The sequence below is a fragment of the Malaya genurostris genome, chromosome 2 (assembly GCF_030247185.1).
Source record: "Malaya genurostris strain Urasoe2022 chromosome 2, Malgen_1.1, whole genome shotgun sequence".
NCBI classification, from domain to species: Eukaryota; Metazoa; Arthropoda; class Insecta; order Diptera; family Culicidae; genus Malaya; species Malaya genurostris.
The window spans coordinates 225,471,955-225,577,598 of NC_080571.1; the positions used below are offsets into that span (position 1 = coordinate 225,471,955).

The following is a 105,644-nucleotide window of genomic DNA, read 5'->3' on the forward strand; positions in this document are numbered from 1 at the left end:
CCTGTGAACTATCGATCTGCATTTTGAGCATTTAGGGGATTTAGTTACCAGCGTAGCTGGATGTGTAAAATTCTAATAATTTAATTCATTTCTATTTGCGTTTCATCTTCAACTCATCAATGCATTAACAGTTCAAATTGAACAGTTATTGCCACCTAGTAGTTAAAACTATATCGCTAGGCAGACACAAAGCTTACTCTACTCGATTAACCACTTTCTAGATTATTCCCGATAACAGAAACGTAACTCTTTTTGATACTGCTTGGAAAATTTTGTTAGTTCAACTACTAACGAGACCAGATTTAATTTGTTATTGCTAGCTGATCGGGTTGCGTTTGTTGATTCAACTATTCTAGACTAAACTATTCATTTGATGATTATTGATATACGAATATAACAGCTGTTTTCAGCTGTAACATATACACAATTATTCAATAATGGAAAATCGTGACAAATGCTCTGCACAACACCTAGTAGACTTTTCTGGTTTTCTTCGTACTACGTTGTATTCCAAAAATGGGAAGCTGCTGTCGGAAGAGAAACCGCACTGTTGGTGTTGGAAACGAGGGACACCGAAAAGGATTAATCAGACACACAAGCTCATTAGACGACGCCGAAGCAGCAATTTTGCAATCTTTCCACTTCCTGCTCATTTCTCGATCTCGAGGCGTGAGGTTCAAATGCAAAACAAGTTTCTGATTCGCCAAGCGCAGTTGCAATCACAAACTCTCCCTCTCACATAATCGATTCAAACGAACCAAACATGCCGGTTTTGTGGTGTGACTTTAAGCAGGATTGGTCGATGCGCAAAAAACTACATGTTCGCATCTTGTTTTTAAGGAAACTTACCATCTTTCGATTACGGTGGACACTTGCCTGACGTAAAACTGCAAGTGAATCTGGACAAATAACATCGGACCATCATCCAGAGATGGCAAGAAATGTGCTCGTGACACGTGAATAGCTTATATAAAATGTAATGTATCTTGAAGTGCATCGTTTTGTAGTCGTTGTTTCAAAACTGGACGGGGTGTTTAGATAGTGATCATATGTTTGCCATGGTTATCGGTGGCTTGTGTGTCATCAGCAATAATTTATGGAATTGCTGTCTGTCTAGGAAATAGCCAGTTTTCTACCAAAGAAAGTAGTACTATAACATTTCTTCTATTGCGAGTGGTATCCTTTCCTGGTTTTAATATTAAAAGCGAAAATGTGTCTTTTGCATGTTTCATTGTGATATTTTATTCGATGACAGTATTTACGATGCGATGTTTATAATGCGTAGTAAAATTGTTTTTTCTCGAAGGCTACGAAATGAAGATTAACTGGTTCAATGTACAGGTTGTTCACTTTTCACAATAGTCATAAAACGCAAATACAAGAGCAGACTAGGGTTAAGCAGCATAGAAAAAAAAATGTATCAAGGAAACATATCCGTGCTGTCTAGCCATTGATCGGGATTTCATTCCAACTTATTTTTAATCCTGTCGTCGTTAACGAGATGTGCGTAGACAAAGTTGTGTAATAATTTGCGTATATCTTTCTTTCGCCACTAGCTGGTTGGTTGACAGAACACTCTCCACCCTTGAATATTGTGATACTGTGATTGCTTGGTCACACTCCTAATTTCATCCATAGTCTCGTGATCTTTACTATCAAACATTGCAGACACTTTTTGAGACGAGAAAATGTAAATCAATTGTTGAGGTTGATTCAAGTTGTGAGAGGAAATTGTGATCTTTGTAATTTGTTTTGATTTGTATTATTCATAAATAACGTCATATGTTAAGTAATGAATTTACAATTAATAATTTATTTATGTTTTATTTATTATGCTGCATTTTTACCTTTTCAAAGCACTATATGATTTTGGAAACCTGTTCTGGCTTATATAGGAATTTGAATATTCAATCATATATCCATGAGAACGAAAAATAATCTTTTTTTTTCGAATGTAGATTTAAAATGTTTCATCTTAAAAGCGAGTGTCACAAGTCCAAATTTACATAAATTTATGTCCCACGCAAATCTCGTAGAAGTTGTAGTTGTAGTAGCGCATGCGTGAATTTTAATGAGTTCAGAGCGTTACGTCTGTTGCACGGGGAATTTATTCGAACATTTAATGCTGCCCATTCATTCCCACAATAATAGCGGGTGCATCCATCTGCTTAACTACAACGGCTAGGCGAAAATAAATCGGAGGTTGGTAAAATTCAACAAATAAATAAATTGAACCAATGAAAACAGGAACGAATGTTTCGTATCCCGTGCATTGCAAATGCTGCATATCGAGCGAATCGGCAAAAAGGAACAAGTTTCATTTGGGGTATATTTTTAAAACGGCGCGTCTGAAAATGCTGTGTGTGTGAATTTTTAAGCCGGTCTATGAGCCGCGTGTCGGAAGAAATAATGATCCAATCGGACGATGCATATCATTTTCATAGTATAATTATATAATTTCAAAATCGTTTTGAGTCTCCTCGTGTAAGTAAGATCGCCCACTGTCTCGAATTTAATAACTTTTTACGTTTTATTCATCCGATCTTGCAACCTTTTTAAATCTTTCAGCACTCTGTATTCTGATTTCTAATGACTGGTTTTGTTTTGTGATGTATTGATGTCTTTCTCATTGTTGTTCATAGAAAAAAGGAAGCAAAATTTGAGAGGTTTTTGAAATTTATTTCCGTGATTTCCGTAACTGAAGCCCAGAACGGAAATAATTATCTATGGCCAGCAACAAGGCCTATGTATGTGAATAAGTTTAAAGGCTTTAACGTTTTTGCATTCTCATTTTGAATGAGGGATTGAAATCCTTCAAGCTTATCATCCTATAGTTCTGGAACCGAACGTCGTATTTGGATATTATTCAACAGCCACTTATGGGACTTACATTGAGAAAATTAGCTCCGTCATCTTTGAGCAATCGAAGTGAGTTCTTTTTAACAGTTTCTGACCACACTCTCTAATTCTTCCGGAATCGGAAACTGGGTACTTGTATTGCCAAAGTCGCTCTATTGGACCATCAACTAACAAAATCCTTAAATTTGAATAAGTTTAGTAGAGTTTTTACGTTCCTTGCAGCGTCACTTTGAATGACGGTGTGAAAATTGGAACACTCATCCTATAATACCGGAACCGGAAGTCAGAACTGAATAAAATCTAGCTATGTCTAAAGTCTATGCTACTGTGAGACTCTTTATAAAAATCTAAGTTTATGAAGGTCGGTTCAACCAAGTTGGAAAACCGAAGCGGGTATCGAATCCGTATATATGACCACAATTTTTCGGTACTTTCGGAACCGGTAACTTTGGGCAGGCATTGCCAAGGTCAGTTCATTGGGCCATCAACTAACAAGACCTGCAGAATGGTACAGTTTTAAACACAGCTTCAAACATTTTTTTAAAGCTCTTTTGTGTTGTCATTTTGAACGACGGTTTGAAATTTTTATCACTCATACCCTTATAATACTGGATCGCGGTGTCGTATCCGGATAAAATTTCACATTCACCTGTAAGACCATTCATTTGAATCTAAGTTTGAGAAAATCAGTGTAGCTAGCTCAGTAAACACGGAGGAATATTTTATCACTATTTCTGGTACTGCTCCGGAAACTGTGGTGGCTCCACCTTCACCTCGAATTGATTACTATTCATACTCATGCGGAATAGACATACGCCGACAGGAGCGTATGTCGACAGAAACTATCTGAATATAGTTTTGTAAATGAGCACTGTCAAATGATGGAAAAAATTCCAAAAAACTTTCGCAAGTAGACGAAAAAGTTTTCTGATTTATGTCATATGACATTTTAATAAGAAACTTTCTTTTGGTATGAACTAACATAACCTTTTCAATTTGTAAACAGTTATGTCAAGTTAATAAGACTATGAGACTATAGGAATTTTTATTTGAGCCTGTTTGTGGAAATTGATCAAACCATCTCTGAGAAAATTGAGTGAGTCTCATTTTAGACTTGGAACCAGTAGTCGGTTCGTTTAGTAAGTAATATAGTCTACAAATTGAATCAGTTTTAAGCCAAATCTAGAAGAATTTTTGCATCGTCGCTCTAAATAACGGTGTGCAATTTTCAACAACCTTTACCCTATGAAAGCATGATGAAATTCAATAGCAAACTATGGGGCTATGAGATTTTGTATTTTATGAGTGACATTATTCGACACATTCTCACACACTCACCCACACAGACACATACATTGCTCAGCTCGATGAACTATGTCGAATAATATAGAACACTTAGTCCTCAGGGAAAATTTTCACTAGTTAATTTTTCAAGTGTTTGCATAAACTTTCTATATGAGAAAGGCAATAGAAAAGCTTTGTTATCATGATTTTGTAATAACACTAGCAAGTAGGTACAAATTGAATAAAAGATTTACAAATTTACATTTTTTTCGCCTGAAAAATATAGATTTAAATGTGGCAACCCAGCACACTATACAAAATTGACCAAAGCAAGCTGACAAAGGAGCAAAGCCGCACGTATCGACGCGTACCAATTTTGCATCGTCATTTTGAATGACGATTTAAATGTTTTGACACTCATCGCCCTATAATTGCGGAACCGGAAGTCGGATCTGGATGGAATTGCACTATATATTTGAAGACAATGAGAGATTTAATTTAAATATTGATTCGGTTTAACCGTTGCTGAGAAACCGAAGTTAGTTACTTTTTTGGAGCTTTATTTCCACTATTATCGGTGCTTTCGGATGCGGTAATCGGGGACTAGTAGTCTCAAAGTAGTTATATATATTCACTAACTAATCAGATCTGCTAATAAGATGAATCTAGTAGTTATTTTTATAAACATGTGCACCTCGTTTCGCCATCGCTTGTGAAAATGTACTCATTAAATTGAAAATTGTCAATAATCGCTTTGTAGTACCGGAACTGGAAGTCGGATCTGGATCATCTTTTCGGTGACTTTAAAAAAAAATTAAGACCTTTTATTTGCTTCTTAGTTTGTGAAAATCGTTTATGAAATTTCAGAGAAAATTGAGTGAATTTTTTTTTAAAAATTTGCACATAATTCCTTGTAATCCCGGAACCGGAAGTCGGATACAAATGAAATTCATGAAAATTGTATGAGGTCATAATATCTTCCATTTGAATCTAAGTTTGTGAATATCAGTTTAGCCATCTCTGAGAAACGCGTGTGACTACTTTTCTTCCTATTGTTGGTGCATATCACCCTATAACTCCGGAACCGAAAGTCGGACCGAGGTAAAATTCAATAGCAGTATACGGAACTATATGACCTTTCATTTGAATATAAGTTTGTGAAAATCGGTTCAGTAATCTCGGAGAAAATTGAGTGGCATTATTTGTCACATACACACGTACATGCACACACAGACATTTTGTGATCTAGACGAACTGAGTCGAATGGTATATGCAACTTGGCTCTCCGAGCCTTGGTTGTAAAGTCGGTTTCCACAGCGTTTGCATAGACTTTCTATATCAGAAAGGCAAAAATAGTTTTACCAAATTAATCGGAACTATATTTTTACACCACACAAACTGCATTTATACCTTTTATAACTAGGTTCAGTATAGTTATAAAAATGTTAGACTTTAAACTTTTTTGGAAATATCTGAACAAGCAAAGCAAAGCCTTGGTAGTACATTTCTGTTGTAGAATTTGACCTTCTGTTCCAACAGACTTCGCAGTCGATCCATAGTGTACAGATGCCTGACCTGATACTAAGAGTCCTTCCAGGTCGAGGTTGTAAGACCAACTCATATTTAAACAAAGTGCTGATTTTATTGCTCATAAACCTGATATTTATTAGAACCTAAAACGATATACTTTCACGATCAATCCATTCGAGAGCTATACAATGTTACATCATTGTGAACTGTGTACTTTTGCTGCACGCTAGGATCAATTATGTGAAATTCAGTTATATAGCTTAATGAAATTAAACCATCAGTAAAATTTACTATTACATAGCTTGCTGGTTGGAGTTACAAACAAAAACTCTAGTTTTTGTTTGTAACTCCAATGGTGAAAGTGCCACTAAAAAGTGACAAAACTACACTTTCTTGGTCATTAGTTCATCGATCACTAAGTTGCACCACGTTCATTACCTATCAATGGCGTAAGGAAACGTTGGCAGCAATCGATGGTAGCGAAAGTAAAGGTACAATCAACCTTGGCATTATGTGATACTATTTTAAGCTCTCATGACTAGTTGCTCAAATACTTGCGATGTGCGTCTGTGTTTTTTTTTCCTGTTCGTTCATTGAGATGTGACATTAAACCCATTTTCCGATTGACGACCAATAAGAAAGGTTGCACTTGCTGTTGTTGTGAAATGAGAACGTATTTCCGAGTTGAGACGGTTAAATAGTTGGATGTCTATTCAAGAGACAGCATTCTAGAATGTATTCGGACGGGTCTTCGAGGAGTAAAATTAGGGTAAAATTATTAATCTGATTACGAAATGGTTGAAAGATAACATTTTATAGTGGTAGTTTGTAACTTTGCATACTGTCCGGGATAGTATTATGTTTATTTTCAATCAATTTTTTTGGCAGGACTACACACTTAGAAAAAATTATATCTTAATAGATATACATAAAAGTAGCGTCGAGATTTACTTACATTCACAGTTCAAAGCATGTAAAGATAAGTCTTATCATTAACTTCACAGTTAATTTGGCTGAAGCTTACATCGATAGACGAAAAATTTATTTTTACATATTAGTAGATGTAATATTGTACCATCGTCGAAGAAATCACGGCATGCTTAAATTTATGTCAAGCGAAAATTTTTATTTTTTCTAAGAGTGTACTATAAAAAACGCTGTTGTTTACATACCAACTGTATGTTACGCCATGACTGATTGAAATCTGGATATTTCTCAAACAGTTGTCGTATGTTCGAGCCCCGACCTGGAAGGATTCTTAGTGTCAGTAGGATCCATAGTACTAGCCATGCAATGATTCTGTACACTAAGAATCGGCTGCGAAGTCTGTTGAAACAGAAAGGCCAAATTCTACTAAAAGAATGTAATGCCAAGACTTTGCTTCTCAAACAATTTTCACTTGCCTAGCATTCGCCTACATACCTACTTAGGAAAAATAGCGTAAATTTACGTTTTCTAGGACTGACATTTTCGAGTGTCAAAAAATGCGTAATAAAAATTTCATTTGATCGAATTACGTTCTTATAAATTGTGTCATAAGAAGATTTGAGTCACCTGTAAATTGCATATTTTTTGTGGTGTAGCTAGTGCAACTGTTTTGATCATTTATATACCATTTACCAGTCGAGCAAATTGTGATCTGATGATTCTCGCTTGAATTCCCGAATTCGACATCACCGTTTTATTGTACACATAAAAAATATGAAATTGACAGGTGACACAAATCCACATATGACACAATTCATAAAAACCTAATCCGTGGAACGACTGAATTTTACAAGAATTATATAAATATGCGTCAAACATACCCCGCCTTTAAAGCAAACATGTGAATTTACATGGTTTAGCACCTAAAAATATGTCAAAATGCTTTAAATATAAGTTACATTTATTGTAATATTGAATCATTTTTGACGCTCATATATGTCGGTCTCAGAATTGACACGATTTTCTAAAAGTGCTCTGGTATACAATTTCAAGTTATGAAATTCCCAAATCGCGCATAATACTCTGTTATTTATGACGGATGCATTTTGTTGAAACTGATTTAATGAAATTATGTTATTTGTTAAGGATAGTTACAGCTGATTCAATGGAATATTAATTGTTTCTTTCGAACCAGGCATTCAACCTTCAACCTCAACTTTACCTTTCGAGATTCAATATGATTAGCGAATATGTATTTTTGTACAAAAACAATTAAACATGCTATACTACACTTGTATATGTTTCAGATGGAGTTGAATTTGAGTAATAAGCTGAATAAAGTGCCAGTGGCTCTTCAAATTAAGGGTACCGTCGCACAACGAGACTCATATCAAAGCCGACACCATCCGGATGAAAGGATAGGCATTTCGAGCCGTTGAATTTAGGTTAACTGTATCAGAGATCACCGGAAGCGTAGAAACTGTTCATATTCAGAAAAAAACATTGTTTGGTAGGCGATCAATGGACGTGGCAAAACGTATCAGATTTTCTTAACATCTGGTACCCTTCAATGGAAAAATTTATAAGGAGGTCAGCGAATATACAAAATGAATTTTCGAAATTCGTCTACTACTAGCCGAATTCTTCAAATGCATGTCTGTGCAGATTACGAGATATAGTTGATAGAATAAAAAAGAAAGATTTTCAGATGTTTGCTTACTACAGCATTATACTAAGATGCTCAACGAATGGAACCATTCTAAACATTTATGCCTTTGGAAGCATTTTCTGCTCTTTTTGTAGCCCCACGGAACTAAGACGTTGTTTTAGTCAGATCCTGTCATTCTGTGCCACTAGTCTAAGTAGGGATGTCGTAATATCGATCCATTAATCGAGTAGTCAGGAATATTTGTTGTCTTGGTCGTGATTCAATAACGAACTTGGATTGTTTTTATATATTTCTAAACTTTCCGTAACGTCTAATTTGCATGGGTTGGAGATTTGTCTTAAAATTTTTATGTCATTTGTAGAAATTTCAGGATCATCGATAAATACATGTTCTGCTACCTTCGATTTGAAACATGAGAACACGAGTTTTGATATATTCCGAATTTCTGTATGATCTTTTGTTGATCCTAATACAGATTTCGATTAATAGTTCTTACTACTGAAAACCAAATCCAAACCAAACTTTTTCAGTTTGGATTTGAGCGGGGACATGACATGACAAAACGTACCGTGAGCCCCATGGTCGGAATATACCGGAGGACCACGCATATTGGGACGACACGTTTGCCATAAATATTGCTGAGTGGCCATCATTGACAAGCTGCGTGAGCTGTTCTTGCATAAATTATTAAAATAGTCTCTCCAATCGAAAAAAAACAGATTACTAAGAAACGGTAAATAATAAAAAAATGTCTAAGGATGTTAAATGTTTAGTTTTTGTCTTATAAGGTGAAACTCTTCGTTTGGTAACTGTGCAATAGACTCATCTTAATTTTTATAAATTTTACTGGCGCCACAAAAATTAACAAACACCTGAAGAAAATAAAGAAAATACTTCTCCGTCGATTTTCTTCATTTTATTTGTCATTTCTAAAAATAACTCGAACGTGCAATGTCATCGTGAATGTTAGAACAAATGGACCGTTTTTACGGTAACAGTATTTTTTACCTTGTAGATTTATCCATTTCTGACGGCTTTCGATCTTCTTTTCTTTCCTTCCAATGAGAGCTTACAGTATAAGTGATCCTTGTAAACTGTGTTTAACGATAAACTCTAGTTATTACACGCACAGGACAATATTAGTCCCGGTCATCTAAGCACCATCCAATTCAACTAAATTACGTGATGTTCTGAAACTAAGCTTCACTTCGAAAACATTGATAACTTTTGTAAATCAGTCCTTGGGTGAAGTAAAAATATCACTTTTCGTTTTATTCACACCTTATATTCTATTTCTTCTAAGGCGTAGTTATCATTTTTATCGAAGAAGGTGTTCCCTCGTTGGCTCGAAATCGGTGTTTTACGCTTGGTCACTATAAATTTCTGTTTTCTCTATGTTTCCTTGCTATAAGTACTTCCAAAAAAGGATACTATTTCAACTAGAAAAAAAAATCCGACAGCACTGTTCTATAGTCACAGTCTCAACGTTACGCGTTCCATCGTCCAACTCACACTGAGTCGAGGGATGAAAAATTTTCACGAGAAAATTCGTTCCGACGAAGATCTTCGGCTACAGGGCCGCGCTTTCGGCAACGTCCACCCTACCGGCCGTTGTCACACTCAACCCGCCGACAGTTGTCCGTCTACACGTTGACGATCGCCGGTATATACACCGTGACGTCCCGCGGGCCGAAGAACCGTGGACGTCGCCCACTGACCTGTGTGGTCGTAGCTCGTGTATGCGCGTTTCAGAGCGTCTAGCTGAGCACGGACAATACAATGACGAGACTCGTGCTCACCATCACAGCACCGTGAGGGTTTTCTCGAGTCGAATGTTCGGAACAGTTGGCATTGATCCTATTTTAGAATTTAAACACAGCGAAACCGCGATCGCCCAAGCAATTATTTTTGGGAAAACTCAAATTTTCCGACTGCCCACGGGCGTGTGGAGAAGAGCACAGCAGTTAAAACGAAAGCGAAAACACTACGAAAGATGTGGTGTACGAGTCCGTTTAGACAGCTTGCGGCCGAACGGGAGCGAGGTCATGCGCAGAGGTGTCATCCGACGCACAGTAGCTTTTCTCTTCCTGTTTGACGACCCAAAGTAGATGATCTTCGTCGGTTAGCAGCATCAGGGACATGACATGACAAAACGTACCGTGAGCCCCATGGTCGGGATATACCGGGACACCACGCATGTTGGGACGATACGCAAATGATCGCATTGCACCGTTCCGATAGATTTTTCTTCCACCAACCTGACTGACCACGGGCAGATGCACGGTGTGAGTGCGAATATTATTCCTTGCATTATTTGTTTATGGCTAATATGCTTTCGATAACAGCTTTCTATGAGATTTTTTTTACATTCAATAGTTCGTTAGATCATGTATGTAGTATAGGTTTCCGATGATTTCCAATTAAGAAGCTTAGGACGAATCTAACAAATTAGTCATAATTATTGTTTTACTCTTCTATTTTTAGAGAGTTTATTTATATAGAAACTTATGTCAGGAAATTTATTTATAATTCAGTCGCTTGCCATTTTGAACGGGGATGCTTCCGATTACGAGTGGAAAGGTATTTTCGTTTCGGATATACAATTTCGAAGTCTGAATCTTTTGACTAGGAATGTCTCTATTAAACTTTATAGTACTAAAATAATTAAAAATAATCCTAATAAATTATCAACAGTCTTAGCACAGTATACGAAAAAATAAAATGTATTCAAACATGTTTTGCTATGGAAACGGAGAACTAACTTGTTATTATCATATTGTAACATTTTAAAGCATAATTTCTTCGTAGAAAGCCCACTGTGTTCTACATGTTTTTAAATCGTAACTCGGCTGCACTCAAAGCATTGTTTATTTACCTACATGATCTGCTCTCTACAGAGAAAGTGATTCTATTCTGAATAATAGTTCGATATTTTCGAAACCGTACTCCCGAGTTCGACTGTAATGGCATATATTCCAATGTGGGTCATCTGTCCGTGTAAAAGGTTGCGGCCCGGTCTGTTTAGAATTGACCTTCAATGCTCGAAGACTTCGACTGGGTGGAAAACAAGAAAATTTATGCCTCATTTTTCTTCCGAGAAGTCAGTTATCTTCGAGTGTGGGTGTATTACCACCGGATAGGAATTATTTGTTTTTTTATTGGTCTGCTTCCTCGATTTTATTGTTTCTGTTCCTCATATTTTCTGCTAATTCGCAAATCAGTGGGTGGATCCCGCGTCTGTAGGATGGGATTTCGTGCAATTGGTGTTTTCTAGAGTTTACCTTCCGCTCACTACCGGTGTCCTCGGACATAAGCGATAGGTCAATGTACTATTTATGCATAACAACTGTTTCAGTATACATATTGCACAATTCAATGGCAATAGAGATATACAGAATACGAGTAATACATTTTTTTGACACTCGATGATTTCGTTCGGTATTGTAAATCGTGTTTTTCAATTTCGTTATGGAATAAAACTTTTTGAATATATACAGGGTCCGGCACTCGAAGTGTAACCAATTAAAAAGGCCATAAATTCAGTTTGGAAAATTACTTTTACTTAATTCAAAGTACAAAATGTGTAAAAATAATACAAAATTCAGAATCAATTCACTTTTGCTCGATATGACCACCTTTTGCCTTGACTTGATGACTTGAGAGAGCGAAGGAGTTGCTTCGTTTGGCCGAAAGCGGTCAATTTCCGAACATTGTATTTTCTGACGAGAAAATTTTTCCAATTGAGCAATTCGTAAACTCTCAAAACGATAGGGTTTACTTGACCGAGCGTTCATACGAGAATTTGAGTCATCGATTGGCCACCAGGAGGCAGCACCCGCAACAGATAATGGTTTGGGCCGCTGTAACCGCAGATGGGCGCTCTCTAATCGTTTTCATCGAGCCTGGTGTCAAGGTAAATGCGACATATTATCGGGAAAGTATTCTGGAGGTTGCTTCGAAGCCGTGGGCAGACAAACATCTCGGTGGCAGACCATGGACGTTTCAGCAGGACTCGGCACCGTCTCACAAAGCTCGAGTGAACCAAGAATGGCTGAAAAACAACGTTCCGAACTTCATCACGTCCACGCAATGGCTCTCGAATTCACCAGATGCGAATCCAATGGATTATTCTCTTTGGGCCATTTTGGAGAGCAAAGTCCGAACTATAAGATACACCAGTCTCGAGGCGCTGAAAAAAGTCATTGTCCGCGAGTGGGCCAAAATACCTGCAAGTCACATTCGGCCAAACGAAGCAACTCCTTCGCTCTCTCAAGTCATCAAGTCAAGGCAAAAGGTGGTCATATCGAGCAAAAGTGAATTGATTCTGAATTTTGTATTATTTTTACACATTTTGTACTTTGAATTAAGTAAAAGTAATTTTCCAAACTGAATTTATGGCCTTTTTAATTGGTTACACTTCGAGTGCCGGACCCTGTAATTTATTTATAATGTTCGGGAACAAATCCGAATATTGTTTCATAGATTTATAACAGTTATTAAAACAAAATGTAGCATTGGGAGGATCGAAAATGTTGCTTCCCGATTGCCATTTCGCAAAGAATTTCTGATGCAAATGATCATTTTTCTGCCTTTCTCTTAAATCCTTTTTTTTGCTTTTCTTCTATATCGACATTTCAAGGATATTGAAATATTGCATCCAGTGCGGTAAAATTTCACTTTCAGTCGAATGATATCAGATAAACATGAAATTTATGGCCACTGACCGTCAGCATATCGATACAAATTCATATGACTTTTGCTACCATTTTCAAGCTCCCAGAATTAATCGTCAGTTGAATAATCGTACCAAGTCATTTGAAGTTATATTGTTCAGTTTCAAATGCCAAGTAGTATAGCTGCTTCATTGTCTTCGCTCTTGGTAGTGAGCAAGTTCGAATGAATAGAATTATAAATTGAGTAAAGTATTAAAAATGAAAACTGAAGGAAGAAACTATTAATTCATGTGTGTTATGTAATTGATATTTCTGCTACCTGTTCTATCTTTCATCTATTATCTTGAACAAATAGGAATGTTTACATAAACCTCATTTGAAGGCCGCTCTCATACTATTGAAAGAGAAACAATAGCTTTGATTATAAGAGAATCGATTGAAGAACTGAATGCTGCTGGTTCGGTACGTCAGCGAACGTTGTGTGTGTGAGAGTATGAAGTTTACTGCAGTAGAGAGATCGTCAGTGTGTTTCACATTCGGTTTCAATTGAATTGAATAAAATTTTACTGCACTGATTGCATCATTGTTGTGGGACATAATGTCTCTTGTTGTGGGGCATACCCCTGATTTGTTGTGAGGTATATTATACGGCTGCTATGTGGTTATTTTGGAAAATGTGTTTGTATCAATCAATACTCATCACTTGTACCGGAATCATTGAAAATTATCGCCCCGGGCGCAACGTTTCTAGTGGGACGACATATCCCAAGTAGCACGTTAAGTTGCTGTCCTGTATTTTTCTACTGATTGTGCAATTTATCAATTTAGTTTATATTACTATTTTGGTGACTGTTGTGTTATGGAAAAAGCGCAATTTTTCTTTGTTGTGCAACATATCTTCAAGTTCTTCCGTTGTTACGAACATTTATTCACAATTATTGTGCAACTAACACAAAAACTCATGCATCGATCCCATTACAAATGCAGCAATTAAATCAGCGAAAAAACAATTCTGAAACTCATGGAAACTACAACGTAATGTAAACAAGAATTGAATTGATGTTTACGAAAACATAGCAAACATAATTTCTAATGAATAAGTTTCACATTTGATTTTCAATACAACTGCTCGTAACACGAACATGGAACTTTAAAAATATTCTACACATGAATAAATGGTAATTTATTTTTCTGTAGAATTGATCTTTTATGTTTTAGTGAATAGAAAATCGATAACGAACTACCTTTTTATGGTGAAACATGTCTTCGTACGCCTGAAATTTTCAAGCGCCTTTGAATGTACGTGTTTTGATGATTGCAAATCAATTTCTATGAAAATAACAATCTGTTTAAAAGAAAATGGTTCACCTAACGTAATGATTTATTTTACTAAAATAAAAAGCAAAAATAAACATGTAAATATTGAAACGAGAAATGTTTGTTTTTTTTTATCAAAATAATTGTTTTTATTTTTATCAAACTAGTTGACTTAAACAGCAATACAGTTTAGTAATTCATTTTAGTGAACCCGACATTTGTGATACGCACTGTAGGTATTATTTTGGCGAGCCCATGTGCTGTAGTTGCAAATACAAGTTGCTCAAGCGGTACTATATAACTATGAGAGTAACTATGATGAACTCAACTTTTCGTTCAATATATTTTAAAAGTGATGTAAGGTCTGTTAATTTTTTTCGCGAGATGAAAACCTAATATAAATTTTCTGACTGATTTTCGTTTTCATTGCGTATGTAATGCTGTATTTCTGAAAAATTTATAATAATCTTCTCATTTCGACAAGTTTCGCGTTCATTTCAAGCAGATAAATCTAGTACACCGTATTTGCAAATTTCAAATTGTTTTTTTTTTCTAAAAATGAAGAAAACTGCACACACTGACCTAAAATTTTATCAGGTAGCCAAGACTATGCGGACTCGGCGGCAAAATAGTTTTTACTGCGAGGTTTTCAATTCGGCTTATCATTTTTTGCCTTGCGGAGAGCATAATTTCACTATTTTTTTCTTCACAAGAGATATACAGCCATTTCGTACTTAAAATTGTTCTATAGTGATTTTTTCGGTAGTATTGTAAAACCTTACAGTGATAAGTTGCACAACCGATTTTAATATATTTAAAAGACTTTCTGAACATATCTAACATAAAAATCAATTCTAAAACAATTGTAGAACCTCTTGAAATTTCAACAAGTTATATTTACTACTTGGTATCATACCTTGATATCTTTTATTTTGCTCATCCAAGAGATCTCTCCGCCTTTTTTTACTTGCTTTTGTTCATCCTATTTTTTTTTTGCTCACTTTACCAACGATGGGGGCGGCAAATCTTATTTTGCTCCAAATTTACTCAGTACGCAAGGTCAATTCTTCCGTCTGGTAAGTCCTGAAGACAATGAAGCAGGCCGGCCTTCATGTCTTCCGAGCCTATAAACGGAATGCGGTGGCCACACCCCGCGTTAGGAAGCTCCACCGTGAGTAGTTTGTGTACTCTGAATGCATCGTAATGCATGATGAGAAGTACATTAAAGTGGACACCTAGCAGATCTACAACTCCGAAGTTTTCCTTCAGTTACCCGGATTTTCTGTAGAAGTTTCGAAAGAAAAAGGCCAACAAATTTGCCAAGAATTACCTGTTGTGGCAAGCGATCTTTAAGTGCGGCCCAATTCAGTAATCCGTGCATAACGATCTGTGCCATCAACACCCAAGTATAAAAAGAAGAATGCCTCCAAAAGTGCGTGCTACCTTTCTTTCGGTCCCACAAAAGCGATACACTGTTCTGGGTGAGTCTGATGTCGGCCATTACAGGAAACCAGGTGATGGAGTGATACGAAATCAACGATGATGTTTTCGTGCATAATAGATATTCTGAACGATTATAAAGAGCAAGCTCCGGAAAACAGGAAAGATCTTCGAAAGACGACAAGAATTTGAAGAAAGAGTGAATAAAACTGTGTAAGAAAGATGATTCAAGTGTAGCACAGAATTTGATTGGTAGCGCTGAATCCATGGTTCGAGCATTGAGCCTAGAAGAGAAAGTCGAATAAAGCAATTCTGCAAAAACATAGCTACACGGAGAACCCGCAGATAACAAAATTACAATTACAATTACTAAAATGTTGTTGATTTTACTAACATATCTGTTGATTTTGTCATAACCATTCAATTAAACGAAATTGCTGTATTCAAATGCTGTCACTTAGCGGAGAACGAAGACAGCAAAACGCAGAACAAAAATCCTCTTCATTATATAAAATTTCAATGGCAAATGAACGTCATTTGTGTCAGTTACGTAAGGAGTGTATCGAAAATAAGCTATCCACAAATTATTCTTTCAAATTATGATAAAAAACGATATTTTATTCAAACTAAAAATTGATCCTTTGTTGTACGAGGTTAAACTTGAGCATAATGAAAACCGGATGAAATTTAAGTTATTCCTTCACGAATTTTCGAACTTTTGATCGAACGCTCTTCATCAAGTCCCGGACAAGCATTGCATTGCATTTTTTGGACGCTTGAGCCCTAATGCCAGTCTTCTTTAGGACCCTTTTCACGCTGCCTTACCAGTCTTCTTTAGGACCCTCTTCACGATTGCCAAGTGACGCTCGATGGGTCGAAGCTGAGGGCAATTTGGTGGATTGATATTTTTCTGAACGAAATTTATACCCTATTCTGCAAGTTAATTGAGAGTGGTATTGGCACAGTGAGCCGAAGTTAAATCCGGCCAAAACAGTGGAGGTGTACTATGCTTCTTATATAAAGGCAGAAATCTCTTCTGGAGTCACTCAGATTGATAGATTTATGCATTTATAGTTCCGGTAGTGTAAAAAATGGTTGACTTCAAACCATAGGAACATCTTGCTTGCATACCAGCCATACCTTTCGACCGAATTTCTCCACTTGAATCTACCTGTCGGCATCGCTCACATCCTCCCCAACGACAACAGTAAAGTATTGTGGACCTGGAAGGGTTTTTGAGCCCTCCTTTACATAAGTCTCATCGTCCATCAAAACGCATGCATCCGGATACTGCAAAAGACGCCAATACAATTTCCGGGCCCTTGTTGCAGCTCGCTTATTCTGTTCTACACTTTGTTTCGAGATTTTCAGCTTCTTGTAGGTCTTCAGATGATTTTGCCTCTTGATATGCTGGATCATTCCGACACTCGTTCCTGATTTTTTGGCCAAATCACGTATTGGCATTGATTTGTTCTTTATGATTAGGGAGACCACTTTCTGGTTCAGTATCGGGTTCGAAGAACCGGGTTTTCTGCCTCTTTCTGGTAGCTCATCCAAAGAATAGTGTTCCCCAAACTTAATAATGATGCTTTTAACATTGGCATGATGAATTCCAAACCACTTCGCCAATTTTCGCATAGTAATACCTTTATCACTTAGCCATGTGTCCAGAACCTTAATTTTTACTTCCTTGTCAATGCGCGACATTTTGAAAACGCAGAATTTCAACCGTACGAAGAAGTAACCAAACGAAAGGTGACAGTCAAACGCACAGCACGCTGTGATCTGAGCATAAAAAACCATCACAAATACATGCGTACAACACAAATGTATGTGGATAGCTTATTTTCGAAACACTCCTTAGTGGTCGTTTCATGTAAGTGAAAGTATGCAGAAGAATTTTAAAACAAGTTTTCCAGTAGATATTCCTACAGTATAAATGTTTTAATTTCATTTGCGAGTAATGTATTTTTGAACAGTTCATGTAAATGTATTTAAAAACGCCTAACGCCTAAAAATTTACTACTAAAGTGAAGTGAAAGTGTATCTGTAGCATTAGGCTTATCAGCAATATTCTCGAAAACGGAATTAAAAAAGCTCATCGAGCGAGCCATTCTGCAAGTGGAGGAAAATTTTTTGAATTCCCTCTTGAGAATTATAATCATCTGTGAGTTTAGTGATAAAGTTATAAGCAGCTACTTAGGCAAAATTGCGTTGTTCAAGCGGTGAACGATTAGCTGTCTCCGGATGAGACTAGCAGTAAAAAATGTTTATTGAAATAGGCATCTTAAGTTCAAATAACTGAATGATTGGTTGAAACAACTGAGACATTTTTGCTTTCATGCATACATGTAACTTTACTGGGATTGTGTCATTGCTCAGTTGCACAACTCATTGAAACGTTTCATTTTTCGTCTAGAGTGTATGTCATTGCTCAGCTGTAACGTTTCATTACTCGTCTGTGGTGCGTGACTTTGCTGGGTGTCATTGCTAAACTGCGAGTACGACAAATAGAAAATGACAGTTTAGTTAAATCAACAATCGATTAGTTGTACCAAATCTCAACCAATCAAATTCAGAAAAACATCTAATATTTTAGTTGTTTTGCGATCGCTTGTTTTTCCGTTTTATTTGCTAATCTGAATTGCTGACGGATTTTTCGGATCACGTGGAATTAGTTGCGAAAACTAATAGGTTTTATGAACTGTTAGCTTTTTTTTGTCTCTGTCTTATATCAAATGTGTACACGGATACAAATCAACTGCCGGTACTATGATTAGGAAATTATGAAAATCATGAAACATGTCTTCTCATGGGATCATGCCTTTTATTGACGATTTTATGAGCAAAATCATTCATATTATGAGCTATTGCTCATCTCCCATAAAATTGTTAATTATTTAAATCACTTTGCTCATAATATTATTTATAATAGGTCATTCGATGCGGAAAAATCGTTCTACTAACTGAACTACTCTGGAAGTGAGGAAACACAACTCAGAAGACTTCCCAGTAGAAAAGAAACTAGTGTATGAACGGACTATTCACGGCAGGTGAGGTTCAAATATTAGCCTCAAGCCGGTGATCTTATACGTACGCCAGCATTTATTAAGCCCATTTCTATACCAATCGAATTTCTCGTTGATTCTCAGACTGAGAATCAATATGTTTGATTTTGTTGTGTTTCTGTTGTCGTTTATTTTTCTTCCAACATTTCATTTTAACGTTATAGGAATGTGAGATACAGTTTTTACCATGTCTTTCCATTTTATATCTCAAGTTAACTGCGTAAAAGCTTAATGTCGCTCCATCAACTCAAAACTTCATATTTTTCAGCTTTGTGGATAGTAGAAAAAATAATATATCCAAAATGGGCATTCGATCAAAAACGTTTGGGAATTACTGATGTAGAGGAGCGCGAGTTTACCGTAATGGTAACACGCCGGTCAATAAGTCCCCTGTCTGACGGACAGATGGTGTCACTAATCCCTTTAGTGGTCAATAGAGACATCTTTCCTGTCAAAATTTCATGACATTCGGTCCATTAGTGTGATAGTTATTATTGTGCTTATTGTGTTCGTGTCAACCATTATTATTGGGTATCGAGTTCTCTACGGAGAAAACTGAGCTGGTTGTATTTTCAAGGAAGCGAGAACCAGCACAATTGCAGCTTCCACTAAGGGGTGAATCCATAGCTCAGGTCTTTACATTTAAATATCTCGGGATCTTGTACGACTCCAAAGGCACCTGGGAATGTCACATTAGGTATCTGAAACAAAAATGCCAACAGAGAATCAGCTTTCTTCGTACAATAACCGGATCGTGGTGGGGTGCCCACCCAGGAGACCTGATCAGGTTGTACCAAACAACGAAACCTTGCCCAAAGACCATTGCTTCATTGTCTGACAGTCTAAGCTCAATGGAAGCTCTCCGGCCGATGAAGCAAGGAAAGTACTCCCCATATTTCCTGGGGAAAATACGGGAACACTTGAGAGCTTTATCTGGTCAATCTTATTCAATATCGTTAGTCTGGGTCCCTTCGCGTTGTTACATTCCGGGCAAATGAAAAGGCAGACTCATTGGCTAAGGTGGGCGCATTAGAAGGTGATATTTATGAAAGACCAATATGCTTACATGAATTTTTCAACATATCCAGTCAGAAAACTCTCGAAAGTTGGCAAACCTCTTGGAAAAATGACGAACTGGGATGATGGCTACACTCCATTATCCTTAGAGTATCGACGAAACCATGGTTCAGGGGGATGAACGTTAGTCGCGATTTCATTCGTGTTATGTCGCGGCTCATGTCAAATCACTATACTTTCAACGCATATCTCCGGCGTATTGGGCTCGCGGAGAGTGCGTAGAGTATCGCGACGTCAATTTAGAGCTACTGAAATCCCTTAGGGTCCGAGGTAGACCGCCCAAGTTTCCGGTTCGGGATGTGTTGGCGAGTCGGAATAGTTTATATATGCTTCTCATATACCAGTACCTTAAACACATTAATATATAAGTGTAGTCCGTAGTATCCTCTCTCTTGTCGAGGCTAAGAATAATCTTCACCTACAGGTTCGACGCTAACATTCGCCCGATTCTCCTAATCCCTCGTCTGTCTACCATCTCTGTCGAAAATAACAAGATCTTTTTGCTGTCACTAACTTTTTCGTTTCTCCTTCCTCCGTCTCTCTACCATCTCTATGTCAACTAATTAGATCTATGTTGTTTTTAGTCATTCGTTACCATATCCCCTTTTTTCACTCCGTTTTCCACGAAATTACTTCTCTATGTTTCTTTCATTCTCTTAGGCAACTTCACCATCATCGCCCACGGAAAGCTGCTCCAGTCGATGACCAACATGCGGGCCACCCGCCGGGTCTCCGTGACCTGGGAGTGTTTCTCGCGGACCCATTGATACGTATAATCATCATCTGGAAGACACTCGTGTTATATTCAATCCACCTATCATTTCCGATCGCCAGCTGCAGGTTGAATCTACCAGAATTGAACATTGCGACTTTAATGCGACACTCCCCCTAATGATAATATCCTAGGTTTAAGTTAGTAGTTAATTAAAATTAGAAATAGCCCTTGGCATCTTAGAGCTTGAGCAGTGTGCCTTTAAATATGATATTATTGATTAAAAAAATTATTATTATTGACTGATATGCTGAATGTAATTGTGGTCGTGTAAAAATCGATGATGAACTACGCATTGGTCATCCAAATGAGACAGTTGTTCCGGAAAGCATCTCAAAAGTTCATTTCATTGTAATGGAAAATCGTAAGGATTTCAAAAGAAAGTGTATTCACATTTTTGCATGAGCACTTGAATATTCTCACAACTTATATTTACGATGGCCGAAATTTATGAATTGCACCGCATCCACCATATTTGCAGATTTAAGCCCCAACGACTGTTTTCTGTTCTCATAGATCGTGGCATAAAAGTGGTGTAGATATGTTGGAAAGTCATTGGAACAATTTTATCACTCTTCAAGAAGTACAGGGTGATTTTTTAAGAGCTTGAGAACTTTTTTAAACAATAAAACGCATAAAATTTGCAAAATCTCATCGGTTCTTTATTTTAAACGTTAGATTGGTACATGACATTTACTTTTTGAAGATAATTTCATTTAAATGTTGACCGCGGCTGCGTCTTAGGTGGTCCATTCGGAAAGTCCAATTTTGGGCAACTTTTTCGAGCATTTCGGCCGGAATAGCCCGAATTTCTTCGGAAATGTTGTCTTCCAAAGCTGGAATAGTTACTGGCTTATTTCTGTAGACTTTAGACTTGACGTAGCCCCACAAAAAATAGTCTAAAGGCGTCAAATCGCATGATCTTGGTGGCCAACTTACCGGTCCATTTCTTGAGATGAATTGTTCTCCGAAGTTTTCCCTCAAAATGGCCATAGAATCGCGAGCTGTGTGGCATGTAGCGCCATCTTGTTGAAACCACATGTCAACCAAGTTCAGTTCTTCCATTTTTGGCAACAAAAAGTTTGTTAGCATCGAACGATAGCGATCGCCATTCACTGTAACGTTGCGTCCAACAGCATCTTTGAAAAAATACGGTCCAATGATTCCACCAGCGTACAAACCACACCAAACAGTGCATTTTTCGGGATGCATGGGCAGTTCTTGAACGGCTTCTGGTTGCTCTTCACTCCAAATGCGGCAATTTTGCTTATTTACGTAGCCATTCAACCAGAAATGAGCTTCATCGCTGAACAAAATTTGTCGATAAAAAAGCGGATTTTCCGAATGGACCACCTAAGACGCAGCCGCGGTCAACATTTAAATGAAATTATCTTCAAAAAGTAAATGTCATGTACCAATCTAACGTTTAAAATAAAGAACCGATGAGATTTTGCAAATTTTATGCGTTTTATTGTTTAAAAAAGTTCTCAAGCTCTTAAAAAATCACCCTGTATATGTTGATGAATTAAAGTCTAATAAAAAAAAAGTTTTTCTAATTATCTCCAAAACCGGGTACTTTTTGACAACCGTGTTATTGACGCTTTGTTTAGTGTTTATATGACCAACTGTAGATAAGTTCAGCAGAGGAAATATGCATCAATAAGTCCGAGTGGATCAGAACTGGATACATTGAGATGAATTCACTTCGGTCAGATGAGGTGACAAGCATAGCATGTTATTTATCTGTATCGTTTATACTGATATTATAAATCATTTGGTAATTAAAAATAACAATTTAAAAGAGGTTTCAATATAGTGTTATCTCGGTCTATTGATGGTCAACCGATCGTTATCGAACATGCTTACTCTTTGAGAAGACAAAAAGAGAAAAATTATAAATTAATTATGTGGGAAGTTCCCTGCTAGCCGGCTGTCTGTAGTTTTACGAATTTAAAAAAATCGGTTCATGCATCTTATTTTCTTTTGATTTGATGGAAGTTTTGAATGAGCGGTTATGCACAATGTCAATTGTGTGTTTCTTCCCAGCGTCCGAAAATCCTTTTCATTTCACCAGATATGGTTCATGTTGCTCATTAGAATGGCAATTTAACATCATTTATGTTTCTTTTGTGAGTGAAAGCATATAAAACAACATAAGAAATAATAGTAAAAAAATTCAATTTCATCTTCGTGTAGTGTATTTACGGACAGTTCTAGTCAATTTAATTAAAAATGCTCAACGCTTAATAGTTAATGCTGAACGGAATTAGAAATGCTTCGTTCGGTTTTTTTTTCGAAATTTGTAACTCTATTGAAAAAAAGTTACAAATTCAATATTCAAAATATTGCTCATCGCTAGTTACTACTTTTTCCCATCTTTTGACATCATCATAAATGGAGAAGTGCTGGTCAGCCAGGCCAATGCCTGAGCTATACTGAGGTTCCATTATACAGAGCATAACCTTCAGACCATGAATATTCTGAACGGCTGTCGATGATGATGCCTGACCGGGGTATCCATACGTTACCCGACGTTTTGAACTATCGTCCACTTTTCATCACCAGTAACAATTATATGGAAATATCTTTTATTTTGTACCGTTGAAGCAGTTGAATGCACGTGAATAAACGGAGTTCCACTTCCCTTGGATTCAATTCATACGGCACCAGATTGTACCTTTCGGATCATTCATTTGTAACGAGTCTTGATCGAGTAATTCCTCTCATTCTCCATTTTCAAGCCTTGGTGGTGCACCGGCTCGTTCTTTTCCAAATCCAACATGTGAAATAACTCCCCGCAAAAACATTTCATTCACCACAAAACACGAAATTTTCATAGTGAAAAGAGTACCTTATGATCAAAATAGAACCGGAATTTTCATTTTAAAATTCCCGCGCTTGTCCAATCGGTAAACTTTTATTCTTTCAACGTTGGCAACACTTTTATACACATTCTGTCAAATTTTGACGCATATTGCACGATTAGTTTTTGTTTGGCGTCTATACAAAGAAGTTGAAAAATTTTCGTGTTGCGATTTTTATAATGGATGAAAATTTAGAACAACGTGCGTGCATCAAATTTTGTGTTGCAAATGGATTTAAGTGTTCCGAAATGTTGAAAATGTTAGAAAAGGCCTTTGGTGAATCGTGTCTAGGAAAAACACAGGCATACGAGTGGTATAAACGCTTCAAAGGTGGTCGTACAAGCTTGGATCATGATGAGATCCCTGGCCGCCCAACAACATCTGTTACTGAAGCAAACATTGAATCGGCGAAGCAAATCGTGTTGCAAAATCGTTCTGTACCGATTAGAGAGATTGCTGTGTTGTTGGGCATCTCTTATGGATCAGCGGAACACATTTTAATTGATGTTTTGGGTTTGAAACGCGTCGCATCTCGGCTGGTGCCAAAAGAGCTGAATTTCATTCAATAACAGCGTCGTGTTGATGTGGTCAAAGAGATGATTTCCAACGCAGATAGTGACCCCACATTCATCGAATGCATCATAACTGGTGATGAGGTGTGGATCTATGAATATGACGTCGAAACCGCACAACAATCGACCGAATGGCGCTTCGAAGGCGAGCCGTTGTTCTAAATTTTCATCCATTATAAAAATCGCCACCCGAAAATTTTTCAACTTCTTTGTATAGACGCCAAACAAAAACTAATCGTACGATATGCGTCAAAATTTGACAGAATGTGTATAAAAGTGTTGCCAACGTTGAGAGAATAAAAGTTTACCGATTGGACAAGCGCGGGAATTTTAAAATGAAAATTCCGGTTCTTTTTTGATCATAAGGTATTGCTGTTTACGCATCAGCTAAATCACACATACTGATTCTGAAATTTCTATACTGTAGCTTTCCAATGCATATTAGGAAATGTAAATCGCAGGAATTTAATTCAAGTTATAGGGGAAGGTGTTAAGTTGCCGGCACCCCACCGTAACTTTTGACAGAAAGCAGATAGCGTCATTCCGCCAAATGCCATGTGTGTGTAATAGCAGCACGTTCTTTTTGTGCCGAAGCAAACAAACGTTTGTACTTTTTGCTGCGTTCACAACAAATTATAATTGCGTGAAAATCAACATTAAAGTTTTTTCTGACTTTTTTTTATAGTATCATAAATTGAAGAGCATCAACCGGAAAGGTAAGTGGATTGAATATTTATGAGGTTAAATCGATCTATTTCGTGATTTAATACCGGATGCTATCAACATTTTCGCAACCAAAGATTTCTTTTATCTTTTTCAAAATGTCTACCGATTTCGGTTACCGGCACTCCAAGGTGTTCGGTTACCGGCACCCCATTTTTTTCGACAAATCGTGAAAAAATGTCAGTGATATGCAGGGTGCTATCGAGACAAAGCAAGGCAAAGTTTTGGCCGAACATCTAGCTGCTCATACAGCAGATGCTTCGGCTAAGAAAAAATCAACACCAAAGGCGCCACTATCCAAATCATGGGCCAAGAGAACCAAGGCGAAGTCACCATCAGACAATGAAGATTTTTGTCCAAAACGACTCCGAAATGAATAAATTCCGGTTTTCCTTTGCAAAATTGCATTCTTGACTTTCCGAAATTTCTTGGGGTGCCGGTAACCGAACACCTTTTTTGAATCTAACAACTGCTAGGGAATTTAGCTTTCCATTGATGAATAGATGTCCTCATAATGTGCACTAACTCAGAAATTATGAGCTTAAAATAAAAGGGTAACCGAACACTCTCCCTTACCATTTTTTAGAAAACTGCACGAACTTATTAGCTAAATTTTTTTGTTAAGCAAAGCCTTGGTATTACATTCCTGTAGTGGAATTTGACCTCCTGTTTCAACAGACTTTGCTGCCGATTCATAGTGTACAAAACCATTGCATGTCGGTGCTACGATTCTACTGACACTACGAATCCTTCCAGGTCGAGGCTCGAACATACGACTACTAGTTTGTAAGACCAATGCCCTATGCATTGAACCGCCAACCCGGGAAAATTTTTCATTGCACTAGGTATTTTAGTTCAAATAACTGAATAATTGGGCATTAGCATTAGCATTAGAGACCGCCCGTGTGTTGCTACTCCGTTATTGATCTGGACCAATTGAGATTGCAAAATGATTTTTTGAAGTAACATGTTTGGGAATAACACATTGTTTCACACTGTGCAAACTGTATTGAACCATGCATGCTGATCAATACCGACGCCGGCCACGTCCGAATGCAGATCTACTTGGGAGGGAAAGGATTGTTAGTTCGATGCATGTTGCTACTAAGAACCGAGGAATCCTCTGCATTCCCACATGCATCACAGGAGAGGATACTTTGTTAGTAAATGTTTTAATAATGTTATCATGTGTTTATTGCTCTGGGTAGCCGACTACCAAGAATGTTTTTAAGTATTATCGTTTTATGTGTTACTTTGTGCTGGCAATATAATACACGAAACAGTCAATCTCCGAAATTGACAAAACTCCGGACAGCCGGCTGTCGAGTATGCAGTCACTCGTTTATGCATCTACCTTTCGCGTTTTTTTTAGTCATGCAAAAAAACACATTCGGATTGATAAAAAAAGGTATCATCTCACTGCTAGGTGGATTAAGCACGTTTTTATAAAAGAAACTACGTGATACAAAATAAACGAGCGAATAGGATTTAGACAAAAAAGTTGATCCATTGCATTGAAATATTCTAAACAGTTATTATAAAATCATTTTAAATCACCAAACAAAGGTCAACAAATTTCACACGCGTCTTGATTCTTTATTATTTCCGCTTTATTATTTTATTTATTTATTAAAATTATTAATTGGTTATATTAGTTGATCTGGGCAGCCGGCTACCGAGAAAAATATTAATTTACTGTTTGAAATATTAATATCAAGTGTTTTTGCCTTTCTCATATAGAAAGGCTATGCAATCACTGTGAAAATCGATTTTTTAACCGAGGCCCGGAGGGCCGAATGTCATATACCATTCGACTCAGCTCGACGAACTGAGCAAATGTCTGTGTGTGTGTCCGTCCGTCCGTCCGTGTGTGTGTGTGTGTGTGTGTGTGTGTGTGTGTGTGTGTGTGTGTGTGTGTGTGTGTGTGTGTGTGTGTGTGTGTATGTGTGTGTATGTAACAAAAATATGCACTCACTTTTCTCAGAGATGGCCAAACCGATTTTCACAAACAAAGATTCAAATGAAAGGTCTCATAGTCCCATAGCCTGCTATTGAATTTCATTCCGATCCGACTTCCGGTTCCGGAGATATAGGATGATATGTACCAAAAAAGTGAAAAAAATATGCACTCACTTTTTTCAGAGATGGCTGAACCGATTTTCAAAAACTAAGATTCAAATAAAAGGTATTATGGTCCCATAGCTTGCTATTGAATTTCGTTTGAATGTAACTTCCGGTTCCGGAGTTATATGGTAATATGCGAAAATTTGAGAAAAAGTTTACACTCAATTATCTCTGGAACAACTCAACCGATTTTCGCAAACTTAGATTCAAATGAAAGGTCTTATAATATCCTAAAAATTTGTGGAACATTTTATCTGGATCTGACTTCCGGTTCCGGAACTAAAGCGTGATAAGTGGAAAATTACCAATTTTATTAGTATTTTTCCACGAACGATGGTTAAAAACAGGTACAAATCCCATAAAACTATCTGATAAATTCTTCTAGTTTGCAGAGCTTGTTAGTTTGTGGGCATAAAAACTTAATTCGGCACTACTGGTCCCCTCTTTTCCTGTTCCGAGAGCACCGAAAGTGGAGAAGAAAAACTCCTAAAACTAAATTCACCTCGATTTCTCTGCGATGCTTGAACCGATTTTCACAAATCTTGATTTGAATTGAAGTTCATACTGTCTTTAAACCTACTGTGAAATTTCATCCGGATCCGACTACCGGTTCCGCAGTCACAGGGCGATGAGTGTCAAAGTTTTCAAATCGCCATATAGAGTGACAATATGTACAACACCGAAAGAAGAAGAAAACACAAAACGAACAAGGCGTGCTTACGTACACGTTGTATAGTGATGTCAATAATAATAATAACAATCCTACTACATGTTTCATGCTGCTGATTCTTGCTGTTTAGCAAGCAGTAGTAACAGAAACGCAGGTTCGTTTCGTTAAATTTAATTTAATTGGTTTAAACGAAATAGAGCATGAGACAGTAAGTAGAAGTTTAACTACGTTAAAAACTGTTCCAATTTGTAGGTCATATTTGTTGGTAGCAAACGAACCAATTTCGGCTATTCCGTTCATCTGAATCCGGTTTCGGGAGAATTGGAAATTGTGATTAGAAACTGCAAAAAGGATCTCACTTTTCTTGGAGATGGCCGAATAGATTTTCACAAACTTATAGGTTCAAAAGAAAAGTCTTACAGTTTCATACTTAATTTGTTGTGGATACTACTTTCGGTTCCGGAACTACAGGTTAAGCAGGATTTATAGAGTTTGTGAGATTAGATCCGAACAAATAATCCTATTCCTATTCAATAAACAGTTGTTTTTGCGAATTTCACGGTTATATTCATGATGTAATGAGTAATATGAGAAAGGCATCATTACACCACTAGGTGGATTAAAACAGGTTTTTACTATGTATTCAATATACCGATACATGTTATCTCTGTTATTAACTTTGTAATATAAACGGATTTGCGCAATGGTTGATTTTTATCATTCATTTTATAATCCTGAAAGACAATCAATAACATGGAAGAAGAAATCATTCCTAATAAAATTTTTCTACGAAGCTAGACGGAAATTTATAGGTTGCATAACGAGATGATTTAGTAAAATAGAGTAATCAGAAGTAAAACATTGAAAATATCTGATAACTGAAAGGAAAAAGAAACTCCTGCAATGGTCGCCTTTTACGACATGGAAGCAGGAACCCAGTGGATCTATTCTTGGTTCATTTTTTTCCGCCGGATTCCACACGGCATCTAGGCTGGTACAGTCCGGAGAGAGCTAATAGGTACTATCAATCTCCTAGTGGACCTCAGCCCCTATTTTAGTTCAAATAACTGAATAATTGGTTAGAAAAACTGAAAAAGTTGTACAACATTTAAACCAGTTAAATTCTGAAAACCAATTGGTTGTTTAGTTGTTTTGTGATCGTTGGCTGTTCCGTGTATCTCATTAACGAAGAATAAATCAAAACAATTTATTTTTCGTGTAACTGACAATGCTTTTTTTCGGGAAAAATAAAATTTTAACATAGATTTTTTCGAAAAGACGTCTCTCTAACGCAGAGATTTTGAAACGCTCTCATATCGAAATCCTGTAGAAAATTTAGAAACAAATGTTTCATTCGTCATTCAGTAAATGAGTAGGGCTACTGTACCAATAGCCATCTCATTAATAGAGTTGCCATGTTATTATGTTATTTCGCTTACTCCACTTTCAATCAACGAATTGTGAAAAACTCGGATACAATATCTTTGATTCGGCTTTCCTAAGCATTATCGCAGAAAAGCAGTGCAAATTATAGCGACGCGAAAGCTCGAAGCGAATGCACCTATTTTCATCTTACTTTTAAAGTCGATGGATCGAACAGAGACAGCAAATCTCGCTCTAACTATTAGAATTTGTATATGAGATGACTAATGGAGCTAAGATGAGCGAGGGTACCGTTGCCCCATTCTTTAAAGAACAGCAATCTGTCTTTCAAGTATGCTAACGTTCGACTTCTACATTGAATGAACTAGGTTGAATTCATTGTTCCAACAACGGGAAACCTTCGGTATTAAACAATTGCAATAAACAACGAAACAGAGAAATCGCCCCCTGTATTGTTCGAAAAAAGGACTTTATGGTACGCTAACTGCTCAGGCGTGCTATAAATTCGTCCTGTCAGAATCCTGTTGCACGCAGACACCGAAGGACCGCTGTTTGAGCCAGCAGGGGGAGTTTGAGAAGCATCAGGACGACAGAAAATGTCAGTGTAGTATAAAAAAAATTGTGCGAGGAATGTGAAAATTTTTGGTGCACTCTGGATAGTTTTTTGTGCATTAGTTACCCAATCCTGCTCTCAACAAGTGCGTCGGATCGATGAAACTAATAAATCGTCACTGGAACCATTGATTAGGCCATTCAGAGCGCTTCCCATTCAGTAGCAATTTGGTGCTAGCAGTTCTCTGCAGGAAGTCATTATAGGTGCAATAAAAGTTATCTCCCGCAAACTATGTTCAAAAGTCGTAGCGAAGGAAATGTTGTTTATAAGTGCACGGTTCGATTGCTGGAAGATCTAGATGTGCTGGAGTGTGAATTTCAGGTAACTTAGCACCTACGATTCTTCAATTTTGAAGCGATGAGAGCAAATATCGAACTTTTTCTTGGAGACGTCTTGTTTGAGTTCGGGTCTGCTATCTGTCAAGTGCTAGAGTACTTGAGTGAAGGCAATCTTCACAAGAAATATCACTTCTGCTCAAGGGCCATTGATTTCTGATTTATCAATCTTATAAATCATTCCTTTATAATTTGGCATGATTACATGCATGAGCTCATCCAGCTTTCGTCCTTTTCTGCTCATCGTGGACTATGGTGTACTCACTGAGGTCTATCTGTGCATTTGTGTAGTTATGCTAGCACAGCACATGGGAGATAGTTTATATGTGTCTACTACCAGACGGTACCTGGCGATTTACGTAAGACGTTTAAAAGTTGGACGCGTGTTGCACACATTTTCCCCTGCGTACGTAATGCTGGATCAATGATGATTTTATTTCTATTATATTTGGAACCCATCTGTAGTTGATAATCATAAATTTTGATTCCTGCGTCATGTAGCTCGAACAAGACAAGATTAGACTTTCAGAAAGCGTTGACACTTCAATTATATATGCGATACTCTGTGATGCTGATTGTAGCCCTCAATGCAATCATCTGTGGTATATTTATATTTCTAATTTTAGCCACACCACAAGGGCAACTTTCTGCTGGACTATGTATGCGAACAATTGGAAATCACCGAGAAAGACTATTTTGGGCTCCGTTTTGTGGACTCCAGCAAGCAGAGGGTAAGTGGTCCGCAACATGTTGTCATCATTCTGAGGTTGGAATATATTTGTATATGCTAGTTAGGTCGGCAAATGCACAACCAAGTCTAATGTGTGTATTATTTTTTTCCTCTCTATTCGCGTGATGCCTTTCTCTTTGGCGCGTTCCCACTTTGCGTGGAAATGTAGCACTGGCTGGATCTTGCAAAAACGATTATCAAGCAAGTAAAAGGTATAAATTTGAGCTGTTTAAAATTAGATTTGTAGTAACGTGTTTGTTGATTTACAACATGTTTGTGTAGTACAAAAACTATGTTTATGACCATCTCTAGTTCAGGTGTTTGTACACGCTAAATGCCATCCTTATTTGAAAGTTAATTATATATTACCATTTTATGACGTGAACATAACTTTCAACGGGGTTTATAACAGTAGTTCATTGAATACGCAGCTTCCTGTTTATTTCTGTGTCATGAATTAATAGAAGTTGTTAGTCACTACATACGTTCAATATGAATTAAATGAATTAAAAAAAAATAGAAGTTATGTGTTTTAGTTTCGTAATTGAATTAAATGAATAAGATGTTGATAGCATTACGCTCCAACATCCGGGGTTGGAGAGGCCGGTAGGGCTTAACTGAGCTCTTTTTTATGTTTTATTTTCATACTACCGGTCCTTATTACCAGTGTGAAGTGGAAATTAAGTGGAGTGAACGCATCCCAATCGAGTCCATATTTGACGTTTATTGGTGGTTTGTGTATAACGGATTACTGTGGAATGAGATAGAATATTGTAGGATATAACGAAATAATGATGACTTAAACAATAGGCAAACCACTGATAGCTGTCAAACGATGTTCATCCAGTTTGTATTGTGAGGATGTATCGTTTGGGACCTGATGGGTGAGATGATGTGTGAGTGAAATGTAAGAGTAAGTGCATGCAAGAATGGTAATAAAGGCCACCGTTTCAGCTTAGGACAATCGATCGACCATTAGAAGAGATAGAAATTGGGTAACGGTACCCCCATTCATCTCAAATCCATTAGTCATTTCATATACGAGAATCATTAGTTATAGTGAGATCTGTTATCTCTGTTTGATAGATTAATTTCAGAAGTAACATGAAATTTGGAACATTTTGCTTCGCTAAAACAGCAGTATTGAACCACTTCCAAACTACTGCTATGCGTTATTGCTTCTTAGAGAAGAGGTAAAGACTTTGTATTCGATTTTATCACAATTCATTTATTGAAAGTCGAGTGATCGCTAAAATAACATGGTGACTCTACTAAAATAACATAGTAACTCAATGTTGTAATACTTTACTTGCGTGTGGAATACATGTAGGTATGTATGCATGTGTGTATGTATGTGTGCCTGTGTGTATGTACAATATACATTTTACCGTGCCTTTGGGTGCGTTGTATCAAATTGGTAGTGATGCATTTGGTTTGTGAGTCAGTGTACACCAGATGCCCAAAAGTTCCTGAGCGGATGGTAACACTGTCAAGGATCAACCGAAGATAACAAAATGTGAACATGCTGTACAATATACATACTTATGGGACCCAAGTGTCAATATAATTTAAATAAAAACGCATGTCCTCAGTTCTTTTCCGTCAAACTCTCATGACCGGCCTTACAAAGGTGTTATTAAAAAACACTAATCCTTTTTTTCGGAAATGGATGACTGAGAATGAATAAGAAAGCTGAAAATTGGAAAATAATTCAATTAACACTCTTAGGAAATCTTAGATATAAAATCGAACATGGGTAAGAATGATAACACATACAACTAACTTTTACATTTAAGGAAATAAAATAACAGATCAGCAAAAGTACGGAATGGAAATTAAATAGAATGACAACAAAAGACACTTACGAAACATTATTGAATACAACCACTGGAATTAAGGTAAAACAGAATATAAACTATGACCAAAGGTAAGAAAACCAACATAAATAAATAATAAAAACTGTTGGGTAATAATATAATTTCCTCATATTGAAAGAGGCGTTTATAAGGCGCGCATGCGTTAATTCGGCCTGATACAAACTAACGGGGAGGGAAACACATTTTGGACAGGGCTGTAAAGCTGATTGGAACCCTTTCCCCACCAAAATGCGATACAAGGAAACTATAAGGAAATTTATCATGATTTATAAAAATAAATCTTAAAATAGAGTTAATTTTAATAGTCCCTTATAACACATAGTCCCTTTTATCCAGGGAAAAAGATTTGACTCAAATGAGGTCATCGCTGAAACTGAAGCTTATTTTGAAGCGAAAGATAATTTTTTTTATAAACATGGTATTGAAAAATTGGAAAAACGTTGGAACCATTGTATCACCCTAAAAGGTGATTATGTTGATGAATAAAAAAAACTTTGCAAAAAAAATGTTGTTTCCATTGTTAGTCTCGGGACTTATTGATCCATGTGTTACTGTACATTGAAAAACCCGGCTGCTCGGCCATCCATGGAAGTTGACCATCAATGTTAACTTCCCTCTCTGAGCAGCCTAGATAGCCGTGTAGTGTCGGTAGCGGTTTCCCAACTGGCTAAGAATAACGCTACGGTCCACCTGTACCGGTGGTATAAGTCCACCAAACAGGTAAGCCGTGTGGCATCCGGCGGAATTATTTTTTACCAAGAATTGATCCACTGGTTTCCTGTTCCATGTCGTAAAAGGCCACAAAAATAGGAACTCCTAAGTCAAGGTGTATTTCCGTGTCGATGGCTGAATGGCTGCAGGAGGTTAAACATTGCAGTCGTGAACGGAATATCTTGGGTTTTTCCTCAAGGTGGTGTACTATCCCCACTTCTATGGAACCTAGTCACTGATGGTTTGTTAAGGAAACTTAATAACCTCGGATTTCCGACTTATGGTTTTGCCGACGATTATCATATATTGATGACCGGTATAAGCATTAACACTCTCTTTGATTTAATGCAACAAGCCCTGCGATCTGTTGAACAATGGTGTTGTCAGGTTGGATTATCTGTAAATCCGGGCAAAACATCAATGGTGCTTTTCACTCATCGTAGGATAATTACAGGAGCTCGTCCGTTGCAGTTCTTTGGTTCAGAGGTCACTGTGGTCGATAAAGTTAAATACGTCGGGGTTATTCTTGACTCAAAACTGAATTGGTCTGCTCACATTGACTTCAGGATTGAAAGAGCTTGCATGGCTTTCGGCCAATGCAGACGAGCTTTTGTAAAATCGTGGGGACTCAAACCCAGATATATTCATTGGATCAACACAACTATTGTTAGACCAATTTTAGCATATGGATGTCTTGTATGGTGGCAGAAAGGAGAAGTCGCGACAGTTCAGTCAAAGCTAAATCATCTCCAAAGGATGGTCCAAATGGCGATGACAGGAGCATTCACGACAACTCCTACTGCTGCTCTAGAGGCGCTACTGTGCATTAAACCACTACATGTGTTCCTAAAACAAGAAGCATTATCTTGTGCATACCGTCTTAGGGTTACAGGGCTTTGGAACAGTAACCCCTTAGATTATGCTACCAGCCACACTCGCTTGTGGTCTCAAATGGTTACGTGGGATGAGTATTTACTCGCTCCTAGTGACCTAACTCTCACATGCAGTTTTCCTTTTAAAACATTCAATGTGAGCTATCCTCTTCGTTAGGAATGGTTGTCTGGTTGTCTGGAACGACAACTTGATGAACACATAGTTTGTTTTACGGACGGTTCTCTGTTGAATGGTCGTGCTGGTGCTGGTGTCTGCTGTCGTGAAATGAGGCTGGAGCAGTCTCATTTACTTGGTAGATACTGTACTGTGTTCCAAGCAGAAATCTACGCAATTCTGTGTGGAGTACAATCGGCACTTCAGCAGAGGATCTGTGGTAAACGTATTTATGTTTGTTCCGACAGTCAGGCAGCCTCAAAAGCACTCAGTTCGAATGACTCACGGTCGAATCTAGTGATCGCATGTCGAACTCAAATTGAAGACCTCAGCATTTCAAATGCTGTTTACTTCTTATGGGTACCCGGCCATTCTGGTATTACTGGAAATGAATGGGCTGATGAGTTGGCTAGAGCTGGTGCAACGAATGATTTCGTTGGTCCTGAACCAGCTTTACCACTTTCAACTAGTTGGATAAAGGACAAGATACGTTCTTGGGCTGCATCCAAACATGCCAGCTACTGGCGCAGCGTGCAAACTTGCGCTCAGACAAAAGCATTTCTACCAGATTTAAATCTGAAAATGTCAAAGTGTCTACTGCATTTCTCCAAGTATCATTGAAGTATTCTGGTCAGAGCTCTGACTGGACATTGCAAACTCAATTATCACATGGCTACTATTCAACGTGCTGAGTATTATTCGTGTGATTTGTGTAAATGCGATTATGGTACTTCATATCATCTGATATGTAACTGTCCCGCATTGACGCAGCTACGTATCCGGGTTTTTGGTTCTCCGTACATGGGTCTGTGTATGCGGAGCTAAAATTGAAGGATATTCTCTCGTTTCTCACCCAATGTGGTAAGGAGCTATAGTCAGAAGGGTTCATCGTTCTTCCTGGAGTGAATGAATCCCTTCTGTATTCACCTTAAATAGGGTTTAGCAGATTGTTTGGCATCCTTTGGGGGGTACCGAATTTACTTCTGCTCTTACATACTGCGAGTCGTTCTGCATTCTTCCGGGAGTGCAGAATGGTGTCGCTTTTGTAAGATCTCTAAATCCTCTCGGGGGTTGGAGGTTTTATTAACAGCAGACTGTTATGGACCTCGTAGAGGCTCAGAATTTCCTTCTGCTTCCACTAAATGTGATCCTCAGCAGATTGTTCAGCATCCCTTAGGGGTGCAGAATTTACTTCTGCTTTTATGTGTTTTTGTGTCGTCAATTTTTCCCATCCTCCTAGTCCAACCCTTACCATTTCCTTTCAATCCTTCCCTCTTATATATCGGGAAAATGATGCTAAAAACAAATTGATGGCAAGGCACAAATTTCCAAATATCAAGGGGAACGTGCCATTTGAGCCAATTTGTTCTGATTCCTGATTCCTGATAGTCTCGGGACTTATTGATCCATGTGTTACTGTACATTAGGGTTGGAAAAAATATTCATTTCAGCTTCATAAAACTTATCGTGTTTTCTTTTTGGGTCCCATAAGCACCATGCATTAGTTTAGCTTGTTCGGATAAACTATATTTTAAGGTTTAAATTTTGTACGGGATTTAATATGGAGAAATTTACTTTTTACAAAAAGATCGGCTGGAGGTTAACCTATGAACTTCAAACATCAGTACATGTGTTATTTTCGTAGGAAATTTACCTTCGAAGACCGCAAAAAGGAAAATCGTCACGGACCACTCATTCCTTAATATATCTGGCACCACTGCTGTTAATGGTGGTAATATGATTTTACTTTCTTTTATTATGCTATAACGGCTGATCTGAATTGTTTGATGTCTTCACAAAAGTAACTCAGCTTAGTATGAATATTTTTTTAAGTGACAAGCCATGTTCCAAAACTCACTGTAAAGACACAAAAAAGTCTAACATTTTGTTTTGAAGAAATAGAATGTTTAAATACAATACTAAGCTGAGTAACTTTTGTGAAGACATCCAACAACTCAGATCAACCGTTAGAGCATAATAAAAGAGTGACTTTTTCTACAAATGTTGGATTGTTGTGCGGTCTTCGAAGGTTTTCCTCCTCGATAAATTTTCTGCAAAAACAACACATGCACTGATTTTTGGAGTTCATAGGTTGAACTCTAGTCATTTTTTTAAAAGTTAATTTATCCATACTAAATTCCAAACAAACTTTAAACCTCAGGGGTGAAAACATAGTTTTCCGATCGAGCTAAACTTCTGCATGGTGCTTATAGGCAGAGATGTCTATCTCCTCTGTGTGACGAAGAGCAAGCAAAATTTCTCCCCTCGCACTGACAACTTCAACGAGAGCTCTTCTCTTTCACATTTATACACCACTGTTGTGCAAAGTGTGCACGCATCATGAGTGCGTTTGTTTATTTCCTTTTACCTCTTCCACTGAATCGCACCAAAGTGCTAAAGCATTAGCTAATAAATTCTCTGAGGTGGATGCAGATACTTTCACAGAGGTGTACACGCCGGTGAGCACTCTGCTGTATGGTTTTCGTAGATGAAGCGTGGACACGCAAAATCAGCAAAATAAAACAATTTATCGTAAAATTTTCAGTTTTCCTTGCAAATTTTTCATAGCAAGGCCAGATCTACTCTCTATTAATTGAAGTTCACAGAAGTGTTCGCTCACCATCACGCGCCAGTGGTCACTTGGGTGTATTTAGACGAGAGCGCGTGTGAGCGATTCATGCGAAGAGAATGTGTTTCACTCGCGCCAGTTGCTTTAACCACAAGCACACACTCAAATGCTGTCTATTCGACACTGAGAAGAAGTGCGCCTTCCTCTTTGTGCGGTGCTTCGTTTTTTGCATCCTCGGTGTGGCAAAAATCTGACTCTAGCGTGTATCACTCTGGTGAAATGCCATCTCTGCTTATAGGACCCAGAAGAAACACGAAAAGTTTGGTGGAGCTGAAATCAATTTTTTGTCCCACCTTGCTGTACATGTTTTTCTATAGTCTCACGATGCCAAGCCAAGATTTATCTCCTTTACAATATAGCACAAATAAGAGATAAACAGGCTCGAAGAAAATTAGGCAAAATCCTGTGTAAATTTCAAATTTGCTATACGTTAGAAACACTACTACACGATCTTTCAAAATGTTCCACTACGTTCAGGAACGATAACAAAATCCTCCTGTATGTAAGGGAAATATTCCAACTACAACAATTTTAACACTTTTCACACGTTTTCCCTAACTGTTAAAGACAACTTATTTTACATGTCGCATAAATCACACGAGAATTCGATCGGAATAAAACAAAAACAAATTTATCATTTTAACCAACAGCAAAACAAAAATCTAGCACTAGCGGCACCCAAATCGTGGTGGCTGTCGATCGTGGTGACATCAGCAAGTGTTCGTCACGCTGAATGAGCAAATTTTACACACAGTTCATATGTAAGCCTGTATATCAGAACGAAAAGGATTATTCAGCGAATTCCAAAATTCAACACTAATGTACTCTAGGGTAACAGAGGTATTTTGGTCCACTTTAGGATTGATTTTATTTTTGCCCAGTCTGTAAAAATATCCACCAAATGTTGTAATATCTTTGAGAAACCCTTCCGCAATAGGTAATTTAATGTGATCAGCTTCAAATTAATGCAAAACTATTTACTTAACATCGATTAAATCTCTAAAGTCTGTTAGGTGGGCCAAAATATATGAAGTGACCAAAATACTGTGAATACAGAAATTTCTGCTTCAAATTTAAGGTTCGTATTCTAAACTTACGTCTTCCAGTCAATGGAACTTCTAATCGATACCCAATCTGAGGAGAATGCTGTAATTTTTTGAATGAGAGAAACTATAAATTTCTTTTGTTTTGAGTTTTAGTTAATATTTTGAAAAAGCACACGAAATATTATTTTTCCGGTAATAGATGTTGTAACCTTGTCATTCGTGCGGGTACTAACTACCAGCATGCACGCTAATTTTGCTGCAATATTACTTGAGCCGATGACATCGCAACTCTTCGTTTATGTATCGAAAAATCTTCAAAAATAGGGTTATTGCTCGACGAATTTTCATTTTCATAACAGAATTGCAGATCCCTAAAAATATCGAATACAAATGTCCGAATGATATTAACCAAGTCATGTAGAATATATATGATTTGATAATTGCTATTCGGACATCATTTGTGACCACTGAACATCCAACTTGAATCTTAACAATTGAAATTTAACTCATATTATAATAAAAAATAATACATGTATAAAAAAACTGGTTTGTTTAAAATTTTTTTAATACCAAAACGAGTTTAAAAATTTAAAGTATGTTTTGTTTGATTAAATAGGACAAGAATAATTTAACGGTAGTTATGTTGGGTCAATTGTACACAATTGTAATTACAATATTTTCATTCGATTTTTATGTTATTTGTCTTCTAATTTTGCTAATTTTATATCCATTTTTTGAGGGAACATCAATTACACATAACTATAGATTATATAAAAATATACTCAATAAGTCGTTTCTGCTCAAAATTTTTATTGGTGCTAAATAATGGATACATTTGCAGATGTGGAACCCCTCATACTATCGTTCCGAGTCAAATTTTATCCTGCCGATCCCTGTCGACTGACGGGTAATGGCAAAGTGATGCTATTTCAGCAATTGAAACGGGATCTACGACACGGACGGTTGTACTGTTCGATTGGAGAAGCCGCGGCACTTGGGGCTCTCATTGTGCAGGGTAAGTACTAACTATGAAGACGGTTCCTAGCGTTACCGTTCACATTTCTTTTTTCATTTATCGTAACCTCTGACCAAATGCAAAGCACAGTTTCGTTCGTTCCATCAGTCAGTTTCAGTTCCGTTTGCCAATGTGCATTACCGATTGAGAATCCATCAAACACACGCATGTCAAGCAGTCCTTCGGTAGTTGTGTATTTCCCCTAATTATGAAAAGAAAATTGTATATTTTTTCAATGAAAATATTTTTCCAACGTACAATTTGTAATGGACATGTTAGCGGTGGAGAGAAAAATCCTATATGCGCTTTGACGAGTTGATTTTCATTATACATTGGACAGATATCTTCGAAAGAAATGGTGTCAAAGTGTTTGCAATTGGTTTGATCAATATCACAACGATTTATTGATAAAGTAAACTGAAAGTATTTCAAATGAAATTAATTTATGATATTTTTAGCTATTTACATTTTTATTATAGTTCAAATTACCGCAATCGGTGGTTTCACATTCCTCAACACATCCATCGTAACTGAGATTACAATCGCTTGTTTTTTGCCAACTAAACGAGAGTTGCTGAATTTGACTGCACCGTTTGTGAAACCATCACATGTCTTATGTGTGTCCACTTGATAAAACTTCACTGCCTTGGGAAAAGAAAAGAAATTTGATAGTAACAAATTTCGCACATGGTAGTTTCAAGCTACTCAATTCGTGAACTGTAATACCTTAACATTACAGAAAGCACAAATGATCGCAACTAGTGCAAATGATAAGTAAAGCTTTGGCATTATCATTTCAAAACTGAACTCCAAGCACCAAGTCTGATCATTTTATAGTGATTTGATTTAGAAATGTCCAATTTGTCGCCCCAGTGCATACCATTAGTATCATCCAGTATTTCATTAATTCTGGGTTTGGCTAATGGAAAGATGTTATCAGTAAGGTTATTAATATTTTGTTGGAGCGATACATTACGTAAAATGGTCTTGATAAAACTTTGTATTCATTTAATTCATGTTTTTCATTTTCCGAAAAGACTTTAGCAATGAATATAACCATTTTACCCACTACTTCTTCACAAAAATATATGATCCGGTCGTTTATGCTCGCATTCCGCAAACGAGAATTTTTACATAACCTCTCCAGCACACAAATCAAAATAATTGATTCATCAGAAACGCATATAATTACACATTTTCCCGATTGGGTTCGATTCCCTACCCCGAACATAGGGTCAGAAAGTTTTTCTGGTTAAAACCTCTATAATTGAAACAAAAAAAAATACTCATTTTGTCTGCATGCTGTACGAATAGTTATCATAATAATGGTAACACACTTTTTTCCATAATCTTGGTAAAATCTTGTCGGGGTTTGAACATTCAAGTGCTCGGTAATTATCTCGAGAAATTGTCAAACAATCGATAATGTCGGAATTGTTTCATGCGCATGGAACATTTTCGAGTCGTTTTTGGTAGGAAAAATTATCGAAATTATTGGTGTTCATGCATACAAGTTGTTGCCGAGATGCTCAGGTGTTTATTGAAATGATATTTAAAACATAAAATAAATATTCGAGTTTTCAAATTTCGCAATTAAGGAGTGTATCGAAAATAAGCTATCCACATACATTTGTGTTGTACGCATGGATTTGTGATGGTTTTTTATGCTTAAATCACAGCATGCTGCGCGTTTGGCTGTCAGCTTTCGTTTGTTTACTTGTTTATGCGGTTGAAATTCTGCGTTTAGAAAATGTCGCGTATTGAAAAAGGAAGTGAAAATTAAGGTTCTGGACACATGGCTTAGTGAGAAGGCTATGCGAAGATAGTGAAGCGGTTTGGAATTCATCATGCCAGTGTTAAAATCATCATTAATAAATTTGGGGAACACTATTCTTTGGATGAGCTACCAGGAAGAGACAGAAAACCCGGTTCTTCCAACCCGAAACTGGACCTGAAAATGGTATCTCTAATCATGAAGAACAAATAAATGTCAATATGTGATTTGGCTAAAAAAGCAGGAACGAGTGTCGGAATGATCCAGCGTATCAAGAGGCGAAATCACCTGAAGACCTACAAGAAGCAGAAAAGCTCGAAACAAAGTGTAGAACAGAAGAAGCGATCAGTAACAAGAGCCCGGAAATTGTATTCGCGTCTTTTGCAGTGTCCGGATGCATGCGTTTTGATGGACGATGAGACTTATGTAAAGGAGGACTCAAAATCCCTTCCAGGTCCACAACACTTTACTGTTGTCGATGGGGAGGATGTGAGCGATGCGGACAGGTCGATTCAAGTGGAGAAATTTGGTCGAAAGGTACTGGTTTGGCAAGCAATATGTTCCTGTGGACAACCATTTTTTACACTTCCGGAACTATAAATACAGAAATCTATCGATCTAAGTGTCTCCAGAAGAGAATGCTGCCTTTATATAAGAAGCATAGTACACCTCCACTGTTTTGGCCGGATTTAACGTCGGTTAACTATGCCAAAACTACTCTCAATTGGCTTGCAGGAAAGGGTATACATTTCGTTGAGAAAAATATTAATCCACCAAAATGCCCTCAGCTTCAACCCATCGAACGTTACTTGGCAATCGTGAAGAGGGTCTGATAAGAGATAAGAGACTGGTAAGGCAGCTGGGAACATGCAGGAGTTAAAAAAAATTTGGCTCAAGCGTCCAAAAAATGCAATGCAACACTTGTCCGGAACTTAATGAAGAGCGTTCGATCAAAAGTCCGAAAATTCGTGAAGGAATAACTGCAATGCTGCAATAAAAATTTGCGCGAATTTCCATGGTGGAAAATCGTAGTTCAGCTAAAAATAAGTAAAGTTTCAATGAAACATTCAAAATTTTAGGAAATATACCGGAATCTCCATTAGAGATGGGCAATTCGCTCCTGAGCTGTTCCAGTGAATCGAATCTTTGAAGTGAGCTGACAGCTCACAGCTCTTTTTAAAAGAACCGCAGCTCACCAGTTCACCGCACTGGTAAGGTGGAAACAAGTTATACGAGCTGAACGGATCTTCGGCTCTTGAAGAGCGAGTTCTAAATGAGAAGAAATGTGTGCTTTCATTCGTTCTACCAAATGTGCATCTATCCTCCTTTAACAGATTGAATGAGCCATTGTCAATAAGAAATCTTACCTCTCACTCAGTAGGCTAAGGTACATTCAGGGATGCCAACAAATGTGACATAATAATGATTCGGACACAAATTAGTTCGCATAGCATTGTTCTTTAAGCATTAATGATTTTGATCATGCATATGTAAGAAAAACGGAGTAAGAAAAACGACGCAAGAAATACGGTGCAAGAAAAACGGCGCTCAAAACTAACCTTCAGTTCATTCTAAATGAGCTGATGAGCTGATGCATTGAATCGATTCTCTTCAGTGAGCTGATCAGTTCGGAGCTGCTCACCAGTATGAGCTGTTTCGCACATCTCTAATCTCCATGCCTCGAATTAACCTTACGGAGATATTTGTCCCGTGCGCGTATAAATCGTTTTGTGAAATTCTTATCGCGAATTATCGCCAGATCTAGTTTTTAATATTATGATACGGAATAAACGAATCCAAATATACATTCTGTTACATAAGAGCGTGGACACGATTACTTGCGATCGGTAAAGTGGAATGGTGTGATTTTTTTAACACAGAGGGCAGTAGTGCTCTACATGCAATGCGAGAATAAATCAGCGGAGTATTGTTTACAATTAGATCTAAGCATTTTTTCAAAATGAATACCGCGTACGCTTCGAAGTAGTTTTTTTGTGCTCGCACCCAAAAGGTCATAAAAAGGACCCAAGCTGCCGTCATCGACATTTTTCACCTCTTTAAAACGATACATCCACTTACTCACAAACTCATTCGACTTTAGCATGTATTTCGCCGCGGCAGTTTGGGTTATTTTGGGACAAATTTGTTATGACCATCTAGGCTTTCTGAATTCAAGATGGGAATTAATATTATATCAAATTACTTGTCAATTTCAATAAATTATTTCAAAACTACTAAATTCATAAGAAATGGTAAAATATTATTCACCAATTACCAAATGTTTTACACGTAAATAAAACGGAAAGATATAAATTAATAAAATATTTCACCAAAACTTTACTCAACCTAATTTACTCCAAATACTTCTTTTTGGTAACATTCGAAGACCAGATGAAACTAAGTAGTACACCCACAAAAAAAATATCGTGAAAGTTAATAAATTCGGGGCAATTATAAGGATTATTTTGGTTGGTGTAGTGACAACAACAAATTTGTTTTGATTTGAAACAAGCAATATTTGCTTGAAACAATCAAGCTCTAGTATAGAGTTAGCAGATCCATTTCTCGGTTAAAATATTCATTCGAAATCAGTTCACGGACCTACACATCGCAGAATAAGTTCCGCTGTTCCGCTTCATACTGTCATAGTACTTCTAAATTGTTTAAAAAGCCATAAATAGGGATGTCGTCATATCGATCCATCAATCGAGTAATCACTCAGATAATCGTGTAATTTTTAATCGATTAATCTGAAACTAATATTCGATTATTAAACTAATCCAATAGTTTGTAAAATTCAATAACAACAATCGAATGTTTTATCGAGTAAACGATTAATAACCCACATAATCGAATAAAATTTAATCCATTAGTTTGGAAATTATACTCGATTATTGAATAATCGTGTAATTCAAAATATCCGACATCCCTAGTCATAAATATGATTTGATATGCACATCACTGTTTTACTAGCGAACAGAACGTGTCGTAAGTCCACTGCGATCAATCACTAAAAATATTTTGTATTTGAACGACACGCTTTGTGCGATGATTCGTTCAATTAATGCGATTGAAATTTTGCTCGCATAGTTTTGGCACTGAATTTCACCATTATGCTAGCTCATACCAGACATTTTAGAAAACTGATTTATTTAGGGGTTTTGGCACCGCATGGGCAGGTGTTTTCTGCTAAGTGAACTTTATTTTTATGTTTCGCTTTCGGCTTATCCGTGCGTAGCAATTCATGGTGATCTGTTAACGCCATTTTTAAGATATTTGTGGTGATCTCATACTACTTTATCCTGAATTTCTAAACATATTTCCGATGGTATGTGGAAAGAATTATGTTGCTACGTTAAATACAACAAGCGATATTCACGATTAAGTTCTGTTCATTCTTATATAGAGTGAATATGGAAAAGGTGCTCGATAGTAAACTAAGAGGTATTCAGAAGTAGAGTGGGTACCCAAGTAACCCATGTAACTTGTTCATAAAAAATAAAAACAAAACAGATGCTGCATAATGGTCGCATGACAAACACGACGAAACAAGTCGTATTATGATGGTGACAATGGGGTCAAAATAATGTCACGAATTGACATCTCATCATACTAAGTTACAATAAGTTCCTAAGTAACTTTTCGGTAATCTAACTCTTACGACATGCTCGCATTGACTGTTTTTAGTCTCCAATTGGTCACCGTAACAAAATACGACAATGACAAAGTGACACACTATAAGACAAAGTTAAGTATTGATTTCATATCGGTTACCGTATTCGTTGTGATGCAACAAAGAAATACATATACAGTGTCGGTTGAAAGCTTCCGTACATTGTCCCGGACAATAATATTAAATCAATAAGAAGAAAATTCTTTCAATTTTAAAAAAATTGGCTAAAATTAAATCTGCGCTTATTCTTAATTTTTTTTGTTGGTACATATGCGAAGGAAACTTGTTTCGTTCTGGGAAGTACATTCGCTTAACAGATAGAATATTTCTACACATTGTCACGGCAGTGTATGCATAGAAAAACATTATGAACGGGGAATGAAATATTCATTAAATTTGAAAAAAGTGCAATTTTTAATTATTGCGATTGGTCAACTGTCTTAACTTTGGTATATGAAAAACTAATATTAATCATAAAACACTCTAATATCTGAACGCATTTCGACTTCTTAGCAGTAAATTTCATATGACGGGAATAAAAATATGAATATTATTTTGTATGCGATGTTCTGAAACCCAAAATATCGAAAGCGCGCACGTTTTCAATAAGTACAATGATCAACTTCACCATAAATATCGAATAGCACTTAAATTTTGAGTAGATATAGTGAGTTTAAAAAATATTGAATTCTATATATCACGTCTCATTATCGGATGCCAATTTTTGGCCGTAAATGTTGAATGGGAAAAACATCAACAAATTGTAATTTGGCACAAACTTATATTTTCTGTTTCATTGTGACTGATGTGCGCGCTGAATCAAATCAAATATTCTTTATTGAGAAGTTGTTTGGCAACCCTTTGTAAGTCGCACAAGCTCCGCCTCTTACGCTTTTCAGGTTACATAGCAGTTATAATGCACGTTGCAAAGTCTTCAACTTGTTCCATGAATTTGTGTCATATAAGTTACTGTCATTGAAGTGTAATAACGTGTGCTACTTGGGTAATGTAATAGACATAACTGGGTGACATGAATTCGAATAAATCTGACACGCTTCAGAATATCGAAAATCGTTGTTATTAATTGATTGTTGTGGGAATTGTGTAAGCTTTCACTCGTATCCAGAGCTGAGACTGTACAGCAATCCTGAAGTACGCCTCTTAGAAAACCAACATATTAGTATATTCTGTTGAATAATGTTGTAAATAATTGCCACTTTTTATGCGGCGCACACAGCAAATCTTTCAACTGTTTTTTTTGCTGGTATCTGACGAACGCAAGCCTGGTTTAAAAAAAATAACGCTGTAATTTACTGGGTCTAAAAATAACCGATTTATTAAATTAATTTGATGTTTCACAACGTTGATGCAACTTTTCTTGAATGCGCATTTCCTAAATTCAGGACCTGAAGCTTAAACCTGAGCTCTGGGTTTGGATTCTGATTCTGGATGCGGAACCTAAATTCTGGATCAGTAACTGGATTTTTGGTCAAGAATATAAATTCTGATTCTGGATGGAATTAATAAAACTGTATAATTTTGCATCCAGACCGACTAAAATTCTGTGATTATGCTACACCCAATAGTAAAGTAAGACATATTTATGTCAGAATTAACAAATGGAAACTCGAAAAATTCTCAAATAAAAAAACATTTTGATGAGTTTGGTTACCAGCTTGGGATTGCTCATCAGTGGAATAATTTATTTTGCTAGTCATACTTATAGAATCTTGTTGATTTAAATTTTTTAAAACAATACTTACAGTCGAACGAGGGATTTCGACTTTCTTTCGACTCCATTTTCAGAACAATGCTTTTGTGTCAGCAAACCGTAAATGTTGACAAATAAAAAAAAAACATGTGTGTAATAAACTATGGCTAGATTTTGCAGTGTGCAAATCTTAGCAATTTAATCTATTAATCATATATAACATTAAAATAAATCGAACAGATTACTTTTTAATATATATTATATGGATGTTTGTGCATCTAAATAATAACTTCAGGACGACACAGTTTGTTTACCTCGAGATCGCTTTACTCGAGAATTTCCTACAATGCAGTAAACAATGCGTTTACTTTCGATTTGCTCAATTGTGGTTCTTGTACTCCATCGAAAATTTTCAACTGGAATTGAAAGTAGTTTGCTGATATTTAATTTTACGTTGGTAAAATAATAGGTTCCCTGAAATGTATAAACTTATAGTAAACAATAAATATTTTAAAGAACAAGATTCACTTTCTTGACAGGACAACTGAGTTTCTTGTTACTCGAACCGAACAACGCATCGATATAGGATGGTTCGCCAAACGATGGGCAGAGATCGTCTTGTATTGTCTCACCAAAATATTCACATAATAAAAAATCCATTGAACAACGACGAATTGTAACGGTATGCTGAAAGTGTAAACCTTTTCTATCATACGCACACATTTCTACAGCAAATAAGTTTATTACTTTCAGTGGTCCTGGGATGTCCTCGGTCACCTCGAGAGTACTGTTCATCAGAACTAAACTTCTTATGCTACGAAAGGAGTAATTGAATGAGTTGATTGGGTAAATAACACCCTCGCGACATGTCCTCATCAGATCCACGTGATAATATTTGTGTATCTGGTAAAGAAATCATATTTTAACATGTCAAAAACGCTCGATTTGTAGTGTTACCTTCGTAGAGAAACAACAAATTAAACAGAGAAAATGTACCATTTTAAACCAGTACGTTTTAACGCGGAGCAACATTGTTCAACTAAGAGTTTATTTCGTTATAGATATCTGTTCTGTGCCCTCTATTGTTCGGTGAATTATTAGACTTCATTATCGTCATGGCCAATTTTGTTATGATCGCTTATCAGATAAATTTTATAAATTGCTGGATTTAATCATCTATTTCCAGATGAGCTGGGTGATTTCGATGCCGAAGCACATACCGGTGAGTACGTGTCTTCTATGAAAATTGCACTGCGGCAATCGGAACAGTTAGAAAAGAAAGTGATGGAGTTGCATAGGAAGCGTGAACCGGGTCAGGAAGCGGTCGCTGTTCTCGATGAATTCGTCGGGATAGCAAGAAGCTTGGAAACTTATGGCATCGATCCACATCCGGTGAAGGACCATCGAGGTACGCAGCTGTATCTGGGGATCAACTTTTCTGGTATCAGTACCTTTGCCGCAGGACGGCGAGCCCAGCATTTCCGATGGCCTGAGGTGCACAAAATTAATTTTGAGGGCAAAATGTTCATCGTTCATCTTGCGTATACGGACGATCGTCGTGAAGTGGTAGATGCTACCTTTGTTTATCTAAAAGGATTAGAATTGAAATGTTCCTTTTTATCCCGCAGAAGAAACACACAGTAGGTTTTAAATGTCCTTCGGGATCCGCTTGTCGATACGTCTGGCGATGTGCCATAGAACAAATGTTATTCTTCACGTAAGTGATTGATAAAATACTCGGAAAAAAACATATAAGCCTTATACAACATTTCTACTTAGCCTTCCAACAAGCCAGCATGCGGCTGTAATGTCCGGTGGCGGGTTTTTCTCCTGGGGAACCAAGTTCAAGTACTCTGGACGAACTGAAAGAGAAATTCTTTCGGAGTCATTGAATGCCCTACGTCAACAAAAAATGAACAACACCAGCCCTAGTAAAAGGAAAGCACAAAGTGTTCCGGCAACACCTTCAAGCCCTCAAGGTGATTTGGCCGAAATCCGTAAGTTACGTAAGTAGTATCTGATTAGACCAAACGAGCTCTAATGCCGGCATTAATTTTTTAGGGTACAGCAGCCTTCCGCGATCTACAATGTCAGAACCGTTGGGTGGTTGCAACGATCACATGGCTTCGTCCGTTTACTGTCCCGACAACCCACTGCCAACGTTGGAAACGGTTTCGGAGGAAGCACGCAAAACCAATGGCGAAAGTAATGACCACCTGTCGGACTACTATTTTCGTGACTCGTTTGACCATTCGTCGTCCGAGTCTGGCTTTGTCACTAACACGATAGAAAACAGACTCGGATCCCATCTGCACCACCGCCAAACCTACACTTCCGATCATATTTCATCGCTGGCGATGCACAGTATGGCAAACAATTCCGCCATTATTCAGCAGCAGAATGCGAGCAACAACGCAAAAAACGTGAAAAAGTTCTCCCTTATCCAAGCATTTGTGCCATCGTTCATATTTGTCGTTGTAATGTTGGCCGTATCGGCCGTATACATACTTGAATCTGATTCCGAAATGTTTAGTTCGATGAAGAACTGGCCAGAGATGATATGTCTGCGTTACCAGTACTATCAGCCACTGAAAGAATTTCTAGCGAAAAAATTCGGTGCTATATTTTGATTCGCTTTGGTACGACCTGACAGTGACAGAGGTGAGGAAGGGTACGAAAAAGGTTCCAATGATCGTCATTACAGAGATGCGGGCAGTGACACGGTAGTAAATGATAGTTACATGACAATTACACTCACGTTACCTGTAACGAGGCAAATTTAGTCTTTGATCGTTGTGAACGATTACTAGAATGGACAAGTCGGATGCGATGATCAGATCGGAGTAGAATATTACAATAATTCACATGATTGCACAAATAGCAGTATGACCAGTACATGCGTTCCTGGTTCGCCATATTTTCACACAGCTGGATTTCGTTCAGGAAGCCAATAGGCATTCCGTTACACATTAGATTTTCGTCTTTGGATTCTATGTTTTTCAATTCATACGAGAGTACATAGTCTTGCTTCACTTTTACGTTAGAAATATATTGGATCTTGAAGTATTTTTGACGTTCGACCCGCGCACATAGTGACAGAAAGTTACCCGAACCATGGGTGAAATCTCTTTCAGGATAACGAAAATTAAATCAAAATGTGGTTTGCGTTATTTTGAATTTCTCTATAGAAAGGCAATAAAAATGGCTGAAAAATGACATTTGGTCGTAGCTCCGGTGATCCTTAGTTTACCATTCGAATCAGCTCGACGAGATAGGAAAATGTCTGTTTTTCTCTTCGCACAATTTTATCGAAAATTGCTGAACCGATTTTACCTGTTCTCATTTGAAAGCTACTCTTGGGATGTTAATCAAAAGTTCAAATCAATTGGTTATCACTTTCGGTTCCGGAGATGATGGTATAAGTATTTTTTCGGAGACAAAGCCTTGATATTACATTCCTGTAGCGGAATTTGACCTTCTGTTTCAACAGACTTCGCAGCCGATTCAGAGTGTACAGAACCATTGCATGGCTGGTGCTACGATTCTACTGACACTACGAATCCTTCCAGGTCGGGACTCGAACATACGACAACTGGGTTGTAAAGACCAGCGCCCTATGCATTGAACCGCCAACCCGGAGACAGCTGAACCTGTTTCCACTTAGGTTCATTTAAAAGCTACTTTTGTACTGCGAATTAAGTTCGCAGATCAATTGACCGTCACTTCCGGAGATGTAATGGTATAAGTGACACAACCGATAAAACGCATTTTTTCTCCAAAGCTAAATTTTCTCACAGATGGCTGATCCGATTTCAACAATCCTTGGCTCATTTGAAAAGTACTATTGGATCGTTGAACAACTTCGATTGTCAAAGTGCAGATACTTCCATAACCGGAGATATAATCGTTAAAGGAACGTACCGACAAATCGCGGTTTTTTCATCCGCACATTTTTCAGCACGTGAACAAGCTCAAACTGATACTTCGATAGTCCCACGACAAAAGGGCCTAACTGCAAATGAGAGCCTCTCTTTGTTTACTTTCTCTTTTGATTATTACGGAGCCATTATTGCAAATTCTCTAAAGTTTTCAATATGAATCGAAAGCTTGTAGTTTTACCTTGAAAGTTTTGCGAAGAGTAAATCGTCAAATATAAAATCAGTTCGGTAAATCATGGAAGAGAAAATAAACAAAGAGAAACTATCATTTGCAGTTAGGCCCTTTTGTCGTGGGACGGTCGACTTGTCGTCTCGAGAATGTTGTCGGATATGCAATGTAAGCGATCTTTTGAACAACGCGAATTAACCTATAAGAATTTGTGCCAAAAATCAACCCGAATTCATGTAAGAATTTATCCTAGTTAAAAAATATTTTTTAATGATACTGTTTGAGGAGAAAGGCATTATCACATCACTAGGGGGATTAAGAAGAGGTTTTTGGGATCGATTGGTCACTCCGTATAATTGAATTTCGTCGTGTACGCAAGTAAAGTTGTATTACACATTCACACCCAATAAGGCGGAGTTAATGAGAGCAAAAATATAAAAAAAATCTCCATTGATGTTTCCAGTAGAAGAAACGCTTATTTCGACAGAAAAAGTAAAAATAGTTTATTGTATTCGATTTGTAGGTCTTTGTAAGTACAGAATCGTTGATCTTCTTCGTTATTAAAGAAGGCTCAGCGCTTTTTCCTGTCTGGAAAAAAATTTACTACTCTTTTTTTAAATATGGAAAGAAGGGGTAATAGATCTTTTAGCCTTTCTTATATAGAAATATTATGCAATCACTTTTATAATCAACTTTTGAAACTCGGTCATATACCATTCAAATCAGTTCGTCGAGTGCGCAAAATATCTGTATGTGTGTGAGTATGTAACATTTTTGTTCACTCAATTTTTACAGAGACGGCTTGACCGATTATAACAAACCGAAATTAAATTCAAGTGAAAGGTCTTGTAGTCCATAAAAAATTCCTGGATTTAATTCGAATCTGACTTCCGGTTCCGGAATTACGAGGTGATATGCGCACAAAATTGAAAATATGTGCTTTTACTTTTCTCAGAGATGGTTGAACCGATTTTAGCAAACTTATACTGTTTTCGTTTATTGTTCAGAGCAGCCTGAGAGGTGACCCAGAGTCGCCCAAACAACTTTTGAGATGTTTGTTTTAGCAACCTGGGGTGGCTCTAGATCGGACTCCAATCGCGTAGTTTCGCTCTGAAAATTTTCTCGAGTCGCACCACAACATCCATGCGAGTTTATTTATTTTTTCTTTTTTTCATGAGTTGTTCAGGGCGCGTACTACGTGTTCGTTTTACTCGGAGTCAGAGTCGCCCGCGTGTAGGTTCTAAAACGAAAACGGTTCTAGATTCAAATGGATGGTCTTGTAGTCCCATGCAAAGTTTATGAGTTTTATTCAAATTCGACTTCCGGTTCTAGAATTAGAGGGTAACTATTTCAAACTTCTGAGTCACTTTCTTCAGAGATGGTGTGACTAATTTTCACAAACTTAAGTTCTACGGTCTCTTACAAAACTCCTGAATTTTATTCGGATCCGGTTCCGGAATTACAGGGTGAAGAGTAATAAAAATTGTATACCGCCGCTCAAAACTACAAGTCTCAAAATTATTCCTATCAATAGTCAATTTCAGTAGAAGACCTAACAAAGCTAGTCCGACTAAGCTGATTCCAGAAGTATCGGAAATAGTGGAACTGTTTCACTTAATAGGTTGCACTAGTTGATGCAGAAACAAACTTCTTTGTTTTCATCTAAAAAGCAAAGAAAATTGTTTCGAAGAAACAATGATGATAATATGAATAATATGAGTGATATGAGAAAGGCATCATCACACCAGTAGGGGGAATTAAGACAGGTTTTTATGAACTAATTTCATATATTATTTACATAATGATAAACGAAAGAAACACAGGTGAAAATCAGTCGACGTGTCAATCAACGGTTTTGCCTTTCTCATATAGAAAGGTTATGCAATCACTTGAAAAACCGACCAGTGAAAATTGGCCCGGAGGGCCAAGTGTCATATACCATTCGACTCAGTTCATCGAGCTGAGCAATGTCTGCGTGTGTGTGTGTGTGTGTGTGTGTGTGTGTGTGTGTGTGTGTGTGTGTGTGTGTGTGTGTGTGTGTGTGTGTGTGTGTGTGTGTGTGTGTGTGTGTGTGTGTGTGTGTGTGTGTGTGTGTGTGTGTGTGTGTGTGTGTGTGTGTGTGTGTGTGTGTGTGTGTGTGTATGTGTCAAATAATCTCACTAGGTTTTCTCGGAGATGGCTGAACCGATTTTGACAAACTAGGATTCAAATGAAAGGTCTCGTGGTCCCATACGGAATTTCTGAATTTCATCCGGATCCGACTTCCGGTTCCGGAATTATAGGGTAAAGTGTGTTCAATATTGTACACCGTTACTTAAACCGGCGAAACAAAAAACGTAAAATTTTTTCTAAACTGGTCTCAAAACTACACAAATTGATAGTCATTATCAGTAGGCAACTAAACAAACCGATTGCGGCTATCCTGGTTCCCGGTATCCGGTTCCGGAAGTACCGGAAATAGTGGTCATATATTCCAAAATGGATCTCACTCACTTTTCTCAGCGATGGTTTGACCGATTTCCACAAACTTAGATTCAAATGAAAGGTCTCGTGGTCCCATACGGAATTTCTGAATTTCATCCGGATCCGACGTCCGGTTCCGGAATTATAGGGTAAAGTGTGTTCAATATTGTACACCGTTACTTAAACCGGCGAAACAAAAAACGTAAAATTTTTTCTAAACTGGTCTCAAAACTACACAAATCGATAGTCATTATCAGTAGGCAACTAAACAAACCGATTGCGGCTATCCTGGTTCCCGGTATCTGGTTCCGGAAGTACCGGAAATAGTGGTCATATATTCCAAAATGGATCTCACTCACTTTTCTCAGCGATGGTTTGACCGATTTCCACAAACTTAGATTCAAATGAAAGGTCTCGTGGTCCTATACGGAATTCCTGAATTTCATCCGGATTCGACGTCCGGTTCCGGAATTATAGGGTAAAGTGTGTTCAATATTGTACACCGTCACTTAAACCGGCGAAACAAAAAACGTAAAAATTTTTCTAAACTGGTCTCAAAACTACACAAATCGATAGTCATTATCAGTAGGCAACTAAAGAAACCGATTCCGGCTATCCTGGTTCCCGGTATCCGGTTCCGGAAGTACCGGAAATAGTGGTCATATATACCAAAATGGATCTCACTCACTTTTCTCAGCGATGGTTTGACCGATTTCCACAAACTTAGATTCAAATGAAAGGTCTCGTGGTCCCATACGGAATTCCTGAATTTCATCCGGATTCGACGTCCGGTTCCGGAATTATAGGGTAAAGTGTGTTCAATATTGTACACCGTCACTTAAACCGGCGAAACAAAAAACGTAAAAATTTTTCTAAACTGGTCCCAAAACTACACAAATCGATAGTCATTATCAGTAGGCACCTAAAGAAACCGATTCCGGCTATCCTGGCTCCCGGTATCCGGTTCCGGAAGTACCGGAAATAGTGGTCATATATACCAAAATGGATCTCACTCACTTTTCTCAGCGATGGTTTGACCGATTTCCACAAACTTAGATTCAAATGAAAGGTCTTCCGGTCTCATACAGAATCCCTGAATTTCATCCGGATCCGAATTTCGAATCCTGAGTTATAGGGTGCGTACTAGAAGAGTTTGTGTGTCATGTTAGTTGGTGGCAGTACGAACCGACTTCGATTATACCGGTTTTTAGGTTCCGGTGCCGGAAGTGTCGTTCTCTTAAGGATGGCTTACGCAATCAAAGCAGTGTTTTATTCTGTATGTTATGCATAAACAATCACTTAGTTTCTTTCAAAAATCGAAGAGAAAATTTTTTAATAGAATACCACAATATTATATGTACATGAGAAAGGCATCATTACACCACTAGGTGGATTAAAACAAGTTTTTTTATTATACATAACTTGAATAAAAAGTTTAATAGAAAATCGCTGCCAGTGTTTAACTGAATTGAGATACACTGATTTAGATAACATTGAAACTGTAATTACCTATTAACGTACCGAATTGAGGCGAAATTTGTTGCGAGCTTTACAAACATTACACTCAGTTTCATGTTTCAAATATGTGAATGAATATGGATCTGAAATAAAAAAAAAATAACGGTGTATACGCAATTACTGCATTCAATTTACAATAGAATTTGTATTTATCGGATAAAACTTAATCTGCAAGACACCTTGCTACATGTATTAGGCTGAGTTGAAACAAATTAAATCCAGCTTCGCCATAGTGCTATAGGTTTTATCCAGGGCAGTCTGAAGAATGGGTGTCCTTGGGAACAAAATGTATTCCTTATATTTTTAAAGGTATGAAGCTAATTTCGAGCAAAATAGTGTTCTTTTTATTGTAAAGCGTGAAAAAAGACAAAAGACGTATTCGGAATGATTCGGTCTTCGGATTTTTAGTGGTATGAAGCTAATTTAGAACAGAATAGTGTTCTTTTTTTTTGTAAAGCGCCAAAACAGACAAAGGACGTTTTCGGAATGATTCGGTCTTCGGATTTTAATCATGTCACGAATATTTAATTTCGATTTCCGCTGGTGCAAATATCTTTTCAAATGAGATATTTCGATGCTTCAACATTTTCTTCTTTTTCAAAATAATCATCTACCTCGAATTTATCTTTTCCGATGAAAATTCTTATCCTGTTATTAGATAGTGGTCAATATGGTTAAAATTTCCGCATCCAGATCTCTGAGACGGGTCAGCAGCGGCTGCTTGCATATAATTCAACTCTGACTTTATTCCGGATCTTCCGAAAGGAACTTGGCGAAACATTTAATGTTTTGGTAATATTATTTGAGAAATTGTTGAGATTTTCTTATTAAATTAACATAAGTTACTCTTAATTTCCTTTCTGTTTCACTTTTGTGAAACAAAGTCAGCAATTCCTTGAGGTTCTTTTGAAATGGTTGAATTACAGATATATCGCATTTTTTTCCAAAAGTGCGATGGGACAGCTTCGGATATTTCATGTGAACGTATACTTTTTTGCCACGCGCCTTCACTTGACTTACCTCGACCAATTTTTTTTTAATAACTATTTATTGGAATATGAGTTACAATTAAATTATAAAGATTTAAATTGGGTGTTCAGCCAAAAGCAAAGTCTTGGCATTACATTTCTTTTGTGGAATTTGGCCTTTCTGTTTCAACAGACTTCGCAGCCGATTCTTAGTGTACAGAATCATTGCATGGCTAGTACTATGGATTCTACTGACACTAAGAATCCTTCCAGGTCGGGGCTCGAACATACGACAACTGGCTTGTAAGACCAGCGTCCTATGCATTGAACCGCCAACCCGGGACATGGGTGTTCATCCACAAGTGGTGACTTTTCAGCCCTATTATATATATATATATATATATATATATATATATATATATATATATATATATATATATATATATATATATATATATATATATATATATATATATATATATATATATATATATATATATATATATATATATATATATATATATATATATATATATATATATATATATATATATATATGATTTGGTTGTTACCATAAGGACATCATTCTAAACTTACTTTTATTGTGTAATGGGGAAAAGGAACTTATATACTAACTTACTAACTAATACAGAGAGCGAATCGATTCAATTGAAGATTGCATCGATTTTTGTCGGAATTTGCTTATAATATTATGTGACATTAAATCTAATGGTTCTATATTTGTGAGTCTGTGTAACTCATTTGTACTAAACCAGGGAGGACGTTTCAAAATCATTTTCAGAATTTTCCTTCCGGTTCCTTCCTGGTGGAACAACAACTTGACCAAATTGGTACTGCATAAAGCATGGCTGGTCTGAAAATTTGTTTATAAACTAACAATTTGTTTTTTAGACAGAGCTTGGAATTTCTGTTTATAAGAGGATATAAACATTTAATATATTTATTAAACTTTGCCTGGATTCCTTCAGTGTGATCCTTGAAAGTGAGTTTTTTGTCATACGTTAAACCTAAAAATTTGGCTTGACCAGACCATGTCAATTCCAAGCCATTCAATTTGAGAATGTGATTATTGTTTGGTTTAGGAAAAGAAGCTCTTGACTTATGAGGAAAGATAATTGATTGCGTTTTTGCTGCATTTGGCTTAATTTTCCAGTTTGACAGATAATCACTGAAAATATTAGGCGACTGCAGATCACTCTTAGATTTCTACCTGTGGCTAACAGACTTGTGTCGTCACATAATAGCGATTTCTGACAACCAACGGGTAGATTTGGAAGAACAGAAGTGGAAATATTATACAAGATTGGAGCTACGCTCGAACCCGGCGGAACACCGGCTCGTACGGGTAGCAATTTAGATTTATAATTCTGATAGCTAACCTGAAGAGTACGATCAGTTAAATAGTTTTGAATCATTTTGATCAAATAAATAGGAAACTGGAAATCAGACATTTTTGCTATTAAACCTTTGTGCCAAACACTGTCGAATGCTTTTTCTATGTCTAGAAGAGCAACTCCAGTGGATAATCCAGAAGATTTATTTGCTTTTATAATGTTCGTAACTCTTACAAGTTGATGAGTAGTTGAATGTTCATGACGAAATCCAAACTGCTCTGGTAAAAAAATGAATTCTCATTTATATGAGACATCATTCTCAACAAGATAATTTTTTCAAAAAGTTTACTGATAGAAGAAAATAAGCTTATTGGTCGATAACTTGATGTTTCTGCTGAGTTTTTATCAGGTTTGAGGATTGCCTCGACTAATGCTGCAGAGAAACACATAGATACGAAATTCACTTACATGCAAGTAATACACTTCAAAGAAGAGCTGTGCAAAGTTTGGTTCATTGCTGTCCAGTGTGAAGAAAATTCCAGCCAGAAGTACGCGTTGCAATTACAGGGTCCGGCACTCGAAGTGTAACCAATTAAAAAGGCCATAAATTCAGTTTGGAAAATTACTTTTACTTAATTCAAAGTACAAAATGTGTAAAAATAATACAAAATTCAGAATCAATTCACTTTTGCTCGATATGACCACCTTTTGCCTTGACTTGATGACTTGAGAGAGCGAAGGAGTTGCTTCGTTTGGCCGAATGTGACTTGCTGGTATTTTGGCCCACTCGCGGACAATAACTTTTTTCAGCGCCTCGAGACTGGCGTATCTTTTAGTTCGGACTTTGCTCTCCAAAATGGCCCAAAGAGAATAATCCATTGGATTCGCATCTGGTGAATTCGAGAGCCATTGTGTGGACGTGATGAAGTTCGGAACGTTGTTTTTCAGCCATTCTTGGTTCACTCGAGCTTTGTGAGACGGTGCTGATTCCTGCTGAAACGTCCATGGTCTGCCACCGAGATGTTTGTCTGCCCACGGCTTCAAAGCAACCTCCAGAATACTTTCCCGATAATATGTCGCATTTACCTTGACACCAGGCTCGATGAAAACGATTGGAGAGCGCCCATCTGCGGTTACAGCGGCCCAAACCATTATCTGTTGCGGGTGCTGCCTCCTGGTGGTCAATCGATGACTCAAATTCTCGTATGAACGGTCGGTCAAGTAAACCCTATCGTTTTGAGAGTTTACGAATTGCTCAATTGGAAAAATTTTCTCGTCAGAAAATACAATGTTCGGAAATTGACCGCTTTCGGCCAAACGAAGCAACTCCTTCGCTCTCTCAAGTCATCAAGTCAAGGCAAAAGGTGGTCATATCGAGCAAAAGTGAATTGATTCAGAATTTTGTATTATTTTTACATATTTTTTTCTTTGAATTTAGTAAAAATAATTTTCCAAACTGAATTTATGGCCTTTTTAATTGGTTACACTTCGAGTGCCGGACCCTGTATTACCCGTTAATTTTAAATTGAATATTATCGTGTCATTCAATAACTTTCCGATCTAATTCTAACGGATTCGACGTTCGTAGTTATTTTAAAAAGAGTTAGCTGAGATCTATTTTGCTTTCCGTAACGATGCATTTGGTCATCAAATTGGATTATTATTATCACCACAGGAAATTTCTATAATTTTGATCGGTTTTTTCAAAGAATGTATATTTAATGTTAAATTTTAATACATCAGTCCAAGATATAATCTAATTTAATATTCATTGGTGAACGAACTTCGCAGGTTGGCAGTTCAATGCATACGGCGCTGGTCTTTACAGGCCAGTTGTCGTATGTTCGAGCATCGATCTGAAGGATTTTTAGTATCAGTAGGATCGTAGTACCAGCCATGCAATGGTTCTGTACGCTATGAATCGACTGCGAAGTTGGAGAACAGAAGGAATGTAACACCACCAAGGCTTGGTGAATGAATTTTATCCTAATGGTGATGTAAAATGAAGTTTATCGGCTTGTCCACGTGTAAAGCGTTCGAAAAAGAAAACATCGAGAGCAAATCCTTTTCCTAATTCCGCCAAATGTCAGTCGTTAGACAAACGGATTGAAATCTAAAGTTGGATTACAGTTCCCGACGAAATTTAATGGCATAGTCTGGTAATGCGCCAAAATTTAAATACAAGCGAGCCAATTCCTCGAATCAATAGGTCTGTAGCTGAGAAATCGGTGGTAACATTGTAGCAGAAATAACAGCTAAGCGGGCCGTACCTTCGAAATTGTGTACATAAATGACAGCATTAGGAAAGAAAGGCTGACAACAGCTATCAATCTGCTTTAGCTTTGAGCGTTGGTATAAGAACAAATAGAAAAAATGCACAAATGTACAATTGCACCCGGAAATAATAGGTTAAGGAGAGTATTCAGTAGACAATTGAAAACTTATGAATAGTTAATTTAGAATCCATAGCCAGCGTAAGCGCCATGTGCTATAGAAGTTTTCAGTCAAATGCTATCATTTTAATATAGACGTGATGAAACTTGTGCAATTTTAACGATTGTTAAAGTAAACATCGATGAACGTGTAAAGCTTTGAAATATTATTTCACGTTAAGCGAAATAAAACGAGAGTATTTAATTACGACAAAGTACTGAACAAAGTTTTCCATTTTTTGTGGAAGACTAGTATGAAACGAATTAATCCAGCCAATACCAGTAGCAAAGAATTGCAACATTCCATAATCATAGTGCGACAGATTATTTCAAAGTGAGATAATTTTTTAAGAAACAATAAATTGCTTGCCTTATTTTTTGCTGTACCTAATGAAATCGCAGGAAACAGAATAAAAGAGACATAAGTTTTGGAAGGAGCTAACATGATAGCTAGAACTAAAAAGGTCAACAAGTGGTAAAACGTCCAATTCCTATGGCTAGATCCTAAACTTTAAAGTAGAAAGCATTAGGGACATTCTCCCAACTTGCGTGTATAGCTCATTAGCGACAATCAAACGTACTAAACACCGAGGCAGTTGTTTTTGTTCATAAATATGATACCTATTTCGAATACATCCACGAGTCGGCCGGGTAATTCAATGTAGTACATATCACACAGATTTCAGATGTTGGAGTATAAATTGCTTTGTGCGGTATTTTTTCCCATAATGCTGGGAACATTTAATCATCATCACTTATTGTTCGTAGTTTTGTTCCGTCATTCAAATTTTTATGTTTGCTTGGGCGTGTTTGCCAAACATTCCATCATTATACTGATTAATCTTGAGTTTATAATGAGAGTAACGACAGCTGTTCGATTGAAAGAAATATTATTTGTCAGTGTCGTTCTAAACGTGCAAACGACCTGTCAAATCCAATGATATGACATGTTATTGCCAACATTATCAATGAGATGTCGTCGCTATGCTTATACATTCAGTTTTAACATACAGTCTAATGCGTTACTTTACTTTAGTTTAGTTATTAGTTAATTCAAAAATATGAATAAAATGTTTTTAAAAATTTAAATCCAAGTATAATACAATCATCAGGGCTGTCTGGGTTTACCTTAAAATTGTTATCTTAAACTTTATCGTTTACTTACACATATTCTATTTGAATAGAACATGCCAAAGAGATTGTGAATGTTATTGTAAAAATGAATCATTAATTTAGTAATTTTTATACCATTTTATTGCTTAATAGAACTACGATTATTAAAAAAATCTTCCGTTACGGAACCTCAGTGTAGAACACACTAATAAAAAAAACTATTGATTTTTTATGCACATTACCATACACGATCCGTTAGCACAAACCTACTTGATTTCACCTCGATCTGCATTTCGCGGATGGAAGAAAAAAGCGGCATAGACCAATCCTTTCGGATCTGCCTCCGTACTCTGATCGATGTTGCCGGTTCGGTCTTGACACCCTGGAACTACGAAGCAAACCAGCAGCGATAGTGGCGACAACTATCAACGGCGAAATCGACTTCCGCGTTTCACAACGAACGATAAATATACGATCAACAGGCTTACTGCAATTTCTGCATATAGTCGAACCTTTTCCCGAGTAGAGAATTTATTTTACTTCGGTGAATGGTCGTACAAGTTTGTTCAAAAAGTGTCTCAATCCTCGATTATTTAACTTAACATCAGGTCCGTGCGCAGGAGCCATTCAAGGGGACTTTCAAGGGGGATGGAGATTCGAGGGAAGGGGGATTCAAAAGTTGTGGAAGTCGCAAAAATTTGATAGAAAAATCCATCATTCACAATATTGACAATATAAAACAAATTCTGAGAACAAAGTATGAATTGTCAAGTTATTGGCACTTTAATATAATAAGCTCTCTATTGTTCATGGAACCACAGAGAACAGACATCCAAGCTAGTACAAACTTTTTCAATAAAGCTGTGTAAAGCATATAAGTAAAAATCACCGGTGCGCACTACTCTGTACGCATGAATTACCATTGTATGAAAGCTCGAACGCAAGAGCCCATACAGGATTACTGGACTGCTCAAAGCGTCTCTACAGGAGAATTGCTACTTGGTGATTGCTTTTTAAAACACCCGTCAATTTCTTACACATATTGAAATCTCTACTTGTCTGTGATGTCTGTTCTCTGTGATGGAACTTAATGTTGAAAAAATTCCCAGGGGGGGGGGGGGTTAATTTTAAAACCCCCAGAACCCCCTCTCCCTCCCCACTGCGCACGGGCCGTAATTAGATTCATTAATTCATTATAAATTACTAGGAATGAAACTTTCACGTTACTTACTTTTTCACTTGTGGAATATACAGAATTTAGTTATTGTCAACCATAAACTTAAACATTACTGTTCAATTTTGATAAAATCCCACTGAATCCATCTGTCAGTTGCGGTGAGATGATACATATTTATTCGTCATTTTTTCATTATTATTCAAGCTTTTGATGGAGTTTTCCATCAATAAATGAATAATTAGTCTTTCTGAGAAGTTCATAGATATTCAATAAAAAGAAAAATTCTGGAAGATTCAATGATTGTTCTGAACATCCGAATTTCATGACAAATTCAAAACCGTCTGTAAACATCAACTTAATTTATATTGGAGAACTTACCAACTTACTGTTTCATTTCAACTAGACTTTAGAAAGTGGTAGGGGAATAAAGTGTATTGGCATCTCTATAGTAGCCGATTTAGGTGTTTTTTTACGTTATTAAAATCAGATTTATTCGAAAAAGCCAGTTCATCCAATGTTTTTTCTGCAATTCAAATACAGCCACATAAACGGAACTGTTCGAAATAGGCTATTCATAGAACAAAGTTGATTTTTTTCGTGTTCTGCTTACAATTCAAGTGAAGAAAGGTCGCAGAAAGAGAATCTGCGCTAGCCAGAAAATGTAGTTATTATCAGAATTATACGAATAACATATGTAAATAGTTCCATTTAAATCCAATATCCCAAATGAAAGCAAATTGACAAACACGCAATTATAGAAACTTTTATGATAGATTGAATAAGTATCGTTTAGTGTTGGAGGACGAAATATGCTGTTTACTATGCCACGAACGATGATGTGTAATTATCATCCAAATCAGGTTAGAAGTGAGAAGACAACATATGGCAAAAAAGATTGTGAGTGATCATTCCCGGATAATTATATCAAAAAATGAAATGGTACGACATGTTGGAAAGTACATGAGGAATTCTTCTGATAGAAATAAAAACTTACTTTCCTAAAAAAATTTTGTTTTTCTGATGTAATTAAATAATAACATTCACATTGTGTCCATATCATTGGAAAAGTTTTGTTGAATTTGACGTTCTCAACAACAACAACTTTTTTTTTTCAAAAGAACACTGCTAAGATATTTTTACAATGAGTTTCAAATAATGTGTCAACATTTTGTATTCTGTCAACCAATAATTCATATTTTTGTACAGTTCTATTGTCTAAATGGCATAAGGAGGGTCTATAAATAGTTTTAATAAATTGTTCACATCATATTTTTCCTCTAATATAAGATTTGTTTTCAGGATATATCAACACCGTTCTACTTAAAAGTGCTCTATTGCTATGTTATATTTAGGAAATTGAATAACAAAAAGATCGAAAGAAGAAGCAATTGCGACGGCTAATCATTGGACAAGGGCGAGAGAAGTGAAACAATGACCCCTTTCAATTTGATGCACTACCTTGATCAGAAAGTTCCCGGAGTTTATACAGAAAATTAAAAATACAAGATTGTTTATCAAAATCGATATTGTCTTCTTCAAAGTACTTCTCATCTACTGCAACACACTTATGTTAGCGCTTGATATTCTCGAAACATTTTCTATATTTATGTCGTTTTCGCTTGATGCCAAACCTAACCCAGTTTCCACTCTTACTGCTGTCAAACCGTTCGTTTGAAGCCAGTTTTGAACCTACTTTTGACGTTGTTGAACTGAAAATCGAGTCAGTTTTGAACCTGGTTTTTATCACCCCGGTGGTGCGATTGTCATCTGCATACAATTGGCTTGAAGCCGAAATTTTTGGTTCTAGTTCGCTGTCAAATGCTGTGTTTAAGCAGTGTTCACATCTTTCTTCATGCGGTTGCACCAACATAAGAAAATGATTTCGATAGAATATAATCAAACTATAACAAACCACTTTTTTTCTTATTCAAAAAGAGGTCAAATTACTTGTTTTGCAGAGAATACTAGACAAGAGTTATATTTATATTGGGTTTGAAGAAATTAACTTTTGACACTAGTGTGGTTTGATTGTATGGTATGAACCAAAACGAAATGCGTCGGTTTCAGGAACCAGCTTCCATAGCAGGGGGTGGTTTTTATATCAGGTTTGCTAAAGCCACCGTTGCTTAGTGCGAAACCAACACAGTTCGTTAAAAGTGTTCGTTTGATGAAACCCAGGGTAGTTTCAATTTCTCAAGCGAAAATGACATTAGTTTTCGGTATGGCCATCAGAGCCATCTGCGATTTTTTTCATAATCTCATCTCGGGTGCTGAAACGCGTTCAACGGAGCCGTTTTTTTGTCGACCGAATAGGAAAGAATCAGGTGAATTCGGTGGTTGCTGAATGGTATTCGTTTCTTTATTAGCCAAATGCTCACGGATAACGATGGCATAGTGTGACGGTGCGTTATCGTGGTGAAAGATCCACGCAAACGTCTCATAATACCCAAATAATACTCCTTGTTGACGGCCTTGTGGAAGGAATTTATCATACACAACACCCTTATAATCAATGAAAACTGTGAGCATCGCCTTCTTTTTCGACTGAAAACTCTTTCATCATCACTCACAGACTTACGGCCACTTCTGAAACGTTCGTGCCACTGATAAACTACTGTTTACTTCAGAATATCGTTTTCGAAACACGCTTCTAACATTTGCAATGTCGTCGAACCATTGAAACCGTTTTTAACGCAAAATTTAATGCAAACTCGTTGTTGCAAATTCAATTCCATTTAGAAAATTGTGCAAAATCGAGGACACGCACAATCGCAGATGTACTCAATACAGCGTAACTTTTACAAATGTCCAGGTATCAAACTGAAAATTTGATAGAATGTCAATGACAGATGTGGCAACATAAAAAAATGAAAAGTCTAGTCGGGTGACTGAGAGCGCCACACGGTGGTGATTCCGGGCACTTTTTAATCAAAGTAGTATGACAACAAGAGCGCCTCTCTCAAAAGAACAAAATTCGCCAACAACACCCAGTAATGAAAAAAAAATCACAAGACCCAGCAATAACAAATAAATAAATTGGGTTTTCACAAGTTTATATTCAAATGAAAGATCTTCTGGTTCCATACAAAGTTCCTGGATTTCATCTTGATAGACCGATTTTCACCTAGATTCAAATGAAAGGTATCATAGTCCCATAAATTCCAGAATTTCATTCGGATTCAACTTCCGGTTTCGAAATTACAGGGAGAGTGAAAAACTTAAAGCGACGATACAAAAATGTGATTTGTTTTTGGAAACTACTCAAAGCTATTTCAATCGGAAGTAACTATCAGTAGATGGACGAACAAACCGAAAGCAAAGTTTTCCCAGAGCTGGCTTGAATAATTTTCACCAACTTAGGTTCAAATAAAGGGTCTATCGGTTTCATGCGGGATTTCAGAATTGTTCCTTGATCCAACTCCCGTTTCAGGAATTACAAGATGATGAGTGTTTAGAATTTCGAGTTGTTGTTAAAGAGTGCAATTTTTTTTTACTTTGGTTCTAAACTATTCTAATTTGTAGGCTATTCGAATCGAATTCGGCTATACCGTGCAGAAAGAAATTATGAAATTCACAAGTTATGTAAATCCACGCATGGCTCAAATTATAAAAAAAACGTAATTCGTTGAATGAATGAATTTTACAAGAACGGCGTAAACCTGTGTCAAAAATATTCAGCCCATTACGCAATTACTTTCTTCAACATGTAAAAATAAATCAAAATACTTGATTATTATATAATATCAACAGCAAAATAATTAATTTTTGATTCTCAAATATATTGATCTCAAAAAATTTACTATGTGGAATGAGAAGTCTTGGGCCTAACAAAGCAAAAGTCGATTTTTTACCGTGAAAACTTTTTTCTTCTTCAGTATAATCTCCATTCAAAATAGGCTTCAGTTTCTGCAACGACCTCAGAATACGACGAAGAAGAAGAGAGAAGAAACCTTTTCAGGTTTGGAAGTAGATAATAGTCGCTGAGTGCCAGGTCTGGAGAATACGGGAGATGGTTCACCGTTACTGTTTTATCAGGTCACGAAACTCGCCTTTTTCCATAGTTTCATGAAAACTAGAACTCGTTTGACACGATCAGCTGTTCTTCAAACACTAGTGGATAGATTGTCATGAAATTTGGTATTGTGCCATCTAGAGGCTTTTTTTTTATTTAAAAGATATTTTATTCAGGCCTATTTGCGTACAAGCTTTACGTGGCCGATTTAGCTGAGTTTTTAAATAAAAGATTTTTTTTGTATTGGATCTCGTTGTCACCCTTTTTCTAGGGGGAGAGGAGCTTCCATTTTCCTCCTGCGAGGATAGAGGGGCACTTCGTTCGTGGTTCGTCTCGTCATCCATTGCTGCATCGGTGGTATTGTTGTTGATTTCGTTGCTGGTTGCTGTAGATGCGCTTTGTTGTACATTGTTTGCAGTTGCTGGTTGGTTGTATGGTAAGCTGTTAACTGCAGCTGGTGTACTTTGTTCTATAGGGGATACGTTGGATGGTTTCGTTGAAGAGGGTGCTTCACTGTTGTTGGTGACTGTCACAGGTGTACTGGGGTTGCTTGGGGTTGATGTGAAGGAAGCACCGTTGTCCTTTGGTATAGTTGTCTCCTTGTCCGGTTTATCACATGGCTTACCGTAGTGAACAGCTTTTTGGCAATATTGACATGTGGCCATCTGATTGTCATAGGTAACAAGTGATTTGCACGGTATTCTTGTATCCTGACCGAATGTCACATTTAGAATAACGGGGAAAAAATTCCTCCACCTTTCATCTTCGATAGAGAGAATCTCTCCGTATTGGGACATAGTTTTGCGAATATAAGAACCGTTGACGCTTGAGGGAAGATCATGCACACGCACTTCTATAGCACTATCTTCCATATATACTGGATATGTACTTGATATTTTCATGCTCCACATAGTGCACATTATTATTGTCTTTAGCGTATTGAATTGCATCCAACTCTTTATAGATCTGGATATAAACAACATTATTGGTCTTATTGCATTGGAGTAAATGCACACGTTTAATGTCAAGATTCATTTGCTCCTTAAGCAAACCTTCAAGTTCTCGTATCGAAGGTCGTATTTTGCACTGTCTGAAGTCAACAATAATTGTATTCTTTCGTACCGACGGTAGCTTCTGTTCGTTTGGTTCACTCATTTTCGAGGTCTATTGTTCACTACACAATACTGTACTTGGTTTCTTCTGTCCCCAACGTAAGCGGTTTTGTTTGTCGACTGACTTGGATGAGATGTAAACCCGAACTGCCATCTAGAGGCTTGTTCTCAACAAAAATATACACCGTTTGAAAATATTCACGTCTTTTCTGTGAGAGGCCCGGGACTTTTCATTCCATGTAGTACACGTTTTTTCTATAGAGTGCCGATCAGAGCTTAAAATTGTCACGCATTCTCAATGAAAGAATCCATTCCAACAGCCTCATTTTCAATATTTTACTGTCTCATTCGTAAATGACCGATACAGAACAAACGAAGAGAGACGAAGCATTCTCGTTCCTCATTGAAAAAAAGAGAGAGTAATATTGCCAACGTCACTCTTTCCTCTATGACAAGACGAAACCAAACTAACGTCTTCAGGGAGCATCAGCAGAATTTCAATTCCCATTTTTTCATTGATGTATTGAAAGTCTGTGATGCTTGGCTATAAAAAGTGACTAAAATATGACAAATCGAAGTAATTACATCCCAGAACCTCTTTGGAAACCAAAACTACTACAAATTCGAGCACCAACAGGTAAAACATAAACAGGTTACTTTTATTAGCTCTGGTGCCGGCCCTGGAATTCAGTTCGAAAAGTATCGAAAATATTTGTCAAAAACTGCGAAAGGGATCTCACTCACTTTTCTCTAAGATGCAAAACCGAGTTTCACTAACTTAGCTTCAAATGAAAAGTCTAACGATTTCATACGGAATTCTTGAATTTGTTGCGGATCCTACTTCTGGTTCCGGAACTACAGGGTGTTTTGATTTGTCGAATTTGCTAGTTTACGTCCGAACAAACTTTCCTGTTTCTGTTCACTGAACAGTAGTATTTATTATAGTGTAAGTGATAAAAGAAAGGGATTATTAGGGTTTTTAATAAGTGTCTGTTTCGAAACGACCCGTTCTGAGTGTCTTCATTGCGAAGTTGATTATGATTGTTCTAGGATATAAACGTAAATAATTTGGGACTGAAAAACTTAACTACATATCACCTATCCCGAGAACAAATAAATTTTATTGCCATTATTTTCAAAGAATATTAACGAATATTGATTCATTATTTTTACTGTAGTTACTCCCGATGGATAGTAGGAGAGCTGGGCATGTTTGTCGTTTCGGAATTGTTCTCTGACCCAATTTTCCAATACAAACCATTCTTTCCGGCTACAGCATTTCGTCGTCCTCTTCCCAGTCCCAGTCATGGTCCGGTTGTAACACCGACAACAACTCATCCTCAGTCATACGCTCTTGATCTAGACTGAACGCAGAAGGGTAAGTACACGGCAAGCAGAGCATGTAGGACACTCCTGTATTATGACCGGTGCATTCGCACGTTTGACATGTGCTAGCCGCTGCCGTATTGGCTACACGTTTTGTAAACACCGTTATAAACTTCTTTGTCAGGTTACGCCGTTCAGGGCGTAATTTGCGTCCGCTGAACACAGACCCGTCCGTCTCCAGTGCCAGAGCAGCACAGCTTCCTAATGTAGCTTTTGGTAGTCGGACTTGCTTCCGTAGATGAGGATCCCCTACGAGTTCTTTTATGTCCTTCTTGGTATATGCTTTTTCTCGATCCATGCCGAAAAGCATTTGTGACACTCGTAATTTGTCGAATTCAATGTCGTGATCGGCAAGGATATGCAGCTTAATGCCATTTTCGAGTAACAACTGAAGTAACGATGAGTAGTCTAGTTTCATGCTAGAGCTGGCACATTTGGAACACGGTAATAAAATAAATGTTTTAGTTGCTCCTGGTCTGAAGATCAGTTTGGATGCCACTATGATCGCATCAAAGATATCGTCGTTTGTGCCGTTTTCAGTAACTATATGATTAAAGAATGGTTCGATGAATTCGTGGGTAACGAATACGTTATCGTTGACAATAACACTTCTAGCCTTATCGAATGGGGACAGTCCACCGAAACTGAGCACCGAATAACGGTTGTCTGTGATGTTGTGCTCTAGCAATTCCTTGTGGAGTGACTGTACCAGTGTAATGATGCTTTTAGTTGTCGTTATATTTCTGTTACACGGTTTAGCTTCTACTATGAAAACAACATCTGTTGTCTGAGGAATTTCATCTTCTTTCATGGATACGAAGGTTCCTTCCGTTACATATGAGCCATTAATGAGTTTGCAACTGTGAAATAAAAATATGATGATCTTTCATAAAAGGAAAATATGTCAATACTAACTGAATACATGAGTCAGGAACTCGAAGAGGCATATCTTCCAGAAGACAAGCATCCATGTATGCTAGCGCAGAAGTACAAGCTCCATTATTGGATGGACTGTTGGATTTACTGTCTATATGGTGACCCAGATCGAGACACATTTCGTAGAAGGGTGTAGCATCCACAACAGGGAAGCAAGATGCGAAGTATGAATGCTTCTGTTGGAAAAATGATTCGCAAAGTTGACTGAGCTCGTTGGAAACAGTGAAGAAATTGCGGGTGTGATTCGTCGGTTCTACTTCAGTTTTACACTGTGGCAACTTCCAACTATTGATGAACTGTTTCTTTGAAGACGCGTACTTATGATCGGATGTAAGATAATCATCAAACACTTCATTGTTCATCGTTCCTAGAATTCCGGCGGTTTTTCCGAAGTACCAACCGCTTAAGTCAAACGAACACATGTGGTACTGTAAACTACAGGTAAGCTTAAATCCTCTAAAGGACTGTATTATAAGCTGATCAGTTTCACGGTGTACAACCGTATCACCAATCTGGGCAGGTAAAGCAGTCGTCACGTTTCGGTTGATTTTCACAGACTGAAATTTCAATGATAGTTATTGAACGGTTTATGTTTTTGATGACTAGATTTACCATGTCGGAGATGTCTATTTCTAGAAGATGTCCCTCAGTAAGAAGAGTTACCTTACGCGAACTCTGTTCATCTACCACCTGAAAATCGGAACAAATTGTTGTAAGTAAAGTAATCCAACCTGAAATAAACTCACTTACCGATGGTTCCAGCAAAAGTGTGAAAGTTCTATTATAGAAATCATGCGCCAGTACATACGAACACGGGTTCGATTCCTCATTCGACAGTAGATTATCTAGTTCTATTGAAACAAATCGTTTGTCAAACGACATGTAGTGTCTCGATCCCACTATTAGTGAATTGGCCTTGAACGGAGGCAACCACATCTTAGTGTCCGTGTAAGGTCTCATCTCACTATAGAGAGTCCAAATGGTCGTGTTACTCCCCGAAAAGAAATTTTGAACATCGGTAATAAACTTGTACTCGGGAATCTCTTCAAACTTAGGTGTCTCATTGAATGCATGCCAAGACATCGGAAGCTTCTGTTCCAACTCCAATATGCCATGGTCGGGGTCAAAAATGAATTTGGTTTTAGCTTCGCGGTAATGATTTTCGGCTTGCAGAGCTGTTTGAGCGTATCTGGTTAATTTGTGCCTAACCATCCGCCATAGTTGATGAAGTCGTCTCTCCAGTTGGAACTCTTCGGCGAGCCATTCTGCTTTGGAACGGACTTCATTTACACGATGCAGAATAAATTGGACATATTCGAGCTTTTGCAACTGTTGGATTTCCTCCCACAGTTCCGTAAGAACTTGATGCAATTCTCGACCGAACGGTACCAGCTGGAAGAATTTTTCCTTAACGAAGCGAATGACGATGGCACCGTACTTCTTCGTATTGGTGATGATGTCATTATGAATAATGTCTTTGTACAAAGTATCCAAATCTTGTGTAAAGTTGGTAACCTTCGTGAAGTACGGTGATTCTGCAATTTCTTGCGTTTTGTTATACAGGAATGCTACAGGAGAAAATGATTCGTTTTATTCGCTGTTTGGGATAGGTTGAAATTCCAATGCTTACAAAATACTTCGTGACCGACATGCCATGTTACGGATTCAGCATAATGAGCCAGTTTGATAACCGAAGGTTCGATGTTTTGCAGCATGCGTTGCCAGTAGGAAGTGATCACATCAGTTAACTTCTTCCACATATCTTGCACATTCTGTTGGATGAAGATGTGAAGATTAAGATTCATGCTGCATTTGTTATATTGGTTAACTTACTTTTATAAATTGAAGATGTAAATCCTTGATAAACTTATCGTATCGTGCAACTGAACTCTCTAGCACTTCTGATATGTATTTCATAGAATCACCCTGAAGAATTCTCCCAATCACATCAACTACCTTCTGGTAAGATAGTTTGATAGATTCCAGCAACCATGTCAATGATTTCTTCAGTGCTTGTCCCGAGTCACCCATAACCTGCCAGAACTCGGTGAGAATTTTAGGAAAGGAAGTTAATTTGTTTTTGATAGCCAGCTCATCTAGCACGGTGATGGTGAAATTAATCACTGATCGTACGTAGAAGTCATCGGCGACATACGAAGCATTCAAAAACTGTCGTAAATCTTCTAGGTCATCCTGTATTACATTCAATCCGGAAACATCGTCTAGGAAACCTTCCACGAAAGGATGTGCGGAGTCCCAAATACCATTGACAGTATCCTTTGATTCCAGATAGATTTGTTTGACCCAAAATTCCAGCGACTCGGTAAACGAAGTGTGCAGTGAGGTGAAATAATTACGCACTAGATTGCGCAAGTCGGATCGTATCTCTGGTCGCCAGTGAAGTTTACTGGTAACTAGCCGGGAATGGTTCATCTTCAGATAATAAGTCACATCGATCTCACGCAACGTGTCGTAATCTCGCCAGAAATCAAAGTAGGCATTTCTAGAGTCCGGAATAATTCCGTACATGTATATGTTCTCCGAGGCATCTGTAGGATTGAATATCAATAAGTTGTTGATTTTTGTTTTGGTCATTCAATAATTTGGTATTTGATTTAGTACTCAAATTAGCTTTTTTTGTGGGGCTAGGAAGCAAAATGGCATATTTGTATGACGGGATTAAAAATGTGAGGAATTTATTATAATGCAATGTGTAAAACGCGAAATGTTGAAATGACGTTAGTCAGTAAAGTGGCAGAATGCCGTACCGGGAGTCATATTGATTTTCATCTGGACAAGCTTATCGTCGATATCGATGAAAAAGAATCCTGCCGCATCTAGATCTGGACCATCCAGAAGACTTCCGTTGATCATATACAGTGGATAGCTTCCAGAGGCTTTACCCCACAGGCGATACTTACTATGTGAGGTCATTTTCTGAAAATTTTGCGAATGTGTTAATGTGAGTATACTTTGCAAATTTTATAAACAAACCTCCAGAATCACTTCTTTCAGCTTAACGTCCACTTTACCAATCATGTTACCTTCCATACGCGAAAGATAGCCTCGCTTGTAGTGGGAGTTGGAGTTGATTTCATACAAACCCAGTCGTAGACCGACGGATCCTCGCGAAGCGAGATCCCAGTCGGATGCTTCATGTACACCGAACATTGAGTATGAGTAGTTTCGGAAGCCTACCACAGAAGTCAGATCCTTTGCATCAAACTCTATCGAAACGTGGTGATTGTCTGCTTGAGTATATTGGATATCTAAGTTACTTTTCAGCAGATTCTGGTCATCCGAATAGTAAACTGTTTTCAGTGTGATGTCCTGTGAAAGCACAGATTTTGAATTACTCTTTTTTAACTACTATTATTATGTTCACGAACATTTTCAAACGTTGGGTGTCCTAACAATACTAATACGGTTTGTTTCGTTACATCACTGCTAGAATCGTCAACCCACTTGACAGCACCTCTAACCGTTCGGGGCTTTACTGGATCCTCATCATTAGTTTTGTTTGGAGAATACTGCAATGAAACATCCGAATCGAAGGCATTGTAGGTAACCGCGTACCATCCTTCAGCAGAGAGATTTCTTCGTGGATAAGATACATCTAATCTGAATTTGTGTGACGCATTTTCTGGCTTAGAGAGGTTAGTTAAGTGGAAGTCATACGCGATCCATTGTTTGGGAGATAGCTGTAATTTCGATTTCTGTTTCGTAGTGTCACCGTCTTCATCGAAGTCTGCAGTCAGCACTACAGTGCGGTTTGGATGGATAGCAGTCACGATGTATTCTCTACCTGTGTCCCTGGTAGTTATTTTCAATTCACCGGTTATTTTGAACTTCTTCTGATTTCGTAGTTCGAACACCTCGGCCCGTTTAATATCCTAAAAGTATTTAGCACTCATTTATAGTTACACACAAGAGTTCAGAAATATATACCATCTCTTTATAGTTATTTCCAAGAATTTTAGTTGTGTGTACATAGTGGACACCCACAGGCTTGAAATTATTTTCCAAAGTTACATCAACAGTTTCTTTTTCGAAGCCAGCTCTAAAATAAGAACAATTCAACTCACAGATAATGCGTTACCTTTCAAAACAACTTCCAGCTTACCTAGATTCTTGTTTGGAAGTATATTGCCCACTTAAAACTTTTTGGTTGTTGTAGTCAATCTCCGCATGACCAGTGGTTATCGCAGGTCTTTCTGCTAGACCATATTTTACCTCGGCATAATGTCTGGTTTGCAAAGGAATCTCCACTTTTATTGTTCCTTGTTGATCGCGATCCAGATTATTCGATTTATAGGTTGACTTCGAGTCGAAAATCACGTTGGACTCAGGCCAAGTGGCCCTCAAATATCTAATTGATTCCAACGGATTATCGATGAACTCAAGCTGACCATGAAGCCAAGTGACATTCAAGAAGGGTGTGGTACAGTTAACGTCGCCCTTCATGTTGGATAGATTAGCGAATGCAACATTCGCTTCAGCAACCTTTCGTGAAGCAGGAATCGAGACATTGCCGTTGACTAGATACATGCTATCAGCATAGTTGTATATGGCCATGGCATTGAAAGCATCCTCGAGATACCAGGGACCGCGTAGCTTCGCATAGAACTCACGTCTATCCCCGTTTCGATATATATCCAGATTTGATTGGACACGTTCCGATCTCACATCAGGTCCCCATTCAAAGCGAAGCAATGTTCGAAGATCGTTGATATTGCTAAACTCCGAATGCCAAGCGTATCGTTTATGGGATTGTTCGGTTTCGTAGAATGATTCAAAGTTCAGCGTCCGGACGGGTTCCAAAAATGGAATGTTTCCATTCATGCTCATCGCAAGCGTATGGACGTCGCCTACAGGTTTCGGTAAGCGTACTTTCAGAACACCTGCTAGATCGGAGATTGATATGAAGGTAACTGATGTATTAGCGCTAAATCTAGTAAGAAAAATAGAAATAATTTCAAAGAAAACAATAAAGTTGTGTGAAATGTTTCTATTTACATCCAAACATTGTTCAGGTTTAGGTCACCACCAAATGTCATGTTATGGTTGCCTTTAAGATCCGGACAAAGATAGCGAACGCCAGTTTGGAAATATCGCTCTGTGGATTCCTTAACAACTCGGTTATGCATTTCGAATTGCATATTTTCCAACATATGCCAACTCCACATACAACTAGCGTCTCCAGAAATGGATGGAATTGTATAATTCGCCGCGATCGTACCAGAAATTGGTTTGATATCAAACAGCATACTAACATTCGCATGTTCAATTCCATAGTGCTTCCAAGGGGAGCTGAATTCGAAAACACCTGACAGAAGTCCATTGTCTGTTGGAGTAATTCCGACTTGTAGGTCGATGTTTGATAGATCTTGTTCCGAAGATTTTACGTCTAACCCGAAGTTCCAATCCCCTATAGACGAAAGTCTTAGACTACCGTTCATGTTAGCATGTTTTTCTCCACGTTCTATTTTTACATTGAAGCTTGTTACTGTGTCCTCTACTGAATACTCATACACAATGGAGCCGTCATCTCCTTCCCCAAGCGGTTTAATGACTAAAGCAATCTGTAAGTATATTTTCTTAGGATAAAAAGATTCGGCAAACCAATTGTGAACAACTTACATTTTTCGGAATATCCTGTACGATAGTTGCGTCTCCTTCCACATTGAAAACTTCATCGTTTCGATAAAGTTGTCCAGCCACAGAGTACTCATCGCCATGTTTCTTCAATAGACGTCCATACACAGACAAATTTCGGTATTCTTGAATCGGTACACTCAATTCAATTGCCACCATTTCTCGATTTCGTGTAGCTTTAGCACGGATATGCTCCACTATTCCTTCGGTATCATTGAATCTAAGCTCGAACTGTGCCTTAGGATAAGGCTGACGTGTTATCACGAATTCGGTATCGATCGTGTGCACTGGTAGGAAATTTGATTGATATTTACTCTTGCCAACTAGAAAATGTGGCTCCGCCATCGACCAAGCTCCATCCAAACGGAACTAAAACAATGGGAATGTTGAATATAAGCGTAAAAATTAGGAAATACACTGCTCAACTCACGTTATTGTACAGTTCACCGTCGTGTACCACGAAACCCATATTCATGGTGTTGTCGTGACCAGCTAAATCCTGTTTGTAAAACACGCGACAGGCGTAGTAAGGCATTATGGGAGCTCGCACCCAAATTGTCAAAGCTGAATCAATGAACTGATCTTCACTCTGAAATAAAATTTAGAGATTGATTTCATACGTTCTTGAAATATCTTTTACTGCAGTAATACATTAAAGGATTTTATGAGAAAGCGGGATCATATATAGTGTTCTGTAAACATCACAAGAATTACACTGTAACCTCAATTTACGCGAAGAGCCGGGGGTGCGTAAATTAAATTTCGCGTAAATTAAATAAAACATCGCGTTATTTCAAATATTTCGCTGAAAAAAACGTTTTCCAAAATTTCATTTGATCTTAGTGAAATAATATGAACAATCCTACTACGCCCGATGTTTTAGCGCCTGAGGACCCTCTGTGAATGTTCTGAGACTATGGAAATGCTTAAGAGATGTTCCAATATCCAAGAACTACTTGAAGTATTGTCTTTAGGGACTACACTGTTTCACAGCAAGAACTACAACGGCTTATGCCTTTTTTGTTTGTGGTTCATACTTTTAGAGCTACAAATTGCTTACTTTTTCTATTTATAGCTGTTCCAGGTAGGTTCCCAGTCGTCCAACAGCTTCAGTAAAAACACTGGGGTGACATTATGTATCTCGATTCGACTAAAATTTTATCGAATCGACCATGTTTCGTATTATTATTCTCGATTTGAACTCGATCATCGAGCTTCGTTCGACTTCACTCGAAGAAGTATTGATTATCGAGAAGTTTTGACATTATGAAACCAAAACAATCGAGTATGTAAACGACTAAACTCGATAAGAAATGGTCGAAAGCTTTATTGGTATCGACTTTGAATTTTTTAATACGTTCTGTTGATAGCATCATAGATTTTCATAAACATATTAGTTTTAGTTTTATTGTTTTATATATCATGATATGCGTTTATGCGTTTGGCATATTATGTTTGAGTCGAACTGTTTAAAAATCATATCAATTGAAAGCACATTATAATTATTATAACAAAATTATGTCGAAACTAAACTATGTCCAGTAACCGTAGTTTGTTATCAAATTTCTGGAACCGGTGGACCAGGCCCGTACCCAGGATTTCGGTTCGGGAGGGGCCCAAAGATTAAAAATAATGTTACTGAAGATTGCTTATATACCTAATTCTCGGTGTGCCTAGAAAGGTTTTTAACAGACACTTCAAACTTTTCCACTGGAACTGTTATTGTATTACATTTCTTTACGTTTACTGTCTTGTTATTTCTGCAAACCATGTCTTAGACCTTCTAAATAATTATATATCTGTTTTTGATTTCGGGACGGGCCCGGGCCCCTCGGGCCCCCCCTCTGGGTACGTGACTGCGGTGGACGGAAAACGTTACTGAAACGAATTGTAGGAAACGGCGAAGGAAAGTGGGTGATGTTGAAAATGATTTCCTAATGCAGAAAATTGAAAATAGTAGAAAATATTATTGACCCAACAATTTTGACTAATTTGTGTTCCATTTAATGTTTTGCATGATAACAACTGAAAATGTTATTTAGATTGATTTCAATATAATCTGAATTACCTTTAATGTTTTTGTGATTTTCTGCGGTATGTTTAATCTATATATATATAAAAATGCAGAGTTCATTCTTTGTAATCGCATCACGTAAGAACGGATGGTTGGATTTACATGATTCTTTTTTTGTTTGATCAGTTTTTACCCCTACCGGGTTCGTACATCAAAAAAATTAGGAAAACTTGCCGGAAAAGTGGGAAAAAGTTGCTTTGTATGGACAATAAAATTTTCCGTTGAAAAAGTCGTCAATGAATGCTAGATCATCGATAGGTGTTTGGTGCATAACGAATTGCATAAGTGGCCGTCGAAGAAAGGAATACTAGATCGTTGAAAGTATCTGTTGGCGCGCTACGAGTTGTTTTGTGTGAAGTTTTCACATGCATACTTGATTCATATCATTCCGAGCCACGTGCTTAATTGGGCATCAACATTATTGCTTACTAATGTCGTTTTCGTTTGAGAAAATCGAAACTGACCCAAGGTAGCTTCATCAAACAAACAATGAATGAATCAACGAAATTGTGCTGTAGAAGCGCTAAGGTCATCTTTTGAGCAAGCAGAAATCTTTTAGTAACTTAACTTTTACCTTCCACCAGAGGAGACGGGCTTAGGCATCTGAACAATGCGAATTCTTTTGCCGGCTTGGATAGTAAATGGTAAAAGTCCTATATGACTATTTTCCGACATACCAGAGACTCGGGTGATTCGCATTGTTCAGATGCCTAAGCCCGACTCCTCTGTTAGAAGATAAAAGTGGAGTTACTAAAAGATATCTGCTATCATTTTCTGTTTCTACAAAAATGATCTCTGCTTAAGGGAATTTCCGCAAAAAGAAAATAGAAATATTGACTACTGTACTAAGTCGTTTAAGTCGTTAAAAAACAAAAAGTTTCACATTAATTTCTATTCCGGCTAAAGCGAATGTGTGTCGAATCCCGTTGATTGAAGGTTAAGTAATCAGAAACATAATGGAGAACAACGTTAACCACTTAGTCGTTTGACAATTCTGCTGTCCGAAAACATAAATTCGAACAAAAAAATTTTGGGCGAGATGAAGTTCGACGGGTCAGCTAGTATTAAATAATATTAATCAATAATTTAGAAATGGAATATGAACTTCGAAGAGTTGAGATTCATTGTTACTTACACATCTGGAAAATTCTTAGTTTTTATGGTTGGATTTAAAGAATATTTAATAAATTTTGATCGAAATTGATCATATTTGTCAGCTTGCGCGAGTCGTAACATCCAAATAAAATTTGTATGTGTACAAATAATATAAAATTTAATCCGAAATTATCAAATATACAGGGCAGTTTTCAATTATACGCTTGATGACAATACGTGAATATTGTTTTCTTTTCATATTTATAAGGTTCTATAGTCAGTTATCATTTAAACTCAAGTAAATTGATTTTTCCCCTAACACCCTCAAAGTATATGGAATATGTCAAAAGCATTACTATCTCGCTATCTCGTGATAAGAACTGGTAATTTGACTCTTCAATAGTACCTAGATAGATTATAAACACTACAATCATCAATGTTGCCGAACCTAAAAGCCTTTGATTAAAACTACAGGATGACGTAAATGTATTAAACTTGCAACAATACATGAAAAACACAGAGTATATTTTATTATAATTTCAAAAGTTTATCCATAGATTGTTTACAAGCTAGCACTTAAAAAATTCTTTACTCTTTCAAATGGATTGAAAACGTATCGGCATTTCAATTGAAAAAAATTGCTGAACTGCTCATAATCGCAAAGCTACATACTGCTTATTTGTGTATTTTAACCTTTTATCCCAGTCGTCCAAGATCTTCAGTGAAAACAGGTCTACACGAACATTCAGCAGTTTATGTATAGTTTTTCAATGCTGCTCACATTCGTAGAGCTACAACTCCAGGTAGTTTTTGGATGGCCTAGAGTAATCACAATTGTCCTATTGATCGCATGTGGCATCACGAATATGGACCGAGAACGATAAGGTCGTTAATGTACTTTGGTACACTGGTAGATCGGTTATGTTGGTAGACCTCAAGACCTTTTCTGAGAAGGTTTTGAATGTACAAGTTCTTGTACAGATTTTATCACAGTATTTCAATTTTCTGTGAATAGTACATACCAGTACATACCACTCTCAATATTCATATAAAAGTGATTATATACAATATTTACTTTCCAGATAATTCTTGGATGCCCACGATCTAATTAAGACTATATGAAACTACAAAATTCATTAATGTAGATTTCACAATATTCAATTCCCTGAAGCATGTTAGATTGTTTTGTAAAACCTTTTTTCACGCGATCGTCACGTCAATTAAATAAAATAAACGTTTGGCTAGAGTTTCAAAAGTATTCAAGTAGAATCACTCATTCAAACGGGGTTTGTGGTATAGTTAATAGAGATGGTCGGGCAAGTTACTTATACCCGAACCCGACGCGTATTCAAACGAAAATAAAAAACATATAATCGTACTTGACCCGAACACAAGAGTATTTTTTCTTTCAAACCCCAACCTATCCCGTATCAAACAAAAAATAAAAATCCTTACCCGTACCTGACCTGAACCTGAAAAAATTCGGATATTCGGGCTCGAATAGTGTGAATTTTTTAAGAGACTTCCAAAATCGAAAAAAAAATTGATGGCGAATCTTGGAAATGCATGAAACGTCGAAATCGGATGTAATCTGAATATTTTGTTTCAATCGAAATTTTTCAAAGTGTCAAAGAGTTGAAATAAAAAAAATTCGGGATAACAGTTGGTTACCCTTAAAGTTTTCAACCGATAAAGCCTGCAAACCGATTCGACGATAAGATCGAGAGGATGAATTATCAGCAGAACCCCTGTTTCCGGATTTAAGGATAGATAAAGGGAGAGAGAACTAGAAAAGAGAGAGATAGGTGATATGAAGGATAAGTTGGAGGGATTGGGATCAGTTGGTGAGCCTCAGAGCCAATGACAAGTTTATCTTCACGACAAATTACCGAGCATCTAACCTGTTAACGAGCTATATAGAGTACCATATCAGTTTGTGTTCGTATTTCATTCGACACAGTCGAAAATTGCTAACGGTCGAGATGTCAGAAACAAAGACAATACAGTGCAGTGAACCATAGAGTATACGAAATGGGTAAATACGATCTACAAAAGCCTGAAAGTAGAGTACCATTGAAAAACCATTCCGTGTGACCGCGAGAAACTGGAGTGTACGGTGGTTAAGCATCGAGACGTTGACGATCCCTACCCCGTGTTGAAGTCGCTGTATCGTGTCGACGTATCATTTGACGATCTAGACGAAGTCACGTTTTAGGTTCCACCCGACGATTTTGGACCCGGTAAAAATCGCCATCGGCCATTGAGTTACCACGTGAAGGACGTTACCAGTTGTTAATCCTGGACATCGGACACTGAAACGGGCATACGACCAGGCTCTAAAATAAGCATTTCTGCTATTCTTGTCAGAAACCAGAAAGTATGGTGTTCTCAGTCCTCTCGAGTACGTAGCCGACCCTGAGACGAAATAAGAGAGCTAGCTGTGCGGTGTGTCCAACACAATTACTTTTACGTCAAATGGAACTCACGAAAGAAAAAATGTTGTGTACAAACACCTGGAAAATCCTAAATTGTCCGGTTTCAAGATGTCTAAAGATGCCGAAAACAACAGATTGTCGAATGCTGAAAACCTACAAGGGCCTATCTTACTTACCCTGAGTGTGGAAATGAATCAGGAAAGGACCTACGAAAAAAAAACTAAAACTAGGGATCGTCAGCTGCGCAGCAAAATTGTGAGGTCTGTTTAGGCCAACCACGTCTTGTGATCCGCAATGCGGCCAGAAGGTACAAGGGAAACCTTCGAATTTCTCGGAACTTCGACTAATCTGGAACAGTGCTGTAACACTTCGTTCAAATCAATTGAAATTGAATAACACTAACGAGCACTCTACTGCAGTAAACTTCACATTCTAACACACACCCTTCGAAGTCGCAACGGTTCATTCGTTTCTCTTACAATTGAATGAGAGAGCAGCCTTCAAGTGAGATTCATGTAAGCATTCGAATTGGTTCAAGATAATATTAATTACAAAATAAACATAAATTAATTGTTCCCTCTTTCAGTTTTACTTTTTAATACTTCGAAACACATCTCAATTCATTTCAAACAGTTGAAATTATCGATTTAAACTTGCTGGTGATAATTGAAAACTGAAACCGCCATCCTCTATTTATCATTATGGTCGGAGAGAGTTTTGGTTATCGAGTTGATGTTTATGCCTATTCATTCCCACTTGCCCACTACCCACAGTGAAGACAATGAAACAGTTAGACTACTTGGCACTAAAAACGGAGCAAGCCAAACTTCAAGTGACTAGGTACGGTTATTCAATTGACGATGATTTCTGGAAGCTTCGGCAAAAGAGTAAATTGAATGAGAAGGGATATGCTGACATTCAACGGCTAAAGAATTCATTTTTATGAAAAAATATTCGATTGATATGAAGTTTTACCGCACTGATCTGGAAGTTCGGAGAGGGGTATTTATCTTAAAGTTCAACGTTGAACTAACCAAAGAGTGCAACAACAGAGGGAAAGTTTATAAACTTGCTTGTAAATGAAAAAGGACTATAAAAAATACCCTTAACTAGCTATTAAAGGTGTTTCTGGGACAGTATCTTGTATCATAAAACGACTACCATCTAGAGACTCAGGTGTTATGAACTGTAAGAAAGATGCAGATAAGCTTACCTCGAACATGAGAGCTATCGACCCTTCTGTTGTCGTAGTTTTAGCGGTCAAATTCCCACGATACCCATGTTCCTCGACGTCTAGAATACCGTGAAGGCGAACTTTCTTCAAGTTCTGCAGTGGAGTCATCAAGGTTACAATTGCGTGATGTGTTTTCGTGTCTGATTCATCAACTGACACGTTGTAGTAAATATGGAAACCAGTGTTAATCCACTCCTCCATGTTTCGCACAAGTACATTGAAACCGACCGTGAACTTGTCCGTTGGGTAAGGAATTCTCAGCTCGAATTCCGACTGTACTTCTTTCAAGGCCGTAAACGGAGTTTTTATCTTTAAAGCGTTCTTCATGTTCATTAAATCTTCTAGCCAGAAACGATCCCAAACATCTATATAGCCTTGTGGTAGGTTTAGCTTTCCAGTTACGTAATATTTCGATTTGTATTCTTCAAGGTCGAGTGTCCCGGTAATGGTAGGCCAAACGATTGTGTCTAATTCGATTTTTCCAATTAAATTCAATAAATCCTCCTCATCTTCCTCTTCTTCATCTTCGTATGAGCTTTCAGCACCTTTACTATCGGGAGACTCTTCTAAGAACTCATCGAGCAATTCGGAAGCCTTTTGCATTCCTAACTGACGCAATAATTTAGGTTTAGGTTCCGAAACCGCTTTAATACCTAATTTGTACTGTGAGAATCTTCCGCTGAATTCCATATTTATATATTCACTCTTTTCTTTGTTCATAATCAACTTCAGTATGAGTCCATTTTCTTCGAATTTCGGTAGTGGTGTGAACATCTTATAGGAGTATTCAAAGTCTTTTAAGTGTGCTTTCCGCCAAACACCCACGAACCCGATAACTAAATTGTTGAGTCCAGCACGGAAGTCCACGTTATCTTGTTTGAATTTTCCTCGCAAAATTACCTTTTCGAGGTCCTTCAGCGGAGTGGCTAAGTAAAACTTGATGTCAAAGTCGTAAGCAGACACTACCGCAAATAGAACTTCAACTCCTAGGGCAGTCTTTGGTGTTATCACTTCCGCTACAGCATGTCGTTCTTTCTCGCTGATTCCAAAGCGACATCGAATGTTGCGAAATTTCTCGTTCGATGATGTTATGTTCACAGTTAGCATATTATCTACAAAATTACGAACATGACCTAACAATACCAGTTCATACTTGTCATCATCCAGTTGGAGATCAGCCGCCCCACGCAGCTCACGACTTTCGCTCAAGGAGAATTTTGTTGATAATGCACCCGTTTTATAGCCTTCGAACGGGCTTACACAAGCTAATGTTCCGGAGATATTACGATATTTTTCGTCATGATCATATTGCCAACCTGACCATACGGAGAATATATGTGGTGGTTCGTCGGTTACTGTGTGATTCACGGTAATAACAGTATCAACTCGTTTGATGTCATATTTGTGCTTCAAATGAACCTTGATAGTCGGAACATGTTCAATCGAGCTATGAAGTTTTGTTTTAAATTCACAGTTGAAATCCGTATCATTGGATAGATACAGTCCCATCAACGCCAACCCAAGTGTTTGATTTTCGGCCCAGTTTGCAGAAATATTACTTTGTAGTAAATTGTCCTTGAAGTAAAATCCTCCGTTGAGAGCGTTATAACGCCATCCTTCGAACGGAGTTATAAGTTTAAACAGTAACCACATATTCCGAAGTATCTCATCATCCGATCCTGCATCAAGCTTCAGTTCGATTGCTTCCGAAGTATTCCACGCTATTCGAGCATTAGCGATGTATTTGGGGTCGATGGCTTTCAAATCAAACACGCCGTTCACGGTTCTGTTGGGATAAGATACTATAAAACGCCCGTTATATGTGCGATACGTAGGCGTATTGAGTTCGCCAGATATCACCAGTTTTTGAGTAGGATCGCGGTTGGCATCCCATTTCATCTCTACACCCACTTCTCTTTTCAGGTCCGTAGAATATCCTTTCAGTGTTATACTGATATCACGTAATCTGAAATGAATACAGTTGCTTAGAAAGCACTATTGGAATTTTCTTAGATTTTACTTGTCAATATGTAGTTCTAATATCAATTCCTTGATGGGAGCAGATTTCATCATCGCCGAAAACCAATATAAAGCATCACGCCACTGGAATCCTGCGTAGGTGTTGGTGCCATCCTCAGATTCTCGAATGTGCCGAATTGTTAAACCATACGGCTGTTTGGCGTACTCTGCGTGAATCTCAAACTTATATTCGATCTCATCGCGTACGTATTTAACATCTGCGGTTACATCGCCAAATGAAGGACTTTGGGCTTCCAACTTGGCGTGGTGATAAGATTTTATGAATGAACTACGATCCTGATACCAGCCGTTGATCACGATTGAGTGACCAGAGAACCACACAGCGTTCGAGTCGAACTGAAACAATAAAATATGCTTTCAATACTTTCGTGATTGGTTCAATAGTCTATTACGTAGTATTCTTTGCGTGCTTTCTCCTTCACTTTGAAGTTCACGGTACAAGAGTCAAATCCGGGAACTGTTATGTTGGCAGCTGTATCAATGGCAAACAACATTGCTCGTGGCATGTAAACAGAAAACACTGCTGTAATGTCTTTGTCCTTAGCATACCGCAGTAATAAGAGAACATTATGCTCGATGCCCTTGTTAGAGTTGTGTTCGTGTCTAAAAAAATAACAAAAAACACGTGAAAAATCGAACTTCATTAGCATCAACAACGAAACCTACTTAATCATCGCTTTAAAATTCGTGTGTGAACGTGGTCTAGTTAACTCAGCGGAAGCGGTTGTCCTTCCAACTTCTGCCAAATGGAAGCGTGCGAAAATTAACTGCAGTGTTGTTGTAAAGTACGGGTCCTTCAAATCTGCGGCATTGTTGTACTCTAGTTTGCACTCAACATGCCCCATTGCTGAAAGAAACTTCAGCGTAGAAGCAAAGTCAAAATTGGGATAAGCAGACGAACGCAACTCGAATGATCCATGATACTCCGATCGTCCACGATTACTTCTATCCGCGAACGTTCCTCCCAAGGTCAGACGCTCTTGTTGTCCATTTATGAACTGAAAATGGAAAAAAATATTCCACCAATCGAATCATGCTTAAAATTTCAATTTCACCTACTCTGTAATCCATCGAAAATTTGGTTGTGATAGACGCTTGTGTTTGTTGAATAAATCCTATTACTTTCGTCTGCACTCGCTTGGTTTCAAACTGTAGACTTAAATCCCATTGCTTGATGCCCTTCTTGTCGGTCATTTTGATTTGTCCGGCCATCCCAGCGATTCGTTCACTGTTTACCGACAAAAACAGAGACGGACTGTAGATCATTCCATACTTGATTTCAGTTTTATTGTATCCCATTTCCAGCGCCAGATATTTTCGATCATTCACATTCAACGACATATCCAAACGTCTTTGGTTCTTGTTGTCCTTGTAGATACCAACAGCCGAATGAGAGATCTCGCCATTGCGGAAACCCATCGAAACACCGTATCCTTCCAAGTCTGCTGTGATGTTTGCGATGAAAATACGTGGAATTTGAGAGTTGGGTGTTTCAAAAATTAGTGATCCTACCGACGTGTTCTCGTGACTGTCCCAGGAATATTGAAAGAGAAAAACTTTGGCAGTTGGGTCAGCTTTCTGTAGGCTTATATCCATGTACAGTGGACCACTGAGAATCAGACTTGGGACTTGATCATTGTTGCTGACATCTGGTAAACTGTAATTGGCGCAAAGTTTCAACCCTATCGCCCGATCGACTACCGGCCAGGTGCATGTTGAGTTCGTGTAACGGCTCTCAATACCTTTCTGGCGAATCTCATTGAAATCATCGAACACCAACATTTCCGATCGAATGCTGAATATTTCGTTGTGATCCTGAGGTAGACTAAATTGGAATGACACTAATCGTTTTCCTCGAATTTTCCCCTTAGCCTCAATAGCGGAACTGGAATAGAAATTACTTTTCAATTTGACTCCAGTGGCTGCATGAATAAAATCTGTTTTCATTGTAGCAATTATGTCTGCTGAAATGCTAGGTTTGATTTTTCCTTCCAGATCTACGATCCGCGTTGATTCCCAAAAGTCAACCGCCTTGAATGATCCAGACATTCGTAGGTCAACGGATGATGCACCAATTATACTCAGTGCCAATGGTAGACCAGTACTCAAAGGTACATCGTAGGACGTATCCAAAAACACCCCCGATCTTGTGTACGACACTTCTTTGCCAGAAAGTAACGTTTTCAACAGGTTTAATGGATTAATTTTTTCCGCTGCCATAAATGTTTCAGCCATTCCCTCAATAGTGAAGTATTTAAGATCATTACCAAATACTTTGATGCCTAACGATGCATGAGGATCCCTAAAGTCAGACTTCATTTTATATCCCATATTGTCTATTTGTTCATGAATATCTCTCGAAATTACTATTGGACTGCGCGTTTCCTGTCGTTTGCTTCTCAGTTGTGGTTCGAACTCCATGCTACTATTGGAGTATCGCTTAGCTCGAATTGGACTGATTGGATCATATCCGACCTGTTCGTCTTCCTCGGATTCCGAACCGAATAACGAAGTCACAGTCGACGCATATTCCTTAAATTTTTTAGTATTCAATGGGCCGGATGGTCCAAAAATGGATTCAACCAAATCTTCAAAACCTTCTGCTCGAGCATTCAGCTCCAAAAAATTAACCGATTCTCCAAAAAGATCGGCCGTTAAGTTCAATGATCCAGTTCGAGGCAGGTAAGAATTTGCACTGAATATCACATTTGCGTCTGTTGTCATGCCGAAATTGAACTCATCAAAAAACAAAGTGTGTTCATAGTTTCTAGAAAATTTTCGGAAATCCATGCGGAATTTTTTACCGAGATCATCATCAGCTAGCAAGCCTTGCGCTTCTACTCGAACTGGAGATGCACTGCGAGCTAAATTCGTCAGGTGGGACCAGACGTAAGATCCGACTTGGTTTACTTCCTCCGTCTTTAGCACATGCTTGATCAGTTTGACTGACAGATAGTCCGGACAACGCATTGCCTGCAGATACGCTGCAATGCGGATTTCCACATCATTTTCGAAATTCGAATACAATTTCAGGAAGTAATCCTTCGTTCTCGCACAGTCGTGCCTCCTGAAAGCGTAAACCGCCTGCAGACGTATCTCCGTAGGTAGATCAGTGATTTCGATTATTTCTCGCAGTTCATGATAAAAAGCCGTATTGATTACTCCCATGTTTCCCAGGCTTTTCAGTGAAACTATAATGTTTTCTCGCTGTTTTCGAGACATAGTTGATCCACTTTGAATTCTTTCCAGAAGATCAGTCTCTATAAATTGAACAATATCCTGCACCATGTCGTTGCTACCGCACTCGGCATAGATAGTACAGAAGGTATGGACCACGGACGTGGCTGACAAGATGTAGCTTTTTTCCCCGATGCTTTTGCCATACTCGATTAGTTCTAACATTGCCTTCAATACTTCTTCGTTTGGTCTGTAAAAGAGTAGGTAATTGAGTGTTCTATTAACTGAGGGTAATTTTTACGTGCCTCGTAAGATATGCGAAGGATTCCATCCATTTCTTTGCAAGTTCTGATGAAATTTGCTGTTTAACAATTTGGTCTTTCATTAGAGTAACCGACGCTGGACTAGCGATGAATGGAAGACTATCTAAAACGTGATTTCTGTGAAAATGGGAAAAAATATAATAAGCTTTTTGTCTTATCATTTCGAAATGATAACCACCGACAAATTAGAATCACTTACTTCCCATTATCGCAAATACTCTTGGCACGATACAACATCTGCGACAGTGCCGTGAATGAAAGCGCTCTCGTCGTTGACAGAAAATTGAGAAATACATCTGGAAAGCTACGTTGAATATCTGGGAATCCTAAGCGGCACAGATTTTTCAACAGTTCTCGAGAAGCTTTAATCTCATCGTGACTATCACGCAATGACGGAGTGTGATCATATATTAGCGTGGAACGTTTCTGAATCTCATAGTCATCAGTGCCGCCATTCTCTTCCGTTGTGTAGGACTCTTCGTCCGCTAGGATAAGTTTACTATAAGATTCAGTTACGGCTCCTGCTCGATCATTCGAAAACGGCACCAACTGATGTCGCTCATAGCAAATTGCTTCCTTGTAAATGTAGTTGTCAACTGATATCTGTAACGGAAATAATCATGAACAGATGCATTTTGACCTTCGCATTAGCAACATACATTACAATAGCTTGTAGAGTTAAGAACGGGCCAAGCGACGTAGTCCTGAAAAATGTTGTAAGAATTAGACATTAGACGAGTCGGTTGGACAGCTATCTTGGAGTATCTTACCGGTCGGAAATCGTATGGCACTGACTGAATCAACGAGTGAGTTTTATATCGTCTTTTACAGGATGAAATATCCTTGGTCTTAGTGATCAACAAACTCGTTTCCTTTGTTCCACTCATTATGTACGCCACATCACAAACACCGGATACATCGGTTTCGACTGTATGAAAGTCGATATCGAATCGTGGCATACTATTCTGGAACGATGATAAAATACCACGCTTCAAGTTCAACGTCCACACCGATTCATCTGTTTCGTGACAGATTTCGCTCACGAGACCATCGTGAAATGCGAAACGCAGCTCGAATCGTTGTAGCTCTTCTGAGATAATATCGCTCTTGGGATGTAATTCAACCTCCTGTGGAGGTTCAACGTAGTCCGCTCCATACTCAAAATCTTGTTCCTCCGATACCGGTAAAGGGCGATCGCGTAGCTCGATCGAGTATAGCTTCATGATCCCCTGGCACGGTTTCGGAAAATCGATCTCCACCGACGCTATCAGATGTAGCTCAGACGAATTCTCGCCACTGCCCGAAAATTCGGTCTTAACGTACATCGAGTAGTCATATTTGTAGAGCCGGTTGTGCTGATAGTTAAATTTGTTGTTTTTCTCTGAAATTTGTGCTTCAATAGAATAATTTTAATACTGGTAAAATTTTCCACCAATTACCTTGACAGTATGGTCGCCCGCATATCCGAGGATCTTTGAGGGGATCTGAAAAGAAATAATATGTAATATATGTTACAATCAAGTTTGTTTCGGTTTTTATAATGCGAAATTTAATCTAATATTGTAATGGAGATAACAAAATAATTTTCTGGTTTTGCAATGACGAAGGAATACCACTTTCGCTACCTTGAGCTGCGATAGACACAGTTCTACAACAGTACCGAGTTGCTACAGTGTACATAGATCATGTTTCAGCCACCTCTCGACCAGCACCTTCCAATCCAATCACACGCACCACATCAGTCCTTCCGCTCTATCTCTACTTTCCACTCAAGCGCTAGGTAGAAGAGTGTATTTACAATCGAAAACATAATTTTTGCTTCATGTCTGAAGTATTCTAAGCAATTTGAGATTAAATTTTTAGTATCATTATAACCTAAGGTAACTAAAAACATTAGTTTTCTAATCTGTTGAAATCAACGAGCATCGATACCGAAAACTCTTGCCGCGGACTTGGAAAACTTCAGATCCCAGACAACGGTTTTAATGGATTTAGTAACATTTCAACATATTCAATTAGACGAATTTCTTGTACGTTGGACGAAACAGTACAGTTAAAATGAACACGGAACGACCGAAATTAGCTCTGCGCCTAATTCGTATTACTGTTTTTGAATTAGTTGATTTTAACAACAAAATTTCTAAAATAACTATATTATTAGTTAAAATTGAGTTTGCTGAAAAAAACTTTTATTTTTAGAGAATGTGTTTAGTTGGTGAATATTCTGGACACAAACCAGCAATATTTTAATCCAACACGAAATTCTCATTGACAACTAATTTCGTTATTAAAATCAGAAAATTTGTTTCTATTTATCTACCACCGTCATTACTGAAGGACAGCATAAAGAATACAAAAATGAAATTGGTTTTATTAACAAGTTTATGAGCCAAAAACTCATGAGAAGTGTCAAAGCAAAACAATCCATTGAAAAGCTAAAAGAGACAGTCTTGTTGAAACTGCTTGCAAATTGTTTAGATTTTTTTCGCATGTGTTACGATATATCCATATATAAATTTCTAAACCGATATGTAAGAATGACGTAAACTCTTAGTGGAAAGTGTATTTATTCAGAATTTGTGCGCATTTGAAGCGATTGTGGGTAACAATGTTTTTATGCGGAACAGTGAAGTGAGTTTCGAATGTTGCACTCTAAGTGTACACGTCAAACGATGTTTTATGTATCTTCTAACATTCCGGGCTACGCCGTCCGGTGTACTACTTGTATTCGGTTTTTGTTTGTTTTCAGTGAGAGAGTCGATTTCGCGAAGTCGAATGAAGAATACAGCGATTTAGAAGTAAAATTTTCAAGAAGAAGTTTATCTTTCGCTTATGTCTTTTTCTCCAATACAAGATCGTATTTATACCTGCCAATATAGAAAAGATAACCGCGACTGAAATTTTTTCAGTAGTAGTGTGCCATCTAGTGGCTAGTAGTCATTACGGTGTTAACGTTTTTTCGGTGACAGAGCGCCATATAGCGCCATATTGCAGAAACCAATTCAACCATTTATGTTGGTTGAAAACAACGTATTATTTCTCTAATTCAACTAAAAAATTAGTTGAATGGATATGAAGTGTGCCTTAGCTAAGAAATGACAGCACGTTTAATTGGTGAATTCAACTAAAAAAATAGCCATTTCAACAAATATTTTATTATTATTAAGAGAACTAGAAATAAAAAATCTAAATTAGCAAAAGTAAGATTTTTTTAGTTGTCTCAAAAAATAACTAACTAAAATCAGAAAATCAACTAATTTTTTCGCAAAATGCTGATTTCGGTCTTTCCGTGAAGATATTCTATGCACCAGGCGCGCTTCTTCATATCATATAAATAATCGATCTCTTTGACAATTCATGGATACCACCTCTAAAGCAACCTTCATCCTGCATTGACATCCACTAATCGATAATGATAATGAGACAGTGCCATGTCTGGTGAATATAGTGGGTGCGATTGAAGTTTCCAAACAAGTACGAAAATGGTTTTTTAGATCACTTTGACCGTATGTGAAGGAGAGTTGTCATACTACAGAATAACTTTGATAACGCAAAAATTTGAAAGAAGAGTGCGTCATCCACAATAGTGACACTTCAAAACGGAATGAAGTATGAATTGTCAAATTATTTGCACTTTTATATAATAAGTATGCTATTGTTCATGGAACTTAATGTTAAAAAATTTCAAGGGGGGGGAGGTTAGCCTTACGAATAAAGGTACAAACATTGGCCAGTGCCAAAAAATATTTAAGTTCTATTTAAGTCTCTTAAGCCTATTTTTGAAAACAACACTAGCTACAGAAAAGTCAAGAAGGCGCTCTTTGCGTTCTTGGTGGGATATTATTATATATTTGAGAGAGAAACTCAGGGGCGTCAGTTTGTCCATTGAACAATTTCGCTATAAATACAGCTCTGAGTATATTTCGTCGTTTGTTCAGTGTGTCCATGTCGGGCAAACGCCCGCATACGCATGGCTGCCAGATGGCTAACTAAACGCTGCTAGCTGGTAAAATATGGCAGGCAGACATTCTGGTGACCGACTGCCTCACCGCTGCCAGATATACAACTCAAACGATACAACTGTATCCACCAGGATTTTTCCACATTGAAAACTTTGACATTTTCAGCAAAGGTGAGAAGATGAAAACGCTCGGCTAACTTAGATACAGGCGACTTTGTTTTGTGAAATTGGATTTGACAACCGTCACTGAATCAATTTTGGTAGCCGTCTGACGACCATGGCTGCCCAGGTAGCCAAAACGCTATGCGGGCGACAGCGCTCAATGTATGGTGGAAATTCTGACGGATTACGTCATGGCAGAGATCGTAGCAATCGTGATTGTACTGCTTAAATTCTATTGATCCAAACATTGGCATAAGGACACCAAATATGCACTGAGGCTTCAAGGGTAGACCGTACTAACGCATAAATAAAACTCGCAAGCGGTATGGATCAGTAAACTCTTTGGCGATCCTCATAATGAAACCTAGGTTTCTATTTACCTGAGCAATTATATGTGAGTAATGAAGTCTGAAGAAGAGCTGAGAATCAAGACGCACACCCTGATCTTTGAAAACAATTACTCTTTCATGTGTTTCCCCAGAAATAGTGTAGTTCCAGACTATTCTTACGTGTGAAAGAAATCACAGAGCATTTGGACACACTTATAGTTAAGAGGTTGAGATTTCGCCATTCACAATAATTGTTTAGGTGCTGCTGAAGTTCCATGCAATCAGCTGTTCACTGCACAACAAGAAACAGTTTCAAATCGTCCGCATACATAAGTCTGCATCCTGGTGGAATGACAAGAGAAATGTCATTAAAAAATAATGAAAACAGCAATGGTCCGAGATTGCTTCCTTCAGGAACACCTGATGAGTTAATGAAGTTGTGTGACTAGACATTTCCTAGCTTCACTGATAAAACTCGGCCTACGAGATACGATTTAAGCCACGGTCAAACGCAGCTTTCTGGTCCGTATATATTGTATCTATCTGTGATCCAGTTTCAATGTTCTGAATACAAAGTGAACATAATTGTGTCAAGTTAGTGATTGTAGATCTGCCTGTATAAAAATCATACTGATCATTAGCAATATATGTCTTTGTTTCACGGAATAAAACGTTCCCCACTAAAATCTCTAACAGCTTTGTTCCAGCACAGATAGAAGTTATACCTAGGTAATTGGCAATATTTTGTTTGTCTCCTTTTTTGAAGATCGGGAACATATATGATTTTTTCCAGCACGCAGGAAACCGTGACTGCGACAATGATTTTTTTGAAATTTAGTCTGAGGGGCGCACACAATGCTCTTGAACATCTTTTCAATACGATAGACGGGATTCCATCTGGCCCAGCTGATGTTGAGGATTTCAACTTACATATTGCCACCATAATATCCTCATCAGAAAATCGAATGTTTGCAATATTTATCGCATTATATGGAACGTTTTGAAGGCCGAGTCTGTATTGAATACTCGCGAGAAGTGTTGTGCGAATAACTTGCAGGTGCCTCTTAGAGTGTTCGATGTTTCATTTTCAAGGAACATGCTGGAAGAAAGTCCGTTTCCTTTGCGTTTGCTATTAACAAAAGACCAAATTTTCTTCGGATTTCGTTTAAGATTGGATTAAGTTTTTTGTACGTGCTTAGAGTAGAGATAGCGGTTGTACGACCGACAATTGTTACTAGCTTGAGGAAAATCTCTCCTAATATAATATATTTTTAGGCCCACACAGTTCGATAAAAATCTTGTGATTTTACATCTTATAAGATGCACATAAATGGAGCGTCGTTTGTCATACAAATTTATATTCAAGAATATGGAAAATTATGTGATTTGAAAATTACATGTCTTGAATTCGAATGAAATAAAAAACAAAAAATCGATAGCAGCAGCGCGACTTGAACCGAGAAACATCAGATCACAAGCACGTCGGTTACTCGACTGGACCGCAGAGCTCTTTTCTGTTCATTGAATAATTGATAAATATGAATCCATACAGTGGCACTTGGTAGCCGAGGGCAAATTACACTCGGAGCATGTAAAATTCTATGCGAATGGAATATTGCGTCATTTTAAAAATTTAGTAGTTGTGAATTATATCGTTTGTAGATTTCTGTCACCTGTAAAATTCATTATTTTTTTCTGTGCACTGCTTAAGCTTTAAGATGCCAAGGGTATTTTCTAATCCTTATTAACGACTAACTTAAAACTAGAATAGTATCATTAGATTATGTCGTCTCGGATCTTCGAAAATCCAGCTTTCAGCTGGCGATCGGCAGTGGTCGATGAATTGAATTGCATCAGTCTTCCAGATGGTGTTGTTAAATATCTATGGTCGCTTCCTTCGGTTCGTGTGGGTCTGCGGGAAACACCCCTTGGCTACGAAGGCCCGCATGCTGGTCATCGGAAGTGCCGCTGCTCGTAATCTTTTGAGCTCAAAAAGGGCGGGGTGCAGGGCCGCCGAGAGAAAAAATCGAGCCCGGGGGATTTCAATACGGGCCCCCATTCGAAAACATCTCTACATTGGAGGATTGAACGAGCAAAAAAAACCTATTTTAATCCACCTAGTGGTGTAATGATGCCTTTCTCATATTACTCATTACATCATAAATATAATCGTGAAATTCGCAAAAACAACTGTTTATTGAATTCCGACAAAAATCGATGCAATCTTCAATTGAATCGATTCGCTCTTTGTATTAGTTAGTAAGTTAGTATATAAGTTCCTTCTCCCCATTACACAATACAAGTAGGTTTAAAATTTTCCCTACACAAAAATCTCAGAATTGCGGAAGCAAATGATGTCCTCATGGTAACAACCAAATCATATATATATATATATATATATATATATATATATATATATATATATATATATATATATATATATATATATATATATATATATATATATATATATATATATATATATATATATATATATATATATATATATAATAAGGCTGAAAAGTCACCACTTGTGTCTGAACACCCAATTTAAATTTAAATAATTTAATTTTTACTCATATTCCAATAAATAATTATTTAAAAAAAACTGTTTATTGAATAGAAATAGGATAATTTGTTCGGATCTGATCTCACAAACTCTATAAAACCTGTTTACCCTGTAGTTCCGGAACCGAAAGTTGTATCCACAACAAATTAAGGAATTCCGTATGAAACTGTAAGACTTTTCTTTTGAACCTATAAGTTTGTGAAAATCGATTTGGCCATCTCCAAGAAAGTAAGTTAGATTCTTTTTGCAGTTTTTGATCACTATTTCCAATTCTTCCGAAACCGGATTCAGATAAACGGAATATCCGAAGTAGGTTCGTTTACTACCAACAAATATGACCTACAAATTAGAACAGTTTTGAACGTAGTTAAACCTATACTTTATATCTCATGCTCTATTTCGATTAAACCAATTAAACGAAATCTAACAAACGAAACGAACCTGCGCTTCTGTTACTTCTGCATATGTAAGTCAAGCTAAACAGCATGAAACATGTAATAGGATTATTATTATTGTTAATATTATTATTATTATTATTATTATTATTATTATTATTATTATTATTATTATTATTATTATTATTATTATTATTATTATTATTATTATTATTATTATTATTATTATTATTATTATTATTATTATTATTATTATTATTATTATTATTATTATTATTATTATTATTATTATTATTATTATTATTATTATTATTATTATTATTATTATTATTATTATTATTATTATTATTATTATTATTATTATTATTATTATTATTATTATTATTATTATTGACATCACTACACAACGTGTACGAAATAGAACAAAGCACGCCTTGCTCGTTTTGTGTTTTCTTCTTCTTTCTGTGTTTTACATATTGTCACTCTATATGGCGATTTGAAAACTTTGACCCTCATCGCTCTGTAACTGCGGAGCCGGAAGTCGGATCCGGATGAAATTTCACAGTATGTTTAAAGACAGTATGAACTTTAATTCAAATCAAGATTTGTGAAAATCGGTTCAAGCATCGCAGAAACATCGAAGTGAATTTAGTTTTAGGAGTGTTTCTTCTCCACTTTCGGTGCTATCGGAACAGGAAAAGAGGGTGCCGAATTAAGTTTTCATGCCCACAAACTAACAAGCTCTGCAAACTAGAAGAATTTATCAGACAGTTTTATGGGATTTGCACCTGTTTTTAACCATCGTTCGTGGAAAAATACTAATAAAATTGGTATTTTCCACTTACCACGCTTTAGTTCCGAAACCGGAAGTCGGATCTTGATAAAATGTTCCACAAATTTTTAGGATATTATAAGACCTTTCATTTGAATCCTAGTTTGCAAAAATCGATTGAGTTGTTTCAGCGATAATTGAGTGTAAGCTTTTCCTCAAATTTTCACATATTACCATATAACTCCAGAACCGGAAGTCACATTCAAATGAAATTCAATAGCAAGCTATGGGACCATAATACCATTTATTTGAATCTTAGTTTGTGAAAATCGGTTCAGCCATCTCTGAAAAAAGTGAGTGCATATTTTTTTCACTTTTTTGGTACATATCATCCTATATCTCCGGAACCGGAAGTCGGATCGGAATGAAATTCAATAGCAGACTATGGGACTATGAGATCTTTCATTTAAATCTTTGTTTGTGAAAATCGGTTTAGCCATCTCTGAGAAAAGTGAGTGCATATTTTTGTTACATACACACACACAGGCATTTGCTCAGTTCGTCAAGCTGAGTCGAATGGTATATGACATTCGGCCCTCCTGGCCTCGGTAAAAAAGTCGATTTTCACAGTGATTGCATAGCCTTTCTATATAAGAAAAGCAAAAAGGTCCCAAGGTATGTCCCATTATGAGCAACAACAAAAAATTTTCAATCTTCGAATTTACGGGCCCCCTAAAAAGTCCGGGCCCGGGAGGCATCCCCCCTCTCGGCGGCCCAATTGTTCATTCATATTGTTCATGGAACTTAATTTCGAAATATTTCCATGCGTGGGTTAATTAATGTAAACGTGCAATGACGCAAATATTTAAAGATTGTCCTCTCGTGTAACTAGCGTCGTAATGATAACATGTCTAGAAAATATTGTTATCATTGAATGCTTTTAATGTCTTCAAATTGAATTAATTCATTTTATTTGTATGTTATCTTCATGTTCATCTAAAATCTTCAAATTTCACTTCAAACTTCAGAGAGAGACTGTGTTTTGATAGATATTTTATTTATATTTAGAAATGCTCCATTAGAACAGAGTTAACCTTCTACAAGTCCAAAAATATTAGCACATTATTGTCCTTGAGAACTTAGAAGTGTTCTTGGATGGAGAGTGTTGTAATCATAAGGTTACTATTCAGCGTGCTGAGTATTATTCGTGTGATTTGTGTAAATTCGAATACGGTTCTTCATATCATCTGATATGTGACTGTCCCGCATTGACCCAACTACGTATCCGGATTTTTGGGTCTCCATGCATGGTGTTGAGTCTGTGTATGCGGAGCTGAAATTAAAGGATATTCTATTGTTTCTCACCCGGTGTGGAGTCAGAGAGGTTCATCGTTCTTTCTGGAGTGAATAAATCTTTTCTGTGTTGACCTTAATTTAGATTTAGCAAATTGTTTGGCATCCCTTATGGGGTGTCTAATTTACTTCTACATACATACATACATACATACTGCGAATCGTTCTGCATTCTTCCGGGAATGCTGAATGATGAGAAGCCACGCAAGGCACAACTCTCCCAATAATCAGGGGAACGTGCCACTTGACCCAATTAGTTCTGATTCCTGATTCCTGAAGTTTAATTAAGTTTAAAGTTTAATTGACACACTCCCAGCAGCAGAGATGTCTATCTCCTCTGTGTGACGAAGAGCAAGCAAAATTTCTCCCCTCGCACTGACAACTTCAACGAGAGCTCTTCTCTTTCACATTTATACACCACTGTTGTGTAAGTGTGCACGCATCATGAGTGCGTTTGTTTATTTCCTTTTACCTCTTCCACTGAATCGCACCAAAGTGCTAGAGCATTAGCTAATAAATTCTCTGAGGAGGATGCAGATACTTTCACAGAGGTGTACACGCCGGTGAGCACTCTGCTGTATGGTTTTCGTAGATGAAGCGTGGACACGCAAAATCAGCAAAATAAAACAATTTATCGTAAAATTTCCGGTTTTCCTTCCAAATTTTTCATAGCAAGGCCAGATCTACTCTCTATTAATTGAAGTTCACAGAAGTGTTCGCTCACAATCACGCGCCAGTGGTCACTTGGGTGTATTTAGACGAGAGCGCGTGTGAGCGATTCATGCGAAGAGAATGTGTTTCACTCGCGCCAGCTGCTTTAACCACAAGCACACACTCAAATGCTGTCTATTCGACACTGAGAAGAAGTGCGCCTTCCTCTTTGTGCGGTGCTTCGTTTTTTTCATCCTCGGTGTGGCAAAAATCTGACTCTAGCGTGTATAACTCTGGTGAAATGCCATCTCTGCCCAGCAGTGACTTGTACCAAAGACATCATATTAACAAGATATCCAGCTCTCACATTTCCCCTAACAAATTATTGGCAACATCCTGTTTTGCTAGCATGGCGCCCTCAGGTGAGTCCGCATCGCATCTCGTACATAAAAGTAGGGGAAAGAAATGTCAAATTCGTGCGCGCCAAAATAGCAAAACTGCGCACCCATACAATTGACATGATATGTTGAATGTGATGTCGTGCGATGGCGTTGCTGAACTGAAGATTGATTTCGCTCCAAGCTGATAGGGTCTGCCTGTACGCATGAAAGGGAAAAGTGTCTCAGTTTTTTAACCATTTATTCAGTCATTGGAAATGAACTAACCATCGAATTACATCACATTCTTTTAGCTTATAGAGAAATCAGTCTTCAATTCAACTACGAATGCGCACAAATTTACCTTTTCTTTCCCCTTCTTCTATGTACGAGATTCGATGCGGACTCGCCTGAGGGCGCCATGCTCGCGAAAAAGTATGTTGCTTGCAATTTGTTCGTGAAATTTGAGTGCTGATCACGGAAAAGCCAGCGATCACAAAACAACTAAAATATTAGTTGTTTCTTCTGAATTGTCCAAAAATACATTATTCTCAGATGAAATTGAAACATTTATACTATAGGAATATCTGTTTAATATACGGAAAATTTGTTTTAAAATTCTTCTGCATACTTACACTTACATGAAACGGCCACTACGTAACTGACATAAATAACGTTCATTTGCCATTGAAAATTTTCAATATGAAACATTTCGGGTGAAATGAAGAGAATTTTTGTTTTGCGTTTTGCTGTATTCGTTCTCCGCCAAGTGACAGCAATTTCGTTTACCTGAATGGTTATGACAAAATCAACAGATATGTTTGTTAAATCAACAATATATTAGTTGAAACAACCAGGGCGTAAAACAACAATTGTAATATTGTAATTTTGTGATCTGCGGGTTCTCCGTGTGGGAAGTACATTCTACCAGAGAGAATATTTGTACGCTTTGTCACAGCAGTGTATGCAAGGAAAAACTTATGGGAATGACTACCATTATGACCAGTGAATGAAATATTCATTAAATTTCAAAAAATGCATTTTTATTCATTACGTTTGGTCAACTGTTTTACCTTTGGTTTATGAAAAACTAATATTAATCACAAAAAAAAACCTATCTGAACACATTTCGACTTTTCAGCACTAAATTTCATATGACGGGGATAAAAATATGAATATTATTGTGTAAGTCGATGTTCTGAAACCCAAAATATCGAAGGCTTGCACGTTTTCAATAAGTACAATGATCCACTTCACTATAATTATCGAATAGTACATAGATTTTGAGTAGATATAGTCAGTTTAAACAAGATTCAATTCTATATTTTAGTTCTCATCATCGGATTCCTAACTTTGGTCATTAATGTTGAATGGAAAAATGGAACATTAACAAATTGTAATTATTGAATTAAAAATTGTAACTTGACACAAACTTATATTTTCATTGGGACTGATGTGCACTGGATCAAATCAAATATTCGTTACTGAGAACTTTTCATGTAACATAGCAGTTATAGTGCACGTTTCTACACAGAAAGAAATGATGAAAGTTACGACATTTAAATCTATAGTAATATTAAATAGACATCAATTGAATCGAAAGTTTGATTGGAAACAATCATCGATGCAAAATTAAATGGGATTGCATTGGGTTTTCAATCAATATAACTGTATCTTTCAATTAACGCTTAGTTTTGCGTTCATATTATATCGAAACGTACAGAACTGCAAAGTAACTTTATGTTTAATTTCATGCTCCAAATATGTGCATTAAAATAGATGTAAATTACCAAAATATTTTTATCTGTGTATGTTCTCAACTTGTCCCATGAATTTATTTCATACAAGTTACTGTCATTGAAGTGTAATAACCTGTGTGATGCTTTGCTTATTTTATTGGTTGAGTATGAAACTGAATTACGTTACACAGTCTATCTCGCTGGAACGAATTAAGTTAGAATAAATTTATTATATTCTCACAGATAAATTTTTCATTTGGAACGTATGTTTTTGTTAGCATGTTATATGACTACGAGTTGCACCAGCTATTATTGATATTTCCGTTAATACTGAACGAATTCAAACAATCTCTAGTATGTTGCACACAGCTGCGAATTTGTTTAGTCTAATCGGAATTCAGCCATCGTTTAAGTGATTTCTACACTATTTAAATGTATATCAAAACGCACCAACTTGGTGTTAGATAAGTAAAAATCTATCTACAAAAGGTGGGTTCGTTTCTTCGAGCCAGACTGGGAAAACTTTGTCCCTGGTCTTTATATAAGATTGTTCGTCTATTAGTATAAATCCAGGCACCACGTGAGAATTGCTTGGAATTTTATAGTTCGTGGTTGTATATTCAGTTCTATTTGGCTGTTTGCTGGTACAATATCTTCCTAAGCAGTTACCGATTGTAAGTTCTAGTGCGATTCTAACCATGATCCTTCGGGACAATAGTTTTTCATCCTCGGAAGTGCGTGAGGACACAGTACATATTATTATCATATCATAATCATAATTATCATAAATTATTATCATACCTTATGATCAAAAAAGAACCGGAATTTTTCCTTTTAAAATTCCCGCGCTTGTCCAATCGGTAAAATTTTATTCTCTCAACGTTGGCAACACTTTTATACACATTCTGTCAAATTTTGACGCATATCGTACGATTAGTTCATGTTTGGCGTCTATACAAAGAAGTTGAAAAATTTTCGTGTGGCGATTTTTATAATGGATTAAAATTTAGAACAACGTGCGTTCATCAAATTTTGTGTTGCAAATGGATTTAAGTGTTCCGAAACGTTGAAAATGTTAGAAAAGGCCTTTGGTGAATCGTGTCTAGGAAAAACACAGGCATACGAGTAGTATAAACGCTTCAAAGGTGGTCGTACAAGCTTGGATCATGATGATATGATGCCGCGCCTGCATAGAACACAATTTTTCCTAGGCGTAAAGGCAAGAATTTGGAATAGCATTCCACAATTACTGGAATCTAAATCTTTGAAATATTCCTAGATTACATACCATACTCTGATTCATAATGAATAAAGTAGACCAAATCAATTTCCATCACAAACATACAATGACTATGAAACTCTTCTGACTGCAGGAAAGTAAAGCTTCACTTTAAGAAAAAATGAAACTCACATTTGACCTAATTTAAAGTATGCCGTAATTTCTTTGATGACAGAGTATTACATCTTTTAACATGTAAAAACAAATATTGTGTCTGTTTTGGTGTCAGGTTCAGCTAAACTAGTGGGGAGGTTAATGATATGATTTATTTTTACTTGCTTTGAGATGTAAATCTAAGTGAACGCTCCTTTTATGTACATCTATGGAGACGTAAATTTACACGATTTTTCCAATTGTGTTGTACAGCTTTGGTGTAATCACTACCTTCGTTAGTTTCAACATTAATGGTATAGGCCGCTCCAGTCGATGACCAGCATGCGGGCCTTCGTAGCCTGGGGGTGTTTCCCGCGGACCCACACGGACCGAAGGATGCGGCCAACATTGATCTGGAAGACTCTCATACTATATACAATTCACCGGCCACTACCGATCGCCTGCTGAAAGCTGGATTCTCGAGAATCCGCGACCCCGATACTACATTACATAATGATACTGTTCTAGTTTCAAGTTAGTCGTCAATTAAGATTAGAAAATACCCTTGGCATCTTAGAGCTTAAGCAGTGTGCCTTAAAATTATATCATATTATTGAATAAAAAAACATTAATGGTATGACATATCCACGTGCAATGCCTAGAGCATGCACACTTGCAAATAGTATAATTGAAGTATTTCTTTATATCTGAGCTCACAACCAGTTACAGTTCGACTGACTATTGGTGGCACAGACAGTTAATATGAGGTTTACCACTTATAATCCGCAGTGACGTGAATTCTCATCGTATCATTAGAGGTAGCTCAGATATAAATGTGACAGGCTCTGAACTGCTGCACTGAATGAATCGACTTTTTTTTTTATTCAAAAAAGGAGTTTTGCAGTAATTACTTTAAATATATCAGGTGTACAACTTTGCTTCTGCCGTTTTCCGATAGGTGGCTGTACCGGCTGAGGCTGGTTAAAATACATAGATAATAATGCCTTTAAAGTGAGTGTGTACAGCGCCTAACGAATTGTCATCGCCGTTTTAGTGACAGTTGTTCTTGTTTTCGTATTATTCACGCTCGAAAATGTCTGTTTATGTGCCCAATTCTCGCCATTTGGGGGAAGTTTTACTTTTCTGTTACAATTCGAAAAAAATGCAACTGAAGCGCATCGAACGCTTTCAGAAACTTACGGTGATGCTGCTCTGAGTAAAAGAACGTGTCGGAAGTGGTTTCAACGTTTTAAAAATGGTGATTTCGATGTCGAAGACAAACATGATGGTGGAAGAGAAACAACCTTCAAAGACGAATAACAATTTACTACGAGCTCTTAAAACCGGGTGAAACCATCACAGGAGATCGCTACCGAACGCAACTGATGCGCCTTAGTCGCGCGCTAAAAGAAAAGCGGCCACAGTATCAAGAGCGACATGGCAAAGTCATCCTCCAACACGACAATGCTCGGCCTCACGTCGTAAAAGTATTCAAAAAGTACCTGGAAACGCTGAAATGGGAAGTCTTGCCCCACCCGCGGTATTCCCCAGATGTCTCTCCTCCTGACTTCCACCTATTCCGTTCGATGTCACACGGCCTAGCAGATCAACATTTTCAATCCTTCGAAGAGTTGGAAAAATGGATTGCTTCATGGATAGCGTCAAAAAAGGACTCCTTTTTTTGAGCCGGGATCCGAAAATTTCCGGAAAGATGGGAGAAAGTTGTCACTAGCGACGGACAATACTTTGAATAATACATCTGTAAGCACTTTTTCGCAATAAAGCTTTAAATTTTGGAAAAAAACGGCGAAAGCAAAGTTATACACCTAATATTTTATCCTTGAGTCCTACATACTGTTTTACGACTTTCACTTACTTCTTTTCTCTGCATCTATCCTGCCGGAAAATATTACGGCTAGCACGAATAACACTGGTAAATATTTCAGCTTCTTCATGGCGAATTCGTTAATCATCAGTTTACTACAATCCACGCTGATGAATAATACTATCGGCACATTAGCTCATTTCCCATCCTTAGAACGGCGCCTGCGGGAAGATTCATTCATTGAGTAGGACATAATACCACATCTTATCAGACAAATGTATTTTTGAATTGAATAAACATATTTTCAGAACAGATCATTCAATATAACCAGACAAATAATCTGACTTATCACTGACACGCTTGCTTATTGCAACGTGTGTTTGTTTCTTCTCTATTGCACATTATTCGACTGACGTGAACGTTAATCGTGCTTCCTTTTGCACGTTTTGTTGATAATCCGATGTGTACGACGCATTGGGTCGATGTTTCATTGCTTATCGCCGCATTTAGTTATTGAAACTTTGAAAACTGTGAGTTGGAATCCCATCCAATTTCAATATGGCGGACAGCTTACACACTAAAAAACATTTTCTGTGCACAATTCAACACTTAATGAATAAATATACGTACAACATAACGCACGACCATAGTAAAGCCATTTAAAAACTAAATTTAAAACAGTTCAACACAGTTTAAGTATAAATATACGTTTAGTCGCATATTTCAATATGTGCTAGTATTTTGTGTGCGACTTATTTTCTCACATCTTTTTGATTCTGGTTACTCCTTTGTGCAAATTTCAAATGTTTTCTGAAATAGATTCGAGCAATTGTTGGTTACGTAATCAACTTTTACACGTTACTGATTTTTTTTTCAAAACATTCACATTATTTGATTTTTCCTCGTACTAACTAGGAAAATACCTAGAAATAAGCCACTGCACCGCACGGTATCCGGTATTGCTCAAGAACTGGATAATTTGTAAAGCACCACTTAATCCACTTTAACTGTCCAGTTGAGAGCCTGAAGAGAACACAACCGAATCGAACCGAATATAAGACCAAACTGGCAAAATTACAGAGTCTTTTGCTTCATCCGGCAGATAATGATGAGCTCGTTATCAGCGAACCAATGTCAAAGGTCTTGTGTACATACAATCCCAGCATCCCAACCTCGAAGCCGCTGCAACTGATTAGGAGGATGAACCGAGTGATCAATTTGTTTTAGTATGGAATGATTCAGTCTACGTTGACACCGAAGCACATGGTTTCGGGTTCGTTGAGTTTATTGGCTTCTCAGCGTCTGGCACAAGGGATGTCACTGATAACAGCTATTAGATAGGGTTTTCATACAATTTATTAGCTATTGACAGTGTAACGAAAATATTGCTGTTATATTTTAATCACTTTAATGTACAGCATTCTGTACTGTTCTAGGAGAAAAAGTGTTACTAGATTTCGAACAATTATTACTAGTTCAGTCATATATCTCGCTTAGACTGACAAGCTTTTACCAACGAGAAGCCGTACACTACCCCATTGTATACGCAAGGATTCCACTTTTGTACAAATGCATGGTTCTGAAGTCGCATAATTTTTGTAAAAAAACGTTTGCTGGACCGATTAATACTCTCACTTGATCGTAATTTAATGTATTTAGTAAGTTTGTTTGGTGTATTATTTATTGCAAAATTTTGGTTAAACCAAAATAAAAATCTCTTCGCATTAAAATTCGAAAATAAAAAATATACTTTATGATCAAAAAAGAACCGGAATTTTATTGAAAAAACGCAAAATTTCAATTTTCAATAAATTTCTTTATTATCGCCTTCAAAGTATTCTCCTCCTGCGGCAATACATGCATGCCAACGCTTGATCCAATTTTCCATACAAGTTTTCTAGGCAGCCGAAGGTATGGCCTTTAGTTAACGCAGCGAATTCTCTTTTATGATCTCTATGGTCTTAAAACGCGTTCCCCGCAATGGCAATTTGAGTCTGGGGAAGAGGAAAAAGTCACACGGGGCCATATCTGGAGAGTACGGTGCTTGGTTGATGATATTGGTTGGTCACTATCTGCGTTGGAAATCATCTCTTTGGCCACATCAACACGATGCTGTTGTTGAATGAAATTCAGCTTTTTTGGCACCAGCCGAGAAGCGACGCGTTTCAAACCCAAAACATCAGTTAAAATGTGTTCGGCTGATCCATAAGAGATGCCCAACAACACAGCAATCTCTCTAATCGGTACAGAACGATTTTGCAACACGATTTGCTTCGCCGATTCAATGTTTTCTTCAGTAACAGATGTTGTTGAGCGGCCAGGGATCTCATCATGATCCAAGCTTGTACGACCACCTTTGAAGCGTTTATACCACTCGTATGCTTGTGTTTTTCCTAGACACGATTCACCAAAGGCCTTTTCTAACATTTTCAACGTTTCGGAACACTTAAATCCATTTGCAACACAAAATTTGATGCACGCACGTTGTTCTAAATTTTCATCCATAATAAAAATCACCACACGAAAATTTTTCAACTTCTTTGTATAGACGCCAAACAACAAATAATCGTACGATATGCGTCAAAATTTGACAGAATGTGTATAAAAGTGTTGCCAACGTTGAGAGAATAAAAGTTTACCGATTGGACAAGCGCGGGAATTTTAAAATGAAAATTCCGGTTCTTTTTTGATCATAAGGTATTCTGCTGTCCAGCTCTTGTCTGCCCAAAATGTTGGATTCGTTGACACTTTTTCCCCGAAATTTCTTTCGATTTTCTTTTATTACTGATCGTTATTTCGTAATCGGATGAAACGTTAGATTTTTTCAGCACTTAGCGATATAATAGCTCGATTTAGCCAGTATAACAGCTCTAGTGAAATATCATTTTGTCTGAAAAAAGACGACAGACATGTTCACCTTCTTCTCCAGTTTCTCTTTAATTGGTGTTGGCATTTATCCAGCAAACGGTCATCTATATGTTCATCACTCTGTTTGAGACGCGTATTCGGGATCCTTCTCGTATTTGTAATGCGTTTTACCCACAATGTCGGAAAGATAGGCAGCTACGAATAAAAACAATAAAACAAACTTCTCAACCTGCTCAAAGATTCCGAAGCGCGATTTTTTGTGGGTTTCCAAGATTTTTCCAATGATTTTGGCGATTTGTTTTGTATGTTGAATACATAAGATGCATGTCTTTTCAACTAAACTTCAATCCATTGAAATTCACTTATTCTTTCTGCCACACTACCGTTAAGTGGCTATGATTTTACTCAACCGCAGCACCGTGATCATACAAACCAAACAGCGGTAACAGACATTTGTGCTTGCACCGGCGTTCTGGTTCTCCCGTACACGCTATACGAAATTGAACAAAGCACGCTGTGTGCATCGTTCGCAAAGGCAGTGGTGTT

The 105,644-nt window shown here is 37.4% G+C and overlaps 2 protein-coding genes and 1 long non-coding RNA gene across 4 annotated transcripts; 1 reads left to right on the top strand and 2 right to left on the bottom strand.

Moving 5' to 3' along the window:
* Positions 1-29,507: 29,507 nt before the first annotated feature.
* On the top strand, positions 29,508-52,224 carry LOC131427815 (FERM domain-containing protein 5). 2 transcript variants are annotated; one of them, XM_058591345.1, is made up of 8 exons: positions 29,508-29,886; positions 30,527-30,631; positions 30,800-30,842; positions 38,782-38,955; positions 47,300-47,679; positions 47,742-47,830; positions 47,893-48,119; positions 48,175-52,224. In XM_058591345.1, the coding sequence occupies exons 1-8, from the start codon at positions 29,797-29,799 to the stop codon at positions 48,741-48,743; spliced, it is 1,677 nt and encodes a 558-aa protein (XP_058447328.1). In that variant the 5' UTR covers positions 29,508-29,796; the 3' UTR covers positions 48,744-52,224. The 2 variants fall into 2 exon arrangements, with proteins under 2 accessions (XP_058447328.1, XP_058447329.1); XM_058591346.1 differs by having other exon boundaries at positions 47,893-48,110.
* Positions 38,733-39,749, bottom strand: LOC131427816 (uncharacterized). The gene is made up of 4 exons (XR_009229316.1): positions 39,682-39,749; positions 39,445-39,600; positions 39,214-39,372; positions 38,733-39,157 (listed from the first exon to the last, which is right to left on the bottom strand). It is a non-coding gene; the product is annotated as an uncharacterized LOC131427816 (long non-coding RNA).
* A 15,234-nt stretch (positions 52,225-67,458) lies between the features above and the next one.
* Positions 67,459-103,287, bottom strand: LOC131427817 (uncharacterized). The gene is made up of 26 exons (XM_058591347.1): positions 103,154-103,287; positions 102,282-102,451; positions 88,165-88,209; positions 87,496-88,106; positions 87,385-87,429; positions 86,925-87,328; positions 86,708-86,842; positions 84,285-86,652; positions 83,892-84,223; positions 83,618-83,828; positions 83,206-83,561; positions 81,165-83,151; positions 74,778-74,936; positions 74,333-74,716; positions 73,709-74,274; positions 72,816-73,643; positions 72,641-72,752; positions 72,082-72,585; positions 71,687-72,022; positions 71,461-71,629; positions 70,526-71,241; positions 70,323-70,464; positions 69,443-70,260; positions 69,305-69,382; positions 68,672-69,249; positions 67,459-68,616 (listed from the first exon to the last, which is right to left on the bottom strand). The coding sequence occupies exons 2-26, from the start codon at positions 102,376-102,378 to the stop codon at positions 67,641-67,643; spliced, it is 12,957 nt and encodes a 4,318-aa protein (XP_058447330.1). The 5' UTR covers positions 102,379-102,451; positions 103,154-103,287; the 3' UTR covers positions 67,459-67,640.
* Between the last annotated feature and the right edge of the window lie 2,357 nt (positions 103,288-105,644).

Bases quoted from the DNA above. Each gene is read 5' to 3' on its own strand.
- LOC131427817 (XM_058591347.1), bottom strand. From the start codon at position 102,378: ATGATTAACGAATTCGCCATGAAGAAGCTGAAATATTTACCAGTGTTA. The intron at 84,224-84,284 runs GTAGGTGAAATT...TTCCATTTTCAG, and splicing joins AATTTTCGATGGATTACAGA to TTCATAAATGGACAACAAGA. The intron at 68,617-68,671 runs GTTAGTATTGAC...TTTATTTCACAG, and splicing joins GTTCCTGACTCATGTATTCA to TTGCAAACTCATTAATGGCT.
- LOC131427815 (XM_058591345.1), top strand. From the start codon at position 29,797: ATGTTCAAAAGTCGTAGCGAAGGAAATGTTGTTTATAAGTGCACGGTT. The intron at 38,956-47,299 runs GTAAGTACTAAC...ATCTATTTCCAG, and splicing joins TGGGGCTCTCATTGTGCAGG to ATGAGCTGGGTGATTTCGAT. The intron at 48,120-48,174 runs GTAAGTAGTATC...TTAATTTTTTAG, and splicing joins GGCCGAAATCCGTAAGTTAC to GGTACAGCAGCCTTCCGCGA.